General features: G+C 43.8%; 3 protein-coding genes across 5 annotated transcripts; all 3 read left to right on the plus strand.

The window, feature by feature from the left end:
• Positions 1–31,117: 31,117 nt before the first annotated feature.
• TRIM16 (tripartite motif containing 16) lies at positions 31,118–53,191 on the plus strand. 2 transcript variants are annotated; one of them, XM_055307208.1, is made up of 6 exons: positions 31,118–31,862; positions 38,700–38,795; positions 42,782–43,015; positions 45,441–45,606; positions 46,050–46,145; positions 50,479–53,191. In XM_055307208.1, the coding sequence occupies exons 1-6, from the start codon at positions 31,401–31,403 to the stop codon at positions 51,060–51,062; spliced, it is 1,638 nt and encodes a 545-aa protein (XP_055163183.1). In that variant the 5' UTR covers positions 31,118–31,400; the 3' UTR covers positions 51,063–53,191. The 2 variants fall into 2 exon arrangements, with proteins under 2 accessions (XP_055163183.1, XP_055163184.1); XM_055307209.1 differs by lacking the exon at positions 31,118–31,862 and adding an exon at positions 34,470–35,217.
• Positions 53,192–61,353: 8,162 nt separating this feature from the next.
• Positions 61,354–97,885, plus strand: FBXW10B (F-box and WD repeat domain containing 10B). 2 transcript variants are annotated; one of them, XM_055307210.1, is made up of 14 exons: positions 61,354–62,333; positions 64,334–64,510; positions 65,492–65,692; positions 65,790–65,917; positions 66,640–66,762; positions 69,523–69,632; positions 70,917–71,117; positions 77,648–77,769; positions 80,606–80,754; positions 81,982–82,124; positions 88,074–88,232; positions 91,060–91,325; positions 92,122–92,277; positions 97,016–97,885. In XM_055307210.1, the coding sequence occupies exons 1-14, from the start codon at positions 61,829–61,831 to the stop codon at positions 97,834–97,836; spliced, it is 3,261 nt and encodes a 1,086-aa protein (XP_055163185.1). In that variant the 5' UTR covers positions 61,354–61,828; the 3' UTR covers positions 97,837–97,885. The 2 variants fall into 2 exon arrangements, with proteins under 2 accessions (XP_055163185.1, XP_055163187.1); XM_055307212.1 differs by lacking the exons at positions 91,060–91,325; positions 92,122–92,277 and having other exon boundaries at positions 97,016–97,252.
• A 3,286-nt stretch (positions 97,886–101,171) lies between these two features.
• On the plus strand, positions 101,172–121,099 carry TVP23C (trans-golgi network vesicle protein 23 homolog C). The gene is made up of 7 exons (XM_055307213.1): positions 101,172–101,289; positions 105,720–105,802; positions 107,076–107,220; positions 111,556–111,645; positions 112,839–112,970; positions 116,673–116,801; positions 118,786–121,099. The coding sequence occupies exons 1-7, from the start codon at positions 101,278–101,280 to the stop codon at positions 118,810–118,812; spliced, it is 618 nt and encodes a 205-aa protein (XP_055163188.1). The 5' UTR covers positions 101,172–101,277; the 3' UTR covers positions 118,813–121,099.
• Positions 121,100–143,657: the final 22,558 nt, after the last annotated feature.

Here is a 143,657-nt window from a genome sequence, read left to right on the forward strand (position 1 = left end):
GCTCATTCATTTCTCCCAACAGTCTCAGGAAACTGATTTCCAGAACCAATCTCTTAGATAGGTTCCTCTTACCCCTCTTGTATAGAGGAAGCAGTGATGACTCAGAAAGGCAAAGTGACTGGCCAACCTGGAAACAGTGTGGAGCTGAGATTTAAGTCCGGTAGTCCAGCTCAAGAGTGCTTGTTCTTAACCTCTTTGCCATACTGCCTCTCTGCACATGTGCGTGTGTATGTGTGGCCCTGAGCTAAGTGTTGAGGAAGGTTGCTGAGCATGCCAATCACCAGGGCATGATGGAACCACTTGCTAGGGATGGTGGAAGCCAGTGACTGACGGAACTACAGGTGTCAGAACTTGCTTTTCTCTGTTTTATACACTCTGGCATCCTTGGGGAAGACAATATGGCAAGAGTAGATGGCTTCTTGTATTGGCTGAGAGGCAGAGCTCTGAGTTAGAGCACTCTTCCATTAAGACACCATCCAGGGCAGCCCTGGTGGCTCAGCAGTTTAGTGCTGCCTTCAGCCCAGGGCGTGATCTTGGAGACCCGGGATCGAGTCCCATGTCAGGCTCCCTGCATGGGCCTGCTTCTCCCTCTGCCTGTGTCTCTGCTTCTCTCTCTCTCTCTCTCATGAATAAATAAAATCTTAAAAAAGACTTCATTAAAAAAAAAGACACCATCCAAAGGGAGCCTCATTGGATGGGACAATATTATCTGAGATTTGTTCCTGTGTAGGCTCCAAAGGAAAGAGTTCTGGATTAAGAGGTGCTTTCTCGGATCCCTGGGTGGCGCAGTGGTTTAGAGCCTGCCTTTGGCCCAGGGCGCAATCCTGGAGTCCTGCGATTGAGTCCCACGTCGGGCTCCCGGCTTGGATCCTGCTTCTCCCTCTGCCTGTGTCTCTGCCTCTCTCTCTCTATGTCTATCACAAAAAACAGGTGCCTTCTCTAATATAATCCAGGTTATGGTGCCTACATAGGCAACTGCTGTAAGTGTAAGAAGGTACTAAATGACTTACAGGAAAGTCAGAGTGGTTTTCCTTGGATAGGACAGCCCAAATTTATTTACCAGTCCCTTTTATTTTTTTAAAAGATTTTATTTATTCATGACACACACACACAGGGAGGGGGAGAGGGAGAGGAAGGCAGAGACACAGGCAGAGGGAGAAGCAGGCTCCATGCAGGGAACCCGAGATGTGGGACTCAATCCCCTGTCTCGAGGATCAGGCCCTGGGCTGAAGGCGGTGCTAAACCACTGAGCTACCTGGGCTGCCCTTACCAGTCCCTTTTAGAGAGTCTGTTGTTTTTGACAGCTCCTGTGTGGTAATTAAGATTCATGAATGTGACAAGCCCACTCTTGTAGGAACAGAGGACAGTGGCTGACTTTTTCCTGAAGAGGGCGAAGTCATGCCCTCTCCCCTTCCTTTGTACTTGATGACTGACATAGGAATAAGCACCCATGAGAAGGGATTCAGAGGCTTCTCTGTGGGGTAAATTCAAGAGGCCAGAAAGGAGTCTGAGGAAATTAGGAAAAGAAAGAAAATTCCTGAGACTTGTTTCCTTTTTTTCTTGTCATTTTAAGGGTGTGGCATGTGACTCCTGTGATACTTCAAAATTATTCCTAACCCACTGTTGTGTGGATTTATGTCATTACCACCTGCGTACGATGAGAGGAAAGGTCTCCAATAGAGGAGGCTTGAAAATCACAGAAGAGTCTAGGGAATCTTCCTGCGAAGATGATCCATGTAGAGGGCAGTCACTTTCCTCTCGGGCTCCAAAAGAGGTGCCAGTGGTTATTTTTCACCTTTTAAATTTTTAAAACATATTTTTAAAGGCTATTTATTTTTCTAATCTCCCACCCAAAGCGGGGCTCAAACTCACGCTGACCAAGAGTCCCACGCTCTTCCGATGGAGCCAGCCAGGTGCCCATATTTCTTTCTTCTTCTTCTTCTTCTTTTTTTTTAAATGTTATTTATTTATTCATGAGAGACACAGCGAGAGGCAGACACACATAGGGAGGAGGCGGCTCCTCGCCGGGAGCACCATGGGGGACTCGATCCCCAGACCCCAGGATCACACCCTGAGCCGAAGGCAGACACTCACTCAACCATTGAACCACCCAGGCGTCCTGGGCGCCCATATTTTTCACTTTTGCAGTGTGTCCTCTGGCTTTTCTTCTAGGGGATGCTCACATTCACTTAGTTCACCGGGATCCTGTTCCTGCTCCCGGAGCCCAGCCTTCCTCCCTGTGATCTCTTGTTCATGAATAAGGTGGGGACGGGAAAGCTTTTCCCCCTTCCGACAGCCCTACCTACTTCGATGATAAAGACACAGAAGCTAGTCAGTCACTTTCCTCCTGCCTTCGGTCTTTCGGCAGCTGCTCTTTGAGGCCGGCTTAAGCTTGGGAGGCCGGGAACACTCAGGGTTGTCATGGAGACCAGACGCGGACTCGGCGGGTAGGGGCGGGGCGAGGAGCGTCACAGCTGCTGATTGGCTAGAGAGACACGTCGCGCACTGAAAGAGTCCCATCTGCGCAGGCGCATTGCTTTCCTGGCCGAGGGGTGTGGGGCCGTTAGTCCCCGCGTGTGCGTTTGGATCTTTGCAGGCACTTGCTCCGCGAACCCCAGGGTGGGCACCCGTCATCTACCCTGGGGCAGAACCGATTCCCGCGTGGCCCCGCGTCCTGTCTCTGCAGCCACGTCCAGAGCCCCCCAGCGGGGCAAGCCGGTCCAGCCACGCGCTCAGCGGGGTCGCTCCGGGAGAGGCTGCGCGGCCGGGCGGGTGCCGGCCTGGGGGCTCGGACCGCGGCGCAGCGACCCCCCCCCCCCCACGTGGATGCACTTCTCCAACCTTGCCATAGTGCGAAGTGCAAAGATTTTATTTCATCCCTCTTCACCAAGGCATTTAACTTCTCAAAGAATAAAGATGGTAACTTTTTTTTGTCCCCCCCCCCTTTTGGGGAGAAATATTTAGGCCGATTCTTTTAATGACAATAAGAATATTTTTTTATAGTAAATTTATTTTTTATTGGGTGTTTAATTTACCAACATACAGAATAACACCCAGTGCTCATCCCGTCAAGTGCCCCCCTCAGTGCCCGTCACCCATTCACCCCCACCCCCCGCCCTCCTCCCCTTCCACCACCCCTAGTTCGTTTCCCAGAGTTAGGAGTCTTCATGTTCAGTCTCCCTTTCTGATATTTCATACCCATTTCTTCTCCCTTCCCTTCTATTCCCTTTCACTATTATTTATATTCCCCAAATGAATGAGAACATACACTGTCCTTCTCCGAGTGACTTATTTCACTCAGCATAATACCCTCCAGTTCCATCCACGTCGAAGCAAATGGTGGGTATTTGTCGTTTCTAATGGCTGAGGAATATTCCATTGTATACATAGACCACATCTTCTTGATCCATTCATCTTTCGATGGACACCGAGGCTCCTTCCACAGTTTGGCTACTGTGGACATTGCTGCTATAAACATCGGGGTGCAGGTGTCCCGACATTTCACTGCATCTGTATCTTTGGGGTAAATCCCCAACAGTGCAATTGCTGGGTCCTAGGGCAGGTCTATTTTTAACTCTTTGAGGAACCTCCACACAGTTTTCCAGAGTGGCTGCACCAGTTCACATTCCCACCAACAGTGTAAGAGGGTTCCCTTTCTCCACATCCTCTCCAACATTTGTGGTTTCCTGCCTTGTTAATTTTCTCCATTCTCACTGGTGTGAGGTGGTATCTCATTGTGGTTTTGATTTGTATTTCCCTGATGGCAAGTGATGCGGAGCATTTTCTCATGTGCATGTTGGCCATGACAATAAGAATATTACATAGTAGGGCAGGACAACGTTTTCAGTTATTTTCCGTGTGCAAAATAATTTTCAAGTGTTTTAATCTTTAATATGAATTGACGTCTCCAAGTTTTTATTTCGGAGCTTCCCTCACAATCCTATTTCTCCTTGTGTGGGACCCAGGAAATTTAACAAAAACCCCCTACCCCCTGGACAAGCAGAGCAGGACTGACTATTTTGTGCTGTACCCGCCTTGTGCCGACCTGCTTAGGGCACTGCCCCACCGTAGTCAAGCCCAGGGCACACCCTAATCGGAAATCGGCTCAGTGATAGGCCAGTTCAAATGGATACTTTAGGGTAACATGTAATTCAATTGGCCACCTGGGAGTGGACCAGCATGACTGTGCAACTTTCTGCGTATCCCATTGGCCACTGGCCCCTATAAAGTTGCTAAACCTCTTAGTCTCGGGGTCCAAATCCCTGCTCCGCTGTGTCAAGTATACTTGGACCCCGGCTCGAGCTTGTAAATAAACCCTCGTGTTTGCATCGGTGTCGGCTCCTGGGTGGTTTCTCGGATTCACAATCTCGAGCACAACACTTGAAAGACGTGAAATGACTTATTATGAATTATTATGAAATGACCACTATGAATTTTCTAGTAGAAACCTTGAAGTAGACTTCAGGAATCAGTTTCAAAAGGAAAAGTGGGGGATCCCTGGGTGGCGTAGCGGTTTAGTGCCTGCCTTTGGCCCAGGGTGCGATCCTGGAGACCCGGGATCGAGTCCCACGTCGGGCTCCTGGTGCATGGAGCCTGCTTCTCCCTCTGCCTGTGTCTCTGCCTCTCTCTCTCTCTCTCTATCATAAAAAAAAAAGGAAAAGTGCTCACCACGAACTAGAACTACAAGACTAATTATTAAACGTCTAACTATAGAAAAACACTTGGCAGTTGAAGTAACTTTACAGAACAGTTTGCAATTAACAGTGACAGTTAATTATTGTTTTAAAAAGTGGCCCTCTGGGGCTGTGGGTGGCTCAGCCGGTTGAGCAACTGACTCTTGGGTTTTGGCTCAGGTCATGATCTCATGGGTCATCAGTGGAGCCCCACATGGGGCTATGTGCTCAGCAGGGGAGTCTGCTTGAGGATTCTCTCCCTCTGCTCCTCCTTTCCTGTGCACACGCTCTCTCTTTAAAATAAATAAATAAATATTTTTTAAAAAATGGCCCTCATTTTGTTTCCTTATTTTTTTCCTGTGTGTGCGGTAAGGAGAAGGATAAGTCAACATGAGGACCCATGAATAACTTAGTGGTTTGGGTTTAAACTCACACAGTATTAGCATGGACTTCTCCCAAAGTTGACTCACACAAAAGTTGGGAGGCAAGTAGTTGATTTGGAGGCGATCCTAAGAAGCATGGTGAGGGAATAGGGAAATGAAACAGGGAGGAGGGAAAGTCAATAAAGGGCAGTTAATGAGCAAGTGACCACTGAGGCTCAGTGCTTCTGTGGACCCCCTGAGAGACTGTATAGATTACATCTCAGGCTCCCTAAGAAGGGTACAGGAACCTGGGTATTTATTCGCCAACTTCCATTCCTCATTGGTTGAAGTTTGTTTTTGGAGTATTTTTAAAAAAGATTTTATTTATTCATGAGAAACAGAGAGAGAGAGGCAGAGACATAGGTAAAGGGAGAAGCAGGCCCCCTGCAGAAAGCCTGATGTGGGATTCCATCCTGGGACCCTGGGATCATATCCTGAGCTGAAGGCAGATGCTTAACCACTGAGCAACCCAGGCATCCCTGCTTTTGGAGTATTAACTGGCACCTTTGTACACCTTTGCAACATGTCTGGTTGTATCTTTTTTTTTAAGATTTTATTTATTTAGAGAGAGAGCATGAGAATGGGGTGAAGGGCATAAGGAGAGGGAGAGAGAAGATCCCAAGCAGATTCTGCACTGAGTGTGGAGCTCTACCTTATGACTCTGAGTTCATGACCTGTTTTAGTATATGTGCTGCCGAAGCGAGCACCTGAGTTCATGACCTGAATCAAGATCATGACCTGAGCTGAAATCAAGAGTCAAGTACTTAACTGACTGAGCCACCCACATGCTCCAGAAGTGGAATTTCTTGGTCAAATGATACCCATATTTTAAACACATATTGTTAAGTCGTCTCCCACCCACCCACCCCCAACTAAAAGTCACCGATACCTTCTCCCAAGGCTTGTGTTGCTCCCTTGGTCGTGTGAGCATAAAATTGAATACCTGCTTGTGACAAGAGAATCTCAGTGGGTAGGCCAGGCAACTATGAGGGTTGGGGCTAGGCTGAGGGGAAGAGTGTTTTCATTTCTTACTGTTCACAGAGGACAGAAATTGCAAGCTAAGAGAATATCAATGACAATTTTCTTTCACCTTATTTAGACACTGGGGCTCAAACTTCCTGATAATTTTTAGGAAAATAACAAATCAAGTGTAATTCCCATTTAAAAAGAGGATTTTAAGGTAGGGAATATCTAAAAAAAATGTTTGGGGCACCTGGGTGGCTCAGTTAAGTGTCTGCCTTCAGCTCAGGTCATGATCCCAGGGTCCTGGGATCAAGTCCCACACTGGGCTTCCTGCCCAGCAGGGAGTCTGCTTTTCCCTCTGCCTCTGCCACTCTCCTGCTTGTGCTCTTTCTCTGTTAGATAAATAAAATATTTTTTAAAAGTTTATTCTTATATATTATAAAATTGGAAGATAGTTAACATATTAGTGTCAGGTATACAACATAGTGATTGGATAATTATATATATTATGGAATGCTCACCATGGTAAGTGTAGTTACCATTTGTCACCATACTATTATAATACTATTGACCGTATTCCCAAAGATGTACTTTTCATTTCCCTGACTTATTTAGTTTATAACTGAAAGTAATTTTCTTTGTCTATTTTGCCCATCCCTCTAACCCCCTACCCTCTGGTAACTACCAGACTGTTCTCCGTATCTGTGAGTCTTTTTCTGATTTTTTGTTTGTTTTGTTGTATTAGATTCCACATATAAGCCGGGGAAACTTGATTTTACACGTTCTTCATTGCAGAGATGCAGCCTCTCTCATGGAGAGGCACATGTGGAACTTGGTGCACCCAGTGGTATGCTGGTAAATTTTCAACAACTAGTTTTCGGGAGCGGGAGAAGGAAGAGACCTGATTTGTAGTATTAGCCATTTTCTGTGGTGTAAATAATCCCATCATGCCTAATTTCAGGCTACCAACAGCACTGAGTTGGGAAGAAATGGGCACGATTGGTTCTTGTGTTTGGTACAGGAGGACTCCAACACACCAATAGGGAGGTTTTTCTATTTTATTAGAAAAATAGGTGTTAGTCACATTCTGTCAATTCCATTTACTTACAATGAGGAAAACAAGGGTAATGTTTCATAGGCATTTCGAATACCTTGAAATTTTCCCGAGTGTCTCCATAACCCATACTCTCAAAGATCTTCTGTTTTCTTTTTTTTTTAATTTTTATAAAATATTTTATTTATTTAGTCATGAGAGACACAGCCTGATGTGGGACTTGATCTCGGGATCATGCCCTGAGCCAAAGGCAGATGCTCAACTGCTAGGCCACCCAGGCGTCTCGATCTTCTGTTCTCTTTCTTTTCTTTTCTTTTCTTTTCTTTTCTTTTCTTTTCTTTTCTTTTCTTTTCTTTCTTTTCTTTTCTTTTTTTTTTTTTTAAAGATTTCATTCATAGAGACACACACAAGAGAGAGGCAGAGACACAGACAGAGGGAGAAGCAGGCTCCATGCAGGGAGCCCGACGTGGGACTCGATCCTTTGTCTCAAGGATCATGCCCTGGACTGAAGGCGGCGCTAAACCGCTCAGCCACCGGGCTGCCCCTGTTCTCTAACTTTCAACCGATCCTATTAGCAGAACCACTTTTCAAGGATTCCAAGTGACATTAGCACCAGAGTCTATGTGATTAGTACCCCTTGGAGTTACATAGAGGACAGCCTCAAAATAGTAGTGGAAAGATTTCTGGGGAGTGTCTCTTCTGGAGAATGTCCATGTTTGAGGGATCCCTGGGTGGCTCAGCGGTTTAGTGCCTGCCTTCGGCCCAGGACATGATCCTGGGGTCCCAGGATCGAGTCCCACATCAGGCTCCCTGCATGGAGCCTGCTTCTGCCTCTGCCTGTGTCTCTGCCTCTCTCTCTCTCTCTCTCTCTCTCTCTCTCTCTCTCTCTGTCTCTCTCATGAATAAATAAATAAAACATTTAAAATATGTTAAAAAATTAAAAATAGAATGTCCATGTTTGAAAAAGACTGCAAACACCTGAAACTAATATAACACTGTATGTTAACTATAGTAGAACTTAAAATAAAATGACATTAGGGGCACACCTGGATGATTCACTCAGTTAAGCCTTGATTTCAGGTCAGGTCATGATCTTGGGGTTGTGAGATTAAGCCCGGAATCAGGCTCTGAGCTGCATGTGGAGCCTGCTTAAAATTCTCTCTCTCCTTCTGCCCTCCTACCCCTGCTCCTGCTCTCTCTTTTCTCTCTCTAAAACGAAACAAAACAAAACAAAACAAAACAGGTACCTGGGTGGCTCAGTGATTGAACGTCTGCCTTGGGCTCAGATTATGATCCCGAAGTCTTGGGATCAAGACCCGCATCAGGCTCCCTACTGGGAGCCTGCCTCTCCCTGTACCTATGTCTCTGCCTCTCTCTCTATGTGTCTCTCATGGATAAATACATAAAATCTTAAAAAAAACCCTCAGAAACAAAAAACTTATGCTAGAAAGAAGCCATATATAATGCAACAAGTATGGAAGAGCCTTCAGTAATCACTGGAAACGAATTTGATATGAAATAATCCATACTTGAGTGAAACTCTCTGAATATCTTAAAAGTGGAAGACCCTTGATGGTGACACACATCTTACTCCTCACTCCTACACACACTCCAACACACACCAGAGAGAAGAATGTGAACACAGCAGATGTGCCAAAGCCTCCAGTCTTACCTTCATCCTTATTCTTCATCTGACAATTCACACTGAAACGAGACCTTACGACTGCTGTAAATTTGAGGGGACCTGTCCTCACTGAGTTTTTACTCTACATATGCAGATTAACCCTAGAGAGTACATATAAATACAGCAAAGCCTTCTGTTTTGGTTAATCTTAACCAGCATCAGATCGTGTACATATTATGCATGTAATAAATATGAATATATAAATATTAGGAAAGTGGGAATACAATTCATATATTATTGACATCATATAATGTACAGTGGAGAAAACAACAAAGCCCTAGAAATGCAATAAACATATTGTGGCGCTGTAGCTTGGAACTCTATGCTTATTCAGCAATTACAGTTCTTATAGGACCCTGGAATTTAAATAAAAAGACTCCCAGTAACACCAGCTTAATTTTACACAGAATAATCTTTACTGGAGAAAATACTTATGTTGCAACAGGAACAGCAAAGCCTTTAGTGGATCGTTTCCAGTCGTTTCTAATCATAGATTTTATTTTATTTTATTATTTTTAAAAATATTTTTGGTTGGGATCCCTGGGTGGCGCAGCGGTTTGGCGCCTGCCTTTGGCCCAGGGCATGATCCTGGAGACCCGGGATCGAATCCCACGTCGGGCTCCCTGCATGGAGCCTGCTTCTTCTCCCTCTGCCTGTGTCTCTGCCTCTCTCTCTGTGTGACTATCATGAATAAATAAATAAAATCTTTAAAAAAAATGATTAAAAAATATTTTTGGTTAATTGCCAAATAGTTATTTTTTAAAAAGATTTTATTTATTCATGAAAGACACAGAGAGAGGCAGAGACACAGGAAGAGGGAGAAACAGGTTCCATCTAGGGAGCCCGATATAGTACTTGATCCCAGGACTTCAGGATCACACTGTGAGCCAAAGGCAGAAGCTCAACCCCTGAGCCACCCAGGTGTCCCTAATCATAGATTTTAGAACTGAAAGGGAACTTCAAATATCTGGTGTAGGCCTTTTGTTTCATAAATAAGGAGATAGAAATCTGGAGAGATTAAATAATACGCCCAGGCCCTATTTGTTTTATGTTTTTGTTTCTGGGGGGTTATTTGAAGGTGGGGGAGAGCAGAGCTGAATTTCCACAGACTTTTACTTTTTTTTAAGCCCCGTAATATTTCTTAGTGACCTGTAGACTAAAGGGCAGTGATACTGTGACTGCATTGGGCACAGGGGTACTATCACAGGGGGTAAACCAGTGGGCTGAGTGAGGGACAGGAGGGGACTGGCTTACTGTTTTGTGGCACTTCCTGACGAGCACTGTGCCAAAGCCACAACATAGGGTGCTGTGAATTTCTGCCCTATGTCTGAGAGTGGGGCTTGGTATACGTGCTGCCGAAGCAAGCACTGAGAGGGGGCTTGGGACACATGTGCCAGCATTTGCCTGAGGCAGTTAGGAATTCACTGGATAAGAATAGCTTTTCTTGCTAGTGAATTTAAGCCTCAGAATATCGCAAAGCTGTGAAAGGAATTCTGTGTGAGAGCAACTATGGGTAAGAGATCACTAGTTCCAACTGACATTAGAAACCTATCTTGTAAAGATACCTTGTCTACTGTGATATTTCTGTGCATGAATGAATGAGCACATTTTGTATGTTTACCGTGCATTCACAAGACTCCCATTCTCTTAGATCAGGGGTTCTCAACCAGAGTGATTTTTGCTGAGTCCCCTGGGAGGAGAATTACCAATCTGGAGAACTTCAGTTGTCACAACTTGGGGAGACGGTGTCACTGGCCTCTAGAAGATAAAGGCAAAGGGTGCTACTAAACATCCTACAATACCCAGGACAGCCTCCTACCCCAACCCACCCCACCCCCATTTATCTGACCCCAAATGTCAATAGTGCTGATGTTGAAGAACGCTGATAGGCAACTTATCGTGGCTTGTATGACCACCAGGTGGCAGTCATGATGCCTGCTGCTGAGATTTTAGAGTTCACCAGGAGCATAGTCCATTGGAATAGTCTATGTAATCTCAATGTGCATTGACACACACACACACACACACACACACACACACACACACACAAATTGTCTTTAAATTACAAAAGTAATTTTTTTCACAATAGATCCAAATAATATAGAACAATAATATAGAAGTATATAAACTAAAAAAATGAGGTTCTTCTGTTCCCCTTCAATTCCTACCCTTTAGAACTAAATTTGATGCAGACATCACCAGATTCTTATGTAAGTGTGTACATACACACACGTATAACTAGTATTGTACTATTACTTTTGTTTTGCAACTCACTTTTAATTCTCAGCATTCTACTGTGGACATAAATAATCTAGAGCTATCTCATTTTTTTTTAATGGATGTATACTGTTCTGGTAATTTATGTACTGTAATTTATTTATATATATTCTTATGGATGGACATTTGGGTTCTTTCCAATTTTTTGCTGATACAAGCAATTTTGTGGTCTTGCTGTTATTTCTGTAAGATAGATTCCTGGAAATGTGAGAGCTGGGTCAGTGTATGTACATTTAGAATCTTGATGAATTGGCAGTACTAATCTGTATTCTCATAGTGTAAAGGAATACCTATTTCCCCATACTCTTTCTTACGTTGGATACTATCAATATTTTATTACTTTAACTTATATTTTATTATACTGCATTCTTAGTGAGTCATCATTTCATATACTTATCTATATTTTCATGTTTATCAGTCCATGAATTGCCCACTCATTTCCTTTTCTCATTTTTATATTGAGTTGTATTCTTCTTATCAGTTTGAAGTAGCATTTTATACATTTTGCTTATTAATGCTTTATCTGAAGTTTGTCTTTAATCAAGGGATGAGTTAGGGAGAAAACTGTATTTTCTCAAAAATCCAATCAAACTAATAACCATTAGTATATAATCTGCTTCTTTTCTCAGTGTATTAAAATGCATACACACTTGGGTATGTCTTTGGATTCTGTTCTAGTGAATCTTGTGCCAATTTCACAGTGTTTTATTTATTATAGTTTTATAGCTAATGAAGAGGATGGGGAAATGTTAGGCAGTATACTATGAGGTACAAAAACTGAATGGTAGGAGAAAACATGGCAAGAGATTGGAAGAAAGCCAGAAGCTAAAGAAGAAATGAAGGTAAGGAAGAAGGAGGGATGACGCTGGAGTGCAGGTGGGGCTCAGATCATACAAGATCCTGCAGACCATTTGAAAATTTGGATCTTTATCTTCAGAGTGGTCGAGCTATGGAAGAATTTTTACCACAGGAATAACACAATCAGATTTATATTTTATAAAACTGTTGAACTTCTGTTTCCATCCACACCTAGGGCAAGGTGGTCTGGTTTGTTTCCTTATCCCTGGTTTCCTTACATCTCAGCATTTTTTGGAACTTTGTTTTGTGAGCCTAATTCCATGGCCCCCTACCTAGCTCTCCCTACCTAGCCCTGCCTGTCCCTTACTCACTTGGACATTAGAATTCTGGCTCTAACAGAGCAGAGTGGAAGTTAACTCCTTATTAACACCCCTGGCATCCAACTATCTCAGCAGAAAGGCCACACCTTAGGAGTAAGAACCATACACTAAAACAAAACCTTCTTTGGACTCCCCCTATCAAAGCCTGAAAACAAACAAAGCATGACAAGGGAGGCCAGTGTTTAGAGACTGACTTATGTTTTAGTAAAGAGAACTTGGAAACTCTTCAGAGGAAGGTAACGGAATTACCTTTTTACACCAAACTATTCATAAGATCTAGTGTTTAATTAAAACAAATAAATAGACAAAGAAATTGTGAAAAGAAATCAATAGAAAACTAGACATAACTTATGAAATAAATAAGAAAACCAGACCTGAGGTTGTCCAAATATTGGGCTTAGCAGATGAGCCATTTGAAGCAACTATTGCAAATATGTCTTACAATTAAAGAATGTGTTTGAAAGTTAAAGAAAAATATGACCTTAGTAAGTAAGCATGGGGAGAACCTTGGCTGAGAAATAAACACTATTAAAAAGAATCAGACAAAAACTTTAGAATTGAAAAGAAAAATAATGGAAAATTTAAAATGTAGTGGAAGAGCTTAGTAGCAGATTGGAGATGACAAAAGAACCAGTAACCTCAGAGACCGATTAATTTGAGAAAGCATAGAAAATGGATTAAGATTGAACAGGGGGGCCTCAGAGACATGGAGAACAATGTCAAATGATCTAATATACGTGTACTTGAAGTCCTAGGAGGAGAAGAAAGTGAAATTGGGACAGAAAAAAGCTTTTGAAGAAATAATGACTGAAAACTCCCCAAATTTGCTGAAAAACACCAACTTACAGGCCAAAGCAGCTCAGTAAAGCCAGTAAGATCTATCTAAAGATCGATCTATCTATCTATCTATCTATCTATCTATCTATCTATCTATCTATCTATACTTCAGTACATTATAATCAAACCTCTGAAAACCAAAGATAAATAAAAATACCTTTGTAGTAGCCAGAGGAAAAAATATATTCAGGAACAAGGAAAAGAAAGACCCATTCCCTTCTCACCAGAGGTTATGGAGGCCAGAGGAAAATAGTAAAATATTTTAAAGTTCTGGAAAAGCAATGCCACTCTAGAATTCTATATCCAATAAAAATACTCTTTAAGGGGGTGCTTGGCTGGTTCAGTCAATGGAGCATGTGACTCTTGTTCTCTGCATTGTGAGTTTGAGCTCCATTTTGGGCATAGAACCTACTCCAACAAAATATTCTTTGAAATGAGGATAAAATAAATATATTTTCAGGTAAAAGCTGAGAGAATTTGTTGCTAAACAAACTATACAATGAAAAATAATAGATATTCTTTGGCCTTGTGAGAGATGATACCAAGTGGAACTACAGGAAGAAATGATAAAAACAAGTGGGTAAATATAAAAGACCATTTTCTTTAAAAAACTGTTTATAAATGATAACACTGTGAGGTGGGGGTTTATCACAAATGTAGAGGTAAGAGATATAACAACAATTGCACAAATGACAAAGTAGGAGTAAATGAAATATTTGCTGCGTTATACATTTGTGAAATGTGAAGAGTCAGGTGTGAAGTGTGTAGAGTGTGAAATGAAGTAGGAAATGTGGAATATTTTACATGAAGCGTCAAGCATGAAGAGGAAAGAGGTTCTAAAGAGACCATGATCTATTAAGGATGCATATTGTTAACCCTACAGCAACTACTAAAAATATAATAACAAGAAATGTAACTAAGAAGCGAAGAGAGTAAACAAGATTGAACGCTAAAAAATATTGAATTAGTTCAAAGAATGGCAGAAAAGTAGAAACAAGAAAAAGTAGAAGGGACAAAGGAAAAACAAATAGTAAGAAGGTAGAGTTTAACTCAACCATATTAATAATTACATTAAATGTAAATGGACTAAACATTTCAGTTAAGAAGGAGACCATTCAACAAATGGTGCTGTGGAGAAACCTGTCAAACACCATTCCAACTAGGTAATCAAGATTGACAACAGGATAAGTCCTGTTGATTGTATGTGCTGTTGATATGATGCAGCGAGAATGGCACTTTACCTCTGTGATCTTCCTTCCAAAACCCCATAACCCTAGTCTAATTATGATATTTTATTTATTTATTTATTTATTTGACAGAGAGAACACGAGCAGCAGGGAGAGGTAGAGGGAGAGGGAGAGATAGAATCTCCAGCGGATTGCTGGCTGAGCATGGACACTGATGCAGGGCTTCGTCCCAGGATCCTGAGATCATAACCTGAGCCGAAACCAGATGCTTAACCGCCTGAGCCATCTAGGCTCCCCCCAAAAGAATCTACTTCTGGGGCACCTGGGTGGCTCAGTGGTTGAGCATCTGCCTTTGGCTCAGGTTGTGATCTTGGGGTCCTGGGATCAAGTCCTCCATCAGGCTCCCTGCGGGAAGCCTGCTTCTCCCTCTGCCTGTGTCTCTGCCCCCCTCTCTCTGTCTCTCATGAATAAAGTCTTAAAAAAAAAAAGAGAGAATCTACTTCTGCATTTCATGCAATTACATGACTACATTTTTCCTAGAAAACCATCAGAAGTGCCTTATGCATAGTTTCCATTTTGTCACTTAGAGGATATCATAAAGTCGAGTACTCAAGGGTTAAGATTTTAATAAAATTAATTTTCGCAGTTTCATCAGATATACTCAAACGAACTGATTTTCTTAAATTTCTGTGTGCGTCACTAGGAAGAGTACAGTGACTGCTAGTACACTGTTGCTTCTGCACCAGCATTGCAAATGTCAACACAATGAAAAATGCAAATAATATCCTAGTAATAACATGAAAATATTTTTTTAAAGATTTATTCATTTATTTGAGAGAGAGAGAGAGAAAAAAACCATGAGCAGGGGGAAGGGACAAGGGAGAGGGAGGTGCAGACAACTGGCTGAGCTGGGAGTCTACTGCAGGGCTTGACCCTATGACCCTGAAATCATGACCTGACCCAAAATCAAGAGTCAGATGCTTAGCCAATTGAACACTCAGGTGCCCCAACATGAAAATAATATTGACCTCCCACACTTCTTGAAAAGGTCTCCCTGGACCCAGGTGTCTAGACCATACTTTTAGAACCACTGGGTTCATGGCAGGCATCCAGTTTTTGGAAGATGAAGGCAAGTCCTTACAAATACTTTATGCTTGTTATACTTACCCCATTAATGAAATCCATTAGCTTTCTTCTCCACTGCTTGCCTCACCTCACCTCCCTCCTCCTCATTGCCCAAAGGCTGAGATCATTTAATTGGATTAAAAAATAATACTCACTTATGTAATGCCTAACAAGAGGTGCATTTTATATTTATTTATTTTAAGATTTTATTTTATTAAAGATTTTATTTATTAGAGAGAGAGAGAGCATGTTGGGGGGATGGGTGGGAGGAGCAGAGAGAGGGAGAGAAGCAAACTCCCTGCTGTGCAGGAAGCCCAATATGGGGCTCTATCCCAGGATCCTGGGATCATGACTTGAGCCAAAGGCAGACACTTAACCGACCAAGCCACCCAGGCACCCCAAAGATTTTATTTTTAAGTAATCTCTACACCCAACATGGGGCTCAAATGTACAACCCCAAGATCAAGAGTTGCATTTTCCACCAATTGAGCCATCCAGGTGCCCCTAGAGATTCATTTTAAATATTAAGACCTAGGTAGGTTGTTAAAAGGATAGGAAAAAGATAATACCAAAAAGCCAAAACCTGGAAACAACCTAAATGCTCATCAGCCTGAGACACACTGTAGTCTATAGTCATAGAATGACATAGTACCCAGCAATAAAAGTGAACAAGCTACTGACGCACCAGAACATGGATAAATCTTATTGTTTTGCTGAATGAATAATAAGCTAGACACAAAGGAATACCTACTATATATTTTCATTTATATGGAATTCTAGAACAAGTAAAACTAATCTATAGTAATTTTTAAAAATGAGGTTAAAAATCAGATTAAGGGACTGAGTCACCCAGGTACCCCAATGCAGTTGATTTTTTAAAAAGCTTTCTCTGGGTTCAGTGTGGAGAATGGACTAGATAGAAGAACAAATAGATACAGGAATCCTAGTTTGGAGGCTCGTCATAATGAAGTTGGAGACAATGTCAGTTTGGACTACAGTGATGGCAGTGGGTATGTGAAGGGTAAAAGTTCTGGAGATATTTGGGATGTAGAATGGTGATGAAGTGGGTATGGGGGGGTGAGGGAAAGGGAAGAGTTAGGGATGTTACCCAGGTTTCTGTTTGTACATCTGGTTGTGTGCTGGTAGAAATCTCAGAGAAAAGAACCAGGAAGAGGGCCAACTTTGTTATGGTGGGATCTGGAAAGGTCATAAGTTGAATTTTGGATGCGTCAGGTTCGAGGTGGCTATAAGAAAGTCAAGTTCTCAAATTTCATATAAGATCTCCTATTTTAAGTCTGGGCTGGACACACCAACTTGTGAGTCATTTTTACCAGTGGAAACTGAAGTCTTAGGGATGAATCATCTAGGGAGAGGAAAGAGGTTGTGAAAAGAAGGAGATCTTGGGTTAAGACCTCCAAGGACTTCTCACGTTAGTAGCCAGGTAATAGGAGCGGAGCAAAATAAGCAGACTGAAAAGTAATGTCCACAGGAATGAAGACAACCCAGAGAACTTGATGTCCTTCAAAAATTATCCATTCATGATCTAGTTTTCTGATGCATTATCTTGTTCTAGAATCTAGCCTCTTATAGTAACCCTGAAAGTTACACAAAGCAAGTACTGCTACTTTTATAGGTGAAGAGACTTGGGGCTGATAAGGCAAATGACATCTGTCAGTGACTAATCGAGGGCTGTGCAGGAATGCAAACCTGTTTCTGACTCTCAAATCCCAGGCGGCTCTGCCTGTGAACATGATCACTGAATTGCCATGGGAGACATGCCAACAGACAGATTTATGTTTTTTTTTAAAGGTACCATTTTTATGTCAATGATGAGTTGTTAGTTTGAAATTTGGAAAATATGAGAAAGCATGAAAAGGTCACTGCTGGCAGTAATTTCATAAAGCTCACTTCCTGCTGTACACCTGCTTATACGCACACGCACTTCAAGGTTATTCTTCCAGACATAATTAGGCTTATGGCGTACAGTCCATTTTATAATCTTCCTCTAGAGACATAATATACTGTGATCCTTTCCTCGTGCCATTTCATAATGAAAAACTGGCTTTGAGTGAATTTTTTGGCAGAATCTTAGGAGAGCAAACAGAACAACTTGCCAGAAGCAAACAAGCCATGTTGGGTAGATGACTTACAATACTACCCAGCTACCTATGCCTTTTTTTTTTAGATTTTATTTATTTATTTATGAGAGAGAGAGGCAGAGACAGAGGCTGAGGGAGAAGCAGGCTCTCTGTGGGGAGCCCGATGCAGGACTCGATTCCAAGACCCTGGGATCATGACCTGCATCAAAGACAGGTGCTCAAGCACTGAGCCACCCAGGCATCCCTATGCTTCTTTATATACTGGTCATTGAAGTCAAAACATGAGTTCCCTTTGAATGAATAGTGGTAGAGGAACTAAAGTCTCCATGACTCGGATTTGTAATCCTCAGTGCATTCATATAATCCTGGAGGGTATGTGTTGCATGGCTCAACCAGATGTGACCTTACGCAGGTTTGTAAGCCCACCCCACAGGCATGTCTTTCTAGTCTATGGGGCACTCTCCTTCCTGGATCCCCTAGATGAAGCCATACTATATTTCAAAGATGAAGTTACAAATGATCCTATTCTCAAATGAGGGAAACAAAACCAACAGGTCAGTATGAATGTCAGGATGGGTACCAGGCAGGGTAAGGTTTCAAACCTGACACAGATCCAGGAGCTGCATAGATAAGTCCAGAGTGGGAGTGGGAGTGGGAATACATTCTCGAGAGGTCAGTGGGAGCAATGTTTTTCTCTTAGGATTAAGAAAGCCATGTCTTGTCTTCCTTTTTCCGGGAATCCCCAAACCCTATCTGCCTACAACTCCCCACCCCCTTGAGATATTTGACTCCTCATTTTTGATGGGTCATGGGCGGAGGTCATTCTTCTGTAGCTACTTCCTGCTGTCAGGAGACAGTGTTGTTGGTTAGAGGAGTGAGACTCTCTTGCAGCTGCGTTGGTAAGTTATGGGGTCAGAAGCTTTTGGCTGCAATTTTTTACATCCCTGTTGGATTATGTGATTTATGTGGAGCTGTTACAACCTAGCAGAGACATTAACTAGCAGGTTAATGTATAGACAGAGTATATTGGTCCCCAGGAGACAGAGGAAGGTTATAGGTGGTACTGTTGGCAACAAAAAGATTATCTCCAGTACTTTCACAGCTTGACAGCACACATCCGAACATCTGAGCAAAGTTGTGCTTATATGACGATTACTGCCTCTTAAACAAGAACTACAGGTTCATTAATGCCTCACATGAATACGCTTTAAGAATGTCTGGTTTTGCAGCACTCTTTACCTGAGAGTGATGAATCCAGGGAGCCACCTCTTGTCACTTGAGAGAAAAGTGAGTGGTTAATAGCACCAAGTGGGGTCCTGCCCAGACAGGGCTGAAGCTGATCCTCAGCTGATCTTAATTTCTAGGTCTGCAAGTAAACCCAGTCACCTGGGTCATAGGGATTGGGTTTAATTTCACTTGACGAAGGGAGTCTCATATTTGCATATTTGTTGAGGGCAGGCACAAAAGTGGCTAGCTGAATTATATGCTTTATTGCCTGTGTAGTCTCAGTATCTGGGCAAGTTCTGGTTCCCTGACGTGTCTGGAAAGGGTTTTCCACATGTCAGTTCAGATAGGTATAGTGCAAGCCTTCTCTTCGGGGCTGCCCTGACACTGGTTAAAGCCATGGGTAACAGCCTCAACCAGTTTTCCTGAGTTTTTTTAAAGTTTAAAGTTTTCTTTAAAGTTCTATTACATCTTCCAGCCTCTTGGGAATGATGTGGCCTCCAGGAAGCATGTAGCTTCCATTTTATCCATAGAGCCTGGGCCATATCCCATGGTTATTTTAAAAACAAACCCTGGCCCGTTATCATTTTGTTTTGTTAAGGGAAGACCCAAAGTAAGGATCACCTCCTTAAGGAACCCTTTGATGACTTCATTTGCTTTTTCACCTCTTCAGGAAAAAACTTCTATCCCTGCGGTGAAAATATCTGTGAAAGCTGGGAGGTATTTACATCCTTGAGGATGAGCAGAACTGTAAAGTGTACCTGGCAATCTTCCCCAGGTGACATCACTGAGATATCTTCAGTGCAAAATGGTGATTTTATTAAAGCCTGGGGACAGGACCCATGGGTAGAAAGAGCTACACTGGGGTTGTCATGGGTGACTACTTATATACTTTCAAGTTTGTAGGGAGTTAGGGAAACGTAAGTCTCTAAGGAATTTTGGATGCAAAATTTCCAGGACCTTGAGGAGAGAGCTGGTTATTGTTAGGAAAAGGTCATTTATTACTGTCTAGTAAAACCTTAGTCATGAGGCCCTTTAGATGTATGTTAGTGGGCCATATGCTTGAGGGATGATTGCCAACATACATCTTGGGGGGGCAGAGAAAAAGTAAGTTTCAAAAGAAATTTTTAAAGAATTTTACTTATTTATTTGAGATGTAGAGAGAGAGAGAGAGAGAGAGAGAGAGAGAGAGGGAAAGAGCACAACTAGGGGAAGGGGCAGAGGGAGAAAGAGAGAGAGATGCAGACTCTACCCTGAGCAAGGAGCCTGATGAGGGGCTCGATCCCAGGACCCCGAGATTATTACCTGAGCCAAAGTCAGATGCTTAACAGGCTGAGCCACCCAGGCACCCCACCAAAGGAATTTTTATATGTTAAAGTAGACTTACAGGATCCTGTGGGATTGGGATAATGTTAAGCTAAGACTGCCCTTTGCCCTCAGCAAAGTATTAACCTTGAAGCAGTTGTGTTTGTAAAGGAAGGTCACTCTGCCTGTTTCAGGGACTTGTCAATGGGCTGTAAGTAGTAAGGAAATTTATCTTTTTATCCCACATTTTATCCCAAATTTATCTTTGTTTCCCACACCATTACCTGTGGAAACTTCATGAGACAGACAAAATCAGCCATTATTTTAAGTCATTTTTTGGTGACAAATTGCAACAGATACAACATGAATTTTATTCAGGAAGAAAAAAGGTTGATTACCTAAATTGTGTGTGATGTGTTGATAACTCCAAAAGACACGCCTATTTTAATTAAGCCAACAAACAAACTTTAATTTACCAGAGATTATCCCAGATCACATGAACCTGTACAGGGTGCATGCTTCTGGTGATCCAGGACACTGTCACCTCCTTCTACTGGGGATTTGTAGGCTTAACTCCAAAGAGCCTTCAGTCCACCAGACAGACCATTTACCAAAGGGACCTTTCTTCCTTTTTAAAAACCTTTCCCCTGACCTTGGGTATCTGTTAAGGATTTGCCATCATCTGCCAAGAGGTCTCTAATAAGTGTTGGTGGATCCATTGATTTGGCTATTCTTAGCCAACTGAAAATTCCCTTCTCTGGAGAATTGGTAAGTAAACTCTTAAGACTGATAATTTAAAAGTACACCTCACTGTTTTCTGGATGCACCACACTTGTGCCTCTCTATCATCTCCAGAAACCTGAGATTTATCTCATTGAGGCCTCCAGGATCAGGTATCCAGGATCAAGTATCCCTGATGAGACCCGGGACTCAGGAACACAGAGATGTCTTAGGATCCTTCAGGCTTCCCATCCAGACCAGATCTCAAGCGCCTCCTTTTGTCCCCCTTGAAATAGGGGCAAATCCAGAAAGTGATTTGTGGGGTAATTGCCACTGACCTTTCTGAAAAAACTCTCTGATTCCAATGTCCTAAGCAGGCGCTGAATGCATTCAGTTGTATCAACCAACGCATCAGGTGCCAAGAGGGATTCTCTTAACGCCCTTCTCCCAGGCTCCCCAGCAACACAGACCAGTTGGCCCAGTGACCTCCCGCTGCCCACTGCATCCCCTCATGGGAGCTGGGGACTCTCCAAGTTAGGTGGGAGATCCCATCTGGGTTGCCAAATTTTGTAACCTGAAACTAGACTCACCTTTTGGTGAGTGTGGAGCCAAAAGACACAACCAAGTCAAAGGGCATGAAAAGGAAGTGTTTTACTTGCAACAAGAAGGGGAATACTAGGATGTTTCCCAAAGCAGTGTCTCCCACTATAACAAAACTAGGGAGTATTAAGCTAAGGGTGCATGGATATTCATGGAGGGTGGAGGGGGCCTTTGACAGAGGAGAGTTCAATCTAGAATTCGGGCAAAAGGCATCCTGAGTTGACAGAGTCCAGGTTCTAGTAGACTGCCAGCAAGGGCAGGCACCATCAATTCTTTGGCTCCAGTTAGTGTGTTTGAGAGCTCAGGAGAGTTTAAATCCTGCAGAATGATTGAAGAATGTGCTTCAGGGGAGTCTTTACTTTTTTTTTTTTTTTAAGATTTTATTTATTTATTCATGAGAAACAGAGAGAGAGAGAGAGAGAGAGAGAATGAGGCAGAGACACAGGTAGAGGGAGAAGCAGGCTCCATGCAGGGAGCTTGACATGGGTCTTCAAGATCATGCCCTGGGCTGAAGGCAGTGCTAAACCACTGAGCCACCTGGGCTGCCCAAATCTTTACTTTTGAAACAGAACTGGGGTTGGGTCTTACCACCAATTAATTATCTCTGATATGGTTAGGCTATTTCCTGGCCCGGTAGTGGCTGTTTGTTCTCACACTTTTCTGTTCCCTTAAAATCATTAACTACTGAGGCCTATTTTTCTCAAATTTTAGCGTTTTCCAGGAAGTTCCACAGAAAATGTGTTTGAGCCAGTAGTGCTAGTCAGGCATGGATCACAAAATGGCTGGCGGCCTAAAATGTTAAGAAAGCTATATTTCTTCTTCCTTCTTCCAGGGATCCCTAACCTTCTCTGTCTACAGAAGGTCATCCTTGGCCTGTTTCTTGTCTCAGAGCTTGAGAAAACACGTTTGAAGAAGTCTTCAGCTCATCACATACCTGGTGTGTATTTGTGACCACATATTATTAGTTTACAAATCTACTTGCCTTTATATGATGGCTTCTCTTATAATTTCTTCACAAAATGTAAGTGAGTAGGAGCAGATACTGCATCTGCATTTGATGGATGAGGAAACAGGCTCAGAGAGGTTAGGGTCAGAGCTGGTCGGTGCTAGGCCAGAGTGATAGAGACTTACCATCTGCCACTTCTAACTCCAGATTCTCTGTCAGACTTTATCTGGATTCCTCCCATAACAAAAACACTCAAGTCTTCCATTTAATAAGCTTGTTTCCTTCCTACTAAAATATTCTTGGCAAGACAGTGATTGTTTTACTCTTATAGAGGTAACAGCTCTGATATTTTTTTTTTAAGGTTTTATTTATTTATTCATGAGAGACACTGAGAGAGAGGCAGAGATGCACACAGAGGGAGAAGCAGACTTCCTGCAGGGAGCTCAATGCGGGACTCAATCCCAGGACCCACAGGGATCACGACCTGAGCCAAAGGCAGATGCTCAACTACTGAGCCACCCAGGCATCCCCAGTGTGCATATTGTTTAAAAGAGAAACCAAACCATTGTCCTCTGACCCTGGCCACAAAGATCTTTGGAGGGAGGGGCAGGTTTTGGCCCTAGAAAAGAAAAATGTTTTGTTTTTTTTTTTCCTTTCTTTGTTCAGGGATGTAGGTCAGTAGTCCTTACTTCTTACTTAAAATAATAATAATAATAATAATAATAATAATAGATAAATAAAAGGAGCTGATTCTAGGATTGCTGGGGGAGAGTTAACAAAATGCACATTCTCAGATAAATTGTAGATGTGTTCCCTTAGCATCACAGGCTCTGAGTCAGCCCATTGGGTTCAAATCCCAGCTGGTTCAGAACCCAGCTCTTTGGGCAAGTGACTTAAGCCCAATTAGCTTAAATGTATTGGTTAGTTTCCTTATCTACTAAATAAAAATAGTAATAGCATCTCTCCCTGTGGGTCATTGTGAAGATTAGCCCATATTTTGTATGTCAAGCCCTTAGCACTGATATTAATATGAGTGTTATCAATAGTATATGCCTTTGAGCTTCATCAAAACCCACATGCAGAGATGCATCAGCCGGCTCAGGGCTGTACATTTTCTGAATTGCTTTGAATGTCCTGTTTGGGTTGCCCATGCCCACTCACGGTTCACTTTACCACTCTCTGCTTGAGCTGATGAAGGAAGGTTCTGGAGCTTTTGGCAGCTCAGGCTTCTTGCAGAGTCCCCATTTCTCCCATTCTGCTTGGGAAACCCCTTCCTCCCTGTCTGTGTCTGGTCTGGCAGCACTTCCCCATGGCACAAGGCCTGGTTCTCTCCATAGACAAATGTAGGGGCCAAGGGCAGGCTGCCCCCCAAAATTGCCATTTTGACATATTGATTATTTGAAGTGAAAGTTACTGAAGAGACAGCCTATATAAGAAGGAATCTCAGACCCTCCCCTGTCCCCCTGAAAGTAGGAATACATCTCCTGTGTGAAAGTTGCCCTCCTTGTACCAGGAGGTAAAGAGACATCCTCATCCCCTTGGGTGGGAGCTTTAGGGCTGGAAAGGCCGTAGAAACAACCTTTGTTACTTTGTACTGATTGGACCGCTCCAGCCCAAATTCTGTTTAAAATTCCTCACTCATTGAAGCTCCCAAAGTTAAGTTTTTCTTGGTCCTGTCACTTCCTCACAGATTTATTTATTTATTTTTAAAGATTTTATTTATTTATTCATGAGAGACACAGAGAGAGGCAGACACACAGGCAGAGGGAGAAGCAGGCTCCCTGCGGGGATCCCGATGATGTGGGACTCCATCCAGGGACCACAGGATCACTCCCTGAGCGGAAAGGCAGATCCTCAACTGCTGAGCCACGCAGGTGTCCCTCCTCACAGATTTATTGTCTGTGTCTAAAAAATATAAAAACTGCCCACCTCAGTCATTTTGATGTAGTTTTGAAATGTAGGTGGGGTCCAGAGCAGATAGATGACCAAGAAAGAATTCTCGAGACATCTTTAGTGCAAAAAGGTGATTTTATTAAAAAACAGGGACTGGACCTGTGGGCAGAAAGAGCTGCTGCCCCAGGGTTGTGAAAGGGGTGGCTGATTATACACTTGGGAGTTAGGAGTAAGGAAAAAAGGAGGTTTTCAAAAGAACTCTCATAAGCTAAAGAAGACTCATAAAGTCTGGAGGCCTTGCCATTGTCAAATTAAGGTAGCTTCCCCCTCTAGTAAAGCATTAACCAAGACAGTTGGGAACTTCCTGGAGGAACCTTGCATTATATCCTCTGCCTGCCTAGGGAGTCTGTCAATGGGCTGCAAGTTAAAAAGGCATTTAATTTTATCTACATTTCCTTCTGGAAGTTTAGATTATGATAAGAATGTTTTTTCCTTGAAAATCACTGAGGCATTTGTAAACTGAGGGAGACTCAAGTCTTAGAGGACTGTGGTCTCTATAAAGTAACAATTTGTTTTTCCTTCCCTTAGCTTTAGGGCAGCCAGGGGTACCTAGAGATGTTACTCACATCTTACCTGGGGGATGGGGGCAGGAGTTGTGGGGTGTCAGTTGGTGCTTTTTACCCTCATCAATTTCTTTATGTCTCAATTTCTTTATTGGGTCTCTCTGTGCATATGATAAAACTTTGATATTTTTCCTCTATCACTCCGTCTCATGTAAATGTAATGCTTGGTCCAGCCAGAAGACCTTGAGGGTAGAGGGAGAATGTTTCCTTCCCTTTACTACACAGTGGCTTCCACCGAGTCCCGGACTCTTGGCAGCCCAGATACTCACTTTTTATTTTTTTAAGATTTATTTATTTTAGGGCACCTGGGTGACTCAGTGGGTGAGCATCTGCCTTTGGTCAGATCCTGATCCCAGGGACCTGGGATTGCGTCCCGCATCAGGCTCCTCTCAGGGAGCCTGCTTCTCCCTCTGCCTGTCTCCATCTCTCTCTCTCTCTCTGTGTCTCTCATGGATAAATATTCAAAATATTTGAGAGAGAGAGAGAAACAGAGAGACAGAGAGACAGAGATAGAGAGACAGAGCACAAGGGGAAAGAGCTGAGTGAGAGGGAGAGAGAATCCCAAGCAGGCTCCCCACTGAATAGGGAGCCCCATGTGGAGCTTAACTTAATCTCAGGATCCTGAGATCACGACCTGAGTCGAAACCAAGAGTTGGATGCCCAATTGATTGTACCACCCAGGTACCCCCATATGCTAACTTTTGTTCTTCTCATCTCTTGGCAAGTATGCATCCACCTTTGGGCTGACTGGCCAGTTCCCTGGAAGTTTCTGGGTTTTAGTAATCTTCAAGTTATGCTTTGATCAGAACCAGCACGTCCAGAACTATACACACCAACAAGCATACCCTCACAGGCTGTGAGCAATGCTTTGGCTTCTTTCCCACATCTTACAATCGCTTCCCATCACAACAGTGGCCTGTGCAGCCCACTCCTCACTCTGCTTCATGGGCATCATGCATCTAGTCAGGATGCTGAGGCTCCTACATTACCATCCCTCCATCCTTTCTGCCTATCTGACATCAAACCCTCATGTTCTCTCTGGATATGAGTCTCCTTATTCATAAATGTTAGGAAGGAGGAGCATGGAGGGGATGATTCTCTAAGGTTCCTTCCAACTTGGAAGGTCTCCACATTGCTAGTAAACGGAAAAGGTCCCTGAACCTGGCCCTGCAAGCTGCATGTCTCCTGGCTGCTCCCTGCCTGCCCGCCCACCTGCCCTGCCCATTAGCTTTATTGAGCTGCTGCTTCTCTCAGCACGCTGGTGGTGATCACATCCTGGCCAGCCTAGGCTGGCCCAAGATAATTTTATGAAGGTAAATATGGCTTCCTGGAATGTGTGGCATCCCAGCAAATAGCCCATTTTGACTCAGGCTTGGACAGCTGTCTAACTTCCAGAAAGCAAGCAGTAACCAAAAACAACAATTGACTTCAGGGCCTCTGGCATGAGCCAAACTGGGAAGGGAGCCAAACCCCTATTCCAAATAGCCAAACCCCTATTCCATCCCCAGGGGAAGGGAGAACGTTTGTTACATGTTTTAAAAGATTTGTCTCATTTGTTACCTGTAGGTTATTTTGCCATTTTTAGGTGTAACCCATAAAGATAACAAGAATTTAATTTGTGTAACTGCTTTAGGTTTGTTTTTATGGAGGTTGATATGGAGATTCAATAGAATGTGGTTGAACAAATATGCTAACTATGTACCACATAAGGCTCTGTAATCTATTAAGAGCTGGAGAGGGGAGCCTGGGTGGCTCAGTAGGTTAACCATCTGAGTCTTGATTTTGGTTCAGGTCATGATCTCAGGGTCATGGGATTGAACTCTGCCCTGATGGTGGAGCCAGCTTAAAATTCTCTCTGCCTGTGTGCCCTCATTCCTTCCCCTTTCTGCCAGCACGTGTGCATACACACACACACTCTCTCTCAAACAAAACAAAACAAAACAGGGACTCCTGGGTGGCTTAGTGGTTGGGCATCTGCCTTTGGCTCAGGTCATGGTCCCGGGGCCCTGGGATCGGGTCTCACATTGGGCTCCCTGTGGGGAGCTTGCTTCTCCCTCTGCCAGTGTCTTTGCCTCTCTCTCTCTCTCTCTGTCTCTCATGAATAAATAAATAAAATTAAATAAAAAAATAAAACAAACAGCAATCAAACAAAACTGGAGAGTGTGGTCAAATTCTTCAGCTCTCCATTTCCAGAGTGCTGAAGATTCCCTATGATGTGGTCTCTGGGTAAACCAGCTGCTGACCCTGGCCTTGAAAGCCTGGGTTGTTTGAGAAGAGATGGTCAAGGTGTATCACAGCCACACCTCACTGGCAAACAAGAGGGAGCCTGGGAGCAACCCAGTATTAGCCCTTCTGCGGCTTAGGGAGGAAATAACCTTACTGCACTTCCTTCGCCGTGGAGGGGGCCAGGGCAGGCCTCCTCAAGAACAGCCACTATGGCATGGAAATTGTTTTGAGTTCAACAGCAATAAAACACTAGCAGATTCAGGAAAAGCTCTTTACCTCCCCCACAACTGCCTAAAAGAATTCAGACAGAGGACCTGCTCCAGAAGGAGAACTATCACCCTGGAGAGCTACAGGATGGTGTGAACTAGGTACCATGGACAGGCAGGATCCTAAGAAGGCTTGTGTGACCAAAGTCCTCTATGTCCCATTGTTCCCCAGTGACCCAGCAAACATTTATTTACCAAATATTAACTAACTGTTGTTCATTGTCTTGTGATTTACATTTTTGCCCTTTGAAGCCAGAGTCGCCTACCCCCTTCCCCTTGGTTCAGAACGACACAGAGACCTCATTTTGCCTGTCTTCAGAATTTCCAAGTCTGCGTGGATTCCCTGTTTGTACAGAAGTAAATTTGATTATCTCCTGTTAGTCGGTCTCATGTTAATTTGAGTCTTAGCCTGGCTAGAGAGCCTCAAAGGGCAGAGGAAATTCATTCTCCTCAACAACTGGAGGATGTCTGTAGCTAAAGCTAAGTTGAAGCTGATGCTGGGCCGGTTTTCTCCTGCCAACAGCAAGAACCCTTCAGGCTCTTTGTGAAGGGAAAGCTTGAGGTACCCCCTCCTTCCTGGAGTGGCGGGCAGGGAGCGGGACCAGTCACTACCCCCTCACAAAGAGATAGGAGGCTGGGGGTGCAGAGGTGGGGGCTGCTTACAACCATCATGCTCTGAAACTAAGTGCAATGATCCTTCTAGTCCCTAAGCTCTGTTCTCCCCTTCTGTTTGTTCTTCTGTTTTGCCAGCAGTAACTCACCACCAAAACAACCCAAGAGGCTGTCTTCTGATCTTAGGAGAAAAGGAGAAGTGGGGACCTCTTTGCTGAGAACGATCCCAAGCCAGAAATTCCACTAAGCCCACAACCCCATGTGAACCAGGAAAAGTCTAGGCTGGTTTCTGGAAGAACAATCTATGCTTCCAGTTCCATGATTCTCGGACTCTGGGATTTTGGCAGAAAAACGGCAAAGTGATAATTTCTACCCCCACTGTTATCCCCAGTTTCATAAAAGATGAGATGTTGACTTCCAGAAAAGGGCACAGGACACAGTCTCAATAAAGTATTATCCCTTAAAATCAATCAAATTCAGATTTGTAGCAATTTTATTATATTATTCTCATTTTCTCAGTCTGATGGGCTGATTTTTCTTAATTTCTGCAGGTTCACAGACAGATATTACCTACATTTGTGAATCACAGCTCTTGCATGGCTCAGCAGAGACACAAATGAAAAGAATCTGGTGAGATTTTTGAAGAGACAGACGGGATGACGCTGTTTGCTTAGGAGAAAAGCTTGAGGAGCTTCTTTAGCCAGAAACTGCCATATAGAGTCTTTAGGTTAAGAAACCTCTTGAATTGTTCCAGATTCTTGGAGATGATGACTTCGAACCCACAAACGAGGTGATATGGTTTGGAGTGTTGGGGTTTGGGAACTACGGCTAGGAAAGAATTCTTGAGAAGTCCTTAGTGCTAAAAGGTGGTTTTATTAAAACAGGAGAACAGGACCTGTGGACAGAAAGAGCTGCACTGGGGCTGTGAGGGTGGCTGATTGTATACTTTGGAGCTGAGGGACAGAAGGACAAAGGGAGGTTTCCAAAAGGACTTTTATATGCTAAGGAAGACTCACAGGATCCTGGAGGCCTGACGGTTATCAAGCTAAAGTTGCTTTTCCCTCTAGCAAGGCATTAATATTAAGATGGCAGGGAGTTTCCTGGAGGAACGTTAGACTCCCTCTGCCTCAAGTATTTGTCAATGGGCTGCAGGTTATAAGGATATTTCATTTTATCTACATTTCCTTCTGCCTTTGTTCCTCACATCGGAGGGAATCTGCTGGCATTTATTGTTTATGTACTTTTTAGGGAATTTGCCAGTTTGTGGGATTGTCACAAGGTCACTTGGATGATTGATTAATAATTGCCCGCTTACCTACAAATCACATGCCACATGGATTCTTAGAATTCGAGCCCTCAAAATTCTGGGTAGGGACACCTCCCTTAATTCTGGAAAGGAATACCAAACTACCACTTGGCCCGATGAGATGCATTACATTCCCTGGAAGCAGGGTCAGAGCTCAGGGCTCTCCTGGAAGTCATCACCTGGAAGGCTCTGCTTCAAGACCTGGCAGTGGAAGGAATTTAGAAGCTGTGATGAATTCTGTGGTCCATAGAGGGCTAGATGTGGGCCTCCAGACAAACTCCACTCTCCCAGTAAGCTCAGATGTGAAGTCAGAGATAGCACAATGCTCCAGAGAGCCAAGCCAGGAATTTATTTGCAAGCCCTGACTCGGGCTGATTTTTTTTTTAAGGTTTTATTTATTTATTCATGAGACACACACACACACACACACACACACACACACACAGACAGAGAGACAGAGAGAAAGGCAGAGACACAGGCAGAGTGAGAAGCAGGCTTCCTGCGAGGAGCCCGATGTGGGACTAGATCCCAGGACCCCGGGATCACACCCTGAGCCAAAGGCAGACGCTCAACCACTGAGCCTCCAAGGTGCCCCCTGACATGCTCATTTTATGGGTGAGGAAACTCAGGTTTTATGGGGACAAGGGATTTTCTCAGGCCAGGCGGGGACTGAAATCCAGATTTCCTACTTTCCATGCTGCTGCTGCTGCTGCTGCTGCTGCGGACCACCTGCTAGCTTAGGCTCCCCAGTGCAGACCCAGAGAAGGTCTGAATATGCCCCCGAACTGCCCTATAGGACTGGCAATAGAGGAGGGGCAGGCAGGGAAATAATTTGTGAAAGGAGAGTGGGAATGAGATGAAGGAATGAATGAGAGAGGCCAGGTGGACACCAGGCTGCTTCAACAGCCTCTCATCAGCCGCTGAGGCTCTGGGGCCTGTATAGCCACCCTGGAATCATCCTGGGTGCCTTGGTGCCCATGTGGCAGATACTAAGTACACTGTGTATCCCCATCCAGCGGTGATCCCTGGGAGCTCCTTTCTTTTAAGGAGCTGGATGCTTCCTGTCTCATCCTTTGGCCATGTGTTATGGGCTGAATTCTGTCTTTCTCTCCCAAATTCATATGTTGAACTCCTAAACCCCAGGACCTCATAATATGATTGTATTTGGAGACAGGGTATTTATTTATTTATTTATTTATTTATTTATTTATTTATTTAAGTATTTTATTTATTTATTCGTTAGAGACACAGAGAGATAGCAAAGGGAGAAGCAGGCTCCCTGCAGGGGAGCCTGATGCAGGACTTTATCCCAGGACTGTGGGATCATGCCCTGAGCCTAAGGCAGATGCTCAACCTCTGAGCCACCCAAGTGCCCCTTCTGTTGTTTCTATCATCCAGTCTGTGGTATTTCATGATGGCAGCACAAGGAAACTCATACACCATGCCCAGGAACATCTTATTAGGTGGACAAAGGGGCTGTTTCTTGCTACATTTCTCTTTCTAGGAAACTTGGGGTGGGACATGTAGCTGGGAGAGCTGTCTGAATGGAGCTTTTTGTGGAAGGAGACACATTCTTCCCTGACTCCCCGAATACCCATTTGCGAGAAGGCAGTATGGGCAAGGTCAGGGTCAGGGACATATATTCCTTTCTTAGGTGCCTCATGTCCAGTTCTATGAGATGGGACGGGATAAAGGGCTGTCCTGTCGTTGAAGTCCTGACACTTTAGATCACTTTAAAAAATACAAGCAAAAATTTTGCCTGGCCAGCCTCATAAAGCAATGTAGGCTTTCCACAGCAGAGCTCAGGAATCTCTAATTCTTTCCAGAGCGACCATAGACACATGTGGTCTGTGGCTGAGCCTATGGGGAGCAAATGATTCACACAAGAAGAGAAGTTTCGGGGCTAGGCCTAGGAGGGGCCGGAGCCCATGGAGAGACTTCGGAGCTGCTGTCCTCAGCCTGAACAACTTAGCTGCCTCGTCATCACTGCAGCTGGCGGCTGTCCAAGCCTCGGGCAAAGTGATGACTGAGCTTCCTCCGGGAGGCCGGGAGGGCGGAAACAGTTAAACTCCAGTGACAGCTGCAATCCTATAGGCGTGGTTTTCTCGGTGGACTTGGTCTGTACAAGATCCAGGGCCGAGGGGCAGAGGAGGGGCAGTTTCAGCGCCAGAGTCTTCCAAATGGCTGAGCTGGAGCTGATGGCTCCAGGGCCACTGCCCGGGATCACCGCTCACTCTCTGGCCACCGTCAGCTCAGACTCTGGGTCGGGCAGCCCGGCAGAAGAAGAGGACCTGGGCTCCCCGGGGGAGACAGAGGGGAGTCCTGCCAGCGAAGGGGAGGCGGAGGTCCTGTGTGACTTCTGCCTGGGGACGGGCAGGGTGAAGGCCGTCAAGTCCTGCCTGACCTGCATGGTGAATTATTGCGAGGAGCACCTGCGGCCTCACCAGGAGAACAGCAAGCTGCACAGCCACCAGCTGACCGAGCCGGTGAAGGACCGGGACCTGCGCACCTGCCCTGCCCACCGCAGCCCACTGGTGGCCTTCTGCCGCCCCGATGCGCAGTGCATCTGCCAGGAGTGTGGCCAGGAGGAGCACAAGGGCCACGCCTGGGTCTCCTTGGATGCTGCCCGCAGGGACAAGGAGGCGAGTGCTAGGGTCCATCCAGGAGGGGGTGGTGGGGAGGTGGTGTGCGCAGGGAGAGGCTGGGCCACCGTCCCCGGGGCTGCCGGCTTGGCTTCTATGCTCCTGGGTCCTGACAAGGGCTCCAGCCCTAGCGCCTGGCTGTTCCTCCAGGGTAAATATCTATTGCACTTGACTTTGGAAACTGAAGTAGGTCACTCTACTCCCATCTCCGTCCTGCTGCTCCTGGACTATCTCTGTGTGTGTGTGTCTCTCTCCCTCATGCTTGCTGCTTACCTGTCTCTCACTCAGCCTTCCGTGACGGATGTGTTTTTGGGTGTGGGGTGCAGGACTTGTGGGGCTTAGGGCAGTGACATCTCCTTCTGGCTGGATCTGTGTGGCAATTGTGAAACGTAAGCCTTGGCAGAAATTCAAGAGGAAAAAAGTCTTTTTTTTTTTTTTTTTTTTTTTACTTTTATCTCTTTTCTTTCCCCCTTTACCCTAAATGGGAGACCAGTAGAAAGTGCTCCTCTAGAGATAACCTGGTGTGAAATCTGAGAGCTTGAAAACCACTAAGGTAGCATAGAATTGGAAACTTACCCCCAGGTACCATGTCAAGGATGGCTTAACTTAGGGAAAATAGAAATTCCTCATCAGATAGAGGTACCAGGAGGGACCAAGAAACACCATGCTCACAGCCTGTAATTTAATTCCCATCAGATAGGATGTTTTCTAGAACAACCAGTTTTTCTTTGCCCTAAAGCTGAAAACATGGAGAAGTTCTTGGGAATGGATTTAGCTACTTTTGTTTAAAGATTTTACTTATTTAATTGACGAGAGAGAGAGAGAGAGAGAGAGAAAACAAACAAGCAGGCAGAGCAACAGCCAGAGGGAGAGGGAGAAGCAGGCTCCTCACAGAGCAGGGAGCCCAATGCCAGGCTCGATCCCAGGACCTGGGGATCATAACCCCAGCAGAAAGCAGATGCTTAACCAGGGGAGCCACCCAGGCGCCCCAATTTAGCTACTTTGTATTCTTTGTTTCTCATACTTGGACTTTCCTTTTTTTTTTTTTTTTAAAAAAAAGATTTTATTTATTTATTCATGAGAGAGAGAGAGAGAGACAGGCAGAGGGAGAAGCAGGCTCCATGCCGGGAGCCGGATATGGGACCCGATCCCAAGACTCCAGGATCACAGCCTGGGCCAAAGGCAGGCGCTAAACCGCTGAGTCACCCAAGGATCCCCATACCTGGACTTTTCACGAGTACTTTATTTTCTTTCTTAGTGGGAGTAGTGTAGTTGACTTTTCTCCCACATTACTTACATTCATACCGCTGGCAGCTCCCTGTTTGCACAGCACAGGGCGGGAGACCCCGGACAACTCCTTGGTCCAATATTCCTGGGCAGCAAGGGGAAGGACTTTCTGGGAAGGGCACTTTACTTGCCAAGGCCCCTCCTCCATGTCTTTTCTCAGGCATAGAATTTTATCTGGTGTTAGTGGGAATTGTTCTGGAAAGCTCCAGATGCCAGTGAGTCACCATTCCCAGCTCAGGAAGCCACTTGCCAATTGCTTTCATTGTTTCTGGAGTCAGGGAATGTCCTGTCAGGAAAGCAGTACACTGCCTCTCATAACCAGGACGAGGTTCTGTGTAATGCTTTTCTTTAACCATGGAGATGCTCTGTACCAACAGATGGTTGAGCAAAATAGGCTTCATGGAGCATTGCTGTGTGCCGAAGGTGGATTTTCTCATTCAGTCCTCAGATAACTCTAGAGTGGCAATTCTTTTTATCTTCACATTTTGTCAAATGCATACAGACAACTAAGTCATGGAGTGAGGAGGGGATGCTTTTGGAAAGCCACCCTACATGGGGAACATGAGTAGAGGACCCCAAGATCACAATATTATAATTTCACTTTTTTTTTTGTACCAAAATTCTGCCACACACAGAGTAGAGATATTAAGACAAAGTATACTGCTGTTCTTTTTGGGTTTTGGGTATAATATCTGAATGTTACTATATTTAACTGGAAGAAGTGATGCATATACATGTTGAAAAGCCATCTCCACCAAGCGTTGTAATAGATTATATCAGGAAAAGGTCTCCCTTTCATCCTGGATCCCCCCTACCTCCTTCCTCAGGCAAACACTACTATCTCTGCTTTCTTCTGTTTCCTTTCAGAAATTTTGTGTCTGTACCAGTAGAGATACAATATGAATTTTATTTTTTTTTCTTTATTTTTTATTTATGATAGTCACACACAGAGAGAGAGAGAGGCAGAGACACAGACAGAGGGAGAAGCAGGCTCCATGCACCGGGAGCCCGACGTGGGATTCGATCCCGGGTCTCCAGGATCGCACCCTGGGCCAAAGGCAGGCGCCAAACCGCTGCGCCACCCAGGGATCCCAACAATATGAATTTTATTTTTTATTTTATTTTTTTTTTTTTTAAAGACACATTTTAATTTTATTTATTTATTTATTTACGATAGTCATACAGAGAGAGAGAGAGAGGCAGAGACACAGGCAGAGGGAGAAGCAGGCTCCATGCACCGGGAGCCTGACGTGGGATTCGATCCCGGGTCTCCAGGATCGCGCCCTGGGCCAAAGGCAGGCGCCAAACCGCTGCGCCACCCAGGGATCCCTACAATATGAATTTTAAACACAGTGTCAACCAACTGGTGCATCACAGAGTTAGGGAAAAGTGCAGTAGAGCATATACAGAATCCCAAATTCAGGCATCCTAGGGGAGGGCTGTGTAAGGTAAAATAAGAACTGGGTAAAGGGCTCCAGGGCAATTTTTGGTGTTGAAAAGCCATCACAGCTACATGAACAACCCAACAGCCTCATGCCCCAGATTTTTGGTGAGGACCCCAGTTCAAAACCTCTACCTTTCTGGTCTGCATAAGAGCTCTTGTTTTTTCTATCTTGTGTCCTTGTTTTCAGCTCAGAGAGCAAGTTTACTTCATAAGTACAGCCACACTCTAGATGGCTCTGCCAAGTCTTAGGAGCCAAAAGATTTCTCATAAGGAGGCCAAGAGACTAGCCCCGACGACACAGTGGCTTGATGAGACTGCAAATGCCACCAGGATTATTTGGAAAGCTTTACTAGAGACATAATGAAGGCTCCAGAAGCCTTGTATCCCCTTCAGCTAGCCCCAGCCTGCTGGAGCAGCATGCAGAAGGTCACTTTGGATGGTGTTAAGGGCTAATTATTCAAGCAGGCGTGTTTTTGTAGGAAAGTATAAATGGCAGGGTCAGCCACAAGGACAAAAGTAGCTGAGAACCTGCATGGCCAGATCTGCAGGTGAACCAAGTGAGCCCCTGCTGAAGCTCCCCTGGTCTCTAGCTATGCCAATGGGCAAAAATTCTGGATTTTGGAGGTGGGTATTCTTTGTTTTTTGATCTTTGATCTTCTATCCTGCTGGGCTTCCAGAAACACCCCCCACACCCCAAGTCTTCCTGAATGGGACTGATGGGCGCTCCAGGCCAGCTTCCTAAGGCCCCTTTGCTTTGAAGGTCAGCCAGACTTGCTGTGTACGTGCATTCACGCATGCGTGCCTATTAAAACTTGGATCCTTTGGCCATGTTCCTGTTCTGACTCAGGAAATGTATGTGGGTCTTTCGTATTCTTCCTTAAGCTTATCAAGCATCATGGATTGCTTCCCATTGACAGGCTGCACTGTCTGTCCTCAAGGAGCTTGGACTCTAATGAGCCAAGGCATGTTCTGTGGCTCCTCTCAAGTACCAAAGGGCTGAGGCCGCAGAACCGCTCCACGTTCCAAGATGGAGTTGTCAGCAGGAGTGAGGTCAGGACTGGGTTCTTGGAGGTGGGAAGATCTGCCTCAGATCATGGGTCTACTAGGGACAGGCCACATCACATTGCGTCTCAGCATTGGTTCCATAAAGTTCAGGAACTGGAAGTGACTCTGTGTAGAGCAGGAGGCAAGTTTCTGTAAGGCATAAGTAGTCATCCTTCTCGGGGGAGCAGTTAACCAGCATCGTATATAGCCTGTTTGATGGCAGCCAAAACACACACAGGGTGGAGGGCACTCAGGAAAAGAATTTCTTCTAGAAATTCTGAGGGATGCCTTGGCTCAGTGTTACATAACTTTTTTTTTTTTTCTTAAACATTCTACCAGGCTGTATGTCTTTCAGGAGCAGGGAGGGTATCCTACTTGACTGGACTGGCATGTGGTAGGTTCTGGCCAATTTGCTGAGGAATTGAACCAGGCCAGGTGGAGCTCTGGTGCTACCCACACGCAAACTGTCCAGCAGGGCCGCCGTTGTGTGGCTGGAAATACAGAGGAACCTGGACCACCTGCAATTTCCTCCTCTCATTCTTCCATTAGTCCTCTCTGCATCTCTAACCCCATGTCTGACCCCCAAGCTCTGGGTGCCACTTTCCCTTGTAGGTAGAAGCAAGAACAACTTTGTTAACCCATTCCTGTGGCCCTACACCAGAGGAGAAGAGAAATGCTTTGACAGAGATCCGATAGGCCTTCACACCCCAAATACTATACCTTTTACACCACATTTGTCATTACCTTGTTGAAGTAGGTAGGACCCAGGGCAGCCCAGGTGGCTTAGCGGTTTAGTGCTGCGTTCAGCCCAGGTTGTGATCCTGGAGACCCAGGATCGAGTCCCATATTGGGCTCCCTGTGTGGACCCTGGTTCTCCCTCTGCCTGTGTCTCTGCCTCTCTTTCTCTGTCTCTCTCTCTCTCATGAATAAATAAATAAAATCTTAAAAAAAAAAAAAAGAAGTAGGCAGGACCCCCATGCTCATCAATACAGGGCTGTCTGCACTCATGGGCACCACCATCCGACTTTTGCGCAAGGTCCACCCTGGCCCCAGAGTGGGTGGATGGCTGACATCTTGGGAAACCCTAAAGCCAGAGCCCGAGGCACCCTGTCCTTTTCTCAGAACAGGAATAACTGGAGATACAGGTCTCCCAAAGTGACTCCACCTTTGTGGCAATCCCAAGTGCCTTTCCTTGCTTGGGGTGACTCACTTAGAGAGGTCCCCTTTAGGAACTTAGGAGTCCTTTTCTCCTTTTATGGCAATCTGCAGGCAGGGGAGAGAGCCCTCTCCCTGGTTGCTCTCTGGGAGTCTCCCTGTGGCTCTGGATCATGCTGGGGCTGCCCACGCCCATTGTTTGGTTGTGTTCAGGGTGTGCTCACTACCGTTAAACAAGCACTTTGTGTTTCCCCCTTCCCTGGAACAGGTCACTGTGTAATAAAGACTACCACCAAATAGGCCAGACCCTTCCCCCATACCTAAACAGGTGTCGGGGGCAGGGGTGAGGGGTCACAAAGCTCCCCCAGCTCCAAGTCAGCATCCCAGATCCCCAGCAAAACAAAATAAGGAAGTTTTCTGCCTTCTGGAGAGTGAGGGGAGGCCTCTGGATGGTGGAGAGTTGGGGGCGGGGCACTCCTGCCAGGCTTCGGTGGGAAAAAGCAGAGACCCGTTTTGCCCTCTGAGTTTCCTTAGGGTGCAAATGGCACAGCTTCCAGTGCTAACATAACCTATTGAAAGCCTTTAAAGCTATTCTTCTCTTTTTTTTGCTGACTCATGCCCTTGTAGGGCCTTTGAAGGCTGCAAAGGTTTGGGCGTCATGCCTTGCCACACTTCTTGGCAGAAAGTGCTTAGGGAGTCTTGGGAGGGGAGAATGAAGCAGGCAGTGGGGTCAGAGAGGCAGACCCGAGGTTCTCACTCAGGCAGGCACTGGCCTAGGCCGGGAGGGCTGGCTCTGCCCCGCTCCAGGAGTGATGAGTGTGTGATGGAAAGTGGCCATGGTAGCAATGGTCAAGAAGAAGGGCACCCATGATGGCATTTGGGGAGCACATACAACATGCCAGCTGCTAGAACACATTCGCATAACACATGCTATCTCACTAAGTCTTTACAAAACCCCCATGTGTTGGGAGTTATCCCAATTTAGTTATCCCCATTTCACAGGTGAAGAAATGGATATCTGGAGATGTTAAGAAGATTTTTCCAAAGGATCAGCTGCTACATAGAAAAGCTGGGGTCGGGATGCCTGGGTGGCTCTGCGGTTGAGTGTCTGACTTTGGCTCAGGGCATGATCCCAGGGTCCAGGGATCGAGTCTGGCATAAGGCTCCTCGCAGGGAGCCTGCTTCTCCCTCTGCCTGTGTCTCTGCCTCTCTCTCTGTGTCTCTCATGAATAAACAAATAAATCTTAAAAAAAAAAAAAGAAAAGAGAAGGTGGGGTCCCCACCATTGGCTCCAACTCATACTCCTTGTTAGGTTATTCTGGGGGCAGAGGGACTGGGCTGGACTCTACTGATGAACCATGTGACGCTGGTTGTTATCATCTGTGAAATGGGGTCAGTGGTACTTAGCTAATGGGGGTGTGGTTAAGGTAATAGGAGGTCATCCAGCTAAATGCTGGAAGTCATCAGACCAGCGCAGCACAATGTATGTGCTTGAGGCATTTTTGGCCTATTGGTGTTGAGTTCAGCCCCAGGAGGCGCTGCACACAGCTGACCTTTTTTTTTTTTTTTAAGAAGATTTTATTTATTTATTCATGAGAGAGAGAGAGAGGCAGAGATACAGGCAGAGGGAGGAGCAGGCTCCATGCAGGGAGCCCGATGTGAGACTCAATCCCAGGACTCCAGGATCACACCTGGGCCAAAGGCAGGCACTAAACCACTGAGCCACCCAGGGATCCCCACACAACTGACCTTTCATGTCCCTTTGAGGCCCCCCAGGCTGGCTTCTGAGGCAGCTCCCAAGGTCAAATACTCCTTATTCTCCTTACCATGCAAGAAGGGTGGATAGCCCCATGGCTCCTGGGGACATTTTGTGTACACTCCTCAACACGGTTTTTCTCTCTTCTTAGGCTGAGCTCCGGGAGACCCAGTTAGAACTGGAACGGAAACTCAGGTTGAATGAGAATGCCATCGCCAGGCTCCAAGCGAATCACAAATCTGTTTTGGTAAGGCTGTTCTGGGTCACCTGCCATGTGTCAGCACACCTGGCTGCTGCTGTGGGCTCAGTCAGGCCCATCTGGCCTTTTGGGACACGGGGTTGCAGGCCTACCCTCCAGGTCAATGGGCTTTTGCTATGAAATTAGTTTAAGGTTCAAAATTGGCAAGTGATTTCTGTTTTAATAATACAGCGTAGGAGGGACACCTGGGTGGCTCAGCAGTTGAGAGTCTGCCTTTGGCTCAGGTCATGATCCCGGGGTCCTGGAATGGAGTCCCATATCAGGCTCCCCACAGGGAGCCTGCTTCTCCCTCTGCCTGTGTCTCTGCCTCTCTCTCTGCGTCTGTTGCAAAGAAATTAAATCTTTAAAAAAATAATACATTGTAGGAGCAAGATTAATCCTATTATAACAGCATTCTTGTTTTTACACTTGCTTATCCTTTTTTGACCAGGAAAAAGGTGTGTGTCGGGGAGTGGAGAGGATATCTAGCTAGAAGTCTAAGAATCAGACAGACTCAGGGCTTCTCCTATGATAGGAGGGTGTTTTGCATGGCAGTGTCGCCAGTCCTGTGTGCTGGAAACCAGAAAAAGGTGTGGAGAACTGCTTGCTTAGTGGATGGTAACTTTATAAGGCCAATCGTGTGCCAGGCTGCTTGCTTTTAGTCTCTCTGGTTTATGGCCAGTTTCCATATAAACTCTAAGTACACCCAAACAGTTCCACAAATACTTCTCATTAGTGGAAAGCCAAACCATCACTCAGAAAAGAATGCAAAACACCTAAGCTATCGTAGTGACTCAGTAGCAGCATCTTTGCATTCCATGAATGATTCGATCCAACTATCCATCCATCCATCCATCCATCCTTCCTTCCATCCATCCATCCATGTCTGATGCATGTATCCATTTTAATTTAATTTTCTCCTTCTCGGGTTTACAACTAACTAGCTGTGAAAGATCAATACCTCTTTTGCACTCACATCATCTTATGAAAATAAGAAAAAGAATTGTCCCTTTAAAGTCTTACAAACCTTCAGATATTGTTGATTTCCAGGCTCAAGATAATCTAGAGAACCACATGAGCATCTTGCCTTTTTTTTCTAGCCCTTTATTTTTCAGACACTTCCATTCCTACTCAGCTCTTCCCATAATTGTGTGGTAACTTGGGGAGGTAGTTATCACAATGGCCAACATGTACAAGGGACATGAAATGCACCAAGAGGTAACAAGACTGGTCTGGGGCCCCCAGATTGATGGAACAGGAACCTGAGATTGTTGTTCCCTCCACCTAAGAAACTCAGGACATCTAGAGGCACGTGTACCATCCTCCATCTCTCTAAACCTTAAACTTCGATACTTTGATATGCTTGTGGCCCCTCCTCTCTTTGGTCTTTACTTGTCATTATTATGGTGGTAAATAGAATCCTTTGTGCATTGCATTTATATGCAAGGAAGAAGTATTTCTCCGTAAAACGGTTTAGGAAGGAGAGGTCACATTTGACAGCGGAAGAGTCAATCCTCCAACATCAGTCCAAGCTTTCTTCCATCACCCTTCCTCAGAAGGGCCTTGGTGGAGGAGAGGGATGTGGATTCTTTAAGATTCATACTTCTCAGCCTCATGGTGTGGTGCTTCCATGAGAAATTTGTGATTGCCAGACTCATGTCAGCAAGAAACTGTCAGGGCGATTTGGAGAACAAAGTTTATTACTCAAAGGTCCTGGAAGGCACAGAACGCTGCCTGAGGGCCACACTGCCCTACTTCAAGGTCACAGGAAAAGAGAGGGAGGGAGAGGTACAGACCTGGGATCTGCCTTTCCTGGAGTTGAAGGCGGGTGTCTAGGGTTTCATGGGTTCACTCTTAGTTGGCTTATTTAAAGCATAAGAGCAGGAATTCAGGCTTGGGAAGAAGCAGGGTCACTCAAGGGGTCAGTTGTCTAGATTTCAGGGCTTTCTGAAAGAGGAAGCTTCATGGGTGGGGGTGGCCCAATTCCTTATCTGGTTGTGCTGCTCTTAGCCGTGTCCCACAGCTGGCAATATGTTTATTCCAGATGGATGCCTTTTGAAATTGATGCTTCAGGGATGAGAAATTTAACGTTGGGCACGTACACAACAGCTGCTCTTCTCTACAAGCTCTTCTATGTCTGGGCTTGAGGAATTTGGAGAAGATCTCCCATCTGCCTTCCTACTTAGTCCCTATTATGGGCTCATTTGTTTCTAATTCTGTTCAGCTGCCCCAGCCTTGAAACCACGAAGTGATGGGGCAGTTGGCATGAAAATCACAATGTAGGGCAGCCCAGGTGGCTCAGTGGTTTAGTGCCGCCTTCAGCCCAGGGTGTGATCCTGGAGACCTGGGATCGAGTCCCGCATCAGGCTCTCTGCATGGAACCTGTTTCTCCCTCTGCCTCTCTCTCTCTCTCTCTCTCTCTCTCTCTCTGTCTCATTAATAAATAAATAAATCTTTAAAAAAAAAAAAGGAAAATCACAATGTAGAGAGGCTCTACCCATCTCTCTGCCCCCAGTAGAGATGCCCTTGCTTCATTTTCCCTTCCTTCCTTTCCCAGCAGATCAAAGACTAGGCCACCCCTAGGCTCACTTGTGGGCTTGTATTCCAGAGTCCCCAGCCAAGCAGAGCTCCTCCTGCCTGGTGTCATCATTTCTTCCCATCTCCCTCCAGACCTTGAGGCTTCCACATGCCCTTGAGCCCAGAGTGCCAACCTTTCTGAGTCCTTCCCTTTCCAGGCCCTTCTAATTCTCCTCTTCCCCTCCCCATCCTTCCTGCCAGGGGACAGAGCTGCCCTAGCAGCCTCAGCCTGCGAGCTATCTGTTGTTTGGGCTCCCTGTGGATACCCAGGGATGGCCCTTACTCTCAGGAGGGGGAACAGAAAAACAGCCCTGGAGGGGTTGCTCTGATTGCTCTCAGATGGGATTGGTGTGGGTGGGGATGATGGTGGGGGTAGATTGAGGCAGGTAGAGAACACACTCTGGGCTGTGGAATGAGGTGAGGAGAATATGAGCAAAGGAAAGTGTGTCTAAGACAGTTGGATGAAGTTTAAACTGGACAGTATCCGAGGGAGCTGTTAACACTGGTCCTTAAGAACTAGCAAAGGACAGAGGAAAGCATTTACACTTGGACTGATGTTATAAATATGATAATGACTGAAGGCATTTCTAAAGGATGTTCATCCTGTGAAAGGGTAGAAAGTACACATGCACATGCCTACATGCCATCATGCAAACCCTTAGTGTTTATCACACGGTCGCTTTGTATTTTATTTGGACACCCCCTTCTTCCTGCCCGGGGTATGCTCGTGTTGCCATGCTCAGGTGCCAAGGCCACCTACCCATACCCTAAATATTTTGTGCCTGGTACAGAAACCGTGAGCTTCCATGTGTATTCAGTTCGATGGACTCATGATGCCATGAAACACAGAGAAAGCGAATTCATGCTCCTGATTTGTTCAGAGAAGCTAAATGATCAATTTCCCTTCAAGAAATATAACCATCAACCCTGCATTGCCCTGGTAGGAGAAATGATTTTAGACACTTGAATGGTAACCCCAGACTGTCAGAGCTGGCAGGGTTCTCAGAGATCATCAAATGTCTGAGAGATGATGGGACACCTGGGTGGCTCAGTGGTTGAGCATCTGCCTTCGGCTCAGGTCGGGATCCAGGGGACCTGGGCTCCAGTCCCACATCGGGTTCCCCACAGGGAACCTGCTTCTCCCTCTGCCTGTGTCTCTGCGTCTTTCATGAATAAATAAACAAAATCTTTAAAAATAAAAAAGAAGTCTGAGAGACAAGGTTGATGATGGCGAATTACCCTGGAGGGCAAATCTGCTTTTTCCAGCACCCCAGGATTCATAGGTGAATAAAACCTTCCTTTTACAATAGAAAATCGCTCCCTACCTACGGGTTTCTCCGGTTTAGGGACCTGTGTGCTGAGCTTCAAGAAGGTTGAACGCCTTGCTAGCATGTTCTTCACTGCCCCTCCCTCCCCAGATGTCCGTGTCAGAGGTGAAGGTGGTGGCCGAGGAGCAGTTTGGGGAACTGCTTGCTGCCATGAGGAAGGCCCAGGCCGACGTGATGCTCTTCTTGGAGGAGAAGGAACAAGCGGCTCTGAGCCAGGCCAACGGCATCAAGACTCACCTGGAGCACAGGGGCGCACAGATGGAGAAGAGGCAGCAGGAGCTGGAGAGGATCGCTGCCATAAGCAACACTGTCCTGTTTCTGGAGGTACGAGGGCAGGGGGGAGGCGGGGGCACGGAGGCAGAGGCATCGGGCTGCCAGTGCCGGGGAGCACCCTTACTCTGCTAGGCCTGTGGCAGATGTGGGGAACATCGGAATGGAACTGCTCTTTGATAGTGGGGTGCACGGGGAGCTGCGGGGAGAGAACGGCCTATGCACAGGTAGAGGGGTTTGAGAAAGTGCAGCTGATTTGTGGGGAATAAAGCGCTTTCCCAAGGCTGGGGCGTGGGTTGCTGAGCACTTAGGGATGGAGGTGAGGCTGGCCCGGCCAGGCAGGCATCTGACTGTGAGAGAACTTTGTTCCTCTGCTTGAAGTCACCTACGCCGGTGGAGGATTTCAGGGGGGAAGTGATGAGCTGAGATCAGTGTACCTGGCAGGGGTGAGGCTGGAGACCTCTTGCCCTTCAGAGAGGGCTGCATGTGCTGGTTGATCTAGTAAGGCTCAGCAGAGATGGGACGTTCATTACAGGGCAATTCCTTATACACTAAGCCTCGTGCCATTAGGCCCACATCTGAAGGACGCATAATCTTGCAGAGATTGGGTATAAATTCCATCATCCCAGATGTGTCACTAGATAGCTGTGTGGTTATTAACCAAGTCACTTAACCTCTCTAGGTCTCAAATGCCTCATTTATCAGACAATCAGGCCAGAGTCAATAACTTTCCTCCTTTATTATTTTTTTTAAAGATTATTTATTTATTTGAGGGAGAGCATGAGCCAGAGGTGGGGGTGGGAGAAGGAGACTCCCCACTGAGCCAGGACCCTAACCCAGGGCCGGATCCCAGGACTCTGACCTGGGGCTCAATCCCAGTACTCTGGGATTACAGCCTTGAGCCGAAGGCAGACACTTCACCGACTGAGCCACTCAGGTGCCCCAAAATGCTTACCTTTCTATCTATCCTGTGGGTTGGCCTTTTTCTTCTCTTTCTCTACCTAACCATTTTGGTACAATTGTTTTTTCTTTCTTTCTTTTTTAAGATTTTACTTATTCATGAGAGACACACACACAGAGAGGCAGAGACACAGGCAGAGGGAGAAGCAGGCTCCATGCAGGGAGCCCGATGTGGGACTCGATCCTGGGTCTCCAGGATCACACCCTGGGCTGAAGGCAGCGCTAAACCACTGAGCCACCTGGGCTCAACAGAAGCAGCTGTTTCTATTGCTAAGTTTTCTGCTACAGCCAGTGGGCCCTGCAATGCTCCAGCTGAGTTTGGATTTTGATACTGTGTTGCATCTGAAAGCAGCCTTTCCTGATCACCCAGTTGATTGGAAGCTTAGGCAATTTAATATGGTTATTTACCTGAAAGCACTGTTCGAACTCCAAAGCACAGTGCAAAAATTAGAGAGAGCCTGTGTATGGGATTGAACGGACAAGGCAGAGGCAGCATTCCTGTCTGAGGACTTGGTCCTGGGTCTTCCAAGTGCTGCACCTGCTCCTCCACTCACCCCTCCCATAAGCCATAGCTTGTGTTTAAATTCTGAAAAAGAGGGGTGCTTGGGTGGCTCAGTCTGGTAAGTGTCTGCCTTGGGCTCAAGTCAGGAACCTGGGGTCCTGGGATCAAGCCCCATGTGGGTGGGGTGGGGGTGGGGTCCCTGGGGTGGGGGTCCCTGCTCAGCAGGGAGCTTGCTTCTCCCTCTCCCTCTGCCCCTCCCCCTGAGCTCTCTCTTTCTCTCTCTCTCTGTCGCTTTCTCAAATAAAGAAATAAAACCTCTAAAATTTTTTCTAAAAAAAGAAAGAAAAAAAAAGTCCTTCAGGAATGAATGTAGCAGGAATGCTACTGTTGCTATTTGGGCTGTTGGCACACACCTTGTTTTTGTTCTTGGTCTGTAGTCTGGGAGGTGCATTGGAGCTGTTCCCAGGCGGCTAGCGTCTCTTGATTCTTAATTTTTTTCTTTTTCTTTTTGTGTGTGTCTCTCTTGGTTTTTAAATTAATTAATCATTTATTTTTATTTATTTATTTATTTATTTATTTATTTATTTATTTATTTATTTATGATAGTCACACACACACACACAGAGAGAGGCAGAGACACAAGCAGAGGGAGAAGCAGGCTCCACGCACCAGGAGCCCGATGCGGGATTTGATCCTGGGTCTCCAGGATCGTGCCCTGGGCCAAAGGCAGGCGCCAAAGTGCTGCGCCACCCAGGGATCCCTCTCTTGGTTTTTAAAAGCCCATTTCCTAGTTAAAGAAAAACAACCACAATCCCCCCCCCAAAAAAAAAACCCAAAACCCCCCAAAAACCATAAACAGCTTGCTATGCTGTTGGGTCCTGAGCCAGACATGTTGTGCATGCTTGCTTTGTGAAGGGCACATTACCATCAACCCATTTTGCAGATGCAGGAGGTGATGTAATGAGAGCAGTCCAGTTTCAGAAATACAGAAATGAAGGCAAGTTCCCCTTCCTGCAGGAGTACTGCAAGTTTACGAACATGGAGGACAGTGCTTTCCCCAGTGTTTACATAGGACTCAAAGATAAGCTCTCGGGCATCCGCAAGGTCATCACAGACTCCACGGTGCATTTAATCCAGTTGCTGCAGAACTACAAGGAGAAGCTCCAGGATTTCTCCAAGGAAGGTGAGGAAAGCTGTCTGAGTCCTGGGCTGTGGTATGTGTTTTCCTCAGAATGTGAGGGAGGGCAAATCAGGGAATTTTCAAAGCCATCCTTTGGCCAGATGGGTTGCTAATGGACACTTACCATGATGGTTTTATTTTATGATTGAGACCCATAGAAGCTGAGTTAGTTACATCCCGCAACTGGGTGGAATTTCTATGACTAGTTTCAGAGGTTGCTAACACCTATACTTTAAGTGAAATCCAAGCCATTCTGAGATCATTTTCCAGCATATTTTGCTTCCCCATGAGAGAAATCACCCACTGAGCATGATTGTCTCTGACACGACTAGAGTGCAGCTCTTTGTTTTCTCCCGGGGAGCCAAGGGAAGAGTGGCTGGGATGTCCTGCTTCTTAGGTTCTCACCACCTGGACAGGTGTGCATTCATAACTCTCTGATTTCCTAGAGGAATATAATATCAGCACTCACGTGTCTGCTGTTATCGAGCGCAAGTATTGGACCTCAAAACCTGAACCCAGCACCAGGCAACAGTTCCTCCAATGTAAGTTGCAAACAGCTTCCCTTAACCATTTATTAGATGTCAGTGTTATGCTCCGTTGGAGCAAGAGCACCGGCCTTCATGAAAGTTTCAGGTTCTTGCGACCTCAGGTCTACTCCTAAATGGAACATTAAAAAAATTTGTATTTTTACTTTTCATCTTGGAGGGAATTTCAGATTTACAAAAACAGGACAAAGAATTCTTGCATACCTTTCATCCAACTTCTCCAAACATTAACACTCTGTATAACTGTGGTGCATTGACCAAAACCAGGAAATGAATGTTGTTACACTGCTATTATCTAATCTGTAGAATTATTCAAGTGTTTCACCAGGCGTTCCAACCAATGTCCTTTTTCTGACCCATAGTCTGATCTAGGGTCACAGATGTTTTCCTTCCTCCTTAGACTCCCCCAGTCTGGGTCCTGTCCCTTACTTTGTCTTTTGTGAGCTTGGCACTTTGGAAGATCCTGGCTAGTTACCAAATGACTCCCTTTGAAGTCTGGCTCAGCTGGAATTGCATAACCCATTGTCCTGTCATGATGTGGTGTTGACCTGGTCTGTTGGCATGTTTTTTTTGTTGTTGTTGTTAGCATGTTTTAAAACACTGTTATTTTGGTCGGTACTTAGCAAGTCCCAGGAGAGGCAGGACTGCATAATGTTGAGACTCATTTTTATGACATTTGGCGAATTAATCTTTTTGGAACATGCCGTTGAACCTTGCTACTGCTTGTTTCCTGGGGGTGACCACTGGTTGACTGTTAGACCTCCTTTTTTTCCAGTTATCCCATGGAACCTCGGGTTCTGAGGACTGTCTCTGTTTTTGCCCACAGCTCCTGCGTTTTCCCAGGACCTCTTTACTTACACAGTTTCCTTTATTTATTCTCTCCTGCTTCCCAACAGAAGCACATCTGTATTTTTATACACAGATGTAATTAGTACAAGAAACCAAACAGCCCTTATTCTTAACATGAAGATAAATATGAAGTGTATCCTATTATAACCTATCTATCTTATTTGCGATTACAGAAGTCTTTTTTTCACACCTAATATTAACTTTGCCTCTTTGGGTATCATTATGAACTTTGAGCCTTTTAGAGACTCACATTGTTCGACCTGTCAAAGTCGTGTGGCTCAAACTGCCAACTTGATAAGTGGGAGCCACTCTTTCTCCTTTAAACCGTTTTTTTTTTTTAATTAGACTTCTTTATTTTATAGAGAGATTATTTTAGAGTGAGATGAGGGGCTGAGGGAGAGGGAAAGAGAGAATCTCAAGCAGCCTCCTTGCTGAGTGTAGAGCCCTATGTGTGGCCTGTCCCAGGACCCTGAGATCATGACTAGAGCTGAAACCAAGTGTCAGCTGCTCAGAACCGATGGAGCCACCCAGGTGTCCTGCCACTCTTTCTCCTTTAGGTATTGGCATTCTGCCCTTGAAATCCTGAAAAGTATCGTTGCTTTCTGGCACTAACAGAATATTCCAGACCCATTCTGACTTTCTTGTCCCAATACATTGAGTCACCTACTTGCCACGAAGTCCTGGATGCCCTTAGATGAGAAGAATGTTATTGTTCGATACCTGGATGTTAAGGATTGCCAAAGGAGTTGGTCAGTAAAGGTCTGCTGCGGGTGCTATTGGGAACTTTTAGGAACACAGAGCTGCAGGTAGTTTTAAAAATACGCCTTTTTTCAGGTGCCTGGGTGGCTCAGTTGGTTGGGTGTCTGTCTGACTCTTGGTTTTGGCTAAAGTCATAATCTCTCAGGATTGTGAGATTAAGCCCCACATTGGGTCCCCCAATCGGCAGGGAGTCTGCTTCTATTTCTCTGTCTCTGCTCCTCCCCTCACTCATGCTCACTCTCTCTCTTTCTAAAATAAATAAATCTTTGAAAAAAGATGCCTTTTTAAAACACATTTTTGAGATATTATTGACATATGACTTTTATTAGTTTTAGGTATACAATATAATAATTTGACATATGCATATATTGTGAAATGATCACCACAATAAGGTTGGTTAACATCTATCACATGGGGACTCCTGGGTGGCTCAGCAGTTGAGCATCTGCCTTTGGCTCAGGGCCTGATCCTGGGGTTCTGGGATCAAGTCCCGCATTGGGCTCACCACAGAGAGCCTGCTTATCTCTCTGCCTATGTCTCTGCCTCTCTCTCTCTGTGTCTCTCATGAATAAATACATAAAATCTTTAAAATAAATCATCACCTCATGTAGTTACCGAATTCTTTTTTCTTATGATGAGAACTTTTGAGATCTACTCTCTTAGCAACTTGCAAATATGCAATATGGTATTGTTAAGTATAGTCACCATGCTGTACATGACATCCCCTGGACTTATCTAACTAGAACTTTGTACCTTTGCCTTCAAAAATAAGGAACACTTCATGAATTTGCATGTCACCTGGACATTGCTAATTTCTGTATCGTTCCCATTTTATATATATGCTGCCAAAGTGAGCACCTATATACCTAGGTCCTCAGTTCACATTCCTTGTTCCTTTTTTAAAAAATTTTTATTTATTTTTAAGAGAGAGGGAGAGAGAGCTGGAGGAGAGGCAGAGGGAGAGAGAGAGAGAGAGAGAGAGAGAGAGAGAGAGAATATGAATCTCAAGCAGTCTCCACACTGAGCATGGATCATGACACAGGGCTTGATCTCACAACCCTGAGATCATGACCTGAGCCGAAATCAAGAGTTGGACACTCAACCAACTGAGCCACCCAGGCACCCCTTCATTTTTCCTTTTAACTTCTTAGATTAAAAAAAAAAAAAGAATTTCTTTACCTAGACACAAAGGAATTTGGAAAACTCTGCGTTAATCCAAATAATTTTTTATATTAATAGATTTCAAATAGACTCAAATGCGCTAGTTCATTTGGAAAATATATTCTGAACATCTCTGAGCTAGAACACCGGGATAGAGTCCTATGTGAAATGTGGAGTGTAGAGATTAGGAGGAAGATAAGCATGAAAAAAACGCATAAATAAATAGAGTATACACATTGTGTTGAGTACCATGAAGCTTGAGAAGCGAGAGTGCTCTGAGAGAAAGTGGTGGGGAGTCACAGAGAGCCTCTTTGAGGACACGAACCCTTAGCTACAATTTGAAAGGATCAGTAGGAATCACCTAGGCTCAGGTGAGGGTGATGATCATGTCATAGAGGGAATGGTCTGTGCTAAAGCCCTGAAGTGGGCTCAGGGTTGCATGCTTCTGAGGTCAGGGTGCCTGGAGCATGGCAATCCAGGGCTAGTGGGCAGGAGACAAAGCTGGGGACACAGGCAAGGGCCAGTCATGAACGGCTGTGCAGGCTGGGAGGAGGGATCACTGCTTTATTCCATGGGCAAGAGGCACCAACCGGGGTCTTGACGCTGGGGTGACAAGATATACCTAAGCCTACGCCCTGAAACATGCTCCATGGCCTTGTGGAAGAGAAGTGCTGGAAGAGGTTCAAGCAGAGCAGCATGGTCAGCAATCTAGTCTATTCTGGACTAGGTTGAGGGTGAAGCAGTGGTTTGGACAGAAGAGGGATCTACAGAGTTGATGCTGTCTGTGTGGGGGAAGTGGGTGGTGAGGATGGTGGGAAAGAAATTTCAAAAATAACTTTAGTGTGACTTGAGCAACAGGGTACGTGGAGGTGCCATTACTTTTTTATTCTCTGGAATCAGGAAGAGAATATGTTTGAGGGAACATTTGAGAGTTTACCCAGCTAAATGTTGGTCAAATTAAAAAAAAAAAAAGACTCAAGTGTGGATGTGTGAGTGCCTGTTTTCACAAGACCTTGCTGACACTGAGAATAGTGAATAGTGCATGGTTTTCAATACATACTCGTTGAATGAACAAATGACTAGACCAGCAGATTTTCTTTTTTCTTTCTTTTTTTAAAAAAGATTTTATTTATTTATTCATGAGAGAGACACATACACACACACTCTGAGGCAGAGACACAGGCAGAGGGAGAAGCAGGCTCCATGAAAGAAGCCCGATGTGGGACTCAATCCCAGGACCCTGGGATCATGATCTGAGCCAAAGGCAGACACTCAACCACTGAGCCACCCAGGCGTCCCAGATTTTATTTCTTGGTTCATTTCCACAGATAACACAGTAAATGCCAAGCAATCTGAACTTTCAGAAGGAAGGAAGTAGAGTGACTTGTGGTCTCTGTTCTCTGGTTTTTGCCCACCTCTTTATTGCGGGGAGCATCGACCTGTGCAAAGAAGAGGAGAGGGATGTTGATTCGTACTTGGGAGGTGGGCTGGGTTGGAAGTGTTCTGTCCCAAGCAGCGGCCAGTTCCTGACCTGCCTGCCTGCCCTTCTTCATCCCCTCAGATGCATGTGATATCTCCTTTGACCCGGACACGGCACACAGGTATCTGAGACTGCAGGAGGACAATCGCAAGGTCACCAACACCACGCCCTGGGAGCATCCCTACCCGGACCTCCCCAGCAGGTTTGTGCACTGGCGACAGGTGCTGTCCCAACAGAGCCTGTACCTACGCAGGTACTATTTTGAGGTAGAGATCTCCGGGGCGGGCACCTATGTTGGCCTGACCTGCAAAGGCATTGATCGGAAAGGGGAGGAACGCAACAGTTGCATTTCTGGAAACAACTTCTCGTGGAGCCTCCACTGGAACGGAAAGGAGTTCACAGCCTGGCACAGTGACACGGAAACCCCGCTCAAAGCCAGCCCTTTCCGGAGGCTGGGGGTCTATGTCGACTTTCCAGGAGGGATCCTCTCCTTCTATGGTGTGGAGCCTGATGCCATGACTCTGATTCACAAGTTCGAGTGCCGGTTTTCAGAGCCAGTCTACCCTGCCTTCTGGCTTTCCAAGAAGGAAAATGCCATCCGGATCATGGATCTGGGGGAGGAGCCCGAGAAGCCCATGCCAACTTCCGTCGAGGCTGCTCCCTAGACCCCTGACTCTTGCTGACCACCAAGATGGGGTGGCAGCTTACATCTTAAGGGTGACTTGGAGATGGAAACGTCTGCCAGTGGTAGCTGACTTTAGGAATCATGGGGGTCCCTGCACGAGGAGGGAGGTCCCTGACTTTTCCCTTTTGCTCCCTGCTGTGCTGTTCCCTATTGTATAGCAACCCCTAGGTACCTACACCCTGTTTCTCATCTTCTAGTGAAAATCTCCTGTTCGGTCTGGTGAATGTCACACTGTGCCTGGACTCAGTGACCAGGAATCTTCAGATGATCAAAAAGATTGCAGAGCAATCATGCATAACCCATTGCAAACTCTATTTTGCATTTCCTATGCCACAGACACTATTCTGGATGCTGCATGGCCATTGATTCCACCTTCACAGCCTCCCCTTGGGGAGGAGGCTCGTATCATCCTCATTTTGCAGAGGGGGTCCCTGTGGTCCGGGGAGGGGGGTTAGTTAACTTGCTCACAGTCATTGTGCTCACACGGTGAGTAATTGGCACAGCTGGGATTCGAACCTGAGCAAGCTGATGTGGAGATTTTAACCACTACACCTTACTGCCCTCCTTATTAGATCATGGGTATTGTGTGTAAGGAAATAAGCTACATGAAGAACTCCTCGGTGGGGACTTCAAGCATCTTAAACACTCAGCATCTTTGTACGCACTCTTTCTGGCTGGGCCATGCAGCAGGGACCTCACTACCTCACACAACAGCTCATCCTAGTCTTGGATAGTGAAGATGATAAGAAATATCTTAACAGAGTCCAAGTCTTCATCCCTGTGACCTCTGGGGAGAGTCTCACCTCGAGATGTGGACTTGTCTGATCTCTCATTCAGAGGTCAGTCCTTCAAATATTTGAAGACAATTCTCATGCATATCATATCCTCCAGGGAAGTAGTCTTGTTTTCACACTACATTTCCCACTTTCCTTCATAACTTCTGGATCTTTTCCTATGAAGTGTATCAAAGCAAGTCTCTTCCTCTTCAACCATCTGATAGTCCTTTTTCAAGAGTACATTTCTTTGTGTCACCTGTCTTGTTTCCAGAGACCCTATCCTGTATTTATATCCAAGGATTTATACACTATAGGATTTGAATTTTTTATCGGATTTTTTTTAAATTTGAATTTTATTGAGTTAATCTTTTTTTACTTGAATTTAAAATTTCATTGCATCACTGCTGCTTGCTGAGACACTTTTGATTCATGATGCTGTGTCTAATAGATGAACACTCCTTCCTATCCTGGTATCACCTACAGAGTTGGTAAACATTTCTTCTGAAGTGTTCCTCTTGCTGATACATATTGATCAGGGTAGGGCCAGATATGGAATCTGGCAGCCCCCAGTTCATACATTTTGGGTTTAGTTAGTAAGTTATACTTTGGTAAAACACTAATACAGCCCAGTTTTAAAACCCACTTTTAGCCCTTTATCCACCAGACACCAGGAAGGACTTTTTCCAAAGGAAGTAATCAAGACATGTCTGGGTTTCCTTGCTCCACTTGTCTCACAATGCTCTCAAAAGAGAAAATGAGATCATGTGGCCTGCCTTGTATTTATTGAGCCTCTGTGGGTTATTGGTGCTGGCTGCTTTATTTTCTAAATGCTTGCCAACTGCTTGATTAAACCATTTTAGGATTCTGCTGTGAGTTAACATCGAGTTGATGAGTCTGTCGTTTCCAGAATCTACCTTATTTTTGTTTTTAAAAGCCAAGAGTTTTATGTGTCCTCCATCCTCTACTACTTTTCCTAATTTCTTGCATATTATTACTGCCTGGCTTTTGGTCACATTGGCAAACAGTGTCCATGTTGTGAGATGTAATTTATTTAGGTCAGAGTGCCTGAGCTCTTAGAAAGGAAACTTTAGGGTGTCTCCTCGACTGACTTGAACTTCATTTCTCTGCCAGCTCTTTTTGTTCAGTTTCAGTGTCAATACCTCCCATCTTGATATAAAAGATCAAAGCAAAATTGAGAGAAACATCTACTTTCTTTCTGTTATGGCTTCAACTGAGGGTCATTTTTCTTTTTTTTCTTATTTTTGGTCCCCAAACTGGAATTGCCTAAAATGAACAAATTTAAAAAAAGAATAAAACATGAGAACAAGGTCTATTTTATACTCTGCCATTTCCCCCAAACTGTGTGTGTGTGTGTGTGTGTGTGTGTATGTGTGAGCGTCACCCTTCTGTGTTTACCTACATTTATTTCCTCTTCAATTGTGTAGATGCATTTGGAAAAAAACAAATCTGAACTCATCAGGAACTCCTTTTGGCGCATGGTTGTTTTGTTCCATTATTAGACCATTTGATTGTAGAGTCAGAATATAATTTTAGCCATTACGTAATCGTTCTTGTCTCAACTTTTTGAAGTTCAAGTGCATATGGCATTCTTTTCCAGGAATGTCTTGGAATCTGAGTAAATTCCCATGTTCTCCCAAGATTTAGGATGAAATGATGAGATATGAATTTTGGCTCAGGTGTGTAGCCCTTATTTCTCTAACCCGGTTCAGCATGTTTTTGGAGTGACTGTCCTCAAATCAAATTGACTCAACATACGTGGCTTTTATAACAGACAAACCATTATGCTAAGCACTAAGATATAGTGACTCAAAACATAACTAGCTATATCTTTTGATCATAAGAAGTTGATTTATTTTTTAATTAATTAGAGAGGGAGAGAGACATAGAGTGGGTGGGAGGGGTAGATGTAGAGGAAGAGAGAGAATCTGGAGCAAACTTCCTGCTGAGCGCAGAGCTGGATGCAGGGTTTCATCCTACAAGCAACCATATGAGACCAAGACCTGAGCTGAAGTCAAGACTTGGACGCTTATCCGATGGAGACACCCAGGCGCCCCAATAAGTTAGTTTATATATTTATGTATTTATGTATTTATTTAAATTTTAAAGAGATTTTATTTATTCATGAGAGACACAGAGAGCGAGGCAGAGACATTGGAAGAGGGAGAAGCAGGCTCCCTTTGGGGGGCCTGATGTGGGACTTGATCCCAGGACCCCGGGATCATGACCTGAGCCAAAGGCAGATGCTCAAGCACTAAGCCACCCAGGTGCCCCCCAATAATTTGATTTAAATTGAAGTGAAAATGATTGAAACTGAAGAGCTAAATAGGAATCTACTATTCTTATCCCAACCAGTGGCTCCTGGTTGGCTCAGTCAGTAGAGCAAATGACTCTTGATCTCAGGGTTGTGAGTTCAACCCCACGTTGGGTGTAGAGATTACTTAAAAATAAAATCTTAGAAAAAAATAAAATCTTAGGCTAAAAAAAAAAGAAATCTATTCAAGACAATAACAGACAAGGCAGTATGGAATACATCCCTCAGTTCCATGTCTAATGTACTGTCTCTAACGTTTTTTGGGGCTGTCTTGAATTTTGTATTGTGTTGTTGACTGATCATCTATCTGATGGCTCTCAATCTTTATAGCCAACTGCCCTCATTTTAAGATTCACAACTCCAGCCCCATTAGCCAAAGATATAAATGGAAGAAATGGTAGTGTGCACATTTTTTTGCTTCTAAATCCCTCATATTTGAGCACGACTCCCTTCTCTCTGCATCCGCGATGAGATGCGTTGGTGGTAGGGTAGGTGGCCTTGCAGGGGGGCTACTATGTCATGTACATCTGATGTATCCATGCAGGGCACACACTATGGTAGAGTGACTGGTCGTCCAGTCTTTGTTGGGACATGCTTCATCTTTATCTTCATTTCTGGCTTATTCTACAGACTTGAGTAAATCCACAGTCTCCCTGGAGAGGGGAGGCCAGGTACTGGAAAAGAAGAGGGCAAACAGGTCATCTAACAAAGACTGAGGGTCAGGATAGCTGTGATCAGGCATTTGAGGTCAAAGTCCTTTCCCCTAAATTAATGACTTTCCCCCCAGATTAATTAATGTAGTGACCCTGATTCCTTGGGAGAAAAAAGTGTGTGTGTTTATATATAAAAAAACTCATATAAAAAATAATTTTCAAAAGATCCTACTAAACTACTACAAACTGCAATGAACCCCTTAATCTATCTGAGATGCTTTGAGCTATCACGATTCAGTGTTCTCAGCATTTTCAAATGATAATGTGCTTCCAGAAGTTTCTGTAAAAACCCTTGTCATTCTTTCTTCTGTTCTAGCCATATCTCCCATGCCGTCTTCCCTGCATCCTGGCCCCATCTTCCATTCAGGCAGTTTCAAGCTTGATGTTTGATGTTTATTTTCCCACAGGATGCTCCAGGCTTTATGCAGTGATGTTAAGGCAGGGTGATGGGTTTCACGTGTCTGGTTTCTAGCCTCTACCTTGGGGCTCTGGCTGTGGCTGCTGGAAGTATGGGTAGGACCCTGGGCCAGTCGGGAGGGTGAGCAGGTGCTGTGGCAAAGTGTCCAGCAGCCCAGAGTCCTGGGAGCAGAACTCTGCTCACAGGTGGGCTCCTGGTCTGTTTTGTCCAGCTCTCTCGGGGAAGACTAAGAGGCCTGGTCTGTGTGACCAACTTATCTGTACTCTGAGTTGCTTTAATGGAACAATAACCCAAAAGGTATGGAGTCTGCTTGTTAGAAATTTTTCTTATTTTTAAACAGCCACGTGTTTCCATTTGACAGTATTGTCCATTTGATGGTTCTCATCAATTCTTTAATTGAGCCTTCTTTTTGCTTTTTGCCAAGCAAACTCTGTGCTGATCTCAGTAGCCACAGCCAGTGCTGGTCAGGGCCAGGATCCTTGCAGTGGGCAGGGTAAGGAGCAAGGCTGTCAGATGGAGATGACTCTTTTTATTTCTTTTTCTCATTTTGTCTCCATGTATGCTGTCCTTGATCTGTTCCTCAAATGAGCCACTAGGACTGTAGGGTTTCTTGGTCCCAGTTCACCATTGCCCCAGACCACCACGTCTTCTGTCCACTGGAATGTATTACTGGTCACTCTCTTCTTCAACTTGGGCATTCTACCAGTGGTATTTAGCTGTCTCAACCATCTGGGGCCTCGTTTTCTCCATCTGTAAAACATCAGACTCCCCACGAGTCTTTCAGAGTGCAGCCAGCCCTAAAACCTGGCCCTTCTTTATTCATAAAACACCAGTGATCACTTTGGTACCCTTAACCAACATATCATGTGTTCATCAAAGACAAATGTATAGCTAGAACCCATTAAAAGACTATAAACCAGGGTCGCCTGGCTGGCTCAGTTGGTAGAACAAGGGACTCTTGATGTCTGGGTTGTGAGTTTGAGCCCCACATTGGTTGTAGAGATTACTTACAAATAAATCTTTTTAAAAAGACTGCAAAACTACTATAGCATAGTTTATTTTTATTTTAAAAAGAATCTATCTATCTATCTATCTATCTATCTATCTATCTATCTATCATCTATCTATCAGAGATGCACAGAGAAAGGCAGAGACACAGGCAGAGGGGGAAACAGACTCCCTGCAGGGAGCCCAATGTGGGACTCCATCCCAGGACCCCGGGATCATGACCTGAGCCAAAGGTAGATGCTCAACCACTGAGCCACAAAAAGCTTAGATTATTTTTTTAAATATTTTATTTATTTATTTATGAGAGATACACACACACACAGAGAGAGAGAGAGAGAGAGAGAGAGAGAGAGAGAGAGGCAGAAACACAGGCAGAGGGAGAAGCAGGCTCCATGCAGGGAGCCCGACGTAGGACTTGATCCCAGGACCCCAGGATCATACCCCTGGCCGAAGGCAGGTGCTAAACCGCTGAGCCACCCGGGGATCCCCCTGTGTTTATTTTTAAAATGAAGTTCTGTTCACAGATTTTGAAACACAAGCATAGCTTATATTGGTGCTTCTAAAACGTGGTTTTCCCACCAGCAGCCTCAGCACCATCCAGAAGGTTAATAGAAATGTAAATTCCTGGGCTAGCAGGCTGGGTTTAGGAATCGGAAATTCTGGGGGCTGGGCCTAGCAATCTGTTTTAATAAGGCCTCAAGGGGATTCTGGAGCACAAGTATGTTTGAGAACAACTGGTTTACATCTATTGCTTCTCCTTAACCCTTTCCACTCTTCAACTACCGGTAACAAGTGTCTGTGAGCTTTAGTACAAGCAGTTTTTTTTTTTTAAATTAAAGTTTTTATTTATTAATGAGAGACACACAGAGAGAGGCAGAGACACAGGCAGAGGGAGAAGTAGGCTCCCTGCAGGGAGGACCCCTGGATCACAACCTGAGTGGAAGGCAGATACTCAACCACTGAGCCATCCAGGTGCCCCATAAGGGGCCCTTCAAATACATCCATTCATCTGACCCTGACACTCACTGTGAGCTAGACAGAGGTATGATCTCCATTTTACAGAGGAGGAGCAGGCTGAGAGTGGCAAGTGAATCCTTCAGAGGCATGTATCTGGCTGTAGCCTGGCCTGGTTTCATCCCACACACAGCCTGCTACTTGGGCACCTGAGGGCTTTCCTGACTTCCTGCTGGCTGAGCCAGGGCAGGTGGCTGTGCACACAAACAGTAGAACCTCAGGTGCAAAGTTAGAGACGGGCAGCAGAGCTGGGTGGAGTGAGGCAGCCGTGCTTTCTGGGGTTCTCCAAACCGCACGAGAGGGTGGGAAAAAAGAAGTAGAGATTGGGGCCGTATGGGAAGACGATTTAATCAGAATTGGGAACAAAACAGAATAACACAGGGCAGAAAGGACAGCCAGGGGACTGGCATGAAACCTTCAGGCTTGGGACACCTGGGTGGCTCAGTGGTTTAGTGCTGCCTTCAGCCCAGGGCATAATCCTGGGGTCCGGGGATCGAGTCCCACATCGGGCTCCCTGCATGGAGCCTGCTTCTCCCTCTGCCTGTGTCTCTGCCTCTCTCTCAGTGTGTCTCTCACAAATAAAAAAACATTAAAAAAAAAAAAAGAAAAAAAAAGAAAGCTCCAGGCTGCTGGTAGCCTGGATATTCGAGAAATCTCCAGGTGTACTTCTCAGCCCCAAAGACTTCCTTTGAGAAATGTTTTCCTCTCTTGGGTCTTAACTCTGATGAGACCTACTTGTCTGCCTTCCCTTTTGGGGTACACTGGCACCAGTTCCCCACCATTGGCTTATCCCATCTGGTCACCCTGTCCTGCCCTCCACCGAGAGCACTTTCTAAAGGAACACCAGATCCTAAATGGCTTCATCTTCCCTGCGTGCGCCAGGTAAGATGCTGTGTGTGCACTTGTGTGTACGTGTGTGTGTATCTGTGTCAGGGTGGTGAGTGGAATGGAGACGCAGCAGAAGTAACTTCCATGCTTACCTACTTCAATTAATCTAGTCCTCATAGAACAACACCCTGCAAGGGTGGGGATTATGTGTCTTCTACAGATAAAGAAAATGGGGACTCAGAGAGGCTTGAGTTGCTTGTTCAAGATCACACAGCTAGTAAGGAACAGCTGTGGGGTTCCAGCCAGTCCCTTCTGACTCCCAGGTTTGTGCTCCGCCACTGGGCCACAGATGGCCTTCAGCGTGTAATAAACGCTGAGTTGGGTGGATTAAAAAAAAAAGATTTTATTTATGAGAGAGAGAGAGAGAGAGAGAGAGAGAGAGAGAGAGAGAGAGAGAGAGAGAGAGAGAGAAAACGAGCGGGGGAGGGCAGCCCTGGTGGCGCAGCGGTTTAGCGCCGCCTGCAGCCTGGGGTGTGATTCTGGAGACCGGGGATCGAGTCCCACATCGGGCTTTCTGCAATGGAGCCTGCTTCTCCCTCTGCCTGTGTCTCTGCCTCTCTCTCGCTCTCTCTGAATGAATAAATAAATAAATCTTAAAAAAAAAAAAAGGGGGATCCCTGGGTGGCGCAGCGGTTTGGCGCCTGCCTTTGGCCCAGGGCGCGATCCTGGAGACCCGGGATCGAATCCCATGTCGGGCTTCCGGTGCATGGAGCCTGCTTCTGTCTCTGACTCTCTCTCTCTCTCTCTCTCTCTCTCTCTCTCTGTGACTATCATAAATAAATTAAAAAAATTTAAAAAAATTTAAAAATAAAAAAATTAAAAAAAAAGAACGAGCGGGGGAGCAACAGGCAGAGGGAGAAGAAAAAGCAGATTTCCCACTGGGCAGGGAGCCTAATGTGGGGCTCAATCCCAGGACCCTGGGATCACAACCTGAGCTGAAGGTGGATGCTCAACCTCAGCCACCTAGGTGCCCCTAAAACTTCCTCGATGTTCATTAGCCTCACAGATTAAAATCCTAATATAGTTGGATCTTTAAAACCAAGCTACTTCCAGTTTGTAGCAGGTCTGGGGGGTAGTGTGTCTCCTGCTTGTACACCCCAGGGCCCTGTGCTCTGTGTCTGGGTGCTCTTTCCTCCTGACCACCATCCTGTGTCTGGCCTTCCCAATTGGTCGTTTAGATGTTAGTCCACTTTTCACCTTTTCTCCAGATACTAATTCAGACAGAAGAGGCTGAGCTGTTGGTACTGATCTCTTCCCCAGCCTGATTCCTGTCCCTAACCCCAACCCTTGCATGTGACTGCCATTGCCACCAAGCTGAGCAATGATATCCAATCCCTTTCTCTAACTGTGCCAGGGCTCCAGGCATGGGCACCAGAAATGCTCAGTTATTGCAAACATTTTGGCATAACCCAGGGAAATAATTATAAGAACAAGAGCAGTGATGACTGGTCTCATATCTGATCTAATCCTAGAAGGTAGCTGTATTTTTTTTTTTTTTTTTTTTTTTTTAGAGAGGGAAAGGAGAAAGTAGGGGAGGGGCCGAGGGAGAGGGAGAGAGAAAATCTTGAGCAGGCTCCACGCTGATCACAGAGCCCAATGGGGGGCTCAATCTCACAACTCTGAGATCATGACCTGAGCTGAAATCAAGAGTCCAGATGCTTAACCGACTGAGCCTCCTCCCACGTGCCCCTTTGAAATTATTCTTTTAAAAACATGCACAGACACATGCATTTCTTCACATGCACCTCACTGTATGCACATGCACTCGTGTAAAGATTGTATGCAGCACGCTTTGCTTACTTGGCTGCCCAGAACAATGATCCCAATGACAACAACAGGACAGTAGTGAGCACTTAGGGAGGGCTGAATATTAACAGACAGTATTTTAAGTGCTTTGCATATAGTATCTCATTTAATCCTCAAAAAAAAAAAGACTCTGGGGTAGGAACTCTTGTTGTCTGTTTTACAGATGGGCAGACTGAGGCACAGGGGGTTAAGTACTGTGCTTGTGCACACAGAGCTAGTAAGCAGCTGGGCTGGCGTCCAAACCCAGGAGTCTGGGCCAGACCGCTCTCTCTTCTTCACTCGGCTGTACTGTTGGCTGGGATGCAACCCCAAGGTACTGAAATCAGAGGGCTGAAAGCTAGCAGCAGAAGGAAGAAGGGGAATGGACAAGAGCCCAGAGCCAAGGAAGGAATGCGTTGTGTTTTGCAGAACCAGCGTTTCCTGTCAGTGAGCTGCCAAGCTGGGTGTTTCACCTGAGAGCAGCTAGCTACGTATTTCTCCTGATGCTCCTACAGGAGCCAGTTTGAGCTGGCTTGGAGCTGAGGATCTGCACAGATCCAGCCCTACCCCTGCCCCCTGTACCTGTCCCCCCACTTGTCGTGAACTTACCTTTAGCTCATTATGATACTAAGATCTCCACCCATGGGCAGAATTTTCTGCCATTTTTTGGATGTAATGTATGCACAAGCGTGTGGACATGCTACGCATGAGCAATTGAACCAAGACGCCTTAAAAATAGAATACGTATAAATTCCTTAATATGTATGCAAACTCCTTGCCCCTGCCCCCTATTATACTGAATGGAATCTTCTTGCCCTAATCCCACATACGGACAGTGTTTTGAGAGCTATCTCCCGTCTTCTTGCTTGTGCCAAGCAATCAAAAGTTCTTTACTTTCAATCACTTCTTTGGGTTTGTGTTCAATTTAATGCACCCCAAGTGGTGACCCCCTTGATTGTGTCTGCCACCCAGACACACATCCTCATGCAAGGCATTGAGGCTGTGTGAAATTTTTCCCATGAAGGAGTGCTTCCCAGCAGAGGTTTCTGGTTAGCATCCTGAAGCAGTGAAACAACTTACATTCATATTAAACATCTGCATTTTCAGTTCATCGATGGGTTTAGAAAACGAATATAAACATATTCAAGATCATTGGGATAGCTGCCTCATAACCAAACAGCTATACATGTAGGAAGTTTACATCCAATTTTTTAAAAAACTATTTATTTATTCATGAGAGACACAGAGAAAGGCAGAGACACAGGCAGAGGGAGAAGCAGGCTCCCTGTGGGGAACTCGATGTGGGACTCCATCCCAGGACCGGGGGGCATCAAGACTTGAGCAGATGCTCAACCACTGAGCCCCCCAGGTGCCCCTGTATCCAGTTTTATATCCATGAATATTTAGAAGTCATTAATAACAATCAAAGCTCCACATGATATATGTATTTTTTTTTTCCTTTAAAAGGGGTGCCTGTATTCCTTCAATTTGACTAACACTCCTCTGGTTGTTCTAGAAATGAGATGACCAGCTCTTTCAGAATATACAGCAACTGCCTCCTCCTAGGCAGTGCCCAGTTTAGGAGACTTACGGTAAAGCCATGTTTCCTAGGAGGTCAGTACAAAAAGCCAGACTTCTACCGGCAGTTTCTGGGAGAGAGAAGCTTTCCATCCAACAGGTTTACCTTTCCTCTGGGAAATGTTTATAATAGAAAAGGCTCAACTGGGATATGTATCAGCTTCTCCTGTACCCTCTGGTGTTTGGTAGGGTTGACAACAGGCAAGGATAAAATGAGCTGGTCATCTCAGGATCATGGAAAACCTGGACTCAAGGCTCAGGAATGCCCCCTACTTTCGTTGTGAGAAGGGGGACAGTTCTGTCCCCGTGTGCCAGAAGTGTGAAACATGCGTCTTGGCTTGGAAGATCTTCTCTACCAAAGAGTGGTTCCAAAGGATCGGAGAGGTGCCTCGGAAGCGGTTTCTAGTTAGCATCCTGAAGCAGCTGGATAGCTTGTATCTGTTGCACTATTTTCAGACTATCTTGCAGACCACGCAGGGGAAGGATTTCATCTACAGCCGCTCCCGGATCAACCTCAGCAGGAAGGAGGGGAAAATCGTCAAGTCTTCCCTGAACCAGATGTTGGACAAAACGGTAGAACAGAAGATGAGGGAGATCCTGTACTGGTTTGGGAAAAGCACCCACCGGACCAAGGCAAATTACACGCTCTTGCTGCTGCAAATGTGTGACCTCAAGTTATTGCTCACTGCTGCCAATGTCATCAGAGTCCTGTTTCTGAGAGAGAGGAACAACGTCTCAGGTAAACAAGGCCACGGGTGGAGACCGGAGGGGCCCTTTGAAGACTGGGAAGCCAGGCCAGACAGGGACCAGAGGTGTGGACAAGCTTAGGTAGATGGGGATTTTCCAGAATGCAGGATAGAGTTCCTCAGCCTGACATGCGGTCCTGTTTCCCAAAGGAGAAATCGTTGAATGTGACTTCCTTCTAGAAAAGTGTAACATGCAAACGCAGAAGGAGGTATAGAACCTGTAACGGTCAGGCACTGAAAAGGCCTTAGGCCCATGTACGGCTGGTCGGCACCTCTACTGCTTTCTGGTGTGGTGTGGTTCCTGCATTACTGGCTTAGGGTTTAGACTGGGTTCGGTAGGGACTGAAGGGGATGGCTTCTGAATTCTTTTGCCCTTCAGTTTGCACTGCACAGAAGCCAGGCCAAGAGGTTAAAGTTTAGGGCTTTTGCCCATTTGTTCCACCATCTTCCTTCTTGTGCATAAATTCCAACCTGGCAGAGGGGTCTGTCTGAGGCTGGAGACAGCAAAGGGGCCTCATAAGGGCAGGGGAGGCCTTCTCAAACTTTAGCTTGCATCACATTCTCTGGGAAGGCTTTTGAAAGCACGGGGGCTGGGACCCTCCCCCAGAACTCCCGATTCAGCAGCTCAGTGGTGGGCGTGAGATTTGCGTTTCTAAAAAGTTCCTAGTTTGCTGCTGCTGTTCTGGGGACCTCACCTTGAGAGCCATTGGTCTAGGGTGTGGGTGAGAGTGTCTTAGAAATGTTTAACCACCTGGATGGGGAAAGCAAAAGAAACCAGCAAAGAGGCAAGAGATTGGGGGGCGGGGGGAGATCCAGCCCAGGATTGGTGGGGGGTGGGGCGGGAGAAGGCTGAGAGGAGCCATCAGATGGAGGAGTCTCAGCATCTCAGTGTTGAGCTCTTGAAGGTGGGGATTTTCTAAATGTCCAGAGACCTGTTTTGTGGTCATATTTGTAGACTATTAGCATCCAAAAGAATTTCAAAGCTAGATAACCCAGGGGACACTGAGATCCCATGTGATTTCTTTGGTGGGTTAGGGAAGTAAAAGAATAAAAATCTAGATTGGAGATGGTGAAAAAAGAAAAATCAGAGCATCCTGCAAATTAGATCAGAGATCCACCAGTCCAGCTCCTTAATTTTGTAGATAAGGAAGCCAAAGTTCAGGGACACTGAACTTTGAGTGGCGTGGCCTGGGTCATGCAGGAGGGGGCTTGGAAATCAGGTCTCCCCAACGGAACGTGTCCTACGGCTTGCTGCTCCCTCCAGGAGCCAGAAGATTCCAGAAGGCCTGGCTTGTACACACACAGACAGCATTCTGTGGTTCCCCCTGGAAGGCTTTCACCACCCACCATAGGGGTCAGGCACTTGGACTGGAGTTCTGGGAGTCCAGATAATGATTGTAACAAGCTTCCCTCTTTCCTAGGGGAGCATGTTTCTTAAGTTAAATTTTCTAATTTGAGGGGCACCTGGGTGGCTCAGTGGTTGAGCCTCTGCCTTCAGCTCAGGTCATGATCCCGGAATCCCAGGATCGAGTCCCACATCGGGCTCCCTGCCTGGAGCCTGCTTCTCCCTCTGCCTGTGTCTCTGCCTCTCTCTCTCTCTCTCTCTCTGTGTGTCTCATGAATAAATAAATAAAATCTTAAAGTTTTTTTCTAATTTGACTCGAGGGTGGTTACTGATATTGTTGAAGAAAATTAAGCAGGCACTGCAGAAAAATTGTCCCACTTTCAGCTCCTGCCCACAGCCCTCTTCTCCTTTATATGGGGCTCTGAGATAGTTTGCATTGTAGATGGGCTGGCAAAACCTAACAAGAGTTTCGGCAATTTTTGCATAGAGACTCGGAGTCCCCCCTGCCCCTCGGTAAAAACCAGACATAACTGTCCTGGTCCATTTCACTTAGATCAAAGAGAAGCAAGTAGAAATAAGTTTATCTCACCTCCTTTCCTCCACACCCCCTCTTAAAGAACAACCTTGTCCTGGCCCTTTGCTTTTCAGGCCTCAATCAAGACACCAGTGATTTGTTTTTCTTCCCTGAGAAAGACTACAACCCACAGACTGAGACCTCAGGTGTTTTCTGGGCAGCCAGCACGAGGAATACATCCTTCCCTTTGTCTAGAACTTTAGGGAAAGAAAATTTGTTTGAGAACACGGAGGGTGAAGCGTCTAATACTGGTAAGTCAGCTTGTAGCAAGAAAGTTAATAGACACGAGCTCGGGAAGTCCTGATGGAGTTGGAGCAGCCGGCTAGGGCAGTGGCATCCGGGGGTGGGAGATTTGGGAAATGAACATTCATTGGGCATCAAGAGTTGGGTACCAGGAGTTGTTACGTCATTGAATCCCACATCAAGTAGGGAAGAAGCAAGGATTGAAGGCAGTCATGACAACCCTAAAGGCCATGTTTTCGCTTCTCCATCCTGGTGTCTCTGAGAGACATCTGAAAATAAAGCTCAGAAAGGAAGCTATCAAAGGGTTTCCCTTGGAGTCTCCTTCTGCCCCAGGGCCACCATCCCTCATGTGGCCCCTGACCTTTGGTGAGGTGGACACCTCTAGAAGTTAGCCTACCGGTGACTATTGTTTGCAGCAGCATTGGATTCAGTCTTAAGGAGGAAACAAAAGCAGTGGGGAGCTGGAACCCAACCTCAAGGCTCTCCTGAGTTGGTTTGTGAAGCGAGAGCTCTGCATGACATAATTACAAGAAACACGAAGCATTGATTCTCAAGCACTTTTTATCTGGAAACTTCCAGATTTCTTAAACAGATAAGACCGTCTGATAACCACCCCACATAACCATCACTCAACTTCAATAGTTATCAACACTTGACCGAATCATTTCATTCATTGCTCCCTTTACAAAATTGTTCACATTTTTTCCTTGGGATATTTTAAGGAACTTCTAGGCACAAGGCCATTTCACCTGAGCGGGGCTTTGATTCTACCGGCATCTCCTTGAACTGGGAAGGCTGAAAAGTCCTCGTGTATTTGGTTGGGGAGATTGTTATTTCCAGTTTGGCGGAAGAGATGACAGAAATCCAGTGGTCTGAGGGTGAATTCCGATGAGCTCCATTTCTGGGGAGAGGGTTTGCTGAGAGCTTCTTTTGGCCTGGAGTTACCATAGAGACAATCTCATCCAAACCCCTCTCTGGCTTTCCTCTAGAAGGACAACGGAAGGGTTCACTCCAGTGTATTTCCGAGATGAATAAGCTGTTTTCCAGAAAAGTGGGCATGTCCAAGGCAGAAAGCACCCCCTCGGATCTGTTGGTTGACTTGGATGTCGTCAAAGACCTGTCTTCTGGAGTCAGCAAATACCGAGACTTCATCCGTTACCTGCCCATCCACCTCTCCAAATATATTCTAAGTACGCTGGGCTATTTCTTGAGATGCTGCTCATCACAGCTCAGTTGGGAGGTTCCCAGGTCCAGGTTTTTTGTTTTGTTTTATTTTGTTTTCCCCAGGTATGCTGGATAAAAACAGCCTGAACAGGTGCACTTCTGTGAGCCAGCACTGGGCCGCCCTGGCTCAGCAAGTCAAGATGGATTTGTCGATGCATACTTTCATTCAGAACCATTTTGCCTTCTTGCAGGTACTTCCTGTCTGGGGAGGGTCACTCTGGACACCAGCCTCATTTCTGTGTTGAGGTTGGCCTGACTGTGGGCCTTTCTGGTCTATTTCGTAGAGCCTTGTTCGGCCTCCCGCTCCACATTTGCTGCTTTGTAGGCTTCCGTAGTCACCTCCTTTGTGTCTGGACTCCCCACTAATCACCCCATTGCCAGTGCATCCAGCAGGGACAGCATGTATAGAAACCTCTCAGGAAGAGAGAGGCAGAGCCTTTCTGAAACCTCACAGAGCAGGGGGTTGTTTTCCCCATATGGTCTGCAGATGTTTCTAAGACCACTAAGTATATTCTTAGGTTAAAATGCAATTCTTATGGATAGTGTCTAGCTCTGGCAGTTTTACTTCTGTTTCCTGCCTGAAGCCTTAACCTGAATCATGGGTCCTTGGTAGCTTGAATATTTCCCAGCAGAGACAGATATCAGAAGACAAGAAGAGGCAGGCGTTATGAGGTGGGCCATACTCTGGGAAGCGGAGAACTGCTGGCCATTTCTCACCGGTGTCCCTCCAGGTGTTTGGTATTCCTTATCCACCTTACGCCAATCTGTGCACACTAATGGCCTAACGGGCCAGGCCTAGGCCTTCCTTCGCCAGAGTTTACCCACCCTTCAGATCTTGCCAAGCATGAGATTTCCCCCTCCTCTTGGAGAGTAGGGGCCAAGACAACCATTCTATGTTTATCTTTTTCCTCAGGGGTCCTACACAATGGGAATCGATCCCAATTATGCCAACAAGCTTTTTATCCCAGTTCCTAAAATGACCGATGATGGGAAGTGCATACGTGTGAAAAATCAGAAATGGAAACTGAGAACCAAGGTGGGTTGCAGTGGCATCTGGGGCAAGTCACTGTGAGTGTCCTGTTCTCATTAGCTGTGCTGGAGTCCAGACTCAGCAGTCATATGAAGGTAGAGAAAGTGGGAGGATATAGGATGTAGTGCATGGATTTAGGGGATGGGAGGCAATGTTCCCTAAGGAAGACCAGAGTCCTGTGGTGTGTGTCCTCAAGCGAGTGACTTCCTCTCCTTCAGCCTTAAATTCCTCATCTGTTAAATGAGTGGATGTCAGTAATAGCTGGGAGTCTTTTTTTTTTTAATTTATTTACTTATGATAGTCACAGAGAGAGAGAGAGAGAGGCAGAGACACAGGCAGAGGGAGAAGCAGGCTCCATGCACCGGGAGCCCGATGTGGGATTCGATCCCGGGTCTCCAGGATCGCGCCCCGGGCCAAAGACAGGCGCCAAACTGCTGCGCCACCCAGGGATCCCCAAGAGCTGGGAGTCTTAACCATAGACCCCCCCAGGAAATCTCAGGCAACGATGAAGAGCAGATAAAAGACTCTGAGCTCTATATACAGTTTTTCCAGACATGGCTGTCATTCCTAAAACCGTCATATTCCTGCCCCCAATTCTCTGCTCAGAGGCCTTCTGTTTTGAAATCTATCCAGTGGACGAAAAAGGATACTTAATGAGGGGTGGCCAGACTCTAGCTTCTCATAGGGAAGCTGTGTAGTAGGAGTTAGAATTTGAGAGATAGAAGGGACCAGAGAGACCATCTAGTTCATATATCTGTAGGGGCCAGACAGGTCACATGAATGAGGGGAGGTTGGTGGTGTGAACAGATGTGACAGAGCGGGATTAGTTGGAGAGTTCTTTCTCCACTTGAAGGGGCTGGTTGCTATTCAGCTCCGGCTGATAATTGCCATAAGAGACTGTGGTCCTCAACCTCCTTAGCCATCTGAGCTTTAAACAGAGGTTAGAAATCTGAGTTATCTTGTGACGTCTCTCATTTTCCTTAAATGCTGGCAACTAATTAAGAGCATTTAAAAAAAAATCTATGTGGGCCAAAGAAAAAAACGTTGGTGGACTTCATTTGACTTGCAATGTTTTTTGTCTTTGAGTTGGTCTCTTTACCTATTTTACAGATGAAGAGACTGAGGCACAGAGAGTTTCAGGTCTCCCAGATAGAGTGACAGAGATACACACTGACTTGCTCTTTCTGAGCTTGTTGCTCTAAGTATAAGAAAACTAACACCCTTCTTCTCTAGGTGACATAGCTACTAATTGCCCAACCAAAAAGGACTACCTGGGCAGTGTTTGATATTTTAGAAATGTTCTAATTTAAGAAAAGAAATAGAAACAGATGAGAACACATGAGGGAGCAAGACAATTAGGAGGTCTGCTGGGAAAGGTATAGGTGAGTGCTCCTGAGGGGTGGTGATTGCCAAGGGCACTGAGCTTGACCAGTGTGCCAGGTGTGGTGCCAAGGGCTTCGTATACATCATTCACTTGATCTTCACTGTAGATCGAGGAGATACCCTTGCTCTCGGTTTATGGATGTGGAAATGAAGGCTGTGATGTTCCAGAACTTGCCAAGGGTCTCCTAGCTGGTCAGTGGCAGAGCTGGGATTGGAATCAGGTGTTTCTGCTCCCAATGACTCCACCATGGAGCTTCTAGGCTTTCAAAGCTTAGCTGATGAACAAGAGCCAAGGGAGTCCAGCCCTGGCCGTGAGAAGTCAAGGAAGTCTTGATTAATTCAAGGCAGGATATCAGAGCTACTTGGACATGGGAGGGGAGGTTGGTTGACAGATTCTGGGGAGAGGCTTTTAGATGAACAACACTACTTGTTTAGAGATCAAGAAGGAGATTGAGCTGAGAAAAATGGGCATCCCCAGGAAGAGTCTATAGGCATTGAGAAGAAGTCTAGGTGGGAAGGAGACCTTGAAGAGATGTTCCCAGATCCAAATGTGATGCTGTGGTCTTCTTTGGTTTCATGATAAATTCACCCTGATTTTCAGTTTCCTGCTATCATGGTTGTCATTTCCTGCTTTTTGAGGGTGAAGAGTATGGCTTGAAAGAGGAGTGAGGCTGAGAGTCTGGTAGAGTCATCTATGCCAGAATTTAGCATGTCTGGCATGCCATAGTGGCTCAGAGTGTGCCATGGAGGGAGAGAGGGACGGAGAGTAGAAAGGGAGGGAGGGAGGGGGAAGGAGAGAGGAAGGAAGGAAGGAGCTTTTAAAAAGGAAGGACCGGGCAGCCCCAGGGGCTCAGGCAGCAGTTTAGCGCTGCCTGCAGCCTGGCCGTGATCCTGGAGAAAGGAGAAATCAAGCTTGCCTATGTGCGCAGACTTCCAGGCACGAACGTATGGAGTGTGTGGCTGTGATTTCACATACTGTTTGAGTTCCCACCAGCACACTTTGTACTGTCAGGCGTATGCAGCATAACCACAAAACCCCGACTTCTGCAACATAGCTGGTGAGGAGGGCACCTGTGATTTTATTTCACGAGCTCTACCCTTTGGGAGCTCATTTTTGGAAAAGTTGAGTGATCAGTGACCTTGAAAGTTCATGGAATCAGAACACATGGAAATTACAAGGAGATGAAGGATGAGTCAGGAACCTTGACTCACTGTGGATTACTGTAGTGCTTGCTCATGGGTCCCTCCCATGAGGAGCCACAGCCCAAAGAGGAAGAATCCTTGGGCCCTTTTGTCCTTGCCGGGGAAGACCTAAGGGGGTGCATATTTGGGGCCCGGGGTAAAGTTGCCACTGTGCTTTGACTCCGAGTGTTCCCTTGTTAGAATGACTACAACCTGTGGGCCGCATACCAGAACCAGGAAACTCAGCAGGTCCAGATGGAAGAGAGAAATATCTTCTGTGGGACTTATAATATCCGCATTCTCTCTGACACGTAGGTATACCGGGGTCAGAATCCAGGTCTTCAGGGACCCTTGAATCATCCACAATGGTGTCTTAAGATTCCCATGACCCCTGTTCACTTGGGAAGGCAGTCCTTCATCACATCAAGCTCTGGCCCACCATGAACATGAGATCCCTCCGGAGCATAGATGCTGGATGTTTGCACCATTCTTCGCAGTGGGCGGAGGATGCTCTCCTGTTATAATTTTTGGTGTACTGATCAATGGTCATTCACACAAGTCATGTGCATGATAGCATTGCTTTTTTTGAAATATTTTCATTGTTTTGGGGTGCCTAGGTTGCTCAATTCATTAAGTATCTGCCTTTGGCTCAGGTCATGATCCTAGGGTCCTGGGATTGAGTCCCATATCAGTTTCCCTGCAGGGAGCCTGCTTCTCCCTCTGCCTGCCTCTCTGCCTCTTTCTCTGTGTCTCTCATGAATAAATAAATAAAATCTTTATAAAATCCCGCTTTACTCTGTAGTCCTGGGGTTATTAATAATAGTGTCCCCTTTCACAATAACAAAGTCTCAGTTTGGACTATAAATGATTTGGTCATCTTGCTCATATTTTATCTACTTGCTGAAAGTCTTAAATTAATTTAACTTACCCTGTTTTACTGGCCTACAAGCTCATTGTAGGCAAGATCCACATCTAATTCATCTTTGTGTTTCCTGTGTTAGCACAGGACTTGGAACCTGATATGTGCTCATTGGATATTGGTTAAGAGAAACAACAGCAAAAGAAACAGTGGGATATGCAGTTGGTATAGGGCTTCCCATGGTCAAATAAGTTTGGGAAATTATGCATATTCTGCTCTCTTGGGGATTTATCATACATTAGCAGATTTTTTTCATGGTTTTGTCTGTTTTTAGTTTTTTAAAAGATTTTATTCATTTACTTGAGAGAGAGAGAGAGAGAGAGAGAGAGAGAGAGAGAGAGAACATAAGCAGGGGGAGCAGGAGGGAAGCAGACTCCCTGAGCCGGATGCAGGGCTCCATCCCAGGACCCTGGGATCATGACTTGAACCAAAGGCAATTGCTTAACTGACTGAGCCATTCAGGGACCCCTTGTCTTTAGGTTTCAACCTAAAATGGCTTTTTGGTATAGTATGATGTAGGGGTCAACCAAGGATGTGCCTTCTGCTATGTCTCTTGTTGGAAGGCCTTGAACTTTCCATTATATTATCGCTGAGGGTGACAGCCACCATCCTAAGGGAGTTCTTGGAAGGACACTAACTCTTCTTTCATGGATCATCTTTTTCCCTGGCAACTCAGGTGGGATCGAAACAGAGTCATCCACTATTCTGGGGGAGATTTGGTGGCAGTGTCATCCAACCGTAAGATCCAGCTTCTAGATGTCATACAAGTAAAGGAGTTACCCATCGAGTTCCGAGGCCATGCTGGGAGTGTCCGCACTCTCTTCTTGTGTGAGGAGGAGAACTTTCTACTAAGCGGGAGTTATGACCTGAGTATCAGGTGAGTGGTCCGAGGGAGTCGTGGTCCACCCTACCCAAGGCCCAAAGTCAGTTTGTGGAAGAAGCATGCATGCTTTTTCCTTTTCGTATTTTTTGAAAAGTTACCTTAAATGATACTGATTTCTTGAATATCCCATAATATTTCTTCTTTATTTGTCAAGGTAAAAACCAATAATTTGTATACTGTTTAAACTTTGAGATAGATTTATAGCTATTATCAGGCTACTTTCTAGTTGAAGGCTGTGAATCAGAACGTATCTTTTCTAGCACTCTTAGATGATGGCTGTATTTCTTTTTATAGATTCCTCAGGGGAAACTAGTTTTCTGTGGGTGTAAAATATGCTTTAGGAGTAAAATAGTGTTTGAAAATGTACACACACACACACACACATATACACATATAAATATATTTTTAAAATTTTACTATTTATTAATGAGAGACACACAGAGAGAGGCAGAGACATAGACAGAGGGAGAAGCAGGCTTCCTGCAGGGAGCCTGATGCGGGACTGGATCCCTGGACCCCAAGATCACAACCTGAGCCAAAAGCAGACACTCTACCACTGAGCCACCCAGGTGCCCCTGTAGTGCAATTTCTTGGTAGGAGTGCTAAATTATTTTCAAAACGGTTGCATTAAGTTACACTCTCATCAGCAGGGTATGAGAGGATCCCTTCTTTTAGATCCCACCAACACTTTTAAATGTTCAAGACCAATGATATTAAATGTCAATCTGATGGGCTTTAAATAATCTTTATTGTGGTTTTAATCATAATTTCTTTAATTACTAATGAGGTTGGGCATACTCTTATATGTGTGTATTAAGGTTTCCAGAGAAAGAGAACCAGTGAGATGTGTGTTTTTATATATATATATATATATAAGAAATTTATTATACTAAATTGTCTCGTGATTATGGAGACTGCAAAGTCTCAAATCTACAGTGTGGGCCCGCAGGGTGGAGACCGAGGAGAATAGAGGGTGCAGATGAATCTACAGGTGGTCTGCTGGAGAATCCCGCTGTTGGAGTAAGGGGAGGTTGTTCTTTTTGTTCTCTTTAGGCCTTCAGTTGATTGGATGAGGCCCATGCACATTAAGAAGGGCAATCTGCTTTACTGGATGTCCATTGGTTTAAATGTTGATCTTGTCCCCAAATACAGGGAGAGAGGCAGAGACACAGGCAGAGGGAGAAGCAGGCTCCTGTGGAACTCGATCCCAGGACCCTGGGATCATGCCCTGAGCTGAAGGCACATGCTCAACCACTGAGACACCTAGGCGTCCCTCATCCTATGTTTCAAAGATGTACCCATTACCATCTGGTTAGTCATGTAGTACTTCAGTATGTTTCACCTGCTTGCTTCCCGAGTGAAGGACACCAGCTTGCCTCCAAATAATGCTGCTTTGAGCATCTTTGTCCCCTTATTGACATGATGAGATTTCTTAGGTATATATACCTAGGAATGGACTTGCTGGGATATAGGGTAGGTGCTACCTGATTTGACCAAGTACTAACTGGAGTCCACGGTGACTGTATGGGTCCATATTCTCACTAGCAGACCTCTTGTATCTCTTTCCCTACCAACACTGGGCATCATCTAGATTTTATTTTTGTTTTCAAAATATTGGATATGTGCATCCAAATACCAGATGGATATGTGTAAAATCATTTCCATTTGTATGACTTTGATTACTAATAAGTTTGCTTTCTCTTTTATAAATGGCCTGATTGTATCTTTTTCCTGTTTTTCTACTGGGGTTCCTCTAATTTTCTTCTTGATTTGCAGTTCTACATTTTCTTCTTTGTATTAGCCCCTTGTCATTTTAAAAATTGCAAATATCATCTATTCCTTCATCACTCCATTAACTTTGTTTATAGTGTCCTTTGCTGAATAAAAATTCTTTATATTGCTGTAATAAAATGTATCAGTTTATCCATACTTTTAATCTTCTGTCTATGAGTCTTTCTAGTCCTAGTTCACAAAGATATTTTAAAATAGTTTGTCCTGGGACGCCTGTGTGGCTCAGTGGTTTAGTGCCTGCCTTTGGCCCAGGGTGTGATCCTGGAGTCCTGGGATTGAGTCCCACATCAGGCTCCCTGCACGGAGCCTGCTTTCTCCCTCTGCCTCTCTCTCTCTGTGTCTCTCATGAATAAATAAATAAAATCTTAAAAAACTAGTTTGTCCTATTAACTTGAGTTTTTAAGTTTTTTAAAAGTTTATTTATTTATTTAGATAATCACTACACCCCGTGTGGGGCTTGAGCTCATGACCCCAAGATCAAGAGTTGCACATTCTTCCAACTGAGCCAGTCAGGCACCCCTTGTTCTATTAACTTTATAGTTTGACCTTTTACATTCAGTTCTTTAACCTATTTAAGATTAAGTTCTTTAACCTAACCAAGTCCAACTTGGTACGTGGTGTTAGGTAGAGTTTCCATTTCATTTATTTATTTTGAAATAAAGCAAGCAGTTTCCCCACAGCAACATTTAGTAAGGAATCTACCTGTCCTCCACTGACTTGTGGTACCTATTTATCACATGGTAATTTCCCCACACATACATGAGAGTGTCTCTGTGAGTTCTCTATTCTAGACTATTGGTTTGTTTTTCTGATCTTGCATCAAAAACATCTTTAAAAAAAGACAATTTCTATGTAGCTGTTTTAGGTTCACAGCAAATTTGAGAGGAGAATACTGAGATTTCCCATATACCTTGTGCTCCCCTATATTCACAGCCTTCCCCATGACCAACATCCCCCCACCAGAGTGGGACATTTGTTACAATTGGCGAACATCTATTGACACATCACAATCACCCCAAATCCACAGTTTACCTTAGGTTCACTCTTGGTGCTATCCATTTTATGAATTTGGGCGAATGTATAATGACATGTATCCATCATTCTAGTATCAGAATTATTGTCTTTTTTTTTAAAAAGATTTTATGTATTTATTCATGAGAGACACACAGAGAGAGGCAGAGACACAGGCAGAGGGAGAAGCAGGCTCCCTGCAGGGAGCCCAATGTGGGACTTGATCTCAGGACCCTGAGATCATGATCCTGAGCTAAAGGCTCAACTGCTGGACCACCCACGCATCCCAGAGTTGTTTTCTCATTGTCGAGATTTAAGAGTTCTTGGTATATTTCAGATAGTAGTACTTATCAGATGTGCCTTTTGCAAATATTTTCTTCTAGTCTGTGGCTTATCTTCTCACTTTCTTGACATTGTCATTTGCAGAGCAGAAATTTTAATTTTAATGAAGTCAAGCCTATCAATTATCTCTTTTCATTGATTGTGCTTTTGGTGATTTATCTAAAAAAATCATTGCCATACCTGAAGTCAGCTAGTTTTCTCTTACATTATCTTTTAGGAGTATTATAGTTTTACACTTTACATTTAAGTCTGTGATCCATTTTGAGTTAATTTTTGTGAAGGGTGTTAGGTCGGTGCCTACATTCACTTTTTTTGCTTATGGGTTGTTGCAGTAGCATTTGTTAAAACGACTATTGTTTCACTGTATTATCTTTGTAACCAGTTGACTATATTTCTGCTAATTTCTTTCTGGGCTCTCTATTTAGTTTCATTGATTGATCTATTTGTCTGGTCTTTAACCAATACCACACCATCTTGATTACTATAGTTTTGCAGTAAGTCTTGAAGTCAAGTAGTGTCAGTTTTCCAACTTTGTTTCCCTCCATCGGTATTGTGTTGGAGATTCTAGGATTTATGCTTCCCCTAAAAATTGAGAATAACCTTGTTGATACCCACAAAATAACTTGCTGAGATGTCAATCAGGAACATTCTGGTTTTTAATTTGTTTTGTTTTTAACTATGCATTAGGATAATGTTATAATATATGATGGTAGGGCAAGTTCTACTCTTTACTTTTCTTTTTTTTTTTTTTTACTTTTCTTCTTTTTAATGTAACTTAGCTAGAGTATATATCTTTTTTAGTTTGTAGAGTAGGTTCATTAACTTAAATATAAACTACACTTTTGATTGTGGTTGCACTGAGTTTATTGACTAATTTGGTCAACACATTAGTTTCTTTTTTCTTTCTTAGACCTTTAAGGTTTTATTTATAGGGGTCCCTGGCTGGCTCAATCAGTAGAGCATGCGACTCTTAATCTTAGGGTTGTGAGTTAAAGCCCCACGTTCAATGTAAAGATTACTTGGAAATAAATTCTTTAAAAAATATTAAAATTTTATTTATAAAAGTCTATGTATTCTTTTTAAGTCTGTGTATTATTATTTAATATCTATAAACTTTATATAAGTTTATTGCTATTGTGAATAGTATCTTATTTTTGTTTATATTTTCAAATTGATTATTGCTGGTATCTCTATACCAATGATATTGATTTTTATAGATTGTTCTTATATCCAGTAACCTTGCTAACCTCTTTATTAGTTTTATTTTTTTATTTTTATTTTTTTATGTTTTTAAATTTTCTTTTTTTTCATTTTTAAAATAAATTAATTTTTTATTGGTGTTCAATTTACCAACATACAGAATAACAACCAGTGCTCATCCCGTCAAGTGCCCCCCTCAGTGCCCGTCACCCATTCACCCTCACCCTCTTATTAGTTTTAAAAGTATGTGTGCTGATTTGGTTTTTCTATGCTGATAGTCTTTCAAACAGAAATAATTACGATAATTATCTTCTTTTCTAATACTTATATACTACTTTTTTCTTTTTCTTTCTTTCTGACTTTACCTAGACCTTCCAGTTAAGCAGAAGCAGTGAGAGCAGGCATCTTTATCTTGTTCTCCTTTTTGAAGGGAGTACATCTATAGTTTTTTCACTAAGTATAATGCTTGCTGTTATGACTCTTTTTTTTTTTAAAGATTTTATTTATTTATTAATGAGAGATAGATAGAGAGAGAGAGAGAGATAGAGAGAGAGAGAGAGAGAGAGAGAGAGAGGCAGAGACACAGGCAGAGGGAGAAGCAGGCTCCATGCAGGGAGCCGGACATGGGACTCGATCCGGGGTCTCCAGGATCAGGCCCTGGGCTGAAGGCAGTGCTAAACTGCTGAGCCACCCGGGCTGCCCTGACTCTTTGTTTATAAGTTTGTGGAATCAAGGAAGTTCCTTCTATTCCTATTCCTATTTTTCTTTATTTTTTAAAGCTTATTTATTTATTTAAGTAATCTTTGTACCCAACATGTAGCTTGAACTTACCACTCTAAGATCAGAGTCACATGCTCTTCTGACTGAGCCAGCCAGGTATCCCTATTCCTATTTCTCTAAAAGTGTTTATCAAATATCTTTTCTGCACAACTTAAGAAAAACAACCTGAACACGTGGTTGGCCATGTTGCTAGAAACAGAAATTCAAAACTTGCTTTTTTCCAGGCCAGTGGGATATCATTAAATGCACTGTGGGTGCATAGCAGGCTCTGACAGACAGCTAAAGCCACAGGACCTTTGGGAATATTAGAAGAAAAAGCTTAGCACATTCAAAGAAAAACAAAAGAAACATTTATTAATTGTTTATTATGTGCCGAGTCTCATAATAACTCTATGAGGTAGTAACTATCATTATTATCTCCAATTTCCATGTGAGGAAACTGAGATAGAGTGGTTCATTAACTTATCCAAGATCATATAGCTAGTAAGTGTTGGACCTGGGATTGTACCTCAGACAACCTGGCTTCAGAGCCCAATATCTTAATATTACACTTTGCCCTGTCACAAAAGCAAACTGGCTGAAGTGGAGGTCTGTGTCAGTGATACTTCAAAGACCTCAGGCAGGTTTGCTTATTAAAAATGGTGTGACTCCTACGTGTGCCTATATATCTCTTAGATATGTCTTAGAAATACACATAAAATATTTTAGATCTAAGTGACTGAAGTAAATTGTTCTTTTGTTCTTATTTGAAAATCAGCCCTACTGTTGAATCAGTGCCATGGATTTTAAGCCTGATGGTAATTCTAGACACTCTTCCACCTAATACCAACCAACACTTATTAAGCATTTTCTACATGTTGATCATTGTTCCAATGTTACATGAATTAATGCAGGGTTTCTCAGTTTGGGACTGTAAAATACTTCATGTGGAGGCTATCCTGTGCATTGGAGGATGTTCAGCAATATCCTGGGACTCTACGCACTAGATAACAGTAGCATCTCTCTTCCCACTTGAGACTACCAAGTGTCTTCAGACATTATCAAATGTCCCCTAGGGGTGGAAATCACTCCTAGTTGACAATCATTGCATTTGTGTATTTAATTCTTCACAAAACCCCAATGACGTGTAACTATCATAGTTATCATTTGTATTCTGCCAATGAGGAAATGAAGCTTACACAGAAATTAAGTAATTTTCCCAAAGTCACAGTGGGATTCAAATTAAGTAACTTTCCCAAAGCTGCAACTGGGATTCAAATCCAGACCTCTGACTCTAAGCTTGACCACGAATTTTGCTGCCTTTCAACAAATGTTGATCTAAGGGAAGTCATATACAGTATGATCCCTTTGGGCCCTCAGAAAAATCTCAAAAACATTTTTTTTTTGGCCTGATTCCGCAGATTCTGGGATCTGAAAAGTGGGGCTTGTATACGAATCTTCAATGGCCACCAGGGGACAATCACTTGCATGGATTTATATAAGAACAGGCTCGTATCTGGAGCAAGAGATTGCCAGGTGAAAGGTGAGAAAGAAATTCCTTAAACTTTCTCAGAAATTTCCCCAAATCCATGGGTTGTCAAAATACTTGTTTTGCTCATTTCTATAGGAAGACATTCTTTTATCCATCCATCCAACCATCCATCCAACCATCCATTCATTCATCCATCCACGTATCTATTGATCCATTCATTTAACAACTATTTATGGAATACCTACAATATATTAGACACTGCTAGGTACTAAGGTAAAAAATGAATATGATATGGCCCTTTCAATATGGCTTTTTATTTCCTCAAGAAGCTCATAATCTCTTAATGGGGATAGATACATGAATATGCAATGGAGGCTATAATAAATATGTGAATAATAACAGCTGCCATTTATTGAATACTAATTTTGTGATTGACATAGATGCTTTACACATATTGATTATTTAACCCTCACAAGAAGCCTATGGCATGGATACAGATGAAGAATCTAAAATTCAGAGAGAAAAACAACTTGCCCCAAATTGGAGCTGCTGAGTGGTAGAGTGCGGACTTGAACCCAGGGCTGTCTGACTAAATCATGTGTTCCTAACCAACACATGGAATTCTTTTTTTATTTTCTTTTTCTTTTTCTTTCTTTCTTTTTTTTTTTTTAAGATTTTCATTTACTTGAGAGAAAGAGAGATTGAGAGAACATGAACAGGGGGAGGGGCAGAGAGAGAGGGAGAGGGACAAGCAGACTCCCCATTGAGCATGGAATCTGATGCTGGGCTCTATCCCAGGACCTTGAAATCATGACCTGAGCCAAAGGCAGATGCTTAACTGACTAATCCACCCAGGCACCCCAACATGTGAAATTCTAAAGGACCATAGAAATAAGAGTAACAGGGAAAGCACCACAGACAGGGTGCTATTTGAGTGCAGCCTTGAGGATAAATAGTTCTACAGGCAGAGGGAGAATATAGAACATTATAAGCAGAAGGCACAGCACAGGCAAATTCACAGAAGGTTGAAAAAATGATGTATTTCTAGAACTTCCCCTTGCTTGGTATGGCTGGACTACAGCATGTGGTGTTGGACATAAGGCTAGTTAGTTTGTTGAGGCCAAATTATCAAGGGCCTTCTGCATCATGAGCTTTATCCTATAGAATCCTAGCCCCAGACCCCAGCCTGCCTACTTCCCCTGGGGTCCTCCCACCTGCCTCGGTTACCAAAATAGAAGGAAAAAGAGATGATTAGAGATCTGAAATGTAACCTCCCACTTGTTAAGTTTTTATTTATTTATTTTAAAAAAGATTTTATTTATTTATTCATGAGAGACACACACAGAGAGAAAGGCAGAGACACAGGCAGAGGGAGAAGTAGGCTCCATGCAGGGAGCCTGATGCGGGACTTGATCCCAGGACCCTGGGATCATGCTCTGAGCCAAAGGCAGATGCTTGGCTACTGAACCACCCAGGCGCCCTTTGTTAAATTTTAAACAAGGGCACCTTGCCATAGATTCTTTTCTTTTCTTTTTTTTAAAGATTTTATTTATTTATTCATGAGACACACACACACACACACAGAGAGAGAGAGAGAGAGAGAGAGAGAGAGAGGCAGAGACACAGGCATAGGGAGAAGCCAGCTCATGCAGGGAGCCTGATGTGGGACTCAACCCTGGGTCCCCAGGATTAGGCCCTGGGGTGAAGGTGGCGCTAAACCGCTGAGCCACCTGGGCTGCCCCATAGATTCTTTTAATTTATCTTCTGACTTTCTCCTTTTTTTTTTTTGAAGATTTTATTTTTAAGTAATCTCTATGCCCAATGTGGGGTTCAAGCTCACAACTGCAAGATAAAGAGTCTCTTGCTCCACCTACTAGGCCAGCCAAGTGCCTCTCAATTTTCTTCTTTCTAATTGGATAAAAGGGCTAATGGATATGTAAAAATACATGAAGAAAAACATTCTTATATGTTAGGGTTAATCTAACGTATGTGGTTAAGAGCATGGCTTCTGGATCCAGAATCTTTGGATTTGAAACCCAGCTCTATCTGCTTATCATCTGCATGATCTTGACCAGGTTACTGAACCCCTCTATGCCTGTTTCCCCATCTGTGTGGTGGGGAATAATGATAGTAATTGTCTTGTGAAGAGGAGTTAATACATATCAAACACTTGTAATGGTGCCTGGCTCGTAAGTGCTATAGGTTAAATATCAGCTGCAGTTATTATTTTGTCTTAGATTATGCATCCTGTTGCCTGAGAGGTACTTTGGGCCTGATGAATTTGTGGTGCCTAATTTCAGTTTTTTCCTTAAGCTCTGTTCTCCGACTTACCTTTCTACTTTCATACTTCCCAACACTTACAGTACGCTAGACAGTTGCTCCAGCACCATCTATATAGAAGCAGCATTAAGCCTGCCCCCAGCTGTGGCAATCTGTCAGTTAGTAAAATCCAAAAGTCAGATTCAGAAATATTTTAAAATGTAAATAAGGATAGACAGCTTTCTTTTCTTTGGGAGGTAGAAAGGGTGAGTCAGGAGAATAGTGTCTGGAAGCAATGATGCCATGAACACATGCCTTGATTTTCTTGGAGTCCACTCAATAGCAAGTAGTTTTCAGGCTCAAGAAGGAGGCTTATTAGAGATGAGCTGTCTAGCACTTGGACCCCAACACAAAATTCTAGGTTTAGAGGCAAGGTGTGTGCATTGCTGGCTCTCCCAAGGGCCCATGGTCGGGAGCTCTAGTTGGAGGCACACAGAGCTGTTGGTGAGCCTGCTGGGCCGGGTGATGGCCTTCTGGGGTCTGACTTGATGGGCTTGGCTTCTGTGATGGGGTATGGAACTCTACCTTAACCTGCCTTCATGCCCCTCTTCTTCCCCTTCCCTTTCAGAGTGGGACATAGAAACAGGGAAGTGTCTGAAGACATTTAAACACAAAGACCCCATCTCGGCCACCAGGATCAACGACACCTACATCGTGAGCAGTTGCGAGCGGGGCTTGGTCAAAGTGTGGCACATTGTCATGGCCCAGCTAGTAAAGGTGAGAAGGAAGTAAGTTGTGGGGGGAAGGGGCACCCTAGTGGTGATGGACTGGATGAGACTTATGGCCTCCCCCATGGAGCTCCCCAGAATCCCTAAAGCTATCAACTTACAGTCTCCAAAAGGGTGGTCCTGAAGAGCTGATGTGGAAGCTCCTCCTTGCCCTCCACCAAAGGGGGCCATTTGGAGTGAGTGGAGGGTCAGGGATCATGTGACCCACGTTTTCATGGAGGTGGTGGTAGAAGGCTACATTCTGACTCGGCATGATATATGGGTTCAGGGTCTTTTAATAGCAGAGGTAAACTGACTTTTCCTTTTCTAGAACATTTTACCCCAACTCTTGCATGGGGTAAGGGAACAAACAAAGTCACCGTGGTTTTTCTCCTCACTCTCTGGTGAAAAGAGAACATTGACTGTCTTGGAAGTGCTTGAATGTTCACACACACAAAAATGTTGGGTTTGAAACCCCCCTGGCCCTAGTGGGTGGTGGTGAGATACATTTGTGCCAGGAGCACAGGAGCACAGTGAGAAGCTGCTGGCCTGGGTGGTGGATTTTTTCTTTTCTTTCTTTCTTTTTTTTAATTTATTTATGATAGTCACACAGAGAGAGAGAGAGAGAGAGAGAGAGGCAGAGACACAGGCAGAGGGAGAAGCAGGCTCCATGCCCCGGGAGCCCGACGTGGGACTCGATCCCGGGTCTCTAGGATCGCGCCCCAGGCCAAATGCAGGCGCCAAACCGCTGTGCCACCCAGGGTTCCCTGGTGGATTTTTTTCCCATCAGTCTTGTTGTCACCATGGTCTAACCAGCAGTTACAGGTGCAGGGATGCCCCAGGTGTCCTCTGGTCTTGGCAAGGAACTGGGGATGGAATGCCTGGCCCTACACCTTCTACACCTTGTGGCAGCAGAGGATGGTGAATTCTGGCCCTCTCTAGTATTCCAGGAAGATGAGACCTGTTCCCAGCTACAGATCCACCAAGAGCAAGGCCTCTCCCTGACCACATTCTTCCTTCAATGGGAAGAGAGCTCTGGAGAGAGGGAGGCATGGACACCACTGGCCTTATTAGAACAAAAGTAAAGTTGGCTCCGGTAAATACCAAGTGAGTGGTAGTCATGGATTGGCAGAGTGTGGCTTTGCAATTTACCTAAAGAAGCCTTCAGCTTTGGCCCTTGGAGAACTCGCAATCTGAGTTGAAGATGGGCTGGAAACAGAGGCATCTTCTCTTGCAGACTCTCAGTGGCCACGAGGGAGCCGTGAAGTGCCTGTGCTTTGACCAGTGGCATCTCCTCTCGGGAAGTGCTGATGGCCTGGTCATGGCCTGGAGCATGGTGGGAAAGTATGAGCGGTGCCTCATGGCCTTCAAGCATCCAAAGTAGGTGCCAGGAAAGCCTGGATTGATAGATGTAGTATTCTCTCCTTTTCCCTCATAGCCTTCACTTTGGTTTTTGGCAGATTGGTCCCTTCTGCTCTCTGCTGACCTTTTGTCCCCTCTGCCTGTTACTTATCCCCACTCTGCCCCCATTTGGCCATTTCATTTCCCACTGTCACTTATTTCTCTTAAGAAATAGCAGTACTAGATGTGGACTTTGAGGAATTATTGAAATGTTATGTTTATGACACACATGATACGTTTATATCTGTTGTCTACCAAACTTGCCAGTTCTAATAAACAAAATACTTGGAGTTGGTCTTTACCCCAGGAAGCTTATATTCACAAAGGCTTAAAATCATCCAAGTGCCAAAGTTTTAAAAATAAGGGCTTAAAAAAGGAGCTTTCATCTGAGTCTGTTGGTGACATTCTTTCTTTTTAAGCTTTTATTCATTTACTTGAGAGAGAGAAAGCATGAACGGGGGGAGGAGCAGAGAGAGGGGGGGAAGCAGAGCAGGGAGTCTGACATGGGGTTCGATCCTAGGATTCCAGGATCATGACCTAAGCTGGAGGCAGATGCTTAGCTGACTGAGCCACCCAGGTGCCCCATGTTGGCTACATTTTATTCTAGGACAGCAAATGGATCTCATTTTACAATTCCAATCCCAATTTAGTGGTGGTGGCTGCTTGGAGCCAATTAAGAAGTAGTCTGAGGTCATATCTGAGCTTGTTTGGAAAGGATATTGTGGTCAGTTAATGGTTCTGCCATGGCCATGGGTTTATAGGCTATGTCACTCTTATACACTACAAATGGTGCTTCTTCCCCTGAGTGCACTATTAAAAACTCTAGGGAAACAAAATACTATCTTAATTGATTAAAAGTGTAAATGGATCTTCTAGGGGATCTATTGGGGATAGTTGTTTAGTAAAATATGGCCCTAGATTTCCTCATATCTTCCTAAGAACCTCTTGAGCAGACACACTGACTTTGTGGGAGGTAGGAGGGGATTTGAGTATACATGTGTATGTTTACTCTTGTTGGTGTATGACTACATTACTGATGAGCGTGTGCTGGGCAGAGCTTCTGTTCCGTGATTTATCCAGCCTTTATGTGATGATCAGTAAGCCTCTTAGCATGTTATCTGGATCATCAAAACTTGAAAGAGTCAATATTTATGACATCACCTGAAAATTTTAACTATATGTTTTTAAAACCTTCCAAGCATGATTCTGTAGGATTTAGTTTAAGTATTGGAAAAGAACCTGTTCCCAGCAAACCTCGAAGTTTGGTAGCCATTCTGTCAACCTGGGAGCCTCCTACTCCACCTCAGCAATGAGACCTTCTCAGACCATTCTATTGCCATTGAATGACAACCTCAACATCTCATTCACATTGGTCCTTGATACCTTCACAGTTACAGCAAATCCATAGACAAGGGGAAGACATGGTCAGTGTTCTTGTTTGTGAGGCCCCTCCTCCACTCAACTGTAGTCGTGGTGTGCATGTGGAAGTGCTCAATAAATGTTTCTAATTGATTGGTAATGAGGACCAATTTGCAGATTGCCTTGCTGGAGGGATCTAACGATGGGACTGTTACCCATCTTTTGAATACAATGTAGGTGTCATGCTATCTGTCCTTTGGTGGAAGAAGAACTGAAGAAAAGGGTCCTCCTTCTGTCCTCTTGATCCAAATTTTTTTTTAATTTTTAAAATTTATTCATGAGAGACACAGAGAGAAGCAGAGACACAAGCAGAGGGAGAAGCAGGCTCCGTGCAGGGAGCCTGATGTGGGACTCGATCCTGGGACTCCAGGATCATGCCGAAGACATGGCATTAAACCGCTGAGCCACCCAGGGATCCCCCAAAAAAGACTTTTAAAGAAAAACCCCACATTTATACTGTCTTTTACATTGGTAGTTACCTCTACTGATGATCTTTTGTTTCTTCATGTGGATTTGAATTCTATCTAATGCCCTTTCATTCCAACCTGAAGGAACCCGTATAGCATTTCTTGCTAGTATGAACTCTCAGTGTTGATTATTTGTGAATGTCTTAATTTCTCCATTTTTTAGGATGGTTTTGATGGATATAGAATTCTTGGTTTACAGTTATTTTTTTTTCCTTCCAAACTTTGAGTATGTCGTTTCATTGCCTTTGGACTCCATAGTTTCTGTTGGTTTCTGATGAAAAATCAGTTGTTAATCCTTTTTATGGGATGAGGTGCTTCTCTCTTGATGCTTTCAATATTGTCTTGGACTTTGGCTTTTTACAGTTTGATTATGATATATCTATATGTGGAATTCTTAACTTTATCACAGTTTGGGTTTGTTGAGCTTCTTGGATTTGTAGATTAATGTTTTTCATTATATTTGGAAAGCTTTTGGGTATTACTTCTTCAAATATTTCTGCGTCTTTCTCTCCTTTCTTCTGGGACTCTTAGTATGATGTGTTGATGTTTAATGATGTCACAGGCTTCTGAGGTTCTGTTCATTGGTCTTCATTCTTTTTTCTTTCTGTTCTTTGGACTGGAAAATCTAAATTGACCCCTCTTGAAGTCTTTTGCTCCTTCTGCCTACATAAATGTGCTGTTGAGTCCCTCTAGTGGATTTTCATTTCAGTTATTATAGTTTTCAACTCCAGAATTTCTATTTGAACATTTAAAAAATATTTTCTAACTCTATTGGTATTGTCTATTTGGTGAGACACTATTCTCATACTTTCTTTTAGTTTTGTAGACATGTATTTGCTATTTGAACATGTTTAGAATAGATGATTTAAAGTCTTTGTCTTGAAAGTCCAACCATTAGACTTCCTTGTAGATGGTTGCTATTGATTAATTTTTTTCCTCTCTATAATCTTTAGTATCTTATTATGCTTTATATATATATATTTGAAAACTGGGCATTTGGCATATTTTAATATGATGTCTCTGGAAATCATATTCTTCCCCCATTCCCAGGGTTTGTTGTGTTTTTTATTGTGTGTTTGTTTAGTGAGTCTGTATAGGTGTCTTGTTTGACTGCTGAAACCTCTATTCTATTAGCTGGGTAGTGCACTGACTGGAATAAGGTTTATTTGAACACCTGGAAGTAAAATATCTCCCACTCTTTGCCAAGGAGCTCTGTGTGCCTGTTGAGGGAAACTTTCAATCAGCCAGACAGTTTACAACTCTGCTCTTACTTTTGCTTGTGGAGAATATTAAGGTCAGCTAAGAGTGAGAGCTTAGGGCTTTTTCAGGTCTTTCCTCAGCATGTGTACAACCCTGTATATGGCCACATAGAGTCCCAAGAATATGCCTGAGCTTTTCAAAATCCTTATGGACATTTTATTTCCTGGTTTTAACTTTAAAGCTTTTTGGTTAGTGTAATGTTTGATCTAATGGATATCTATTGCCTTAGGCAGCAGTGACTACAATATTTGCCTATGAAGGCTTTCAAGGAATACTGTGCCCCCTCCACCTGTCTCCCTCCCCCGCATCGGCCAAGTTAGTGGCTTTAGCATTGGGTGAGTTCCTACTATGGCAAAATAAAGACAAGCTTCTTGAGCCAGTCTTCTAGGAAGCCTTGAGAGAGGCTGTAAAGGAAGTTTGTTGTAAAGGAAATTTGTTCTGTTTCCTCTAGTGCCAGGAATGTGGGCTGTTATTTTCATGGTTACCACTGAGCTGGGGGTTGGAAATGGGACCATGTCGGGTAAGTCAATATATCAAAAGTTCACTCTTTGTATTGGGACAAAGCCATTCTTTATTGTCTGAGTGCTCTTTGGGTTGCTGTAAGCCTTTGGTTATTTTCCAGAGTTCTGAAAAAATTGAATGTGATAGTTTTTGCTAGTTTTTTCATTGCTTTTATGGAAGGGTTTTGTGGAAGGATTTTGGAGTTCCTTCCACTATTCTTCCTGACATCACTCTCTGCAGTGTCTTTTGATAAAGAAGGAACAAAAAAGGAGACTTAAGAAAGAAATGACATTTCTAGGGTGAGATAAAATCTGAAAGGAGACTGGGCTATGATAGGATCATAATAATCATTATTGGGTTGATACTGGGCTGTCTGAAAGGTGCCTTCATTAATTTAATCCTGACAGCAGTCCTCTGAGGCAGAAATCACTAACCCTCCATTTTTCATTTCATTTAAAAAAATATTTTATTTATTTATTCATGAGAGACACACACAGAGAGAGGCAGAGACACAGGCAGAGGGAGAAGCAGGCCCCATGCAGGGAACCTGACGTGGGACTTGATCCTGGGTCTCCAGGATCATGCCCTGGGCTGAAAGCGGCGCTAAACCACTGAGCCACCCAGGCTGCCTTTTAACCCCTTTTCATAGAGGAGAAAACTAAAGACTGAGAGGTTATGGTACTTTCTCAAAGTTACACAGTCAGTAAGTGGTAGAATCAAGTTTTGATCCCAGGTTTTCTGATCCCAGAGCCCATGCTTTCCATCACGAGGATATAATGGTATAGGCTGAACTACCAAATGTCATCGGAGCCTATGAGAAGTGCAGGTCTAGCTCTGCAAGATCAAAAGAGATACTTTTGAAAGAGGCAAACCCTTCTATCATAGGGTATCTCTCCTAGCTCTGGATTTTCCTACAAGTAGACTAAGATGCATTTAAGGCACCAATAAATGCTTTATGTTTCCATCTTAAAAATAAAACTAGAACTTTGTTGGACTTTCTTATACTTATTTTACACTGTGGAGTGAGTGATCATTTGATTGATCTATCACATGAGCCACATTGGCCTTTTTGTTGTCCTTTGAACATGCTAAGCATGCTGCTGCCTTTCAAAGTCTTTGTTGTTTCTGTTTTGCTAGAAGTTGGGGCTTTGAAACGTCTTAATCTGGCCCTTAGATATGATTCAGGGCTAAGGCCAAATGGTATGGGGTGGATGTCATTCTTTGAATCCACTGTATCAATGATCATACTCTGAAACTTGAGCTGACACCTGCCTTTTCAACAGATATTTATTGAGGACCTTCTATGGGCTAGGACTTGTGTTAGGTGCTGGGCATGCAAAGATGAGTAAGACATGTGTTCTGCCCAAGAGAATCTAACAGTGTACCTGAGGTTTGTGCATGTGTCTGTGGGAAAGGGGAAATGGAAATAAATGTGACTTTATGGAGAAGGTAGCACATGAGTTGGGCCATGGATGGACTTGGATGGGTACAGATGGCAGGGATCAAAGGACTTGCTTTGCACATAAGATCTAACAAATTGGTGGCACCAAATTCAACTTTCTAGTATCCTTAACAGGAATGGGGTAATTGTATTTTGCAGAATTGAATATTCCACACTCCTGGAGTCCCACTTGGCCACAGCCGTGGTAGGAAGGTTTTGTTGGAGGCATCTAAGCCTCCTGGTCCTCTCTCTGTTTCTGCTGGTTACCACAAAATGGAGCTCTCATCCCTGGGAACAATTTTCCTTTGGGATATTTCACTGAAAGAACAGAAGCCATCAATTTAAGACCCTCAATGAAACTGCTGAAATATCAGGTTTTTGCTTCATATAAAGATGATCATTTTCCCATCTGTTCTGTTCTTTATCTATAAATGCCGCTTGAAAAGTAATTAAAACATCAAGCACTTCTCTGCATGACTTTTGTAGAAACCAGTAGGTAGGAACCAAATTGTAAGAGGAAATGTGTGATAATCTATGATCAGACAAAACAAAAGACAAAAAAATCCCACAAACCCATGACCTAAGCCTTTGCTTCTTGCTATCCTGTGGCACTGCGACCAGATTGTCGGAAAAATTACAGCAGAAGGGGAGGAGAGGGCACAGCCATGTCTTGAAGGTTAAAGGTTTGCATCCAGAATTATGAAATGATGGCAAGCATCACATGCAGGGCAGTTGTGACCAAAGCCTCCCAGCCATGCCCACAACATACCCCAAGCTTACAAACAAACCCCAGCAGTTTGCCAGCCGACATGTACTGCCTGTTGCTCTGTTCCATTTCAGGGAAGTGCTCCATGTGGCTCTACTCTTCCTCCGGGTAATCAGTGCCTGTGCGGATGGCAAGATCCGCATTTACAATTTCCTAAATGGGAACTGTCTGAAGGTGATGAAAGCCAATGGCAGAGGTGATCCTGTGCTGTCCTTCTTTATTCAGGGCAACAGGTGGGTGGTAGGTGTGGAGGTCAGAGCCGTGAGCTCTTTCATTTGGATGATTTTCTTCTCCTCTGGGACACCTGCCCTGCATTTGCCGGCAGTAGGCGAGAGTGGGTGCTCCCCCTACAATGTTAGCTGTAAAAAGTTAATATTTTGGCTGTAGAAAGGAAATAATCATTTTGGGGGAGTGGCTAATCAGACTTTGCACAAAACTTAGCAAGCCGGGTTTGCATTACTCTTAAGTTGTCCTGGATGTCTGGGCTAATCAGGCAGTGAGTACAGTGTGGCTCCACTGTAGATGTGTCTACACATCTGTCTCTGATACTCCCTCCTGGTGCAAAGAGACTCATAGGAGGGTATGGGATGGTATTAGCAGGGGGTCCAGTGTTCAGTGGGGCAGAGCTGAGCAGGTGAGTTTACAGAAACCAGAATTGTGACTATCTCTAGGTAGTATTGTATTTGTCATAGGCTAGGTTGAAGGCAATATTTTGTGAAAATGCACAAATAGAATTAACTTTTGCACCGGCTCAGTTGAAATCAGTTAATTTTCCTGAGCCTGATTGCCTTCCTTTTAATGCTACTATACTAGTGCTATTTCCCATCTTAAAGGGGCAGGGTTGGTAAGAAGTCTCAATAAAGGACACTTTTCAGTTACCAGGTAATAATCCCATTAAAAATATCACCTCTGACCTTTTCTCTCTCTTCTTTCTTTCTTTCTTTCTTTCTTTCTTTCTTTCTTTCTTTCTTTCTTTCTTTCTTTCTTTCTTTCTCTTTCTTAATGTTCTATTTATTTATGATAGTCACACACACACACACACACAGAGAGAGAGGCAGAGACATAGGCAGAGGGAGAAGCAGGCTCCGAGCCGACGTGAGATTCGATCCCCGGTCTCCAGGATCGCGCCCTGGGCCTAAGGCAGGCGCTAAACTGCTACGCCACCCAGGGATCCCCCTTTCTTTCTTTCTTTCTTTCTTTCTTTCTTTCTTTCTTTCTTTCTTTCTTTCTTTCTTTTTCTTTCTTTCTTTCTTCTTTCTCTTTCTTCTTTCTTATTTATGAGAGACAGAGAGAGAGAGAGAGAGAGAGGCAGAAACATAGGCAGAAGGAGAAGCAGGCTTCCCACAAGGAGCCCGATGCAGGATTCAATCCTGGACCCCAGGATCACGCTCTGAACCAAAGGCAGATGCTTAACTGCAGAGCCACCCAGGAGTCCCCTGACCTTTTTTTTTATTTATTTATTTATTTATTTATTTATTTATTTATTTATTTATTTATTTATGATAGTCACAGAGAGAGAGAGAGAGAGAGAGAGAGAGGCAGAGACACAGGCAGAGGGAGAAGCAGGCTCCATGCACTGAGAGCCCTACGTGGGATTTGATCCCGGGTCTCCAGGATCGCGCCCTGGGCCAAAGGCAGGCGCCAAACTGCTGCGCCACCCAGGGATCCCCTTTTCTTTTTTATGACATCCAAAGAGAGACAATTTCCTCTGAACCTGAGTAAAAGTGGAGTCCAAAAGGGATTCCTAATTGGAATGATTCCCCAAATTTCATTCTAGCATTTCTAACCACAACAGGCCACTTTTACAGAGAGTTGATACTGATAGTTAAGGGGTTCAAATTCAGCGTTTCAGAGCAGAAAGGAACCTACGCCTGGTATTGCCATTTCTTGTTTATGGTTCCAGGAGATCGAGGCACAGAGTAGATCTATGAGCATTGTGGACAACAGAAACCAGTGGGTGGTTGGGGGGCCGGGGCCCTGCTGGGGGGCTCAGGTTTGGAGTTCTGTTCCTACCAGGGCATAGAAATGTGGATTAGGGAAGATGGAAATCATCCTGCTTTATAAAAATGCAGCCGTTTGTTTAAATGTAGAGCATGCAAAGGGACCCTGGAATGATAGAGGGATGGAGAGTTGGCTGGAGGGTCAGGGAGGGAGCAAAGTCCTCCCCATTACAGTTTTCCTTACCCCCATCACAGCAATGAAACATGGCATTTTTTTTTAATTTTTATTTATTTATGATAGTCACACACACACACACACACACAGAGAGAGAGAGAGAGAGAGAGAGAGAGGCAGAGACACAGGCAGAGGGAGAAGTAGGCTCCATGCACCGGGAGCCCAACATGGGATTCGATCCCAGGTCTCCAGGATCACGCCCTGGGCCAAAGGCAGGCCCCAAACTGCTGCGCCACCCAGGGATCCCTGAAACATGGCATTTGGATGCTGTGCCCTAAAAAAAAAAAAAAGAGTGAATTTTAAGACATTAATGACTACCTAACCTTTCTGCTTTGGGCACCCTAGGGACTTGGCACTCACTCTATGAACGGAAATTTATTTTAAAATATTTTACCTTGAAAGGTGAAGTGATCAAAACATATGTACCCTGCTTACAGTTAATTTTAAAGAAACCACCCCTGTTGCCTGGCCTGCTACCATTCATGGCTCTAGACCCTCCAATCACCTCCACCATCCTGTTTGTAGAGTCATTTCTTGGGCCCCGCATTAGATGGGCTTAGCATTGGATGGGACAGTATTTGTTTTGTTTTTTAAAGATTTTATTTATTTATTCATGAAAGAGAGAGAGAGAGAGGCAGAGACACAGGCAGAGGGAGAAGCAGGGAGAGGGAGAAACAGGGAGAGGGAGAAGCAGGCTCCATGCAGGAAACCCAACATGGGACTCAATCCCGGGTCTCCAGGATCACGCCCTTGGCTGCAGGCGGCACTAAACCGCTGCACCACTGGGGCTGCCCCGGATGGGACAGTATTTGAAATGCGTTTTTGGAGGCCGGGTAGTTGTGGCCTCCTTGCCTTTTATGGGCAATCTTGTTGTTTTGGTTCCAGGATGGTGATCAACACGGAGAGCAATATTCTCATGTTCCAGTTTGAGAATATAAAGTGGCAGTATGCTCCGGACCGGGCCAAACAAAAGAAGGATAAAGAGGATGACCGGGAAGAAAATGGCCTCACAGAAATTCTCTCCAGGTCTAGCACTCAGGTTTTCAGCCTGAAGGACTCCATGTCCAGTAAACAAACTGTGGCCCAGGAGTCCTTATTAAGTAAACCCTACAGGTCCCGAGTTTTCCTCAAGGCAACCATGGTACCTACAGGTAAGAGAGCTGCATCCTAGGCCAACTCAGTGGTACCTGATGAACCACCTGGGGAGGGGGGGCTGGCAGGACTAGTTTTTCTGTATGAGAACCTTTAAGGAAGGTGGGAGACCATTCTCCAGCTCAAGAGAATCTCCTGATTTTCAAGACCTGGGTTTACAAACATACTAGAATCTTTGTACAGTAGATGACACTGGCCCTTACCACTTGCCATTAAAATGAAAAACAACCAACGCTCTCCACCCCCATTCAAACATAGATTGCATAATTATTTCCTTAGAACAGAGACAAGATATTATTATACCATAGAAAAATGTTCTATGCAGAATGTATTATCTCTAGAGCCCTGGTTGATAACATGCATACCCAGAGAATACTAGTAGGAAGCAGATGCGCGTGTGTGTACATGCGTGTGAGTGGTGTGTGGAATGCCAGACTCCTTCCTTTCACTTGTCCCATATTTGTTATGTGAAACTGGATCTGCGGCTCTAGAGAGAACATCAAGAGATCGCGTCCAGGTGTGTTACACGACAAATGATGAGCTCTGTCTTGAAAAGAGAGACCAGTAGGTTTAGATAATGCCTAAAGCTTGACAATCAGTTGAAAAAGTGGGTGAGAGAAGAGGCAGGAGGTGATGCAGACCTCAGGCTCCAGATGACTTACCTAGTGTCACCTGACGACAAACAACAAGGTGATAGTTTGGGTGAAAATCAGCCAAATTACCAGCTATGCTCCCATTATTTAGACCTAACTGAATTATGTAATTACTATGATTTCCTCCTTAATCTTCCTTTAGAAGTGTTATTAGAGGCACCTCAAAGTCAAGGAAAGTTAAAATCGCCCCAGAGAGATGGCAAGAAGAGAGCAAGTCCTGTTTCTAAGGAAGCAAATGACATAGATGGTGGACAAGAGAGTTCTGAAACAAAATCCCTCACAGGAGATGCAACCAACGGTGATATTTTATTCCAGATCAGGGGCAAGATCTTCTCTCTCCCTGTCTCTCTATTGCTCACTTGGTCTGTCCTGTCTAGTTTTTCAGCAAGTCAATGACTTTGCTTATCTTTGAGAATTCAGAGTGGGAAAAATGTCTGACTTTGCTGAAGGGTTATTGGTTTTCCTTACTAACTTGAGGTCCAGCATGAAAACCTTTGGAAGAGCTGTGTTTCCAGTTTAGGGCTCACAGGCTGCCTCCCATGCCTGCCACTGAGACTTCTCACTTCTTGGACTGGTGTGTCATCATGAATAGGACGTCCCTTTGTTGTTTTTGAGAGAGACTTTGGTAAAAATTTAAAATGCTTTCAAATATTTTTTGCTAATGTAATAGTGGTTCTTTGAATCAAATTCCCTATAGAGACCAGCTTCAAGGTGAGGGTAAAAAAAATTAAGTTTCAGGAGGGCTATACTAACAATGGGCATCCTTGAATATACCTAACGTTTATGTACCCATAGAGGTATACCTATAGCGTAAAGTCTTAGGAGTGGCAATGCTGAGGCAAAGGATAACTGCCCTTAAAAATTAGAAAGATATTGGGGCACCTGGATGGCTCAGCTGGTGAAGCATCTGACTCTTGATTTCAGCTCAGGTCATGATCTCAGAGTTGTGGGACCGAGCCTCACAGCAGGCTCTGCACTTAGTGGGGAATCTGCTTTTCTCTCTCTCTCCCTCTACCCCTGCTTGGGCTCTCTCTCTAAAATAAATAACTAACTAAATAAATAAACCTATAAAAAATTGGAAAGATATTACATCCCTGTTTACTGCAGCATTATTTACAATAGCCAAACTATGGAAGTTCCCCGAGTGTCCATCAATAGATGAATGGATAAAGAAGAGGTGGTATAGGGGTGCCTGGGCAGCTCAGATATATAGGTGACTGATTCTTGGTTTTGGCTCAGGTCATGATCTCAGGGTTGTGAGATCTAGCCCTGCAATCAGGCTCCATGCTCTGCGCAGAGTCTGCTTCAGATTCTCTCTCCCTCTCCCTCTGTCCTTCTGCTCATGCTCTCTCTCGCATATAAATAAATTTAAAAAGAATTGGAAAAAAAAGGAAGAGGTGGTACACACACACACACGCACACTGAAATATTACTCAGCTATAAAAAGGAATGAAATATTTCCATTTGGATCTAGGTATAATGCTAGGTGAAATAAGTCAGTCAGAGAAGAACAAATTCCATATGATTTCACTTTTTTGTGAAATTTAAGAAACAAAGCAAAACAAACAAAGAAAAAAAGACCAAAAACCAGACCCTTAACTGTAGAGAATAAACTGATGGTGACCAGAGGGGAGGTGGGTAGGGGGGATGGGTAAAATAGGTGGAGGGGATGAAGAGTACGCTTGTCATGATGAGTACTAGGTAATGTATAGAATGATTGAATTACTATATTGTACACCTGAAGCTAACATAATACTGTATGTTCACTATACTGGAATTAAAATGTTTTAAAATAATGAAAAAAGAAGATAACACTAGCATAACTGATTATTTTCTTTGGATTAAAAAAAATTAGAGGAGCACCTGGGTGGCTCAGTTGGTTAAGCATCTGACTCTTGATCTCAACTCAGGTCTTGATCTCAGGGTCATGAGTTCAAGCCCTGCCTTGAGGGTGTTTTCTTAAAAAATAAAAAAATAAAAATAGAAACAATTCAGAAGGATATTGCCACAGTCATCCTTAAAAAATGATTCATCAACTTACAGTCCCACCAACAATGCATGAGAACTCCCATTGCATCCATGCCCAAACTGGGTGTTATCCATAGTTTTGTACTTGCTTATCCATAATTTTGTACTTGCTTATATGATAAATAAAAATAGTATTTGCATTTCTTTAAAGTTGATCACTAACAAATGAAATGTCCACCAGTGGGCAATGACTAAGTTGATAAAGAAATATTCATACTGTGGAATATGATCTACTAGCTAAAAATTGTATCATGAGGATCCACATATAGTGACTTAGAGATTCACAATATATTCTTATACAAAAAAAGACACATTAATGAACAATGAGTCATCACAATTCCTTTAAAAAAAAATTTGAGTATAGTTGACCCACAGTGTTCCATTAGCTTCAGATGTACAACATAAGGATTTGACAGATTTGTATATGACGCCCTGTTCACTACAAGTGTAGCTGCCATTTGTCCCCATACAACTCTATTACAATATCATTGACTGTAATCCTTATGCTGTGCCTTTTATTCCCAAGACTTCATTCATTTCTTTACTGGAAGCCTGTATCTCTTGCTTCCCTTCACCCATTTTGCTCATTTCCCCACCACTTGCACAACTACTTGCACATAAGTTTGTGCTCTGTATTTTTAGGTCTGATTCTACTTTTTGTTTATTCTTTTTTTTTTTTTTTAAGATTCACTTGTTCACTTGTGAGTGAAATCATGTGGTCTTTGTCTTTCTTGGTCTGACTTATTGCACTTAGCATAATACCCTCCAGATCTATCTATGTTGTCTCAAATGGCATAATTTCATCTTTTTTAATGACTACGTAATATTCTTCTGCATATATGTGTGTGTGTATGTGTGTGCAAGTGTGTGTGTCACTACTGAGTATGTTAGCTGTGGGTTTTTTCATATATGGTCTTTATTAAGTTGAGGTATGTTCCCTCTAACCCCACTTTCTCAACACAATTCCTTTTTTTTTTTTTTAAGATTTTGTTTATTTATTTATTTTAGAGACTGTGCGGGGAGGGCAGAGGGAGAAGGAGAGAATCTCAAGCTGACTCTACACTGAGCCGGGGGCCTGACTTGGGTGGGGCTCAATCTTGTGACCTGAGCTAAAGTCAAGTCAGATGCTTAGCTGACTCAGGCATTCAGGTGCCCCGACACAATTCTTTTTCTTAGAGGAGAAAAGCTATGTATGTTTTCACACACACATGCAGGGTGGTTTATTCTGGGATTAGAAGGACAGATTTTGACATCTTAATTTTATTTTTGTATGCTTTAGTAAAAATACTTAATATTTTACAATTTAACAGGAATATAATAATATGTAATACAATTATTTAATACTGATTTAACAATATTTAATAATTTTTAAAAAGATTTTTATTTATTCATGAGAGACACAAAGAGAGATGCAGACACATAAGCAGAGGGAGAAGCAGGCTCCCTGTGGTGAGCCTATGAAGGACTCGATCCTATCTGGGATCGCACCCTGAGCCAAAGGTAGACGCTCAACCATTGAGCCACCCCAGGTACCCCACAACATTTAATAATTTAATGAGATATTATTTTTCTAACAAAGTAGACAGGGAGTTATTTGAAACTTCGTTCTTAGTATGCCCATACACAAACATCTTGGGATAAAGCCCTTTTTGTCAAGAAAAATTATATGCTCAGTGCACTTTGCGTTTTATTTGCTAGTTATGCATTGACATAATTTGGGATAAAGACTTTTAATTGTTAGATTGGACTAGACAAATAACTTCTATTTTTCATGACTGAGTTATTCCTTTTGTAAAATGGGGATAATGCAGGGCACCCAGGTAGCTCCGTGGTTGAGCGTCTGCCTTTGGCTCAGGTCATGATCCCGGAGTCCTGGGATCGAGTCCCACACTGGGCTCCCTGCAGGGAGCCTGCTTCTCCCTCTGCCTGTGTCTCTGCTTCTCTCTGTGTGTCTCTCATGAATAAATAAACAAAATCTTTTTTATTTTTTTATTTATTTTTATTTTTTTTAACAAAATCTTTTTTTAAAAATGGGGATAATGCTTTCAGTATATCTGTGAGGTATTGTAGGGATTGAAAAGCCCAAATGGGAGAGAGAAAATAGATTTGCTCATGTGCGAAGACATCCTTGTTACTTCATAGGTATTTAGCATCTTGGAAGCCTTGATTGTATGTAGTATGCTAGAGTGAATCTCTTGTTCATGTCAAGTGGCTTTTGGAACTGCTGCTATTACTCAAAAACATTTTAGGAACTCCTTTTCAGAAATTGCACTTTTTGGTTATGTTGTGATATTTTGCATTTCCTAAGGGTGATATATATTTTGGAGGCTGTTTTGGTTTTGGAAATGCCCAAAGATCATTTAGAATCAAGTTTGATTAGTAATCAATAAGACGGAGATCAAACTTTATGATACAATTTTTGTTTAGAGATTCATTACTATAAATTTATTTTTTATTTTATGTTTTTAAAATATTTATTTATTCATGAGAGACACAGAGAGAGAGGCAGAGACATGGACAGAGGGAGAAGCAGGCTCCCCATTGAGCAGGGAACCTGATGCAGGCTTGATCCCAGGTCCGTGGGATCAGGCCCTGAGCCGAAGGCAGATGCTCAACCATTGAGCCATCCAGGCATCCCTCATTACTGTAAATTTAGAAGGCCTATTTTCTGTGAATCATAAAAGAGGGGTGAAGCTCCCTCCTACAGGGAGGTTTCAAAATGTGTGAAACACTGGGATTATATCCCTTACCTCCAAAACATGCATATCTAGAATTTAATACACACTTGTCCTCAGGTTCTAGGAGATTTATTAAACACTTGTTGTGTTGAATATGTCATCATTTCCAGTGTCACAGAGGATTTTTGTCCACATCTTGGCATGGCCATTGGATAACAAAGACCTCAGTTTGCACAGCCATTAGAATGGGTTTAACTTTCATGCATAACTACTTACTGGTTTTCATGGAACACTCTGACTTGCTTTTGTTTTCTCTTTCTGAAAAACTAGAGGATGGGGAAAAAGTACAAAAAGAAGGACAACTCGAAACTCCTGGAGACTTGATCAGGCGTTCAAAGAAAAAGCACTGGCAAATCCCTATGTCGCCAGATCAGTTCCTTCTGACAGTTAATGCCCTGCAGCAGGCTCATAATTCAGGGGAGTTTGCCTATCCCCAGAGGCCCCAAACCCAAGTCATTGATGCCTGGGGACCTTCAATTTCCCATCCAAGGAAGGTCCTGAGTTTCAAAGGAAAATCAGTCCAACACGCAGTCGATAGGTTGAGGTGGAACCACCCTCCCATCAATGTGAAACAAACCAATATTCCCCTTGAGATCCAGAAACTGCAGCCCAACCTGAAGAACTCTTTGCACAGTCCCAGGGTCCAGTCCACCATACCCCAGCCTGTGATTATCCGCCCCAGATTCAAGAGCAGCCTCAGGGGTGAAGACCAGGCGACCAGCTCCATCGATGGGACCGTGCGCAACTTCAGCCCATTAACCAGCCTGCAGGTTATTAAACCCAACCGCATGCTGGCTCCACCAATGGGCATGACAACCAAGTCTGTCAAGAAAGAACGACCTCGCTTCTACAAGACCCTTGATCCCTTTAGAATGAACACTGAGTTCATGTTGTTGACGGTAAAGGAGGAGAAAGAGTATGGGGAAGCCAAGATGAAGGAGTATCAGGCCAGAGAGCCCAGTGGAGTGGTCAATCCAGAAAAAGCCAGCAAAGCTGCATGGATCAGGAAAATCAAAGGGCTACCTATCGATAATTTCATGAAGCGAGGGAAAACAGCAGCCCCTGAACTTGGACAAAACATGTTTATCTGAACCAGCCTTGGGAAATGAACATCTTAAAATAAACAGAGAACCAAGTGGATGTTGGTGTTTGGCCTTTTGTTTTACTTGCTTGTTTGTTTGTTTTGGACTATACCTTGGCAATGTGGGTAGTCTTAAGTATCTTCCTAAGAACCAAAGAACTGATATTATCATCAAGAAAATGGGGGTGGGGTGGGGTTACTGGGAGAGATTGCCATCTGTGTTCCCACTGAAAACCATTTAATGAAACTTATGAAAGCCCAACATCACTGGTGGGAGATGGGAAAGTGATCATTGGAAAATTAAATACCACTCTTCACCACCAATTTAGTGCTATTATTCTGATAGCAAATGAACTGATAGTACTGTATCGGAATAATGCATTGGAATTCCCTGGTATTTTTGCACTGAAGCCTGATGAAGCTCAATGAGTCCAGTTAATCTAAAAGGAGAGGCCCTTAGTAGGGCGACCTATTGCATTTGAGAACATTTTGTATTCTTTTCTTTCTCAGGGCTAACTCCTGTGGAACAGAATTAAGCATATTTGTCTTTTCTTCAAAGAAGGACACTCATATCAAATGTGTTGATGTTTCCACCTAGACCTTCCAAGGATGATGTCAGGGACCAGGCAAGTAATTAAAAAAAAAAAATGTAGTACACTATGGGAGTTATGGCCCATTGGAGAGCTCAAGCCCTATCCAAAGGGATGGCTTCTCCTTGGTGGCTCAGCATGACCACAGTATGGTGTGAAATAATGGAAAATATATATTGGTCTCTGCCCCCAGTTCCTGGCACAGAGCTTCTGAAACCCTTATAAATTCCTAACTGATATGAGCACTAGGAGCATCTTTTGTTCTTTTTTTTTTTTTAAGAATGCAGCTGTTTATTTATTTTTATTTTTTTTAAATTTATGATAGTCACACACACACACACAGAGGCAGAGACACAGGCAGAGGGAGAAGCAGGCTCCATGCACCAGGAACCCGACGTGGGATTTGATCCTGGGTCTCCAGGATCGTGCCCTGGGCCAAAGGCAGGCGCTAAACCACTGCACCACCCAGGGATCCCAGCATCTTTTGTTCTAATGAGGGGACTCAGAGTGAGCTCCTGGATGGCTCCTGGATGGGGGCTGGTCACCGGAAAGACCAAGTCAGGATTAGAAGGTTAGAGATTTTAGCCCCCACCCCCACCCCATCCTTCAGAGAGGAGAGAGTGGCTGGAAATGGAGTTCATGATCCATGATACCTACTGTGATGAAGCCGGCATAAAAATCTCAATAGCATGGGGCTCAGAGAGTTTCCAGGTTGGTGAACACATGGGGAAGGTGACACACCCCAACTCCACAGACTCTCTCAGACCTTGCCCTATATGTCTTTTTTTTTAAAGATTTTTATTTATTTATGTATGAGAGACAGAGAGAGAGAGAGAGAGAGAGAGAGAGAGAGAGAGAGAGAGAGAGAGAGAGGCAGAGACACAGGCAGAGGGAGAAACAGGCTCCATGCAGGGAGCCTGAAGTGGGACTCAATCCTAGGTTTCCAGGATCACGCCCTGGGCTGAAGGCAGCGCTAAACCGCTGAGCCACCGAGGCTGCCCCGCCCTGTATGTCTTTATTTGGTTGTTCATCTGTGTCTTTTAATAAAGGTAAGTAAATGTTTCCCTGAGTTCTGTGAGCCCCTCTAGCAAATTAATTGAACTTAAGAAGGAGGTCATTGGAACCTTTGATCTATAGCCAGTTGGTCAGAAGCCCAGGTGAGAAACTGGGCCTCCAAGTGGCATCTGAAGAGTGTGTGTGTGAGAGAGTGCAAACACATGTGTGTGAGGGTCTTCTGGGACTGAGCCTATAACCTGTGGGATCTGGCTTCTATCTCCTGATAGATACTTTCAGAATTGAATTGAATTGTAGGACACCCAGCTGGTGTTCCAGAAAATTGCTTGGCGTGGGGAAGAAACTTCCACACATCTAGTGACCAGAAGAGAAGTGCTTTATGGGAGGAGTAAAGGAGATAGTGGAAAAACACAGTAGGGAAGAATTGGGCTTTTGCCTGCACAGCAGGTAGACTGAACCAAGGTTTTTTGACATAGCAAGTAATAGATTCAGATGGAATGCAGGGGTGCTTGGGTGGCTCAGTCCAGTAAGCAACCAGCTCTTGATTTCAGCTCAGGTCATGATCTCAGAGTCCTGGGATGAAGCCCTGAGTTGGCTCTGTGCTCACTGTGGCATCAGCTTCAGTTTCTCTCTCTCTTCCTCCCTGCTCACTCTCAAGTAAATTAACGCAGCACTAATAAATAGCCATGTAAAAATTGTGATTTCTGTGGAAGGGATCCCCTCCATAAAGGAAATGTGTTAATTCCATGAGTCTCCCAACAGCACTTTGATGTAGGCTGGGCAGATAGGCTATTGTTACAATCACACTATTATAATCACAGTGTCAGAGATGATGTAAAGTCCTTGAATTTCAGGTCCTTCACGTAGTGAAATGATACCTCCAGCGATTAAACTTAAAAGCAGTAATAAGAATTCCATTTACTAAGCACGCTTACCCTACTGGGATACCATTTTCTTTTCTTTTCTTTTTAAAGATTTTGCTTATTTATTCATGAGAGACACAGGCAGAGGGAGAAGCAGGGAGCCCAATATGGACAGGGGACTCGATCCCGGGTCTCCAGGATCACGCCCTGGACTGAAGGCGGCGCTAAACCGCCGCGCCACCCGGGCGGCCCTGGGACACCGTTTTCATCCCCACTTTATAACTGGGGAGCGGCGGACGTAGAAGCTAGCTGGGCAGCTAGTACCTGGAGATGCAGGGACTCAAACCCACGCTCTCCACCTCTGTTCCTTACTGTTTCCTGGCCTGTCTTCCTCCCTGCATTTAGAGCCCTCCACCTCGTTTCTTCTTAGCACCTTCCCGCCTCTTTACAGGAGCACATTTACCTTTTTTCAGTTGCTTCTGCAATTCAGGGTACACATACAGTACATGAACACATGCTGTAAAACATTCAAACACAACGCAACTGTGAAATAATAGGGCCCCACGCCCCTTGCTCTCAGGTCACGGACGGAGCCTCGGGGATGCTCTCGCCAGGGTCTTTCGCTCCGCTGGGACCAGCACTCCGCCCCCGCTCAGTCCTCGCTTCGCCGCCGGCTAACCCGAGCCGAGTCTCTCCCTGCGCTCGCCCAGACCCCCGCCGCCCGCCACCTCGCGCTCCGCCCCAGCTCGCCCCGCCCCCACACTCGCCCCGCCCCCGAGACCCCCAACCGGCCTCGCGCTCCGCCCCGGATGCCCCGCCCACGTGCTCGCCCCGCCCTCGCAGTCACGCCCCTTGGGAAACACCTGGAAGCGGAAGTGGGAACGGGCTGCGCTCGTACTTTGTCCCGCCCCTCCCGTGGCGACCGCGTCGCGTCAGCTGCGGGGCTGACGTGGCTCCCGGAAGTGGGGCTGGCGCAGGGCCGTCATGTTGCAGCAGGTGAGGGGCTGCGGGCGCTCCTGGAGGGCGGGTGTGGGTGTGGGTGTGGGTGTGGGTGTGGCTGGGCGCCGGGCCTGCCGGGTCCGAGGGGCGCCAGTGTGGGGCCCCGGGCCCTTGAGCTTGCAGCCCCGCTTGCAGCCCCAGCCTGGGGGTGGGGGCCGCGGGGGGTCGAGGGCCGCGGGCGCGTGTCCGGGAGCGCGGTCGGGAGCCCCGAGGCCTCTGGTGGAGGAGGGTGGCCCGGCTGCGCCTGTGCAGAAGCGCCGTGGCCGCCGACGCGGGGCGCTGGGCGGCGCGGGTGCCGGGCTGCGGGGACGCCCTCAGGTGTGAAGTTGCGGGTGGTCCGGCTTTCCCCAGCCGTTCCGGGACTCCGACGGCTGCTCCGCGGTCCTGTGCGAGGAGGAGGCACCGCCAGGGCCTCGCCGTCGTGCGTCCGTTGCCGGAGTGACGCCAGTGGTGATTGTTACCACTTTGGTCCACTTTGGTGATCGCATCTGTGCCCCTAAGAGTTAGTTGCCGTTTGCGACCAGATGAGTAAGAATCATTTAATAATCTCTTCCCATGCTAGAAACTTTTTTGTTGCTTCTAGTGCACTTTCACTCAAAAATGTAGGTATTTTTTTCTTACTGAGGGATTACTATGGGCCTGGCACTCCCTGTTCTGGGCCCTGGGATAGGGCTGTGAACAGTACAGACAGGCTTATGGTGCCGGGGGTGGGAGGAGAGAATAAGTCACATAGCTGAGGAGGTTTTCAGGTAATGAGGGCAAACACACAGTGATGTGGCAAGTATCAGAGAAACAGGACCACCTTAGAATTTATGGTCAGAAAAGACCACTCTGAGGAGGTCGCTTGAGTGGAGAAGATCCAATGATGGTTATTATTATTTTTTTAAGGATTTTTAATTATTTATTCATGAGAGACACAGAGAGGCAGAGATACAGGCAGAGGGAGAAGCAGGCTCCACGCAGGGAACCCGACCTGGGACTCGATCCCGGGACCTCCGGGGTCACGCCCTGATTTGAAGGGAGATGCTCAGCTTCGGAGCCACCCAGACGTCCCTCCAATGATGGTTAGATTCCGCTTTCAGAACGTGTACCCAGGCTGAAGAAAAACACAACCATGCTGACTATTCCCATTTTTTTTTTTAAATTTAAGATTTTATTATTTGTTTGACAGGGAGAGAGCACAAGCAGGGAGAAAGGCGGGCGGAGGGAGAGGGAGAAGCAGGCTGCCTGCTCAAGGCCCGATCTTGGGATCACGACCAGAGCTGAAGGCTTAATGGACTGAGCCACCCAGGTGTCCACCTCATTTCACCGCCTCCAATGCATCCACCCTAGAGCAACCCATTACCTCTTGACTCCGTTATTAGGATTAGAATCCTAAACCAGCCTCATAGCTTTGTGTCTTTGTCTTTCCCTCTCCCTCCCAGAGTCTCCATACAGTAGCCAGAATTTTCCTTTTTAAAATTTTTTTTTTAATTTATTCAGAGAGACATAGGCAGGGACACACAGGCAGAGGGAGAAGCAAGCTCCATGCAGGAAGCCCGACGTGGGACTCGATTCCAGGTCTCCAGGATCACGCCCTGGGCTGAAGGCGGTGCTAAACTGCTACACCACCGGGGCTGCCCCAGAATTTTCCTTTTAACACCTAAATTGGAACGTGATAGTCCTGTGCGCAGGGCATGCTAATGGTTCCTCTTCTCAATTTTTTTTAAGTTCTTAATATCAGAATCTTCAGCTTAAAGTCCAAAACTCTTAATTTCACTCTGATGTTGTGCCCACAGCCTTCCCCATCTTGGTAAAGGCAGCTCCAAAAGTGCAGAACTATTTGTCTTTTTTCTTATTACAGGGTGTACCACTTAAAAACAGTGCTTGGCGCTTGGTATTTATTTAATAAGCCAGTTTTACAAAGAACAGGGTAAGAGAAAAGAGTGTTCTAGGAAGAACTAGATAGAACAAATGTAAAAGGACCCAGTGGGGTGCAAATTTGGCATGTTCAAGGAATTAAAAAGAAGACAGTCTGGCATGGGCATAGTTATTCTATAGGTTTCCTGTTGCTGCAGATTATCATAAATTTAGTGGCTTAATTCAGATTTATCATGTTACAGTTCTGGGTCAGAAGTCCAAAATGAGTCCTGAGGGCTGGCTAACCTGAAGGTATTGGCTGGGCTGTGTTCCTTCTGGAGGCTCTAGGAGAGAATCTTAGATTTGTCCTTGCTGTTTCTAGCTTCTAGAGGCTACTTGCATTCCTGGCTAGTGGTCTTCTTCCATCTTCAAATCTCTCTGACTTCTGCATTTCATGGTCTCAGTACCCTCTCTGACTCTGACCCTCCTCTGTTCCTCTGTAAAGACCATTGTAATTACATCGTTGGGCCCACCTGTAAAATCTAGGCTCCACTTCCCCTCTCAAGATCCTTAATTCAGTCACATCTGCAAAAAATCTTTTTGCTAAGTAAATTGACATATTTATGAATTCCAGGCATTAGAACCAGGGTGTCTTTGGCAGGAGGGAGAGGAAGCATTATTCAGTGCATCACAGATCATGAAGGGGGTGTCCGGAGATAAGGTCTTAGAAGTGGGCGGGGCTAGGTCACCATGGGTCCTGATAGGGAGTCAGTTTTTCTTTTTTTTTTTTTTTTTAATTTATGATAGTCACAGAGAGAGAGAGAGAGAGGCAGAGACACAGGCAGAGGGAGAAGCAGGCTCCATGCACTGGGAGCCCGACGTGGGATTCGATCCCGGGTCTCCAGGATCCCGCCCTGGGCCAAAGACAGGCGCCAAACCGCTGCGCCACCCAGGGATCCCGGGAGTCAGTTTTTCAAAGTCCTCTAGGTTGTCAGGAGGTTGATATGATCTAAGTGTGAAAGGTCACCCTGGATGCTGGATGTAGATTGGACTGTTTTGATCAAGGGCGGAAGTCTCAATCCATAGCATCATACAGTGGATCTCAGTCTTGGCTGCACATTTTTATCATCTTGGGGAGGGGAGTTTAAAAAAATCCAGATGCCCAGACCACTCCCCAGACCAATTACATCTGAACCTTGGGGCGGGGACCCAAACATCAGGGTTTGTTTGTTGTTTTGTTTTGTTTCCTTTTTAAAAGCACCTCAGGCAATTCCAGCCTATAAACCAAGGTTGAGAACTACTGGTCTCCGATCTCTGAGACCATTTTCCTTTTTTTTTTTTAAATTTTTATTTATTTATGATAGAGAGAGAGAGAGTGAGGCAGAGACGCAGGCAGAGGGAGAAGCAGGCCCATGCCCCGGGAGCCCGACATGGGACTCGATCCCGAGTCTCCAGGATCGCGCCCTGGGCCAAAGGCAGGCGCCAAACCCCTGCGCCACCCAGGGATCCCCCATTTTCCTTTTAAAGCTTTAGCTCTTGTTCTGCTTCTCTCACTGTTCACTTACCATGTGGACTTCTTGGCCATTCCCTATAGATACCTGTGTATTTCTACTTTCTGCTTTTGAAAATACACCAGTCAAGGGACTGGTGTGAACAGGAGGCCCCCTTGCTCTGTCAGTGCCCAGCACAGAAGCCCTCTTCCAGAACTAACAGAAATGAGCTTCTTCCTTCCCCTGCTCTCATTTGCACTTGTATTTCTCTTGTCTCTGATCGTAGTTTGCAGTCACCTCCTTTGTGCATTTGCTGTTGCCTTCAATAAATACTGTACCACCTGGCAGGGTGCTCTGCTGGACACTAGGACTTACTACAATGCAGTGCACGAGGAGTGACACTCCCTGCCCTCCTGTAGCATAGAGTCTAGATGGAGGTAGTCATTGGAGACCTGCAGGTACCTTGAGATGGTTGTGCAGGTGAGCATTTGTCCTGGTGCTGTGGGAACATGGGAAATGGGAAGCCTGGGGATTTCAGTGAAATTTTCTTAGTTCTTTCAGTATTTTAGCTGAAATTAGAGATCTGGTGTTGCCTAATGGTGAGCTATGTAGAGGATGGAGACAGGAAGAGTTTTCTGGGTGGAGAACACATGAGAAAGGGAGACAGATGGGAGACCATGGTGTTTTCAGAGAACATGTGGCAGTGGTGCTGCTGCATTACTCAGTGGGAGGGACAGTCAGAAGATAAGTAGGGGCCAAAAGCATCGAATGTGTCCCCGATGGTCTCTGCTTTCGCTGTGGCTGGGGAGAGAGCAGCTGAGAGCGCACGTGGGAAGTTTGCAGGAGCATCATTGGCACCCCTGGGTTTTCTCATAGGGCTCAGCAGCGGGGAGCGATGGCTCGTTGCCACATGATCCTGGGGTGCCCTTTCTGTAGGTTGTGAACTCCCTGATGTCCGTGACAGTGTCTTACTCTTGTCTTCCATTTGGACTGGCGTGCTGCCTCCTTTTTTTTTTTTTTGGCGTGCTGCCTTCTTTGTGGGAGGCACGTGGGTACTGAATTTCACCTTACTTCATGGAGATTTAATTTTCCTGCTAGGACAGTAATGACGACACCGAGGATGTTTCCCTGTTTGATGCGGAAGAGGAGACGAGTAACAGACCAAAAAAATCCAAGATCAGGTAGGAGGTGTAAGAGTTGTGTGAGTGCCCAGTGCTGTTCTGTCTGTAGATGGGCACCAGCCGATGGGATTTGAGGCAGAACGCTTGTTATGTCCTTGTGAATAGTGGACATCACTAGTTTGAGCTTTGATCTGAGACAAAGAGGACCTTTTAGATTTGCTTTGGGAATAACTGGCATATGGAATTTTACTCATTGCTGAGTTTTCACATCTGTGAATCTGATTTTGTGATCATTGGTGTTTTTACTTCTAGCTCCTGTTTACCAAGAACGCACCATTTCTTTAGTTTCTGTAGACCCATTCCAGTTTGGTTTGCTATGTAAATTTCAAAATCATGTGTTTTATCAATAAAATAACATGAACATGTCAAGCCAAACATATTTCTATTCCAAATTTAGTTCCCTCTAAAGAAATTTGCTAACTACAGTCAAAGTCTACCTGACCTTTGAAAATGTTATGCTAAGTGAGAGATGCCAGTCATAAAAGACCACATAATGTATGATTTCATCTATGTGAAATGTCCAGAATTGGCCAATGTGTAGAGGCAGCAATATATTAGTGGTGCCTTATGACTGGATGGGGTGGGGTTGGGGTTGGGGTCGGTGAGGAGGGACTGCCAGTGGGGACACAGTTTCTTTTGGGGAATGAAAAAGTTCTGAGAGTGATTGTGGTGATGATTGCACAGTTCTGTGATTATACCAAAAAAACATTGGGATATACACTTTAGATAGATGAATTGTATGGTATGTGGATTATATCTCAATAAAGCTGTTAAAAACAGGTCTCCCTGATAGTTACTTTGCCTTAAAGCCTGAAGTGATTTCCTGAGGACCCAGGAATTCTTTTATTTTTAATTTTTTTAAGTAATCTCTCTGCCTCAAGACCCCAAGATCAAGAGTCACACACACTTCTGACTGAGCTAGCCAGGTGCTCCAGAATGAGTTTTTTATGTGAAGATAGGATTTTAATCCTAAGAGTATAGTTTTCTTAATTCTCCAAGATCGGCAAAGTTTCTCATTATATATTTTGTGAAAGCTTATATTCAGTGAGGTATTAAAGTCCTGTTTCCATAGTGTATTTTCTGTGACAACAGGGTCTAGTCAAATAATGGGATTTAGGAAATTAAGAGAGGTAGGCGGTTTGCTTCTTCCTCAAGTCATTTCTTTTGCTTTGACAAAACTGCATGGTTATGTTATGGCTGAAACATTCATCTCCGTCTGCAGTACCTGTGGTGAAATGTAATTGCATTTCTTTTATTTTGTTTTGGTTTTCAGACATCCAGTGGCATCATTTTTCCATTTATTCTTTCGAGTCAGTGCAATTGTAGTCTATCTTCTCTGTGAATTGTTCAGCAGCAGCTTTATTGCCTGTATGGTGACAATTATCTTGTTGTTGTCATGTGACTTTTGGGCAGTCAAGGTAGGTTTAATCATTTTTATTTTAACATTGTATTTAATATGAGATTGAATGATACGTAAAAAGTGAAAAAAAATGACTCTTAGCAGTTTGGATTTGTGTTAGATTAGTTTCTTTTTGTTACCTATGTCAGCCCTCATCGTGTTAATATCATTAGATCACATGTAGGTTGTTATACTACTGATTTGTCTCTGCCTTATGTCAGCCTACATCAGCTGTAAAATCAAACAGACAAAATGTGATAAGCAGCCGGGGAAGATACTGCTTCTCATTCATACCTCCTGTTTTGCTTAATCACCTGGCCCAAAATGTCAATAGTGCTGAGGTTCAGAAACTGTTGTAAGGGATAGGAGGGAGTAAGTGGCTTTACACTCAAATGCAGTGATAGGTGGAGAGATAGATGAATAGACAGGTACTTGGGTAGATGGACATATAACATAGGATAAAGTAACTATATTAATATTAAATATTAAATGTAAACTCTAGTGGTAGCTAAGTGGGTGGTAACTGTAAAAGTTGACTTTTCTGTGTATCTTGAAATTTTCCTAGTAAAATGGTGAGGAAAAAAAAAATCAAAGGTAACAATACCAAAAAAAAAAAAAAGAACCAAAAGCTAATTTTGGGATTTCAGAGAGATGTATATTGATTCAAAAACCAGGAAGATGTTACAATATTCACAGTCTGCAGATCCACCATTTTTAGACCTCTGGATTCTTACAGACACTGAAAGTGGCTGGCTTGGTGCTGGCCAGCTTCCACACACTGCGAAATGCTGAGAATGAGGATTATAAAGGTCTCTTTTATGTAGGCTTTTCTTTTGTGCTGTCTTTGGCTTGTCTTTCTTTGAATTTCTTCTGTTGCTTTATGCTCTGCAGTGTTTACTGTATCCCAGTCACAATTTTGTTTTGAGGAATGTTTCTTTTTGTTTTCATGTAATCTCTGTTTAGCCAAAGAGAACTAGGCCTTTGGTCAGTTCTTCCTGGTCATTTCCCAATGTTTATAAATAAATTAAATCCTTCTGGGCTTAGAGTTTTAAAAAAACATTGCCCAAAAATATATTTTCTGATAAACTTCTTTCTTTCTTTCTTTCTTTCTTTTTTTTTTTTTTTTAAACAGGGGCTTTAAAAATATCACTTTTATCTGTGGCAGAATTACTTATAGATATCCAAACCATTGAGATACGATGTAAAATTAAGAAGTCAAGAATAGGGAAATTATTAAATGGACTTGGTAGAAGGGGGTGGCCCGGTTGGGAAACTTGTTAGAACAGAGATGCATCACGATCTTTATAAACCTCAGTGCACTTGGCAAAAGGAGATTAATTTTTAATTTTTTAATTTTAACTTATTAATAAAAATAAGAGGCAAATAAAAGATTATTAAAGCAATTTTAAATGTAATAGCCTCTATGGGGTTTTTGTTTTATTCCTTTTCTGACACTAAAAAAGGTTAACTAATGGTTTTAGAATTTTAATAGTAACTTAATAAAATTTAAAATAAGTTGTGTATCTTCTACAGTGTTGGAGAGGCTAGGAGCAACTAAAGCATAGTTCACATAGTAAGAGAAGGAAAGCAAAGCTTAAATGTCACAAGGCAGAGTGCAAGGTGATGGAGGTAGTAGCAAATTAGTTATAACACTAAATGTAATATGATTAAACTCTCTTTAAGAGACAAAAATTTGAAGATTGGGTCAGAAATCAAAAGTTCCAACCGAAGGATCCAACTAAAATGGTGGCATTAGAAAAAGTAAAAGGACGCAAAGATAGTAATCATAATCAGCCCAACTGAAACAAAAAGAAACCTGGTATTTGTAATATGATCAGACTAAATAGAGAGTAAGACAGCACTTAGGGGAACAGAGAAGCTCATCTTATGAGTCACAGTGAGGACCATTCACAGAGTGACATTCCTTCACTCTGTGTATGTAGAGAGAAACTGTTAGAAGCTCTAGAGGGAGGTGGGGAAAATTATTGTGACAGGAGTCTAACACATCAAAGCGACAAAAAAATAAGGTCTAAAGGATCTGAATGAAATGACCAGGTGCCCCTCCCCCTACTCATTCTCTCTCTCTCGATCTCTGTGCTCTCTCAAATAAATAAAATCTTAAAAAAAAAAGGGTTTTAAAATCCGAATTACAAATTAAAGCCAACCTGGTGAAAGCTCTTGGCTTAAACAGGAAACAGACTATAAATACAGATTGTTTATAAGTTAGTGTCAATGATCGAAACTTTCAGAATGTGTTGAAGGCTGAACTCGGAGGAAAAATGGCAGACTAAAGGTTTTTATTATTAGAGGTCCAGAAGCTTCAAAGACAAAAAACAATAAGCCCAAGAGAAATTTGGAAAATAATCTAATGATCAAAGTAGAAATGTAAAGAATGGGGAAATGGGAAAAGAGTGTGAAAATATTCTGAGAAGATGTTCGAAAATGCCAGTAAAATCGGCCTCTAGCTGTGCTCCGTCTTTCCTACCAGCTCTTTTCTTTTCCTTAGCCTTTCAGTATTAGCTTTTCTTCAATACGGATTTTGGCGTGAAGGCTCCTCTTTTTCTTCTCTTTCTGTGTTCCTTTCCTGGGCAGTATGTCTGTGCTTCTGGTTTGTGGTGGTCTGTGAGCTGTGTGACCCCCAGACCTCAGTTGCCAGCCCAGGCCTGCCCTCACAGCTGCAGACCCATCTGTCTGTCCTCTTGATGGTCTCACCTCATTGTCTTGAAGGAACCTCAGATTCACCCCGCTTCGATGGAATCTTACTGTTCTCCTCTGGCCCCGAGATGTTGCTCTTCCATTCGTGCTCCCTTTCACAGGGTCTCGAGTCACTGGTTTTTAACTTGAGCAAATCAGTCATAGGAATTGCCTTCTTCCTACTTCCTACTCCCAATCCGGTCAGTCACCAAGTCCTATAAATCTGTCTATGTTACTTTCTTCCTCAGAGCTCTGTGCCGACTGTTCTTCTGGAATATTTTTTTAACCCCCCTATCACCATGGCCCCAGGATGGCCATGTGAGACTGGTTTCACAGTCTCGAAGCTACGAGCGCTTTTAATTAATTAATTAATTTAATTTTCTATGAGAGCTTTTAAATACACGAAGGAAAATCTGTAGGATTACGAAGAAAGTCACTTATTTTGACATATAACGAAAACATTAAGAAAGGCAAATTTCTGATTTTGTACTATGTGCTTCTTTACGAATGCATTAAACAAGAAGATCTAGAGGCAGGTCTAATTGCTTCCCAAGCCGTGATGAGCATAAGCACGATTTTGTGATACATGCAGCAGGTCTAATACAATGCAAATAATATCCTGGTTTTTATTGGTCCAAGTCACAGGTACTGGTAATTCTACTGGGGTTTATTGTCTACATTTATAATATAAAGATAAACTGAATTTCAGCTGGAAGTTAGTGAAAATGAAGATAGAATTTTTTTTCCTCACCAAGTTTACAGAACTCCTGAATCTGTTAGTGGGCACCTCTAATTAAGACTCTTCTGCATTAGTGGCTCCTGCTTATCCTTTAAATCTCATTCCCAAAGTTGATTCCTCAGGGAGACATTTTCTGACTCCCAGACTAGATCAGATTTCCCTGTTCTCCTCTTACTTAAGGCATCCTGCACTTCTCCCTTACCGCACTTACTATAGTTGGTGGCAGCACATTTGTGCATTGGTTCACTGCCTCTCTTCCCCATAACACTTGAAGCTCCATGAGGATAGGGGTGGTATCTGTTATTCACCATTTTATTTGTAGCACAGAGTAGGTGCTCAATAAATATTGAGTAAATAAAGATTGAGAGAGCTATTAAAGTAATTTGTTACACTAATAAGAGGAAAAAAAGCCTTGGTCTATCACCACTGTCTAATCAGTTTGGGCTGCTATAAACAGTACCATAGTCTGGGTGGCTTATAATTGATAGAAACTTTTTTCTTCTTCTTCTTTTTTTTTTTTAAAGATTCTATTTACTTATGTGAGACAGTGAGAGAGAGAGAAAGAGAGAGAGAGAGAGAACACAGAGGGAGAAGGAGAAGCAGCCCCCCCACCCCTCCCTCGCTGAGTAGGGAGCCCAGTGTGGGGCTGGATCCTAGGACCCCCGGGATCATGACCTGAGCCAAACGCAGATGCTCAACTGACTGAGCACCCAGGCACCCTAGGGTGATGTTTATTGATAAACTTACCCTGTCACCTCCACCCCTGCTGGTCCTGCTGTTCTGTTTTCTTTATTTTTTATGTCCAGGCCTACCTGGTGGTCTTTGTTAACTGGGTATTATGGAGGAAAAGCCGAAGATATGACCTTATGGTAGGTCTTTTAAACAATGCTTTTAAAATGTGTGTATGTTATTCTTTATCAGAATGTCACCGGTAGACTCATGGTTGGTCTGCGTTGGTGGAATCATATAGATGAAGATGGAAAAAGCCATTGGGTGTTTGAGTCCAGGAAGGTAAATCCCCCCCCCCTTTTTCCAAAATGTCATTCAATAAGTTATGTGTAGATTACATTTGAATATTTTTGGGTGGGGGATTCACGATGAAAAGTACTAACCGGATCGCTTGGCATGTCAGCACTAAACCAGACGGCCTCAAACTATCTGCGTTTTCTGTCTAATTGAGGTTGGAAGTAAGGCACATACAGGAAAGAAGCCTCTGAGAAAGGATTTGGGGTCAGAGTTTGTACTGTGTGCTAAGCTGCTTATCAGGGGCTGCTGCTAAATGATCTCTGTGGTCTCTTAGCTTTGTGTGGCTGTGCCTGGTGTCTCCAGGGATCTCTCCCTGTCAGCGGATAACTGCTTCCAGCACCTTTTTCTGTTCTTGCTCCCATGGTTCACTCCCACATGTGGGCAGGAAAAAGAAAAGAAGAGGGATTATAAGTAGATAGAAAGTCTGAGTCAACCAGAACAGGGTTCTTCAAACTTCTGCCTTCAGGAACCCTCAGGGAGGCTGATCTGTTTTGGGTTGGCCTGCTTATCTGTAGCGAACATTCAGTTTGGAGAAGTCAGCCTGGGAGGCAGAGGACAGAATTCCTGGAGACACTACTGATAAAGTTGTTTGCCTTCTGCTTGGAAAGGCCTTGACAACACTTCTGAGAACACAGTATTATGCTCAGTAATATTCCTTTTATATTACTACTCTATATGGAAGCAGCTTACCACCCTTTAAAATTTCTTGGTATTGCTAAGACATTTTGGTCATTGTCCAAAATCCCCTGATTCCATTTCTTTCTCTGGTCCCTGACTTGACTTTTTAGTCTCCAGGGTGACTGTAGCCTTCATTGCCTTGAACATTACCTCGTATGGTGCGATTCAAAGCTTTCTTATGAATAAACAGAGTGCAAGAAGAATTGAACAGAAGCCTGTCAGAAACAACCTTTACCATCTTGGGTCATGACAGACTGTCCATTCTGAACTGAAAATACAAAATTCTTGAGTTAAAGCACATTTAAGCTAGTTCCTAGAATTAAATAGTGGTAAATATGTTAACTCTCCTTTGGGGGGGGGGCGGGGGTTCTAACTTGGGACTTGAATCATCTGTATTAATTTATTTGAATTTTAAATTAAGGTATTTTTAATTAAAAATGTTAAACTTTTTACTGATAAGTGCTAAAATATTGGTTTATTAAGTTCATGTTCTTTTTTAGGCATCTGCTCAAGAGAGTAAAACAGTTTCTGAGGCCGAATCAAGAATCTTTTGGTTAGGACTTATTGCCTGTCCTGTGCTGTGGGTGATATTTGCCTTTAGCGCGCTTTTCTCCTTCCGAGTGAAGTGGTTGGTGAGTATCAGTGAGGATGTACCGACTGATTCATTAGGAAGACTGATGAATAATCATCAGAAGCAACCACCTATGTTAACATTAGGGACCTCTCTTGAATAGGCAGCTCCATCACACATTTCCCAAGTTCTAGTCCCCAACTCTCCTTGCTCTCTGAACTGGAGAGTAGAATCCTCTTAAAGATCCCATTTCACTGATTCCCCAAGTGCCTAACAGAGTTTTTGATTTAACAACTGCCTTGTACAGAGGTCACCATATATTTATTGCAGTATTATCTTGTTGGATGGGGGTGTTCAATAAATGCCAAACAAAAATGGTTAGCTTGGTTTGGAACTAACAGAATGGGCTTTTCTGAAAATATTAGCTGGTAACTTATTCTGGTTGTCTGTTGCTTATGTTGTAAATCTTCCCAGGATGTAGTGGCTTGAAATAAGAGCTGTTTTATTATCTCTCACTGTTTTTCTGGTTCAGGAGCTTGGAGAGGATTTGCCTGGGAGACTGTGGGTTGGGGTCCATGTGGTTGCAGCTAGGCAGTGGCTGGAGGCTGCTAAGGCATCTCTTCATGAGGGCTTGTGGCTTCTCCACGTTGTCTCACCACAAGGCCATTTTGGGCTTCCTCACAGCATGGTGGCTCTCATGGCAGTTAGACTGTTTCCTTGGAGGGTCATAGCTCTAATGCGGAGTGTCTCAGCTCAGAGGGTGAGTTGCCTTTTACAGCTGTGTTATTTGCTACAATTGCCATAACAAAGTACTGCATTCTAGGGGGCTTAAGCAACAGAACATTTTCTCGGTTCTGGAGGCTAGAAATCCCAGATCAAGATGTTGGCAGGGTTGATTTCTTCTTTGTGAGGCCTCTGTCCTTGGCTTGTGGATGGCCATCTTTTCCTTCACGTGGTCTTTCCTCTATGCACGTCCATCCTAATCTCTTTTTACAAAGACACTAGTCATACTGGATTAGGGTCCACCCTAGTGGCCTCATTTTTACCTTTATTACCTCTTTTAAAAGTCTGTGTCCAAGTACAGTGACATTCTAAGGTGCTAGGATTAGGACTTCAACATTAGAATTTTGGGGAGACACAATTCAGGCCATGGGAACAATCTAGGTTCAGAAATCATCACTTTTGCCACCTGTCCTCATTCAAGGGAATGGGAAATAAGCTCTGTAGGTTGATGAGGTTCTAGAAAAGCATGTGGGACAGGTATTATTGCTACATCTTTGGAAAATATAATCTGTCACTTGACCCAAACCATGAATCTTGTTTTTTCATAGTTGACTTTAACATTTACTGATATCAGGTATATTTTGGCTTTATGTTTTTCCCTGTATTTTTAATATTTTCTTGTCTCTATTTTGCTATATAGGGTCTTTTTTTTTTTCGTTGTATATGCACATAAATTCTTTCTTGGGGTTGGGAAGGTTTATTCTGTATTTTTAGTTTTTCTAGCAGGTCTTTCTTCCTTTATGTTTGTATCACACTCTCTTTTCGTGGATTAGGAAATGTAGTGAATATGTGCTGGTTTCCTGCTGTGAAGGATGGCACACTTCTTTCTCCCACTTCTCTTCCTGGCTTCTGCTTTTGGATTTCTGTTGGTTATAGACTTACTTATTTGCTTGCTTGAGTTTTGCCTTCTCTTAGATAGTGCAGTTCTTTCTCCTGGGTGGGCATGTGCTCCATACTGGTGCTTTAGATCATTTGTGAGGCCCTAGAGCCTTATCATCCATATGGGGGAGTCAGCCCCGTTCTTCTCTAGCACTGTTTCTACTTCCCTCAAACAGAACTGGGACAGGTTATGCAGAAGAAGGTGGCTTGGGATCCTGGGTGAAGACTACAGGGTCGTCACTCAGGCTCTCCAGGAACCTCTTCCTACCCCTGTTCTGCTGAGAACATGGGCTTAATGATTGCCAGTCCTTCTTCTCCTTCTCCTTATCAGAGGGGGCATCTCATGGCAAACTGCTGGGATTTATATCTTGTGTTGTGTGGTAGGAGTCATGTCTCTTTTTGCATTTTTTTTCTCAGAGCTGTCTATATACTTTGAACTTCTGCCTCTAAGGTGTTGGGAGTAATGATCATCAGTTAAATTTCCGTTAGAGCTAGGAGTTGTATAGAGCAAAACCAAGCTGGCTCTTTCTCTCACCACCAGCACCCCCCCCACCACCTCTTTTAAAATATTGATTAGCATCAGCTTGTTTGCCTTTAATCTCTTTTAAACCTGTGTATTTAAAAAAACTATTATATATTAGGGATAGAGAGATCTTGATGTCTGGCTTTCCTATAACCATCTTAAACCAGATGTCTGCTTAACTTATAAATACATTTTAAAATGTGTTGCAGGACTCATGCTCAGTCTATGCATTCAGGTGATCACTGGCATATTAGGAGTGTCCCAATTTGAGAGGCATGAGAAGTTGAAAGAGATTTATTTAAATAAAAATATAGTTTTATATTTATTTAGGTAACCTTGTGTAATTCTAATGTGTTTATTTCTGTGAAACACAAGTTTTAAATAGCAAGTACAAATCTACTTTTACTAGGAATTTGAATCTATTCCTTAATTAAACATTCAAATCCTCTAACTTCCTTAAAATCAGCTGTACAGCTCCTTAAGGATTAAGGAGAGTAAGTCTGGATTGTAGAGAGAGACTCTGTTTAGCTGTGTTGCTTTTTACGGATAGAAATATTTCCTGGGTAATCCTTTTAACAGCCGATGGGTTGAGGAGTTGTTTATTCTAGAGCAGGGGTTGGCAAACGATGGCCTATGGGCCAAATCCAGCCCAACACCTGTTTTTGTAACTTTTTATTGGAGTCTAGCCTTGCTTGTTTATGTATTGTCTGTGGCAGCTTTGGGGCCAGAAAGGCAGAGTTAGTGTTTGCAACAGAGATCCCTTGGCCCCCTAAAATATTTGTTATCTGGCCTTTAACAGAAGAACTTGGCCCACCCCCTCCATGGGTGGAGGCCCACCCATGAGACCTCCTCACATTGTCCTAATGCACTTTTATTCCATGATATTTAAAAAGTAGGCTTGAGTTATTCTCAGTCTTTAATGTTCTTAGTGGGCTCACCTGTAGGTTCCTAGATGTGGCCGCAAGGAAGAAACCACTCTGCCAAAGTGCGTTTCCTCCTAGGCCTCCCCCTGCACCCTGCTCATCACAGAAGGCAAACACCTGTTGATTGCTGCCTTGCTACTCTGCTTTGCTTCCCCAGAAGCCAGTTGTCACACATGTCAGCTTGGAGCAGAGATGATGCCCTTCCGCATGCTCCTGGTTTGTTGAGCTTTATCTCTTGGCCATTCTCTCATGATTGTTAAAGGGATAATTAACATTTGAGCCTCTTCTGAATCTCATTTATTTAATTTTTATAAATCTTTATTTGCAGATGCACATAAAATATTAGAGAACGATTCATCCACTGCATTGCCATGGGGTCTGCTATATAGCATATGTGTTTAATATAGTATTTGTTGGGTGGATGATGAGTGTGTTGTTCTCAGCATGTATTAGATAAGTCTGTTCTGCTAAGTTAAGGAGTCTCCTTGGCACAAGCCCCACCCATGAGCTTCCTTTTCCTTCTTTTTCCCATGACAATCTGCTTTGTTGTTGGTGTCTTTTTGTTTGTTTGTTTTTTGGCATATGTGTGTTTTGTTTTGGCACAGAGAAAGGTCAGTTTTAGGCCAGTAACCATGGATTATTTTTTCTTTCCCAGGCGGTGGTTATCATGGGTGTGGTGCTACAAGGTGCCAACCTGTATGGCTATATCAGGTGCAAGGTGGGCAGCAGGAAGAATTTAACCAACATGGCTACATCTTATCTTGGAAAGCAGTTTTTAAGACAAGTAAGTGTTTTCTGGATGTGAGGGTAATTTTGATGTGGCCAGTGACTGATGGAATCATTTCTAATTCTTATTGAGTATTTTATGAAGTTTCTAATTCTTAGAGAGTTTCTTACTATTTGTGAAATACTTAAAAAAGTAGGTTTTTTAAGGCACATGTTTTTTAACTATGAGATGATGATAAAGTTATGTTAATTACTCTTGACTTTTAGGACATTCTAGAAATGTATTGTCAGTGCCCAGAGATTATTTTATTCTTATTTATTATTTTAGAAAGAAAATGTTGGGGGGAGGAGCTGATGGAGAGGGAGAGAGAGAATCTCTCAGCGGGTGCTCGATTTCACGTCCCTGAGATAGTGACCTGAGCTGAAATCAAGAGTCCGACTGAGACACACAGGCACCCTGCCCTGAAATTATTTTAAAACCACAGGGATAACTTACTGTTGATAACAATCTGTTTTTAAAAAATTGCCTTAAAAAACTTGCCTTAAGTTCAGTAGCTTTCCATTAATTCTAGTGGCTCTAAAATGAGCAGTTTTGGACAATGTATATTATGATTTTAGGATTTATAGTAAGAACAAGTAGAGACATAAGACTGTATCATTAAAGATTGTTTTAGAGTACTCAGATTTATTTGTTTGTTTTCTAGAACATTAAGTTTTAACTAGTTTCCCAGTGTGAAGATTTAAGTCAGGGTTTTAGGTGAATAGTAATGGTTAAATAGCTTGGGAGAAATTGACTAGCTACTTTGTATGATACCTCCCAGTTGTTTAGTGCAGTAGGTTGGGCAGATAATACCAGACAATGGTTTTCTTTTTTTTTTTTTTAATTTATTTATTTATGATAGTCGCAGAGAGAGAGAGAGAGAGGCAGAGACATAGGCAGAGGGAGAAGCAGGCTCCATGCACTGGGAGCCCGATGTGGGATTCGATCCCGGGTCTCCAGGATCGCGCCCTGGGCCAAAGGCAGGCGCCAAACCGCTGCGCCACCCAGGGATCCCCAGACAATGGTTTTCAAACTTGGACATGCCTAAGAATCACCCACAAGTCTAAGAGAAAGTTTGCTGAGTCCTACTCCCAAAGTTGACCTGGGGTGGGGTCTCATAATTGGCATGTCTAGCCAGTTCCCAGGTGGTGCTGTTGCTTCTGGTCCAGGAACTACATCTACATTTAGATGGCTGGTACCCTGATGGATTGAGTGACTTCTTAAGGATATACCGCCAACACGTGATAGTTAGCTAGGGCCTAACCCACCTGTTTTCTCTTGAAATTTATTGTTCTTTCATTCCACTGTACAGTTTCTCTTGTATAAATGATAAAAAGTACAGAAAACGAATAGTCTTGTAGGGACATGATTCTTCTCCTGAGGGATTTTTGCACAGTCCCAGATAGACCTTTGCTGAGGTCCACTGTGTGGTTATTGTCAAATGTGTGTGTGTGTGTGTGTTTTAAAGATTTTATTTTATTTATTTGAGAGAGAGAGTGCAGGAACGGGAGAGGCAGAGGGAGAGGGAGAAGCAGACTCCCCACTGGGTAGGGCATCTGATGTGGGACTCTGTCCAAGGACCCTGAGTTCCTGACCTGCGCTGAAGGCAGAAGCTTAACCAACTGAGCCACCCAGGTGCCCATCAAGCATGTGTTTATTAGTTTTTTTCTTTTGGGTTTTTAGTGTTTGTAAAGCAGGGAGGGACATTGAGCACAGGGAAATTGAACCTTGACCCTGCCATAACATGGGTCGGGTTAGTGGAGTTACGTGGCACCTGGTGGTGCTCTGCTAACATGACATTGGCTTGCTGGATGTCTCGGTGGAACCATCGATTGCTTCTCTGGCATGTCCAGAATTTTTAATGTAACTGGGCCATGCACTGTAAGGTAGTGTAGCAGCTGGCTCTGCTGATGGATAGGGAATGTTTTCCTCGTGCTTTGAAGTCTGGTTCACCAAGTAAAAGAGTTCTCACTTACAATAAGGATTTCTTTCTCTTTTGCAGAATGCTGGAGAAGACCAGACTTCCTGAGGAGAGTGCGAGCAAGCTCCTGTGTTCTGTTACACTGGGAGCAACTGAAGAGATTCTTGACTCTGAACCTTTTGGAACTCAGTACATGTTGCAAAGAGGAGCATTGGGTTTGTTTTTTCCAGTTTAAAATTTACTTTAAAAAATGGAAAGGTGGTTTTCACATCAACTGTTCGTTTTCTTTCTAGCATTTCGGGTTTGAAAATATGGTGTTGCCAGGAACATTGTCAAAACTGGTTTACGACTTACATATGTATGCACATAGTCCTCGTAATCTGTATATCCCGGATTACTGAAAGTGTGTTCATGGACATTTGTAAGGGAGACCTTTGTAATCGGATCCAGTAGGATGTAGGAGGATGTTCTCGGTCTGTCTCAGAACTCTAGATGTGTACATATTATTTCTGTAGATTGTTGCCAGAAGAACATTTTGCTTCCATGGTAAGAGTGAGCACTTTGGCTTATGTGTAAGTTAGAGGTAATGGTTAATTTTACAACATAATATATACTTTGTGATGAAACTTCTCATCTTAGGCGCTCACAGGCAGGTACAAACCAAATTTGGGCCAGTGGTTAACTAGTTTGTAAATTTTATTTTTATTTGTAATAACTCATGTACTTAAGGCCCAATTAATATAAATGGAATTTTCATGGTTTATGTTTAGGGGATACCTTAGAGATTGCTGCTGTTCTATTTATTTTTTGGAAGGGAGAGCCAGATTTTACTTTGGAACTTCCTGGAAGCTCTTCAGTGGTCTTTGGCCTAATGAATTCTATCTTTTATCACTAAAAGAGTATTATTCTTATGTCATAGTGAGAATAATCATCTAAATACTTGGCATAATAAATGCCTAAGAAACATTTTATGGATCTATTTTTTCTTGCTTATAATGGGGATATTGTAAATCATGCATTTGTATTAATGGTATTTCTTAAAGCAATATATGTAACAATCTACAAGTGGTTGTAGGAGTCTACAAATTCTGTTCTTGGTTCTGTAAACTTTGTTGGAGTCTTTTAACCAACAGATTATTTTGTGGAATGTATTTATACATTGTTAAAAAATCTAAAAAGATGTTTAATTGAATAAGTGTCTTTATTGGAGTGATAGCTTTGAAGGTTCATAACTTTATATTTGTATAAAACTGCTGTTTACAAAACACTTTAACACGTGTAATCTTTCATCCTCACGACAAACCACTTACATGTGATACCTTTTTACAGCTGATGAGATGGGACTTTAGGTTGATCGAGTGCCTTGTCTAAGGAAACACAGATTACCCACCAGGATATGTTTTTGTTTTTAGAGGAATTATTTGTCACTAAATGTCTTTTGCTTTCTCAAGACTCATTAATTTAAGTGCTTATTTGCCATTTTGCTTATACCTATCTGGTGTGGAAAGTTGATAATCTTGTAAAGACATGTGTTTGATCAGAAAGCTCTGAACTAAATCCTTAGAGCTGAGAGTCTGACAGGGGCCACACTGGTATGGTTCCTGAGGTAGCTGTGTCGTTATTTGAAACTGTAATCTTAAGCCAAATATGAATTGAATTTTGGAATATGTGGCAGACTTATTTCCCAGAGTCCATTTTTCCATCCTCCAGGGAGGACATTTATCAGCAGGGACATGGCAATAGAGAGCTTTCTTCAGATTGCCTTGCTGTAGCTTAATGTGGCCACATGAGCATGTTCTGGCCAATGGATGTACCTGCAGAAAGTATTCTGAAAAAGAGGGGTCTAGGGGCACCTGGCTGGTTCAGTCAGTGAAGTGTCCACTCTTGACTCTTGATTTCACCTCAGGTCATGACCTCAGAGTCATGAGATCGAGCCCTGCCTCTGGCTCTGCACTCAGCGAGAGTTCGTTTGAGTTTCTTTCCCTCTGCTCCTCCACGTCAGATAGCTAGCTAGATTAAAAAAAAAAAAAAAAAATCTTGAAAAAATACCAGACAATGGTATTGTCTGCTAGGTGAGATGTAGACATAATAGATGGAGCTTGAGCAGTCATCTTGGACTGTGGGGTGGAAGCCTCTTTTTATGAATAACAGAAATAAGGTAGGGATTGTCTGAGCCCTCCCTGACCGGAATAGCAGCCCTGAGCTGCAGCGTCGGAAGTTTTAGGTGAGGAACAAACTTCTTGCTTGTTGAAGTGTTAACTGTTTTAGCTTTTCTGTTGCTATAGCCTAATGGAATTCTTATTAATACAGTATATTTTTAGCATCCCCTAGGATTGTTTCTCTAAGTATAGCATTTGAGATGTAATGATTCAGTAAACATGTATTTTGTTCTTTCCTCTGTGTGGTAATTATGCTACTGTTATAGGTGCTAAAGATGGCACGCTGCTGCGTAAACATTTAGTGGTGGGACAGGAATTTGCTGTGGGACAAGAATTTGGAAATAGCCTGGTGGGGTCAGCTTTTTTCTGCTATATAGAAAAACGGATCTGGGGCTCAGCGGGGAAGATTTGAAGGCCTGTCTTTACACATTGGCTAGGGGCAGGAAACTCTACGGGGTGTCTTCAGCCCCAGGCCTGGAAGTTGATGTGGCCTGTTAGCTGAGACCTCTGCTAGGTTGTTGTTGGAACACCTACCTTTGTGACCCCTTTGTGTGGTCTCTGTGTAGGCTTCTTTGGCCTTCTTCCCAACCTAGCAACTGGATTCTAAGAGCAAGAGAAGCCTGTGGTGTTCTTATGACTGGTTTGAGAATCCGCATAACATTACTTCTGCTCTTCCCTGGTGGTTGACACAGTCACTAGGGTCCCCCTGAGTCCAAGGGAAGGGTATGTGGACCCAAGCCTTGAGTGCAGGTGAACTGGCTGCATGGTGCCATTCAGATGAAAGCAACATTGCATTTTACAGCTCCCAGAGTACCTATTCTGTGACCACACCTCTGAAATAAATAGGCAAAGGTGTGTGTGTGTGCGCGCATGCATGCACATGTGATAGCATATTAATTTCACCATAGGTTCTGTGATCCTTTTAAATTTGTATAACCCTTTAGAGCTCATCAAATTTCTTGTGTGTGTATGATCTCATTTTTTTTAATTTCAGTTTTTTAATTTAAATTCTAGTTAACATGTATGGTAAAATTGGCTTCAGGTGTAGAATTCAGTGGTTCATCACTTACGTACAACACCCAGTGCTCATCACAACCAGTGCTCTCCTTAATACCCATCACCCACTTAACCCATTCTCCACCCCCTCCATCAACCCTCAATTTGTTCTCTGTCTTTAAGAATCTCTTACGGTTTGCTTTCCTCTCCCCTTTTTTTTTTTCTCCCCTTCCCCTATGTTCATCTGTTTTGTTTCTTAAATTCCACTTATAAGTAAAATCATTTGGTATTTGTCTTTTTCTGACTGACTTACTTAGCATAATACCCTCTAGTTCCAGCCATGTTGTTGCAAATGGCAAGATTTCACTCTTTATGGCTGTGTAATATTCATTGTCTATACACCACATCTATTTTATCCGTTCATCAGTTGATGGACATTGGGCTCTTTCCATAATTTGGAAACTATATAGTTGATAGTGTTGCTGTAAACATTGGGGTGTGTATGTGCCCCTTTGAATCTGTATTTTTGTGTCCTTTGTGTAAATACCTGGTAGTGCAGTTAAAAAGATTTATTTATTTTAGAGAGAGTGGATGCAAACGGGGAGGGGCAGAGTGAGAGGGAGAGGGAGAGAGAAGCAGATTCCCTGTTGAGTATGGAGCCTGTCATGTGGCTCAGTCCCAGGACCCTGAGGTCATGACCTGAGCTGAAAACAAGAGTCCAGCGCTTAGGTGTCTGGGTGGCTCAGTTGGTTAAGTGTCTGCCTTTGGCTCAGGTCATGATCCCAGGATTGTGGGATCGAGTTTTGTGTGGGGCTCCCTGCTTAGCAGGAGTCTGATTCTCTCTCTGCCCCTCCTCCTCGCTCCTACTCTAGCTCATGTGCTCTTCTCTTTCAAATAAATAAAATCTTAAAAAAAAAAAGTTGGACACTTAACCAACTGAGCCACTCAGGTGCCCTGTAAGATAATTTACAGAAGATTGCATGTGTTAAGAGATAGTAATGTTCACCAAGTATTCCATTTGTTCTACATTTCCCGGCTCCCTTAATTAATTGAGCCCATGTGAGTAGTTATGAAATGAGAGTAAAAGTGACCAGTGTCATTTCTGGGTGAAGAAGGGAGTCAGAAAATTAAGTATTACAGAGGCTACAAAGAAAAGCAACAATCTTATCTCACTCAATTCTGCTTCCAGAAGAAAATGTCTTCAACTGCTTTTGTTTTTATATTTTGCGGTATTTACTTCCATACCTCTAAATAATATTCTTTCATTACTTACATATTTCTTGGCTTTTCAACTTGATACATCAGCTGTTGACTTTCTGCTATGGAAAAATGAAGATTTCACTCAAACGCCTCTCCCACACGTTGTTTGAGCACTGCTTTTTGTTCAATTTAGTATTATATTAAAGGCTTAACATAATATATTTAACATAATATATATTTTTTTATTCCATCAGATGTCTGTTGTAACTTGATTTCCTCTATTAATAATTTGTTCAGCCACAAGTAATGGAAAATCCTACGAATAATAGTGGCTTAGATAAAAAAAAGGGTCTGTGTATTTTTCCACAAAGGAAGTCTGGAAGTGGACTATTGCTAGTGTGTTGATATGGTTACTGAACAGTTCTTTAGAGAGTGAGTTTTTGTCTCCATGCTCATCGCCTCAGGGTCACAAGATGACTGTCACAGCTGAAGATGACTCATCTATTTTTGAGGAAGAAGATTATAGGCTCTAGTTGCATCTGTCCTCTTTGATCAGAAAAGCAAAAAGCTTTCTCAGAAGTTATAGAAGACCTGCTGCTTCTCACATCTTGTTAGCCAAAATGATGTCACTCAGGTGTCAGGAAGTCTGGAAAAGCAGATACCTCGGTAGGTACATTGCTGTCTTGCATAAATGTGAGATTTTGTTAGTAGGGGAAAAAGAAAGGGACATTAGATAGGCAACTAGCAGTGCTGACTACAGATTTCTCAAGTGAAGTTTTATGTAGAGGACACCGGCTGCTGGGTTGGCTAAAAGCCATTCAATAGCAACTGGGTAAGATGGTTCTATGAAGGTGTAGTCTGATGTATTCTTAATATATATATTCTTCAATATAATGTGGGGATTGGATTTAGGATATTCACAGCAGTGGTTCTCGGGGATGGTGCACCCCCAAGGGAGGGCGTTTTTGTAATTTGGGGAGAGGGGTTGGTTAACACAGTGATTGGTCACTTTGCTGGGTGATATTTTAACGTGTGGAGCCTAGGGATGCCAGGCACTTGTAGAGCATAGGACAGTTCTCTACAGCCCCATATTGTCCTGCATCCCTGACAACTTCTGTATCTCCCACTAAACAATTACATGAAAATTTTGTTTATAATGAGAAAAAGAAAGCATGCCTCCTCCCACAGCTGTCTGCTGGAAGCTGACCTTTAACCTAACAGCTAAGGCTATGGCGTTCTGTTGAACATAAATAATTTTATTCAACACTAACATCTGACAAAGCCATTTTGTGACCATGATAGAGCAAGGCGAAAATAAGGACACTACAATCATGTTGGAGTATAGAAACAATACTGTGTAAGCCACAAAAAAATGACCAAACACCCCCCTTCCTGGCTTACATGAGTGACTGCTGCTGCTTTGCCAATTAGTTGTGCTACCTCCCAGATTAGATTGTAGAATTACTTTGTTTTCTCAAAGTCCTCAGTCCAGAGTAAACCTAACGATTTGTGGAACCCTTCTAGAAAGGGCCTAACACAAACCCAAATCCTAGAATAAGTCCTTCCTAACACCCTCATACTGAGGCATCCCACATGGTGTGGGGTCTCCCTTGTACAAAGAGTGCTAATAAACCCAACTTGGTGTGACCATAGCTCTGTTCCTCATGGTCTTTAGCTGGTGAGCACTGACAGTAATTATCTGAGCCTACATTGTAAGTCCATTTTATGTGTATCAGCTATAATTTACATTTGTTGTAGATATGCCATACTTACCCAAAAATGCAACTATCACATAAGAGAAGGTTGTACTCTTTGTTCAGTACTTTACCAAGGGTATTTGGTAAATATTCTTGTCACCAGTGGCAGCATTGCTCATGGCATTTGAGTTGGAATTCAAAATCATGGCAGCTGCATTGGTCTGCATCAGCAGTGGCCTCATTCATGGTAATTATATATACCTATATGCAAGTTACTTTATTGTGTCTTCAGGAGTTGTGACCAGTTGTTTTCATATTGAATTACATATCACCAGAAGTTGATTCCTTTTATTTCCCCTAAGTTATAATTAGACATACTGATTCAGAAAAATGCCCAAGGTAAGTTATATCGTCTGTCTATACATTTGTTAGAATAATGAAAAGGGCATTTAAAAATATTTGTAATAACAAGTGGCTGTGGGTCTGAAGGGGTAGGAAACACTGTTTATTGGCAGTTATTAATGAAGAATCTGTCCCTTAGATCCTCTTTGCTCAGGTGGAACTGAAGAGCAGATAAATTTGAGCTTGAACTCTGGTGTTCTAATCTGTGATGCTTACTGGAGGTGGATGCCATACTCTGGAAACCAGTGCTGATATTCTATGAAATTTGCGAAGCCAAACAATTTTCTCATTTGCATGGTATATCATAGGTGAAATGTCTGCTGTTCTAAGTGAATTCAGTATATGCTGATTGCATTAAGAGAAATCTTATGTATTTCATTTTCTATCGAAAGAAATCCTGGAAAAGCATTTCAAGAATGGTGAAGTAAAGATCTCTGAAATTCTGATCCTCCATAAAGGGCAATGAGAACACTGGCAGAAATTGTCAAAATCAACTTTTTTAAACTCCAGAAATTAACCAAAGAATTGCAACAATTTGAGGAACAGGTATTCAAGAAAAATGTTTGAGTCTCTATGAGAACAATAAGCTTTGTAGTATTTTAACTGGTCCGGATCCCATCTGCCTTTGCCCAGCTCTGTGGTAGCCTTGAAAACCAACATCTCTGAACCACAGTAACTGTGAAAGACAATGGCTTAGCAACCACTGGAATAGTTTGGAATTCCTCTAAATAGATAAGAAGTTAGACAAAAGAATTGTCACTATTCAATGTGTCTTGCAGCTTCCTAAAAAATCCCAGTCAAGGGGTTTATCTTTATTTAACATGACTCATTGAGAAAAACCCTGTCTGCAGGTTGTTTGTTGGAAATAATCAGTGATAATTGCGTAAACAGCACAGCTGCCTGAAATGGTGATGTCAGTTGGGGCAAACAAGAGACTGGTCAAAAAACTGAAAAGTTTTAAAGTGAGATGTCCTTAGGAGGCTTTGAAAAGCTTTAAGCTTTTCCTAGAGATGCAGAAAGGCATATGCATGTGCAGGATTTGCATGCTCAGGAAGGACCTAAAAAGGCCCCAGTCTTTCAGCTCTGGATGGTCTTGAGGCTCTGCACAAACAGAAAAAATAAAGGCTTGGGCAGAGCTGTAAACTGCAAGAGTGTTGAAGATGTGCTCTAGTACACATGATCCCCTCAGCAAAAGGTGGGAGATATTGCTTCAGGTGCTTAAGCACATCCTATCTAATTATTAGCTGAAGACTAACAGATTCAGTGGCTACACATGACAAATAATGCAGAAGGAATAACTATTCTTTAAGGAAAATCACGGAAAAAATCTCTGCAAGAACAAAAAATCTTGAGAGGGCAACAAACCTGCTTTTCAGAATTGCCACCTTATATTATTTTAATTACCCAGTTTTCAACTAATTATGAGATATGGAAGGAAACAAGAAAATAAAAGGCTCACACACCAGGGATAAAAATCGACAGAAACCGTTTGAAACCCAGACTTTAAGTTAACTGTCTGAAATATGTTCAAAGAGCTAAAAGAAACTATAAAAGTTACTTATGTGCAAAATGAGGATATCAGTAAAAAGATTAAACATTGTGAAAATAAAAGGAACCAAGTAGAAATCTTGGAACTGAGAAGTAAAATAACTGACCTGAAAAATTCACAAGAAGAGTTCACCAGCTTTGAGCAGTTAGATGAATAATTAGAACACTAGAAATTAGGACAACTGTAATCATCTGGTTTAAGGAGCAGAAAAAAAACAAGAATGAAGAAGAGTGGACACGGCCTAAGGGACCTGTGGGACACCAACAAGTATACCAATATACATGTTATAGGCATCTGAGAAGGAGGAGAAAGAACAGTTGAAGAATTAATGACTGACAACTTCCTAAATTTGATGAAGGGCTTGGGCAAAAAACCCCATCTATTATTCTGCACATCCAAGAAGCTCAACAAGTTCTAAATATAAACTCAAAGGGATCCACATCTAAACACAGTCAAACTGTCAAAAGCCAATGACAGAATGTTGAAAGCAATGAGAGAATACAATCCATCACATATAAAGGGTGCTCAAAAAGATTAAAAGCTTGCTTCTCATCAGAAATGATGAGATCAGAAAGCTGTAAGATGACATATTCAAATGGACAAAAAAATTGCTACAAGAGATGAACGATATTATATATTGGTTAAAGGGTCAATTCATACGGAAGACATAACAGTTATATATGCACTTGGCAACAGAGCTCCAAAATTCAAATACTGAGAGAATTGAAGGGAGAAATAATTCAGTAAGTATTATTACTGATGATTCGCTATTAGTAATTTTAATGATTAAGAGATAGTGTATATAGAATATTCAGCATAGTACCAGGTCATGGCATGCACTCTGGTGTAATGTAACTGTTGTAATGGTAACTGTTGTTGAGGAGGATAAATTGAGTTGCTTTGCTAGTGAAAGGTGATGTGGTCAGGAAATCTAACAATAGTAGTTGGAGACTTCAATATCTTGCTTTAAAAAAAAAAAAGTTATTTATTTTAGGGTGGAGGGAGAGGGGCAAAGGAAGAGGGAGGGAGAGAATCTCCTGTAGACTCCCTGCTGAGCACAGAGCCTGATGAAGCACTCCATCTCAGGACCCTGAGATCATGACCTGAACCAAAATCAAGAGTTGAACACTTAACCGACTGAGCCACCCAGGCACCCCCCAGACCATGGAATATTATTCATCACTAAAAAGCCATCGGGCCATAAAAAGACATGGAGGAGGCAAATGCATATTACCAAATGAAAAGCCAATCTGAAAAGATTACACATTATGATTCCAACTACAGGAAGTTCTGGAAAAGACAAAAACTATGGGAACAGTAAAATGATCAGTGGTCACTAAGGGTTGGGGTGGAGAGGAAGGACGAATAGGCAAAGCTCAGAGGACTTTTAGGGCTGTGAAATACTGTGTGTGATACTATGATGACGGATACATGGCATTGTACATCTGTCCAGATGCAGAATGTACAACAGCAAAGGTGAACCCTAAGGAAAACTATAGATTTTGGGTGATGATGTGTCGATACAGGTAGGTTCATCAACTCTAACAAAGATACCACTCTGGTGAGGGGTGTTGCTCATGTGGAAAGTTATGGATTTGTAGGACAGGGAGATATGAAAAATCTTTATTTTTCCTCTCAATTGTGCTATGAATCTAAAACTAAAAAAAAAAAAAAAGTCCATCAATAGCTCAATTTTTCACTTTAGGAAACTAGAGGAGCCAAGTAAATAAACCCAAAGTAAACAAGGAGAAAAATACCAAAGATTAGAGAGGATCTAAAAGAAACAGAATAGGAGAACAATAGAGAAAATTAACAGAACCCAAAATTGGTTCTTTGAAAGCATCAACAAAATTGACAAACTTTTAGCTCAACTGACTAGGAAAAAAAAAAAGATCAAAATTACTAAAATCAGTAATGAAAGAGGGGACATTACTACTGAGAAAGACCAATCCACAATGGTACTTTTGTAAAGTAATGGTTGTCCTACTAGAACACAGAGCATTTTACATCTATTTGTGTAAGCTTTTGCATATAAGCCTTCAAACATTGCTGTTTCTTCAAAAAGTGCTTTCCATGACTTGTTTCGTCCTCACAACATTGTTGGAATTGGGCAGGAGTGTTGGATGTGGAAAGATGTAATCATGAAGAACCTGTGTTTGACTCAGACACACCTGGGTCCTGGATCCAGTTGTACGTCCTGGTTTTGACTTTGAACAAGTCATTTATCCCATTTTTATAGATGAGGCGGTAAGCTGAGTCTCATAAGTAAGATCACCTACCCCTTGAGTTAGCAGGGGGAGGGATTCACAAGGATTAAGTGAGATAATCCATGTCAAATATTCAGCATGGCCCCAAGCTCACAGTAAGCACTTGATAATGGTAACTTAGAAAAGAAAACAGAGTTCTTAGCAGTTAAAGGAAAAGCAGTTAGGAAATCTAAGTCCTAGTCGAGTGGCTTCCCTTTAATTTAGAGTCTCATCTAACATATGGCATGGAGAATTCAAATGTAGCAAAATAGTTGTAGGAAAAAATGCTGATTGTCTTATTTTGAGTTTTGGCTTAGAACAAGTGAGGGATCATAAGATTATATGAGCTGGTAATTTGCTATAGTGTTCATTTATAATTTGTTATATTTAAAAGGCAAGGCCTGTTATGTTTCTCAGATGGTTGTTGAAATCCAACAATGCCATGTGTGACTCAGTCTTCATAATTATAAACATTTCTTCTAGGATGGTGCTTTTCTTTGCCCGCTCTTTTCCTTTAAAAACAATTTTTTTAAGAGAAAGATAGGGGCAGAGAGAGAGAGAATCTTAAGCAGGCTCCACGCCCAGTGTGGAGCCCCACATGGGGCTTGATTTCACAACCTTGAGATCAGGACCTGAGGAGAAATCCAGTCAGATGCTTAACAGACTCATGACCCCAGGCGCCCCCGTCCTCTTTTTGCTTGTAACTTGCACATTGTCCACTAGATGGCAACACACCAACATAAAATGTAAATGAAACCGGCCCATTGCAGCACTTTATTTACTTGGTTTAATGGGAAATGATTTTCTTGGAAAATTAGCCTGCAAGTAGTGAGTTAGGACTAAATTCACATTTCTTGTGGTACAATTAATTAAATTAAAATCAGTGCTGGTGAATAGATCCTGGATGAATAAATGAAATAGTGTATCTAGTACCTACAATATACCAGGCACAGAGATACAAAAAATAAGACACAAAAAAATAACTGTCTGTGATACTTCTGCTTGCCAACCCTCCCTCCTCCCCGCCCCCAACTGAAGTCTGAGGATTAGAAGGTCAGTTGTTTTCCCAGAATCATGTAAGTAGAGAATGATGAAGCCAGGATTTGTTGATGGTGGGGGAAGATGATGAGTTTAAATTTAAGATATGTTTGGGTTTGAGGCCCCTGAGTGGTACAGTCGTTAAGTGTCCAACTGTTTGTTTCAGCTCAGGTTGTGATCTCAGAGTTGTAAGATCGAGCCCCACGTCGGGCTCCTCACTCAACCTCAAGTCAGCTTGAGATTCTCTTTTCCTCTGCCCCACCTACTGCTCGCTTGCTCTCTTTCTCCCTCTCTCTCTAAAATAAATAGGATATATTGGGTTTGAAGCCAGTGGTCACATCCAAGTACTGGAATGCAGTGGAGACCTGGAATTCTACCTTAGGATTGGACCAAAGGTATAATAAATTTAAGAGGCATCTCCGCAGAGCGTAGTTGAAGCCATGACAATGTATGGGTTTGTCTATGGCAAAGTGTCTATTGCAGAACAAACACCCGAGTGCGATGACAGAGCAAGGGTTAAGGATACACAAGTTGGAGCCTGGCAGACCTGAGTTTAAATCCTGGCCCCATACTCCCAACCCAGTGTAGGCCAGATTGTTAACCGCTTTGACCCCTTGCAATAACCCTATGAGGAGGCGGGGACTATCTCCATTTACATGCGAGCAAAGTGAGGCCTAAAGAATTGATCCAAGGGGCCTGGTGTGTCCCGTGGATGGATCCAAGGTTCAGATCTGGAGATCCTGACTTAGGCTGCAAACCACATATGTTGCTTCCTGGTCCTAGCACTTGGGACACTGCCTTGTGCACATGTGAGTCTCCCTGTATCAATCATGGTTCTCCAGAGAAGCAGAACCAGCAGGAGAGAGAAATGTATCTCTCTCTCTCTCTACCTCTGCCCATATTTTTGTATCTACATATCTGAACAGGATACATCCCATGAAATAAGTCTCTACAGATGAGCCCGTACATCTAGTTCATGCACACACACACATATGCAAAGAGATGTATTTCAAGGAATTGGCTGCTTATGCAGTTGTGGCAGGTGGCAAGTCCAAAATCTGTAGGGCAACCAGCGGCCAGCACTCTCGGGAAGGAGCTCATGTTGCAATCTCTAGGCCAACTTTCTTCAGGAAACTCTCAGTTTTACTCTTAAGGCCCTGTAACTAATTGGATAAAACCCACCCACATTACCGAAGGGAATCTCTTTTAACTTAAAGTCAACAGACTGTGGATGTTAATCACATGTACATACCTTCCCAGCAATGCCTAGATGAGTGTGTGATTAAATAACGGGGTACTTACAGCCTAGCTAAGTTGACACATACAACTAACCATCAGGGCCCTCCAGGTGTCTGTAAACTCTATGGCAGGAGGGATCCTAGCTTTCTTGTTTAATTTTATATTCCCAGTGCATAGCCCCATGCCAGACACCTCGTGGCACTCAATAAACATCTACTGAGCGTGTGCCCACCATCTAACAGCCCAGGGGAAAGTGAACATATGTGTCTTGGTTTCAACTGTAGATTTGGGCTAGGCTATGGACTTCCAGTGTTCCCAAATCACAGGCAACTTTCTTTGGGGGATCCCTAGATGGAGCAGCAGCAGGAGATAAGGATAAAGCAGCTGATGGTCATGACCAGCTGGGGCCATGAGTAGGGCTGCCACCAGCAAGAGCTGGGCGGTTGTCCTTGTAGGACACTGTGTATATACTGTTAGATTTTTGGCTTCTGCTGGCATGTCTGTTCAGCTACTGATGCTTAGTTACAAGTTCATATTTTGGAATGAAGGCACAAAGTTTTTCAAGCAGCAAAACTTGCCAAGGTTAGGTAAGAGTGAGTAACTATGGATCTCTTGGTGCTTATGGCTGCCGAAAGACCAGCCCTGTGTGCATTCTTCTGAGCCTTGGCAGCCCCTTCTGGAAAAAAGAAAAAAAAATGCACACACACACAAGAAGCAAAACAAAACAGAGATGGGATAGCAGATGCTACCCAGATGGTGAAAGCATCTAGCAAAAATTAGGCTAAAAACACACTCCCTTGGGGAGTTTCCTTGGCCATCTGTTTCATACCTCCACATCAAAGAGAATGGTGTCACCTCTTACTTGAGAATTTAAACACACCTTGGAACATTTTTTCCTCTCTCTGGGATCACATTACGCTGTTTCCTAGAATCCTGTCTTTTACCCCCTTCCTTAGACTTACCTACAGAGATAGCCTGGCAACAACTGCACGCTCATCTAGATACCCTAATACCTAGGACAGAAGTGGAGTTATGGCAGATGGTCAGGTATGGAGATAGGGCTTTATGGAAGTACTTAAGGTTAAGTAAAATCAGAAGGCTGGGATCCTAATCCAATAGGATTGGTGGCCTTAGAAGAGTAGGTGAGAGATCTCCCTCTCCACATGCACTCACCAAGAAAAGGCTGTATGAGAACACAGTGAGAAGATGGTCATCTGCAAGCCAAGGAGAGAGTTCTCATCAAAACACCAAATTGGCTGGCACTTTGATTTTGGACTTATAAGCCACCTGGCCGATGGCATTTTGTTATGGCAACCCAAGCAGACTAGTACAATACTGGTCGTAATGAATTATAATATTTTAAAGCTTGTCTATTGAGGATGTAGAATTAGCCAGAGAAGCCCAAAGAAAGAAATATTAATTTTCATGAACTCTTTCCCAATTTCAGGAACAAAACAGAAAAAGGGCATTCTAAGTCCAAGGAATTACGCAAAGGTATGGAGAGTAGTACACAGGTACACGCGTACACTTATGCACTCCACTCTGGGCTCTAGTCATGGGCAACATCTGGTTGTTCTCCAAATGGGCTGAGTTTTGTGGTGTGTATAGGACATTTTAAATATTCTGGATATTTATCCTTTGTCTGCCATGTGTTGCAAATAGCTTCTTCCAGTCTATAACTTCACTTGTAACTTTGATTAGTGTGTTTTTTTGACTTACACAATTTTAATGTAATCAGATTTACCAGTCTTTCCTTTTATAAACTTGCCTCTTTGGTATTGATTTAAGATACTCTCTCCTTGGGATCCCTGGGTGGCGCAGCGGTTTGGCGCCTGCCTTTGGCCCAGGGCGCGATCCTGGAGACCCGGGATCAAATCCCATGTCGGGCTTCCGGTGCGTGGAGCCAGCTTCTCCCTCTGCCTATGTCTCTGCCTCTCTCTCTCTCTCTGTGACTATCATAAAAAAAAAAAAAAGATACTCTCTCCTTAAGTAGTACATAGTGATACTCAATATTTTCTTTTATTATTATTATTAATTTTTAAAAGATTTTATTTATTTATTGAACAGAGAGCACAAGCAGGGGGAGAGGCAGAAGGAGTGGGAGAAGCAGGCTTCCTGCTGAGCAAAGAGCCCGATGTGGGGCTCCATCCCAGGACCCTGGGATCATGACCTAAGCTGAAGGCAAACGCTTAACCGACTGAACCACCCAGGCCCTCTAAGATTTTCTTTTAAAATGAGAAAGTGTTGCTTTTCATATTTTGCTTTTTAAATAATTCAGAATTTATTTTGGTGTATAGTGTGAGGTAGGGATCTCATTTTATATTTCCCCGTATAGACAGCCCATTGTCTCAGCACCTTGTACTGAATAATTCAGTTAATAATTTTCTTACTAATTTGTAAAACCATACTGGGAAGGATGTTTTATGTATTCTGGATACAAATCCTTTGCCAATGATACATGTTGCAAATGTTGTGTCCCATCTTGAAATCCTGTTGAAAGTAAATTTTTAATTTTAATATTGAAATCATCACATTTTGTAACAGTTTCTCTTTTTATGTCCCATACTTGGGAACCTCTTTTTTTCCCTAAGGACATAAAGATATTCTTCTAAAAGTTTCATAACTTTGTATTTTACATTTATGTCTTTAAGCCTTTAATATAGACTTTTTTGGTATGGTGTTACATAGAGATCTGTAGTGAATTATATTACTTGCTCATAATTTTTCTATTCTTTCCTGCCTTTGCCATGGTTCATTGTGGGCAAATATTCTCCACTTTCCCATGAGTGGTGGGAAGAGGGAGAAGCAGATTCCCTGCTGAGTGGGGAAGCCTGATGTGGGGCTCGATCCCAGGACCCCGAGATCATGACCTGAGCCCAAGGTAGACACTTAATCGGTGCCAGCCAATTCAGTTTTTTGATGAGAGCTCTCTCCTTGGGTTGCAGATGGCCACCTTCTCACTGTTCTCACACAGCCTTTTCTTGGTGAATGCACATGGAGAGAGAGATCTCGATCTCTCACACTTAACTGACTGAGCCACCCAGGTACCCCCATGGTGGATTCTCATCTTTTCAATAGTAATTATTCTGATCCATGAATGTTGCATATAACTTCATTCCCTGATATTTTTTTAATAAAACTTTTATAATTTTTTCCAGAGATATTTTATATATTTGTTAGCTTTATTGTTAGGTACCCACTGTGGGGCTTGAACTCATGACCTGGAGATCAAGAATTGCATGTTCTACTGACTGAGCCAACCAGGTGCCCTGGTACTTTTTCTTTTTTGTTGTTACCATAAATGGTATCTTTTACAACCACAATTCTTTTTTTTTCTTTTTCTTTTTTTTTAAGATATTTATTTATTCATGAGAGACACACAGAGAGAGGCAGAGACACAGGCAGAGGGAGAAGCAGGCTCCCTGTGGGGAGCCCGATGTGGGACTCGATCCCACGCCCTGAGATGAAGGCAGACGCTCAACCATTGAGCCACCCAGGTGCCCCTACAAACACATTTCCTAAATGTTTTAAACTTAACATACTTTAGGATTTTTTTTGTATAAATCCTTTGGGATTTTTATGTACACAATCATGCAAACTGCAAGTAAAGATAAATTTGATTATTTCTAATTTTTATATTATTCATCTGATTATGCCTCTCTCCACTGGCTAGGAACTCTGGTAGAATGTTGTAAAGATGTGGTAATAGCATAGTATTGTTCCCGTTATTAAAGGGAATGCTTTCAACATTTTACCATTAAATATATTTGCTATAGGATTGTTATAGATACCATTTATCAAGATAGGGGAGTTCCTGTCTATTTCCTGCTTGCTGAGAGAATTTTGTCATGAATGGGAAAGGAATTGTTATCAAACTTTTTTTATGCGCTCATTGTGAGAGTCATTTTCTCTTTTAGTGGTAAATTGTATTAAATAATTTTCTAATATCAAACTAACCTTACACTCATGAAATAAATACAGTGTGTTTCATGATCCTTCCCTTTTTTTTTTTTTAAATAGGCTCCATGCCCAGTGTGGGGCTTGAACTCACAGCCTGAGATCGAGAGTTGTGTGCTCTACCGACTGAACCAATCAGGTGCCCCTCACCATTTTTACGTATAGCTGCATTGGGTTTGCTTTTGTATTTTAGATAATTTTTTCCCTCTGTTTATGAGTGAGATTGATCTGAAATTGTACTTTTTCTTTTTTTTTTTTTTTTTTGAAATTTTACTTTCTCAAACTGTCCTATTGAATTTCACTACAAGGGTAGGATTGCCTTGTAAAGCGAGTTGGCAGGCATTCCCTCTTTATATCATAGACCTCTTTATGTAAAGATGGAAATACTGTTTTCTGTAGTGTTTGGTCACAGTGGCTGGAGTTACTGCTTGAGCCTGGTGTTTTCTTTGTAGGAAGGTGTCAAGGTTATGTCAGCTTTATAAAAGGAGCTCAGGACTGTATCTTTTTTCTTCCTTTGGAACAATCTGTGCAAAATATGGATTATCTCTTCCTTGTATGTTTGATAGAATCTGCTTGTAAGACTCTAAGCATGGTGATGGTGTGTGCATGTGTGTGTGTGTGCGTGTATGTGTGTTTTAAGTTCCTGATTCAGTTACTTTCATTGTTTTTTCATTGTCTTTTCTATTCTTCTTAGCCTGTTTAGTTCTTTATATTTTTAAAAGAGAATTCTCCCATTTTGCCCAGTTTTTTTTCTTTTCTTTTTTAAAGATTTTATTTATTTATTCATGAGAGACACAGAGAGAGAGAGAGGCAGAGACACAGAGAGAGAGAGGTAGAGGGAGAAGCAGGCTCCATGCAGGGAGCCCGACATGGGACTCGATCCCAGGACTCCAGGATCAGGCCCTGGGCTGAAGGTGGTGCTAAACCGCTGAGCCACCCGGGCTGCCCTCTTTTTTTTTTTTTTTTTTTTACGATTTATTTATTTTTTGAGAGAGAGCATTAGCTGGGCGGGGGGTGGGGGGGGGTGGGGGGGGTTGGGGAGTGAAATCAAGACCTGAGCCAAAATCAAGAGTCGGACATTCAGCCAGCTGAGCTGCCCAGGTGCCCCAACATGACACACTTTCTAATCTCTGAAGACAATTTGCATGTACCGCCCACCCCCCAAGTCTTTTCTGCTTCCAGCTAAACAACCCAGGACTCGCACTGTTCCCAGGTGACCAGACTTGAGATCACCTGCTTAGCCTGGACTCTCCCTTCTTTAGATCATCTTTGATCCTGGCTCTGGTTAGGTTCCTCCTCCCTGATCTCATTGTCAGAAATTGCTTCCAGGCAGAAAGCCAGGGTGATTATAAGGCTCACTTCATTTATTTCCCTGTTCTCAGCCACTGCAGTTATGCACCGCCTGTTGTCTGATGCCTGGAAAAAAATTATTTCATCTCTCCTGTCCAGTTTTCTATGGGAGGTTGAGTCTAGTCCTTGTTAACCACATCTTGGCTGGACTTGAAAGTCCCCAGAAAACATTCATTCCCTACACATTTACAATTTTGAAAGTTATTACTAAGACTTTTTAGAGACTCATCCCATTTTGTCTCCCACAAGTAATGTGTAAGAATGCCTGGTCCAGAAGTTCTCCAAAGATTCTCTTATATCTGAATCTCTAGCTTTCCGTTACCAGGTACTTGCAGCATGTGATCATTTACTCCACACTATTTCTGTGAAACAGGTATAACTACCACCATTTTGCAAACAAGAAAACCAGGCTTGAAAAGACTAATGAGGTGGAAAGTGAGCAGGCCCCGCATCTGACAAGGCAGCCCTGTCCTTACCGGATAACGCCAAGCAAGATGCCAATACCTTTCCTGGGAGTCCCAGCCTCCTAAGCACACATAATATTAAAGCTTATGTATTTTTTACTATTTTTAATTTTTTTATTATTAAAGTTTAAATGGCAAAATATATGTGCTTCCTGGTCACTGGGACTTTATCTGACCAAAGATCTTTCTAGAACTTCAGTGTGATCCTTTTTCAAATCCAGGTATTAAAAGTAGGCACAATGAGGTGCCTGGATGGCTCTCTCAGTTAAGCAGCTGACTATTGGTTTCAACTTGGGTCATGATCTCAGGGTCGTGAGATTGAGCCCTGTGTTGTGCTCCACACTCAGCGGGAGTCTGCTTGAGGTTCTCTCTTTCTCCCTCTACCCCTCCTTTCTCTCTCTCTCTCTCTCTCTCTCTCTCTCTCTCTCTCAAATAAATAAATAAATAAATAAATAAAATAAAATAAAAAACCCTGTCATGTTGAGCAGAGTATTCGTGTCCCATATGGCTCTGGGAGACAGAATTAGGGCAGTTGGATAGAGTTTAGAGGAAGAGGATTTTGGCTGAGTCCAAGGAAACGCTTCCTGGCAATCGTGTCAGTCATGTCAATCACGTTCAACTGGCTGCCTCGTCCAGCAGGGTCGATAAAGGGACTGAACAGGTGTGTCCGGTTGTTGCCAGAAGTGTTCCTGCTGTGGCCAAGGGACTGAGCTAAGTGACATCCGGGGCCCATTCTCAAGATTTTTTATGGCTCAATTTTTTATAGCTTGGACTCTATAAGAGGCAGCTGACACCAGCTGACTGTGTTGTGAAGAATGTTGAGAAAAGTAAGAATACACGACATCCCTACCCCATAAATAAAACAAACAAAAGAGTACCTAAGGTTTTAAAGCAGGAATTTTGGGGTACCTGGATGGCTCAGTGGTTAAGCATCTGCCTTCGGCTCAGGTCGTGATCCTGGGGTCCTGGGATCGAGTCCCGCATTGGGCTCCCCTCAGGGAACCTGCTTCTACCACTGCCTGTGTCTCTGCCTCTCTTTCTGTGTCTCTCATGAATAAATAAATAAAATCTTTAAAAAAACCAGGAATTTCCCCTACATAGCAATTGCATTTATATTTATTTGATTTCTCATCTTTGTCTGCCTTTGCACGTATGTGTCATATCCACGTTGTTGTCATAAACCACACAGATAACCAGGTGCTTCATCAACAACTGAGTGGACGTGAAGCGCTGTGGCTGAAGAAGGGTTGGCAAACGTGCATCTGGTGCGCTGCTTCCCGTCCTGTGCTCCCGGCAGACACCACTAGTCAACCTCTTCCACTGAGCTCAGTCTTAGCGGCCAACATTCTCTGGAAACACTGATTCTCCACAATGTCTTCTAATTAATTAGAATTAGTACCTACAGTGTCTTACTGTTCACCATCCTGGGGCTGAAGGAATGCTTGCGATTCTCTAAGGCACAGTAACAACCTGTCCTTGTCATGATCTATGTTTTTGATCAGCTGCTGGGGAGCCCAGCTGTCATCTGTTTTGCTAGTTGGAGCTATGTGGGCATGTCGGCATGCTGGAGATTTGGATGGGTGCCGAGGGGGACATTTTGGGGGCACTGAATACTAGGGATGCCTTCTGGATGATGCATATTAGAAAGTTATTGAGCTTGGATGTGATGTTGATTTAGCGTATAGGGTCCCAACCATATAGAGTAGGAGCTGGGACATGATGGCATCTTTTGAACCCCTTAGTTTTGGGTGAGAGCCCCACCTTATGACTCTTGGTGTCCATGGGGTTCTCTGTAAGAGCCCGAGGACCCATTCTTCTCGGCTGAGGATTCTCTCCAGCCTAATTTGTGGAGTAGAAAGAGAAAAAGCATAAGACTCAGCTCTAGGCTCACATTCTGTCTCTGCCAGTTACCTGTTGAATAACTGCTGGTACATGGCTTCCCTTCACTGGACCAGGCTTCCTCTTTAAGCAGGGCTGGCAATACTTATCTCAAATAGTGTCTGGGAGATCGGTGGATTGATTGATTTTTAAAAAGATTTTATTTATTCATTAGAGACACACAGAGAGAGGCAGAGACACAGGCAGGGGCAGAAGCAGGGTTCCTGCAGGGAGCCTGATGCGGGACTCGATCCCAGGACCCCAGGATCATGACCTGAGCCGAAGGCAGATGCTCAACCACTGAGCCTCCCAGGTGTCCCTTGCTTGGAGATTTAATGAGACGGACTAGATAATACAGCAAGCGCACAGTGGATATTAAAAATTGCCATCACTTGTATAATATAATTGTACTGTCCTGCGCTGCTCTGAGTACTTTACATCCATCACCTCATTTATGTTCATGACAACCATGTGAGGTTAGCTACCTGAGCATCGCATTTATTTGATAAGATGAGGGAAGTGAGGCACAGAGCAGCTGATTCTCCTCCACTCACGCAACTCGTACTTGGCAGAAACAGAATTCAGACTGGGAAGTCTGACCCATGGCCTGGGCTCCTAAGTGCTCCACTGCACCCTCTTAGGGGCCAGACCCTAAGAGGGATCACCTGCGTGACCATCAACACATACTTGTTGAGCACAGAAAGAAATTGTGTTAGATGCTGGGAAGGATGCAAAGTATTAATAAGATATGTTTAGGATTGAAAGTAAAGGAGTGTGAACAGGAGTGGGGCCCAGTCCTGGGGCCACAGTCAGCTTCTCATCAGTGCAGGGTGATGGGGAAGGGGAGAGAAGTCCAAATGGTCAACAGGAAGAATGTCCCAGGGAGATGGCTGGTGCTCATGATCCTTCCAGGAATTTCTGTGGCTTAATTGGTAAACAGGCCCTCTCATTTACGAAGGAGTCTCTTTCGAGTGTGCCAAGCGTGAACTAACTCACTCACTGGGGTTTGGTCAGAGCTCGGTGGGTGAATGGATGGGATGGAGTTTCTGGACTTGCACGTGGAGGGTGAGAAGCCATGCCTGCATGCTTCCCTGGACAGCACTACACATTGAGTTGAACGTGCAAGCAGCTGCTTCTAGTTGCATGTGGCCATGGCCTCCCCTCAATATTATGCCCAGATCTACAAAACAGCCTGCTGGACGTTTATACTTTGGAGGTCTGGCCGCACCTCAAGACTTGGTCTCCCTGGAACCAAACTCATTTTCCTGTTGCTAACTGTTCTGGACTAAATCACTCCCTGCCCCCACATTCATATTTTGAAGTCCTAAACCCCAGCCCTCAGAATGTGACTGTCTTTGGAGACAGGCCCTTTACAGGGGGGGAGTAAGTTAAAACGAGGGCATTAGCCTGGGCCCTGATCCAACAGGCCTGCTGTCCTTATAAGGGGGTTAGGGCACAGATATACACGGAGGGAAGGTGGCTGTCTGCAAACCAAGGAGGGAGGCCTCCAGAGACACCAACCCTACTAGCACCTACCTTAGCACCTTTTTTTTTTTAAACATTTTATTTATTTATCCATGAGAGACACACAGAGAGAGGCAGAGACACAAGCAGAGGGAGAAAGAGGCTCCATGCTGGGAGCCTGATGTGGGACTTGATCTTGGGACCCTGGGATGATGACCTGAGCTAAAGGCAGATGCTTAGCCACTGAGTCACTCTGTTAGCACCTTGATTGTGGATTTCTAGCCCCCAAACCTGTGAGACAAAAATTTTCTGTTTTTAGAGCCCCCCAGTCTGGGGCTCTTTGTTACTGAGGCCCGAGCAGACTTAAGCTGACCGTCTTCATCCCACCTCTCACACCAGTTACCAGACCCTTTGGATTTCCTTCACAGCAATCACCAAGTTTCCTTCCCCATTCTTGCCCTTGCCTCCTTGCTGGTGCCCTGCTAGCCTGACGCTGTCTGTAACCCCCTGGCTCACGTCTGCAGTCTGCCCTGGACACACGGAGGGACCCCAGAGCAAGGGAGGTACACGACGAAAGCTGGATTTTAGGATCATTACCATCTCAACTCTTTGGCTTGGTGTTCAGAAAGTTGCCTTCTGGCTTTTCTAGATTCTGGTTCTTCACAAAGACACAACCAAAAAAATACCCCATTCCCACCCTTCTCTGAATCTAAATGACTTTGGCGACATTTCAGCGTAAAATTGACGTCTGATGTAGCACCAGTGTCCTTGCTCATGTGTCTGCCTCCCAACGAGGCACATGTGCTTGCTGAGAGGAGGGATGGTCCTGCTTTGCAGGACAGCAACCCTGCCAGTCATACCATCACAGCGAGGACTGGTATGAGGTGGGCCAGCGAGCTGACCAAGGACAGGGCAGCCTGGGCTCAGGTCCACCACCTCTGGCTGTGTGTCCTCTTGCCAGACTAGGGGAATACTGCTGGGGGATGGGGGACCTACAGTGAGGGGAACCTGGTATCCCCAGCCCAGCCAACATGGAAGATTTTATCCAGGCCTGTAATGACCTCCAGGAGGAATAAAATGTCAGGTCTGCCCCCAACTGGCTTGGGCAGACTGACCAGTTGGGTCAGTGGCAGCATTGACTGGCTTATCACACAGTAGTAGGCTCTGTGCAGAGCTCACACCCTGACAGCCCCACACCTTCCACTCCAGGTTAGCCTTGCCAGACACACAGTGCTTGGTCCTTCCTGGACCCGGGAGGTGCACCTGCCCAGCGCCACCTGGTGCCACCTGCATGGGGAAGGGACTGGCTGGGCTGGGCTGGCCTGCAGCCTCTGGCTGGCAGTCCGCCACCTCGTGCCATCCATCCCAAACGCTTAGGTATGTTGCCTGAGATTCCAGCTGGGGTGTGAAAACCACCTTGTTAATTTGTAGGGTTGACAACGAAAGGCAGGAATTAAGAATTGTGTGCACTTCTGAGCCTGTCAGGCAGCCAGACTGCTGGCCATCTGCTCTGGCGTCGTTGACGACAGCTGCAAGCTACGCTGTCAAGGGTCTGACCACCGCACTCCTGTGACAAGAGTGAGATTTCTAATTGAAATATAACTGAGTGAAAAATATGAATAAGTAAAAAAAAAAATGCATTGATGCCCTGACACTGAGTGCGAAGATGCTAGAAAGGCCCACAGCTGCTCTAGGTACAGCTGGTTAAAGAGAATGAGCTGGGGCCTCTGGAGGACCAGCTAAGATAGAGCTAACTGGGAAAACCAAGGCGCAGAGTGCTGTGCACAGCATAACCACATTTTTACTGCAGAGTTTAGAAAACTAGTAAGACTCTTCCATATATGTGCGTATCGATTTGTAGGAGCATAGAGCAAAGGCCCACAGGAAACTGTTACCCTTTATTCAATTATAAGCAGGGACTATAGGCAGCGAGGGGAAGATTAGTACTTTTTCCCCCCTCATAAACCTTTATATTATTCTATTTGTTATATTGAGCCCAGGTATAACTCTTTTTTAAAAAAGGTTTTATTTATTTATTTTAGACAGAGAGTGTGTGCATGAGCGGGGGAGGGGCAGAGGGAGAGGGAGAGAGAGAATCTCAAGCAAGTCTCTGGGTGGAGTGTGGAGTCCAAGGTGGGGCTTGATCTATGACCTTGAAATCATGACCGGAGCTGAAATCAAGAGTCAGATGGTCAACTAGCTGAGCCACCCAGTTGCCCCCAGTTATAACTTTTATAATAAAAAGCCCAGTAAAAGAAGAGGCGCCTGGGTGGCTCAGTTGGTAAAGCATGTGCCTTCGGCTCAGTTCATGCTCTCAGGGTTGTGGGATCGGACCCAGCATCGGGTTCCTTGCTAAGCAGCGAGTCTGCTTCTCCTTCTCTCTCTCTCTCCTTCTGTGATCTCTCTCACTCTCACTCTCTCGAATAAATAAAATCTTAAAAAAAAAAAAAACGAAGAAACTAAAGAAAAAGGACTCTGCTTAGACGCCACGTCCTCCAGGAAGCCTTCTCTGATGCTCTCAGGCTATCTTTGCCCTCATAGCACTCCCTGTGCCTCTATGACCGAAGCTCCTGCACTGAACTGCAATTATGTGTCGACCTTTGTGCCCCTCCCGAGGGGGCGCCCCTTAACATCAGAGTCCATGTCTTACTAATTTCCATATCCTCAGCACCCAGCACATGGCCGGCACATAGTAGGTGCTCAATCCATGGGTGTTGCATGCACACGCTATGGGCTGAATTGCGTCCTCCCCAAATTCAAATTCAAGTTCATGAGTCCAAGGTAAGGTGCTGCACCCCATCAAGGGCAGAAGGGAAGCCCCCGTGGCTAAGTGTGGAGGCTGCTTCTTGGTGCTGTGGTTTTCCTGTTAGTGACCGAACCTGGGTCTCTGGGCCTCCCTTGCTGTCTGTCCCTGGGTTCAGAGCACACTTGAGAAAATTGGGGGAGGTACTTTTTCCTGCCAGGTCCTGCTGCTTCATGCTGAGATTCAGGCAGTGGTTTACCTAGTTCAGGTTCTCAGTACCACGAACTTTGGCCTCTCTGGAGTCCAAGCATATTTTACTGTGAACTGGGGAAAGGTGGTGAGGGTGGGGAGGAGGGCGGTGAGGGTGGTGGTGATACTCGGGTACATGTTTCACCTGCTTTGGGCTGTGTACAGGTCTTTCACACTTGCCTTGCTCGGGGAAGGCAGGTGACACCAGGAACTAAGCATGTGGTGGCTGCAAACCCCTGCTTGAAAATAACCCTGCGTCCTGCTAGTGGATGCTGTGACAGAGAACCCTCAAACTGGCAATCAGAAGGGTGAGGGCAAGCAT

The sequence above is a fragment of the Nyctereutes procyonoides genome, unplaced genomic scaffold (genome assembly GCF_905146905.1).
Source record: "Nyctereutes procyonoides isolate TBG_1078 unplaced genomic scaffold, NYPRO_anot_genome, whole genome shotgun sequence".
NCBI lineage: Eukaryota > Metazoa > Chordata > Mammalia > Carnivora > Canidae > Nyctereutes > Nyctereutes procyonoides.

Coding starts and splice junctions, on each gene's coding strand:
- TRIM16 (XM_055307208.1), top strand. CDS start 31,401: ATGGCTGAGCTGGAGCTGATGGCTCCAGGGCCACTGCCCGGGATCACC. Junction 31,863..38,699: donor CTGCCCGCAGGGACAAGGAG/GCGAGTGCTAGG, acceptor CTCTCTTCTTAG/GCTGAGCTCCGGGAGACCCA. Junction 45,607..46,049: donor CCAGGATTTCTCCAAGGAAG/GTGAGGAAAGCT, acceptor CTGATTTCCTAG/AGGAATATAATATCAGCACT.
- FBXW10B (XM_055307210.1), top strand. CDS start 61,829: ATGGAAAACCTGGACTCAAGGCTCAGGAATGCCCCCTACTTTCGTTGT. Junction 88,233..91,059: donor TTCTTTATTCAGGGCAACAG/GTGGGTGGTAGG, acceptor TTTTGGTTCCAG/GATGGTGATCAACACGGAGA. Junction 91,326..92,121: donor GGCAACCATGGTACCTACAG/GTAAGAGAGCTG, acceptor ATCTTCCTTTAG/AAGTGTTATTAGAGGCACCT.
- TVP23C (XM_055307213.1), top strand. Junction 105,803..107,075: donor CCAAAAAAATCCAAGATCAG/GTAGGAGGTGTA, acceptor TTTGGTTTTCAG/ACATCCAGTGGCATCATTTT. Junction 107,221..111,555: donor GTGACTTTTGGGCAGTCAAG/GTAGGTTTAATC, acceptor ATTCTTTATCAG/AATGTCACCGGTAGACTCAT.